General features: G+C 38.9%; 2 protein-coding genes across 2 annotated transcripts; one reads left to right on the forward strand and one right to left on the reverse strand.

Annotated features, from left to right (window-relative positions):
- The first annotated feature begins 9,605 nt into the window (after nucleotides 1-9,605).
- Nucleotides 9,606-101,065, forward strand: LOC126442985 (glutamate dehydrogenase 2, mitochondrial-like). The gene is made up of 9 exons (XM_050090864.1): nucleotides 9,606-9,993; nucleotides 36,198-36,398; nucleotides 43,857-43,943; nucleotides 83,800-83,990; nucleotides 85,313-85,445; nucleotides 92,068-92,156; nucleotides 92,391-92,395; nucleotides 100,505-100,571; nucleotides 100,946-101,065. Exons 1-9 carry the CDS (start codon nucleotides 9,606-9,608, stop codon nucleotides 101,063-101,065), a joined length of 1,281 nt encoding a protein of 426 aa, XP_049946821.1.
- Nucleotides 101,066-101,090: 25 nt separating this feature from the next.
- Nucleotides 101,091-102,837, reverse strand: LOC126443111 (piggyBac transposable element-derived protein 3-like). Its single transcript, XM_050090889.1, has 3 exons — nucleotides 102,024-102,837; nucleotides 101,705-101,964; nucleotides 101,091-101,423 (listed from the first exon to the last, which is right to left on the reverse strand). The coding sequence occupies exons 1-3, from the start codon at nucleotides 102,835-102,837 to the stop codon at nucleotides 101,091-101,093; spliced, it is 1,407 nt and encodes a 468-aa protein (XP_049946846.1).
- Between the last annotated feature and the right edge of the window lie 41,342 nt (nucleotides 102,838-144,179).

The following is a 144,179-nucleotide window of genomic DNA, read 5'->3' on the forward strand; positions in this document are numbered from 1 at the left end:
TTGGTGTACTCGAAATAGGACACTGGGACTTGGTGTTATCATTTCAGTTATTTGTATTGCTGCACGTTCCAATATGAAACTCTGCTACTACTGATGTATTTTCTTTTTAGAACGTGGTAATTTTACCAGATTTTGTAGCTGAGATAAGTAACGACCCCTCTTTTATATATAAATTACAGGGTATGAAGTTACTTTGAAATTACAGTGTATTATGTAAGTATATTTATGAATATCTTACCCATTAGTAAATAATACAGTTCCAGATGGACAGTTTATCCAAGGCAAGCCTATTAGATTTGGCTGTAAGTTGTGGACTCTTTGTGGAACAAGTGGTTACTGTTTCAAATTTGATTTATACTGTGGAAAGGATCCAGAAGATACTGCAAGGGATGACCTACTATTGGGATCAAGAGTAGGCCTAAACATGTTGGACTGCATTGAAAAACCCGAGAATCATTGTGTGTACATTGACAATTTCTTCACTAGTAGAGATCTTCTGATTCATCTGTGAAATTTGGGTTTTCGAGCAACTGGGACTGTCAGAGAGAATCGAGTCGGTGACTGTCCATTACTGAGCGGCAACGAACTGTAAAAGACAGTTCGAGGAAACTATGACTACCAGTCCAACAGGAATGGTGAAGTCTTATTTGTTCGATGGCACGACAACAAATGCGTTACAGTTGATACAAATTTTGAGCAAGTTGAACCTTTTGGAGCAGCTACGCGGTACAGTAGACAAGCAAGTAAGAAGACACAAGTGCAACAACCTGCCGTTTTGAAGTCGTATAACGCGTACATGGGGGGTGTTGACCACCATGACTGGTTAGTTGGAAAATATGCAAAGGCAATCAGAGGGAAAAAATGGTACTGGGTCCTATTACACGTTTGCTGGAAATGGCCTCGTAAATGCCAGACTCTTCTACAGACTAGTACATGGGAAAAATTCGCAGGATTTACTGGATTTCAGACGTGCTGTTACAGTTACATACCTGAAATCGGACATTGGAAGACAGAATATTGGACGTCCAATGGAATACCCATCAAGTCAGTTGAGAGTGATACCAGGCATCAGGTTTGATGGAATTGGTCATATGATTGACAAAAGAAGCACACACAAAGAAGATGTGTAAGAGCTAAATGCAATGGGAAACCAAAAACACATTGTGTTAAATGCCGTATAACACTTTGTGTGAAGTGGATTGTACCATTTCACAAGAAATAAATAGTTGAAACAAATAGTTCTAGTACTACTATAGACTAAATAATAATAAACTCCAAAACAAATTATTAATCAGTTGTAATTAATGCTGCACTGGCAGACCACCATGCACAGGCTACAAGCTTTTGTGTAAACACTAATCCATCCTATAACTATATGAGGAAGATTACACACATGGGCAGAACTTTCAGTAATACTGCAGTACAAACATTCCAGAATTATCTCCAACAAGAATCATGGGAGCTAGTGTATAGTACATAAAATATTTCTGATAAGTTTCAGACATTTGTGAATATTATTAAATATTTTTAAATATTATTTGATCTTGCTTTTCCATTGAAAGCCAAAACAAGCCAAACCACTAAAATCAACAAGTGGATTACTATTGGTATAAGGAAATCTTGTGCCAGAAAACGGTACCTTCACAATATTGCAAGAAGCTACCACTCAGGACTTTGATAGTTACTTTAAAAAATATAAATCTATCTTAAATAAAATAATAAAGGAGGTAAGAAATGAGACAATGACAAATACCTAAAAGATGCTTCAAACAGAAACAAAGCAATCTGGCAGGTTGTAAAGAAAGAAACCAAATCTTACAAAAATAGAGTTAATAATATAGTATTAAAGGCTGGCTTGGAGAACATTAATAACCCACAAGAAGTAGCTAATATGTTTAATAACTATTTTATAAATGTAACAGAGAAACTACTACAACAGACCTCTAATAGAAAACAGCATACAGAAACAGGGAAAAAAGTCTCAAGCAAATCAATGTTTCTGTACCCAACAAATGTTACAATAAAAAGTCGCAAAATGAAACACTTTGCAAGCGTAGATGATATATCTGATTTCGTTGTAAAGAAATGTTTGGACTTCATCACTGAGCCCTTAACTCACCTATGTAACCTATCTTTTGCTACATGAACTTTTCTTTCATGTTTGAATAAAGCAAAATAAAGCCATTATACAAGAAAGGAAACAAAGATGATATTTCCAACTACAGACCATTGGTACATCAGTCAGTTTTCTCAGAAATATTAGAAAGGCTCTTCAATAAGAGACTAACAGACTTCTTAGAGGATAATTACATTCTGTCAGAATCTCAACATGGATTTAGAGCAAACCATTCATGCAAATCAGCAGTGTTCACTCCTTTCTATTAGAGGCACTGACAGACAACAAAAAACTTACCATGGGCATATTTTTAAGTTTGTCAAAGGCATTTGACACCACTAATCATGACAAATTGCTAGACAAGCTAGAAAATCTTGGCATTAGGGGAACAGCTAACAACTGGCTCAGCTCTTATCTAAAGAACAGGGAACAATATGTGGAAATAGATCAGGACAGGGATAATGTCATTAGGAAATATTATTTCAAGCTACTGACTGTTAAATATGGCGTGCCACAAGGATCAGTAATGGGTCCTGTTCTGTTCTTACTCTGTGTAAATGACCTAAACTTAAGCAATGACAGCAGTAAAATATTTCAATTTGCTGATGATACCAGTGTTCTAATAGCAGGAAACTCAGAAGAAACTCTTGTAAAAGACATTATAGAAGCCACTGACAGGCTAACATGTTACTTTGATGACCCTGACTTAATAATAAACACTGGAAAAACTATAGCTATGGATATACACACAGCACAAACAAAAAATCTGATATCACCCAATCTAGAGCTATATGGACAGACAATTGCCAGAACAGCCTGTACCAAATTTCTTGGACTTCATCTGCAAGACAACTTGAAATGGAAAGCACATATTGAGCAAACTTTTTGTTTTGTGTTACATACATTAAAAAATTGTACCAGCTACACACTCTTCAGTGTGTATATTATGCGGTTGTACTCTCTCACCTCCAGTACATGGTTATGTTCTGGTGAAATTCTGGAGATGCCATCAAAACATTCAAAATTAAAAAAAATAAGAATAATGGAATGGGTAGATAATCGCAAATCATGTAGACCATTGTTTCAAAAAAGGATGATCCTGCCACTTCCATGCATATATATACTTGAAAATATAATGTATCTAAAGCAAAACTTGCATATAAAAAGACCACTCATTACTCAAAATCACACAATACACGGCTATGATACAAGACAAAAATTGTATGTACATGTTCAAAGCGCCAACACAAAGTTATTTCAAAATGCTCTTCTCCATCATAGTACGATTAAATATGATTAAATACATACAAAACATTGGTCACTTCAAATCTAAATTGAAGTCGTATATGGTTGATCACTGCTTAAACACAGTAAATGAATACCTACAAAAATAAATTTTTCTTCGTTTACCCAATGTAGTCTCATTCAGAAGAACGTTTGTATTTTATCTCTCTGTATATAGCGTAATAACATATATTTAAATGCTCATCATTTATTAATATATTAGTCTGTGTTATTATGTACAAAGATATATTATATGTAAAACTGTTAATATTAACATAAAAACCCAAATATCTCTTGCATATTGTGCAGAATTGATGAATCAATTAATCAGATAATTCACACTCACTGTCGCTGTAAGTGAACATATCCAGGATTTCTTTATCTGTGCAATCACCGCAACGCGACATTTCTCACACAGAAAACAAGAAAACTAAGAAAAACACAGGAATCGAAGTCGCATTCTGCGAAGAGGGAATGCAGCAACACACATATATGCTCTCTCGAACTATATAGTCAGACAGACCACTGAACAGCTTGTTTGTATGTATGACAATGCCTCTTGGGCATGAAAGGCATGTGAAGTTTCGTTAGAATAAGAAGATTTCTCTGGACAGCATCTCTATGATCCTGCCCATTTCTTCAACTTGCCATCTACTAAAGAAATTTGCTGGATCTAGAGCAAAATATTTAACTTCCTAAAGCACAATCAACAATATCATCAGTAAGGCAATACTCTTACTCATAACCTGAACAGGACAGTATTGTCATTTTTTGTGGATAAAGAAGATATATTCCAGTTATTGTATGCTTAAAGTTCGAACTTCCTTACTTTTCAGCTTTTTAGAGGTGTTTGTTGCTTGGAGTGGAGTTGTACACAGCTACATTTGTATTTTTACAGACATGAAAGCAATATTCACTGATTTTTCTTTCTGTCATTAATGTCATGTTCAAGCACATATGTTGTGTATGAGAAGTAATCACTTTGAGTGATATTTTTAACCATAGTCAGGCACTCATATGAAAGTGAACTTTGATATACACCTTCTGAAGCAATACTGCAAGGCAGAAAGAGACCAAAGAATGTGCAGTTGACGTATGGTTCCAAAAAAATTCCCTGAATTTGACACCCAAAACTATTTCATTCAAACTGCAAGAGCATATGTTTGTTTATTTATTTAGATCCCTTAAATCCAATAGAGCAAGACATTTGAATGGATGTAGGACATGTCAGATTATTATAAATTTGAATCATGCTGTGGCTTGCGTTGTTGCTGTTTATAGGTTTCCGTCCTTTGTTGGAGGCCAGACCGTATCGTTTAGTTGACATGGTTGCGGTTTTTTGTCTTCTTCTTGTGTTAACTGGCACCCGTGATGACTGGGTGTTGTGTGATGTCCTTAGGTTAGTTAGGTTTAAGTAGTTCTAAGTTCTAGGGGACTGATGACCATAGATGTTAAGTCCCGTAGTGCTCAGAGCCATTTGAACCATTTTTTTAACTGTCACCACTTGGTTTCGCAAGCGTTGCCTGTTTGCTAGTGGCAGCAGCGGCGGTTATCGATATGTAGTAACTGTGGCTCTATCTTTGGGGCAACATTGTCACCGGACGAGGTGGCCGAGCGGTTCGAGACGCTATAGTCTGGGACCGCGCGACCGCTATGGTCGCAGGTTCGAATCCTGCCTCGGGCATGGATGTGTGTGATGTCCTTAGGTTAGTTAGGTTTAAGTAGTTCTGAGTTCTAGGGGACTGATGACCTCAGAAGTAAGTCCCATAGTGCTCAAAGCCATTTGAGCAACGTCGTCGTTGTCAGTGGGCAGTTCAGTTGGGGACTCAGGATGAGCGAGGTCCGCGCAGTGCGAGAAAACATTGTGATCGTTGATGGCACACATGGACTGCCAGATCGAAGGCCTGTGGCCATGAGGGTGCACGTCCGAGTTGAAAACTGGCTCCTGCAAGCCTTAAGTTGAGTGCTTTTGGATTCAAGTAGAGAAACCTCCACCATTGTGAGATCTTGCATTTCTCCAGCGACTTGAGTTCGTGTTGCTGCTCGTAGTGTTGCCGAGGTGAAGAACAGCGAGTGGAGTGCTTGCGGAAGGCGGATCTCATTGGCTTTCCTGGACTTCATTACTATTTATTGCGTTCAGTTTGTTACTATTTGTTATTCTGGCACCCTCTTGTCTCTGCATCGAAAACAAATGTAATCAATTTGTATCGTCTTCCGAAAGAAATCATTACATACAAGTTCAAGATATATGGATACGAGACAATTTATAATGGACCTGTCACGTGAAGCAACTTGGAAAAAAAACTTTCAAAGGCTTATTATGCATACTACCATTCATTACTTCGGTACGGGCTGGTCTTCTGGAAAAGCTTAGCCACTCGCACAAAACCCTTTAGGGTGCAGAAAAGGGCAGTCAGGGCTGTCTGCAACCTAAAACTACCGGAAACATGTAGACCACATTTCATACAGCTGAAAATAATGACTCTCCAAGCCTTTACATATATTACCGGTAGTGTATCCTATTCGGAGGTGAGTATCTTGTAAACAGTACTGGACATCTATAGTAAAATAGGCATTTCCATAGTCACAGCACAAGAAATATCACTAATATCCACATGCCTCAGAGTAGAATAATATTGTATCAGGAAAGTGTTTCACAGATAAATTAATAAGCAGCTTACCTAGTGAGTTAAAACTGGAGCGACATAAGAATAAATTTAAATATAACCTTAGCAATTCCTGATGGGACACTGTTTTTATTCAGTGCAAGAATCTTTACAGTAAATTATGAAGAGAATCCTTGTAAACTGAAAATATAATTATGGCTAAATCCAAGTTGTGTTATTTTTGTTACTTGCAATTTCTAATTCTTATCTGTAAAATGAATCTTCTCTCTCTCTCTCTCTCGCTCTCTCTCTTTGTCTTCTTCTTTCTCAAATTTGACTTGTCCTATATTCAGTACACTATTTAAGTACGTAATGAATCAAATGGACCAAATAAATGAAATTAGATTCAGCAATTCTCATTGACTACCATGTGCTATCACCCGATTCGCAATGGCGAACATCAAAAGCTGTCGACATAATTGTAGGATATTCAGCAGTACTACAAGTAGCAGCTGAGTATTCCCCATAAAGTCACATACCATAAATCTACGAAACTACCGGCATTTTAACAAAAGGATCCAAAACGCTTCAGCATCAAACAGAAAAGAAACAGAATAAAATAAAGCGATTAACTGAAAAAGTAAATAACGATTCCAAATGATTTTAAATTATTTACCTTTCAGTTACAACCAATATTTTCCTATTCCGAACATCCTACCCAAAATTTAAATTTCCATTGATCGAGAGTATTCTTGTAATAGTATCTCAAAAACGATGTTAAATTTCATCAGTAACATGCAAAAATGAAAACTAAAAAACAAAAACAATATGACGCAAATTGCCATCCCACTTTCAAAATGAAAACTAAGTTTTCCTTTCGGGACATTACCAACATTTTCCACAAAATTTCCAAAAATAAGTAAAAAATGTGTCGATTTTCTGGTAAGTATTTCTGCCACACGTAGCCTGCTCATCGAAATGATACTGTATGTAATTGCGACATTCGCTGCTTCCCTCACCCATTGGTACTTTTCGCTGACTCCCCTCCTCCCCTCCAACCTCCCAGTATCCTCCTGTTGTTTTAACATAAGCCTCACTCTTTTTATTTCTAAATTCGATGGACTGGTTAGTTGTTAAGTGCTTATCCCATGCCTCATGTAGACATTTATATCTAGCCTCGCGCGCGCCTACTGTACTAAAGTATTTGTGGGGAGGGGGGTTTGGAGGAAGGGAGACAGCTCAAGAGACTGCGAGGGGGGTGTAAATGGGAGATCCTCTTTAAAAATTGAAAAAATTAAGACCTAAAACTATTTTTAGGAGCATTCTGGATGCCTCAGACGCTGTATTTCAACTAGTTGGCGTGCTAATTTATGCCTGGATTAAAACGTATTTTGTGATTACCGAATACAAAAAAGTTATACATTAACATTTAAATTTATCGATAGTATTTGTACAATTATTACGTATTAAAACAATTGATAAATCGCTATAAACCAGACGTTTGGCTACAATGTTGTGGTAAAATTGACTAAACTGGAATACATTTTTAATAAATATTATCTTATCATAGTTCCAATATTTATTAAGACTCAGTGATTGTCGCGTGGTGTTCATTCTCTAACCGTCTGCCTCCTGACCACCCCTCCGACAGACTTGCAACAAAACCGAGCAGATTCGTGCTTATCTACCCTCCGCTTCACCACCCGTAGTCGTAACAACACGTTTCGTAAAAACTTAGAACTTTGCCTATTTAGAGAATAATAGAAATGGATTTGATTTACTGACACGTTAGTAAATCCTATAAACCATTAATTCATTACTGCAGAAGAGCTTTAACTAGTGCAATTAAGGTAGGATGCATTCGTTCAGCATTGCCTCCTATTTTCCATTAATTTAAAAACAATGCCAGGACAAGTATTATTGCCAGAAACAAATACCCCAACACCCTACGTCCCAGATCATCATGCCCTATACCACCCTGCTTCTTGTCAAATTTTGTTTCATTTATATTAGTGGTAACGCTCTGTTTCCAATTTTGTACTTCCCCTAAGAAATTGGCCGGCCGTAGTGGCCGTGCGGTTCTAGGCGCTGCAGTCTGGAACCGAGCGACCGCTGCGGTCGCAGGTTCGAATCCTGCCTCAGGCATGGATGTGTATGCTGTCCTTAGGTTAGTTAGGTTTAATTAGTTCTAAGTTCTAGGTGACTGATGAGCTCAGAAGTTAAGTCGCATAGTGCTCAGAGCCCTTTGAACCAACCTAAGAAATTAAGAACACACTTCCCGTCTTTGTCACTGTTTGTATCAGTCTCAGTTTCATGAACAGCAGATGACACAAGACTCTCCAGAAACAAAAGCTTGGCAACAAAATATTTTTCGTAATTAGCCTTGACTTGCCAAACCACGTATCTCGACGAACAGATCGCCATACATGATCTTTACTGCAGCACTATATGAAATAGTCGCGAGTACGATTCTCGCTAACGTTAACCAACTTCATGTCAAGTACACTCCCGCTGAATTTACAATGATTTGATTTACAGTACGGTAACTTTCTTTACAAAATTAATACTGGTGCTAGGATCCCTACGCTTGTCAGCCAGTTTCAACATAGTAAAACGCACGTGAGTAATTTAACTTCCATTTCCACGCTCTTCAAAATTATCGTACCTGGCACAGAATTTGAACCAGCAACGGCCTCCGAATTGCACTACTAACAGAACTAATAAATAACCAAATATCAGAATTTCTGCGGATGCATAAAATATAGTATCTTATTTCTAACATACAGCAGATATTAAAGAATTAATTTCCCCCGTAGTTTCTCATTAAACCAACTTAAATATGGCAGTACACATCATATGACACATCAAAAAGTGATGTATTGTACAACAGCCCTTACAGTACTGTATGTCATTGATCAAAGCCAGCGACTACTCTCGCGCTCACATATGTGCTTACAATAAAGTAACGAGACGCCTTTCTGTATTTGAAATACTAGCGCGAACGAGATTATGACATCAAAAATGAGGCGAAGGAAACAGCAAGTAACGTATCTTAGCTGTTGACCGACATGCTGTTGTAGCCTCAAAATTTCGAAAGTTGTGACCTCAATTTTTCAAGTGACTCATTAAATTGACCTTTCATTTGTCTTGCACTGGACGTACCTAATATTTTGGCCGCCGTCTCTTTTACCTATATTTTAAAAGTAGATCTCAAACACTTGCTGCCATTCCCAAATCGATGTTTATGCAAATTGACGAGCGAAATACACCGTTCAGGCGCGCGAACTGCGGTACAGTCATCCGATTTATAAAATGACAATCTTCGCCGATCAGCCGATTATAGTCGGCGGACTGACCGAAACAATCGTTCAGGTGCGCCTTCATTTATAATTCAATATTGTTTTGTTCTTAATGTCTTGGCCTTCTCCAATGACATCAGCGACGAAATTGCAAGGAGCAACGACTTGTATTTAGTAGTATCTTGTATTGTTGAAAATTATGTTGACTGTCTACTGTTCACTAAATAAATTAGTTGCTCACATCTTGTGATGTAAAACATAATTTTCAATAGAATAAAGCGTCACATTAACCCAGGAACAATGCTTCATCTCATTAGACGCACTAAACATTTATTCCCACTGCAGAAGAGGTACTTATGCAGGAGTCCCCTGGCATATTATGGAACGAATCTGAGTGCGTTAAACGAGTCAGTCCTAGAGGAAGTTAATCCATCATTTACAGAGATGATTGATTACTTTTTTAAGAAAGCCGTTATTCAAGTCAGACCAAGGCTTTGTGACATATTAAGAGAGAAGAAACTAGAAGAAGACGCCATACCCAACAGAATTGACGGAATATTACAGACAATGCGGGCGACCGAAAGAATCCTTCGCATTTACTTCCCTTTTCGCAGAGATGACGGGTCGTATGAAATGATGGAGACGTATACTGTGCACCACAGTCAGCACAGGTTGCCGGTAAAAGGAGGTAAGGCTTCCGCTTCAACCAATTCACGCTTTTCGTAGGATGTCGTGTTGAAGTAATTAGATGACACTTAAGTAATCTAATTCTGCAGATTCTAAAATACCATAACAAGGTTTTGAACATAAGTAACGATCTGAATTTTGTAACGATTGTTTAGAATGTATCATCGTCGAAGCAGTTTTGACGAAGCAGTTTTGATGTAGTCAAACTGCTTTTTATATTATATTAAACGAACATCTGTTTGGAGCGATATTACTGTAGTGTGTCTTGTTTACAGTAGTATTCTGACTGCATTAGGGGTGTTGCGCAGGGAAGCTATGTATGCCTCTTTGATATGGTATTGGGTATAACCGTAACACTAAGAAGCATTTATAGTAATGTTAAACGCTTGAATTAAACGGAATGGATTATTAATTTTTTATATGTCTGGCAAGTCTAACTTTAAACTGAATTCTCGGTCAGTGTTTGACAGAACATGACAATAATATAAAAAAGGAAACACTTTCTTGGCGTTCTGCATGTATGAATTATTGTCGGTCCATTGGATCACCTGATGTTGACCCAAGAAGCCGTAATCGCGAACGCATTTACGGGGTCTTAGGTCATCATAAGGTGACTTGACAATGGTCGAATAGGTTCGTGATTAGATTAATAGTTGCAGAATGTGAGGAAAGTGTTTCCCTTTCGTTGATATTAAACTGACTCTATCGTTGACGGTCATGTATGGTCGCTGTTAAAATCATGTCTTATATGCTCAGCATAGGAAATGAGGGTCGGTAACTGGAATCCGCCAAACAATGTATCTGTTTGCAGCTTATTAATCTTTATTTGAGCGCACTACATTGAACAATGTAGGGTAGCCTGGTGTTATTTTCAGAGAAAAAGTAACTTTTGCGATAATTCTGATGCCGGTACGATTTTTTAAATAATTTCACATGAATAACCATTATCTGGTGAAAATATCACACATGTATTTCACGTAAGATATTAAATAAAATGGCATCTAGAAATTTCCCACTGGTCGGCACGTCATAAAGGAAAAGGAGAATATGCGGCACCGTGGCTTCGTGGATTATGTTGTTGATAGACTCGTTATCAACGTAGCAGATGACGGTTCCAGAACTGAAATGTATTTCCCGGATTCGGATAAGGAAGGAGCTAAGAGATTACCACACGACTGACTAATTAATACAGTGGCTTCAGTATTCAACAATGCGGTGAAATTTCTGCATCACACATAGCTCGCTCAGAAAAATTACCCAAAGTTCAGGATTTTCATGACTCTTGTTTGTAATTACTAATTGCCGTGTTAGGTGAGAACGAGAGCATTTTATTCTTTCTTTCTGGTCGCATTAGAAGCACGCGGTAGTGCTGGAGTTTTGCCGCATATTATGTCATTCTCTTTACAAATTAAATAACATTCGAAGCCATATTGTTTCTCTGCTCGTCTCTTTTGCATCTGAACTGCAGTGCTCACTTCATTACAAGTTAGTTGAACAAGCTGGCTGACCAGTGCGTTACATGCGCCGGTAAAGCTACTATCCCGCATTATCCCTCAGTCTATGTGCATGTAACAGCGTACAACGTATCCTTATTCTTATGATGAACACTCAATGATATTGTAATTGGTCCAAGAATGCATAACGCACAGACGTAATGGTAAACAGTGCTCTTAAAAGTGTAATTGAGTGGTTTGTGTACATGGCCTCTCAATTTCAATAAGATGCAACATATTCAGTCCTGCACATCCAGGTCTACTACACCAATGATATTTCTTTCCTCGCTAGGAAATAACACATTAGGGTATGGAAACTTCTAAATCTTTAGGTGTCCATATCGATGAGAATTTAAACTGGAAAAACACATTTTAGAAATTCTGAAACAACTTGTCGCACTTTCACTTAGAATCATAGCAAATCGTGGGGAAAACAAATCAGTAAGTTAACATTTTGCATATTTTCATTTAGTAATAATAATAATAATCATAATCATTTAACAGTTCTAGCTTCCCGGGTACTGGTAATGAGTCTCTTCCACTTCGTCCTGTCCCAATACACCTGTTCACGGAGAACATCATCCACTGTACATTCTCTGGTCACTAGATCAACTTTAATCAAGTCCATCCATCAGGTTTGAGCTCTTCCTTGAGCTCTTTTCCGATCCACCTGTCTTTCCAAATTTATTTTGGCTGTTCTAGTTGGCTCCATTCTCATCACATGCCCATACCATCGAAGCCTAGATGTGTCAATTTGACCTAACATGGATGTCTTTATTCCAGCTTCTTTCCTCACCTCCTCATTCCTTAACTTGTCCATCTTACTTGTTGGTAGAATTCACATCCTTTTTGCATTTATGACCAAATTATCACTGGAGATTACACGTCAAGGAAAACTGTTCACACACTCTAGTTGGTGGTCACCTAGTTTTACACTTGCTGGTTGTCCATCTCTGTTGACTACCACCACCGCTGTCTTTGTCTTGCTGATGTTGAGGATATATATCTGGAACTGATATTTCCATTCATCGAGTCTGATCTGTACTTCCTCATCAGTTTCACCCCATATCATGATGTTATCAGCAAAGGCAGATGCGTTCAGTTCACCTTCTCCTTGACATTCTTCATTTTAGTATCCATAATGGTGATGAATAGTAGTGGCGACAGTGCACTTCCTTGCTGAACTCCACTCTTGGTCTCAAACCATGATGATCGTCCTTCCCCACTTTGTACACAGCTACTACAGTCTTTGTTCATCATTGAATTTTTCTTATTAGTCCTTCAGGCACATTTTTTTCCTCAGGCATTCCCGGGTCTTGTCTCTTATAACACTATCATAGGCTTTTTCTGTATCCAGGAATACAATGACCAGGTTCTTGCCTTTCTCCCAGTACTTTTCTATGAACATGCGGGTGCTAAAAATTTGATCTATTTTGATCTGTTACTTCTGAAGTCATATTGTTCCTCCTCCAGCTGTGGTTCTGGGATAGTTGTCAGTCTCTTTTCAATGATCTTCTCAAGTATTTTCAACCCATGAGACAAAAGGGTTATTCCTCTATAGTTGGTGCATTTACGCCTGCTACCTTTCTTAAACAGAGGAATTATTACACCCTTGCCCCAATTCACAGGTATTTTCTTATCTGCCCTTAAGGCAGCCATTGTATGCCTTGGATACCTGTTACTTTTATCATGTCTATGTTCACTTCATCTGCACCAGAAGATTTTCCTTTAGGCATAGATTTTAAGGTTACTTCTGTTTAGGTGACGGGAGTGGCCTCATTGTACGTGTGGATTTCCAGTTTTGTATTTGGTTCTTCAACTGTTTCTGTCCGGGTGATGGGAGTTTCCTCATTGTAAGTGTGGATTTCCAGTTCTGTATTTGGTTCTTCAACTGATCTATTTAATAGGTGATCAAAATAGTTTTTCAGGACTTCTCTCATGTCACTTTCTGTCTTAACCAGATTCATTCAGTAATGTCAAATGGAATTATGTTCTGGCGTAATTCATCTCTAAAAAAGAAGTTCTTCATAGCTCAGTGATATGTTATAAGAATATTATGTGGTGCTCACCCACGATTATCTCACAGACAGCAGTTTAAGGAACTGGGCATTCTGTCGACAACTTTACAGTGTATTTATTCCCTCAGGAGGTTTGGTGTAAATATTCTGCTGCAGATCAAAAGGAACAATGATGTACATAATTACAATACTAGAAGAAAAATTATACTCATTACTCCACATTAAGGTTGTCTTTAGTAAAAAGTGAGGTGCACAATGCTGCCGCCAAAATGTTTGATCACTTACACATTGATATAAAATGTTTGACAGACAGCAAATTAAAATTTGAAAACAAATTGAGAAAGTTTATCCTTGACAATGCCTTCTGTTCCATAGAAGAATTTGAATTATTGTAATGTGTAAAAGGTGGTGGGTGAGAATAACTAACTCATATCTGCATACTTTAAAAAAATAAAAAAAAAACAGTATAAAAGTTCAAGATGAAGCCATATTTACAAATCAAATTAGCTATATGATGGAAAATGACTTGTTTCACGTCATTACAATTTATCATGCAAAATTATCCAGGTCCATGGAGCATGAAATTAAGTAAGTAGCTTTTATAGTCGAAAGAGTTCATGGGGTGAACAGCCAAATGTCCAATGGGCATAATATTTCGGCAAGTGGCCATGTTGCCATCATCAGGTGCACTGATGAACTGACTGCCAAGGTGCTGGGGCTGGGCTTTTTGTCTCCTCCCATCCTCCAGGTGTTCCCAACGCAGTCTGCACCTGGGCGTGGAGCATCCAGCATCCTTTCTGTTCGCAGTCCGAACCCAGGGGTGCATGCTGGTGGCATCCTCTTACTATTTCTGCCTGTTCTCAAACTCAGTTCATGATGAAACGTCTTCTTTCTCCTTTTAATCAGATTCAGAGCAGGTTCCCAGGCCTTACTAAGGATGTAACCACTATTTCGATTGATCAGCGGTTCCAGTACTCGAATATTGATAGATTCTTTAATGACACAGTCCCAGTATTTGGAAGTCTGTGTCAGAACCTTTGTCTGATTGTAATTCATTCTGCGTCATTCCAAGAGGCAGTGTTCAGCAACCACCAACTTGTTAGGCTGCTGCAGTCTGGTGTGGCACTGATGTTCTTGGCAACAATCTTCGATAGTATGCACCATCTGACCTATGCAAATCAAGCTACATTCGCAGGGACTCTGGATTTCCGTAGTCCTAGCTCATCCTTTACATTACCGAGCAGTGCCTGTGTCTTAATTGGTGGGCGGAAGACAGTCTTCACTTGATGTTTTTGAAGAATTCGACTTATCTTAGCCAGGTTTCAGACAAGAGGACTGTGTGAAAGGTTTTGGTGATGGAGAAGAAGGCACACATCTTCATAGTGTCTGGAGAAGGATCAGACGTTGCAGTGCACAATCAATAGGTCATACGAGGGAAATTTGAAAAGTCTGTGCAAAAATAAAAACTACTTATGTGTTTGGGGTAAACCTTTTTTATTTTTCGACATAGTCTCCTTTTAGACTTACATACACTTCATCCAACGCTGTTCTAATTTGTTGATCCTTTCTGAATAATAGGAATTGTCCAAGTCTGCAAAATAGCTATTAGTTGCTGCAATCACCTCCTCGTTTGAATAAAATCTCTGTCCCGCCAGCCATTTCTTCAAATTGGGGCACAAATAGTAGTCCAAGGGCGACAAGTCTGCAGAATAGGGAGGATGTGAAATGAGTTGGAATCCTATTTCCATTAATTTTACGACCACAACTGCTGAGGTTCATATATTTTATGTGCTTAAGACTTTTGGTTTGAGGTCTGTTTGGATAAATTCACTGGCACTACCTCCACTCTTAACTTGCCCATTAGCCTTAAGAACCATTTATACCAGACATGAAGAAGTTTGAATTATGTATCTGGATTTAGCCAGGTTTCAGACAAGAGAATCGTGTGAAAGGTTTTGTTAATGGGAAAGAAGGCACATTTCTTCATAGTGTGTGGAGGTCATACAAGGGGCGTTTGAAAAGTCCGTGCAAAAATAAAAACTACTTACGTGTTTGGGGTAAACCTTTTTTATTTTTCGACATAATCTCCTTTTAGACTTATACACTTTATCCAACGCTGTTCTGATTTGTTGATCCCTTCTGAATAATAGGAATTGTCCAAGTCTGCAAAGTAGCTATTAGTTGCTGCAATCACCTCTTCGTTTGAATAAAATCTTTGTCCTGCCAGCCATTTCTTCAAATTGGAGCTGGTGCATTGTTGCGATGGAAAATGACTTTTTTTGCAGTCCAATCTCAGGCGTTTTTCTTGCAGCTCGGTTTTCAAATGGTACAATAATGATGAATAAGTGATGAAACAACGTTTAAAGTCCTGGGGATTCTTCCTGAACAGCTGCAAACCATCCTTGCAACACTTCACACGATTCCGTTTTTGGTCAAGTGTGAGCAATCGCAGAACCCATCTTGCAGATAGCTTTCCATGTCAAAATGTTTATGCAAAATATTATGTACCCATTCATTCGAGATGCCCACAGCACTAGCAATCTCACAAACCTTAACTCTTCTGTCATCCATCACCATATCATGGATTTTATCAATGATTTCTGGAGTCGTAACCTCCACAAGGTGTCCAGAACGTTCAGCATCACTTGCGCCCATATGGCCACTCCGAAAATTTTGAAACCACTTTTAAACTGTTCTAATTGAAGTGCAGAGTCACCGTAATGTTTATCAAGCTTCTCTTTAGTCTCCTGAGGCATTTTGCCTTTCATAAAGTAATGTTTAATCACCATATGAAATTCTTCTTCGTCCACTTTTTGACAATCACTCGACTTCCTTGATTCACACGAATGCCAAACACAAAGAAATAGACCAATGTGACAGAAACGTGGTGTGCATTCTTTCCAAAGATGCTACTAACTAAACATGACCTCTCGGACTTTGCATGGACTTTTCAAATGCCCCTCGTACATGTACTTCCAGATGGCTTGCAGCAGTTAGTTTGATGTACTTATCCCTGTGTGAGATAAGCACCATTGTCCAACATTTTGAACAGCCAGAAATGTTTATCAATTGCAGGATCTGGAAGGATACAGTCATATACGACGTGCATGTAGTTTTGTGATACAGCAAGTTTAAAGTTCCATGGAAATCTATAATTTTTAAGACAAAATAGAATCCTCCTTTGTACTCTAAAAGATAATTTAATACCTTGTAAAATGCAAAGTGAAATACTCCTCTCTTTATGCTATGTAACACTAAATTTAGAGTCATAGAGTCATTCTAATATATATAACAGATCACTCAGACTAATAAATTTTGTATTGAGTTTGTTATGTCAGTGAAGTTCCTCTGTTTCATCATTGTTCTCATTATTTCTAGTACATGATCAATAGAATTATTGATATGCTGTAGGTATGTGCATTAATCAGGAGTGACTTTTTATATTTTATTGGCAGCTGAATAGGTTTGGTTCAGCAGCTTTTCCTTTTCTCCTAATATGAGTATCCACTGATGTGAGGAAACCTATGTCTGAATAGCAGTGCTTTACACTTAATGAATGGGAACTACAGATGTGAATAGGATAGGTTTTGAGATTAATGTTTTAAGATTATTCAAACTCCTGAAGCCTTCTCTTTCCATTTTGAGCACAATAAAATCTTTTAGACTTGGAAATTTCTGTGCATTCATCTGGTGTGTAGAAGTGTATACTCTGTCAGTTTCTTGCATACACTTCAATGCTACAAAAATTGTGATCGCAAGAGAGTCTTGTCTGACCTACCATAAGGAAAAGTAATGCTGGACAGCTTCAAATCTTTTACTAGCCACAAGCTTTCCAAAGCAATAAAAGCCCAATTCTTTGCCTTATTCTTTGCAGATATCTGTGTTTATGTGGAGATGTTGTTGTTGAGGGTTAGTTACCTACAAGTATTTTTCCAAGTGGCACCCATCTCTCTGAACTCTTCCCTCCTCCTTTCTCACTTTACACAAACATATATCCCATATTTGATCCATTATGATACTGTTGTTAAATAGCCATAATTTCCTCTTGTAAAATGCCAGCCAAGCTATTAGTTTAGGTTTGGAGAACTTTTTTGCATGAACATTGTAATTACTTGATGCTCTTTTGGCTTCTCTTTAGCTAGAGTAGTTAAAGACACAGTCATATTTAGCCCACTGTCATCTTCTGAGATGGATTTCACATTTTTGCTTCTTTTTGTATTTATTGACTTTTCTGTCAGTTCTTTGTAGAATTAATTATACATTATGAATGAAAAAATACATGACACTAATGTAACATTCTGCAATATTTATTATTTTTACAAACCAGTTTTCAACCATTACTTCATCATGTACAAAAATAAATGTGTGAGGCTGTGAAATTGTTGTGGGATCAAAGATCTTAAAATAGTCTAACTACAGAGTATCTCATTATGTTTCCAAAGATGACAATTGTTAATGTTTGATTTAAGACTAATATGAAGTACATTATTTAAATAAGAATGAGATGTAAAAATATTTGGCTTAGATAAAATGTGATGCATAAATATTGAGCTATACAACAAATTACAATGATTGTTCTGAGAGGAAAAATATTTATTATAAGTTAAACAATGTGTAGTAAAATTAGGTAACATTTTTCAAGGGGAGAATGAAAAACATAATTTAGACCTGAAAGGTCAAATATTACTAATTGATACAATATAATAAGTGTGACTAAACAGGTAAATGAAACAACTTAATTTTTTTCCAATAACATCTGCTGCACGTAATTCTGGGTTGTTCTTTGCCATCAGAAATGTATCACATTTGGAATAAGTGTCGGTTTCTGGCAGTCTGAAGCCCATGTTAAATTTGGTTACAAAAGTTTCTCTTATTTTACTTTCAGATACAGTAAGAACATACTTTTCTTTGCAGCATTATGAGTATGTATCCCAAAATAAGGATGCAATTGTAAAAACACATTCCATATACACTTAATTCAAGTTCTGTTGCCCTCTGTAATGAATAACTGCTATATTTTGTGTGGAATTGAGAAATCTCTAATGCCTTGTATAGCTCCACCTTGAAATATATGTTGTATTTTCCACATTTACCTGAAAGGAAAAAAAATGAGTTTATACTTAGTTCCTAACACAAATATTTCAAGCGTATTGTATTTGTCACAAATGGATAACTTATAGTACATTGTAACATTTAAACCTCTTCTATCTTCTTTTTTAACTGTGAAACCATTGTTTATTAACTTTTGTGAATATCATTCTTCTCAGCTATTTCTGTGAGCCATGAACCCTTAGGAAAGCTTTCTTCCACATAACTTAATGACACCTAAAAATATAACAACCCTATATGACACGCGATATTGCAGTGCCTGTTTTATTCTAAATTTTGATGCAATGTTCCATCAGACACGCATGCATGTCCATTATAGAGATGATGGTTGCCCATAATTGCAACTGCAAATACATTTCATGAATTTCATCTATATGATGTGTTTTTGGTAGTCTTTTTTGGATAGCTGTGAAGGAAAGTAAGATAAAATATAATATATTTATATGGTGTTAATCCATTCTTCTTTGAAGAATTGAAGCAGATCTCCACTTTCTCAGAACCGTTTTCAGGCTTGGATCTAGGGTAGGGCAAACCGGGCTATCTGCCTTGGGCAGCAATTTTAGGGTGTGCCAAATTCATGTTCTTGAAAGGGGGGGGGGGGGGGAAGTTTCACGGAGCACCTAGCATCCAGTGTATGTTGGTCTATTTATTGATTATTCATTATGTTTTTGAAACTCATCCCTATTGATTTTTGAATGTATCCTAAAGTTGCTTCATTGGTTTACGGGCATCGTGTTCAATGATGTTGAGGAAACTGCACAATATTTCAATGAGACAGCTGCTCGTCTTCTTCAGTTGCTTACTGATGTGTTCACCAATATTTATGCTGAATTGCTATAAAAGTGCAGGCGCCAAGGGTTGCACCTATAATGTCATTGTAGATGAATCATAGAGCACAGTGACATCCAGTGCCCCTACGTGGAAGTGGATAGAAGGATCTTTGTCTGTCCCTAATTCAAGCTGTGTCTGGTGTCAAGACAGTGTTTAGCCACAGCAGACTTTTCTGGCTGACCCAGTCTGGTATGATGTCTATGTTCAACACATCTATCCTTAACAGTGTGACAAGCAGTGTATGATTCCCTACACTGGCATGGAATTTTATATATTCCTGGTCTCTTTAGAAATAGATCATCTTTAACAGACCCCAGCATAGTTTGCACTCGCACTGGAGAGTGCAAGACAAATTGTATTTGATGTTTTTTGAACAGCCTGCCAATCTTAATGGACACACCACCAGCATACAGTAGAAAAACCATCCTTGTGGCATTCTCTGTTTCTTCTGGCTGTTCTTGAGCTTTAGTGCATGCAGGTTTAAATGCACCATGGATCTGTTTATCAGAGTATCCGTTTCATACAAACACAGAGCGAAGATGGATAAGCTCTGCTGATAAGCTTCTTGCATCTGAGAGAATTCTAGCCCTATGAACAAGAGTCCACAATATGCCACTGCATTGAGATGGGCGATGGCAGCTTTTAGTTCATAGATATAGGTTAGTGTCAGTTGGCTTGCAAAACACACTGACCCAAGGAACCATCTTCTTTTCTCTGGACCAAGACATCAAGAAACAGGGGGTCTCCATTTTTCTTCAATTCCATGGTGAAGCAAACGCTTGTATGGAGGGAGTTAAGATGTTACAGAAATGCAGGAAACATTGCTGCTCTATGTGACCAAAGTACAAAGGTGTCTTCAGGAACACTTAGGTTTCAACACCACTGGCTAAGTGCTTTTTCCTTGAAGTCTTCCATAAAAAGGTTAGTTACTACAGGAGACACAGGGCTTCCCAAAGCAACACAATCAGTCTGCTCAAAATATTGTTTGTTAAACAAAAAGTAAGTTGAGGTAAAAACATGTTTGAATAGATGTATGATGTCCTCCTCCAACCTAGTTCCCATAAATTGTAATGAATCCACCAAAGGTACTTGTGTGAACAAAGAGATCACCTCAAAACTCACAAATATGTCAGCTGGTTCAAGGGGCAAAGTCCTCAGTCGTTGTATAACATCTTCTGAGTTTCGAATGTGATGTTCACATTTTTCTAACAATGGGCTTAGAAGAGAAGCCAGATGTTTGGCCAGGGAATATGCTGGGGCTCCTACATTGCTCATGATGGGGTGAAGAGGAACCTCTTCCTTATGGATCCTAGTAGCCCTTAAAGTCATGGTGGAACTGGCGCTTGTACTCTTAAGCTTTTTTTAGGATCTTCAGTAAACTGGCTGGATTTGTCTTCTGTTGAACTGCGTCAGTTGGATCCTACTGGAGTATACTGAGTCCTGCAGTTATTTTGCTGAAATAAGATGTTGCAGGCAAAAGAATAGTAGCATTTCCCGTGTCAGCAGGTAACATCACTATTTATGTGTCTTCTCTTAAGGAATGGAGTACTTGCCTTTCTTCAGTGTTGATGTTCTACTTTGGTGGACCAAAGTAGAACATCAACACTGAAGAAAGGCAAGTTCTCCATTCCTCCATTCCATCATTGTTAAAACCCTGCAAGCCTCTTGCCTTATTTCCTCAGGAGTCTCACTTGGAAGTTTCAGAATACCTTGCTCAATTGCACTGATAAAATCCTTAATAGGTAAGGTCTTTAGAGTGGGCACAAAATTTAGCCCCTTTTCCAAAACCAATATCGCAGCACCATTCTGTTGTTTATCTGAGAAATTAAACACAGTACGTCTACATGGTTTATGTTTTTGCGATGATTGGCGTGTAAGGTGATGCAACTTCAACATTTGATGCACCACGGGCTGCTGCCACGCCCAGTCCAAAAGTGACCACATAGCACTGTCTACCTCCTGCGAGGAATCCGCTGACAGACATGACAAGATATTCAGTTGTAGTGAGACCAAGCTCTTGGAGACTCTGTCTGATTATCGCCTAGTATAATGGATTCTTTCTTCACCAGTGCCATGCTGGCTCATTGTTTGATACTCTTGGCGGCCACAGAGTCTACATAATGAGTGAACTTCACAAATGTTGGTATAGTTTGCTGGTCCTGTCAACCCAGTAAAAGCGCAAGAGAGCACAACAGTCTGTTTCTCTTTAGTGGAGTTTATCAAACTCACATACTTTGTTGACTATCTTCTCCCCATAGAGGTACCAGGTGTGCTGTTTAAGACTTTCCTGACATAGTAACTGCTTCTTTGGTTCACGGGCGTCACGTTACATAATGTGGTGGAGGCAGCACAATATTTCAATGAGACAGCTGCTCATCTTCAGATGCTTACTGATCTGATGCTGCAATGACTCACCAATATATATGCTGCCTCACTGGAAAAACACAGGCACAAAGGGTTGACGCTATAACGTCATCGTACATGAATCATAGAGCACAGCGACATCCAGTGCCTCCTGCTGGACAAATGGGCCAGGGGATTCTCATTTGTGGTGCAGGAAAAATCTGCAACCTACGAGCTGGCATCATGCATCTCAACAAAATGGCGTGTTGCAGACTCATTCATAGGGCAAGAATTATCTCAGATGCAGGGAGCTTATCAGCAGAGCTTAACCATCTTCACTCTGTGTTTGTACAAAATGGGTACTCTGATAAACAGATCCATAATGCATTTAGACATGCACGCACTATAGTTCAAGAACAGCCAGAAGAAACAGCGAACTCCATGATGATGATCTTTCTACCATATGTTGGTAGCATGTCCTTTAAGATTGGCAGCTTGTTCAAAAAACATCAAATCAAATGTGTCTTCTGCCCTCCACTGCAAGTGCAAACTATGCTGGGTTCTGTTAAAGATGATCTAGGTATAAGGAGACCAGTGATATATAAAATCCCTTGCCTGTTTGCAAGTAATACATTGGCCAGACGTGTCGCACTGTCAAGGATAGATGTGCTGAACATAGACTTCATACTAGACTGGGTCAGCCAGAAAAGTCTGCTTTGACTAAACACTGTCTTGAAATGGGACCAGTACGAACTACAGAGAGACAAAGATCCTTCCATCTGCTTCCATGCACTGGGACTCCGTCATTAAAGAAGCAGTTGAAATTCATATAAGTAACAACCTTATCAATAGAGACATGAGATTTCAACTCAGCAAGGCATGGAACCAGCACTGGTGGTACTAAGGCATCATCAGCTGCAGACAAACAAATCTGAGGTAATACAGGCAGAGAATCAAAGTCCGCACACTTAAACAGGGGGCCTGCATGTGTGCAGGGCTGCTACATGTGGAAACACTTTTTCCCACGTCGCAAATGAGAAGCCCATAGCTATGCCTATTTTCACTCATTGCTTGCATATGGCATCATATTTTGGGGTAATTCATCACTGAGGAATAAAGTATTTATTGCACAAAAGGGTGTAATCAGAACAATAGCTGGAGTCCACCCAAGATCACCCTGCATACATTTATTTAAGGATCTAGGGATATTCACAGTAGCTTCTCAGTATATACACTCTCTTATGAAATTTGTTATTAACAACCAAACCCAATTCAAAAGCAATAGCAGTGTGTATAACTACAATACTAGGAGAAAGCATGATCTTCACTATTCAAGATTAAATCTAACTTTGGCACAGAAAGGGGTGAATTATACTGCCACTAAAGTCTTTGGTCACTTACCAAATAGTATCAAAAGTCTGACAGATAACCAAGAAGTATATTTAAGAAGAAATTAAAAGAATTTCTGAATGACAACTCCTTCTACTCCACAGAGAAATTTTTAGATATAAATTAAGAAAAAAAACTAACAAAAAAAAAAATAAAAAAAGTAATAAAAAAAAAAAAATAACAAAGTTGTTATATTAACTTAATTATGTTGTTAAATTAACCTAATTATGTCATGTATTGGAAAATTTGACTCGTTCCACATCATTACAGAATATCGTATTCATGATCCATGAAACTAGTATTAATCTAATCTAATCTAATCATTTATCTGGCTGTGCTCTATGATTCATTTATGATGATGTTATGGCCTCAATCTTTGGTGCCTACACATTTATAATGAGCCAGCCAATAAATTGGCAAGTCATTGCAGCAACACATCAGTAAGCACCTGAGAATGAGGAGCAGCTGTCTCGTCAAAATATTGTGCAACTTCCACAACATTATCCAATGTGACACCTGTGAACAAATGAAGTAGTTACTGCATTGGGAAAGTCTTAAACAGCACACATTCTGAGTTGTTTCCTGAACAAAACATAAGTTGATTTTTGAATGGTACAGTACATAATGTACATGATGTCTCTGCCAGGGGAACCCCTGCAGCATCAAGAAATGAAAAACTTTACCACAAACAAAAGGGGACGGGGCTGAGCTGAATAAATCTGAATGGGTGAATACCAATTGCTGTTTGTTTATGTGGTTGATCGGGGATGTGAATGATAAGTGCTGTTATAATTATTAGCGAAATAATGGACTCAGACTACCAGAGTGGAAATAAGTGACTAACAGGAATAACAGGCAAGTAAGATTACATATTATTTTCTTGGGATATCCAAGAAAATGAAATTTTGACAGAAAATTTTTGCCAGATCACTACACTACTAAGGGCCAGTCATACAGTCCCTGGTTAGCAGCTGCTAAGCTCTATTCTTGGAATGTCTTGGAAAACGCATTGTATGAACCCGTAATGATGCCTAACAGAAGAATAAACATGGGATAACTGAACCGATGATTCTGGCAGGGTTAGTGAAGTTAACCGGAGAATAAGACTTGATAATGGCTGGAATAGTTACAGAATTAGTGATCACAAGATTTTTTGTTAGAATGATGAAAGAGAAGACATGGAGACATCTCACAGATTATATGACAGAATATGGCAATTCAAAATTTATATCAAAATTTCATGCTAGTACTACTTTTTGATCTTATGCTTGAGGAATGGGTGTATATGACTGAAAAGTGAAACTGTTTCCTAACATAAAACTTTTTGCTTGTAATGGGCTTAATAGGCATTTGATATTGGTGCTTCATGAAGTATATTCTGTCGCGTTATTTATGTAAATGAGGTAGATAAAAATAGCTATTTGCTCCAAAACAGTCTCACTTATTTGGCTTGCGTTACAGTTGTTGCAATCTTAGAAAGGCCTATTTTGTTCTGCTTAGCAGACAGTGACAAAATAGACATAATCAAATTGAGAAACCACAACAGTCTTGGATACTGTTCACATTAATAGCTTTTTCAGTATTATACAATGGGGTCATTCCATATAAAATCAACCAATAAAAAATAAAGTTTACACCCACCTCCTTAGATTTTCATGAAATTTGGCTCAAATGGTTCTAATACCATCCTGACAACACCTGCAAATTTTTTTTACTGTATCTCTTATAGTTTTTTTTATAAATTTTTAAAGTTTTTATGTTTTGTGTTTTCCGAACCTTTGGAAATGGTAAATTTAATTTGTATTCAAAACTTTAAAATTGCTTGTCTTAAAAACTCTTTTAGATAACATCATGAATTTTTGCAGCAAGTTTATTTATTATACATATTTGAAGATAAAAATGATACTATTAAAATATATTAATGTTTTCTATGAAAAAAATGTATTTTTTTTCTTTTTTTTTAAATGGATGTTTTGTTTTATAAGAATTGCAATATCTAGAGTCTCAGACCTGAATGCTCAAATTTGTTTTAATTTACTCTTAAACATATAGGCTACTTGATAAAAGAAAAATAATGATGGCTTTTTAACATGTTTATTAATTATAGTAGATTACATTAGAATTATGTACAAAAATAGTGTACTTACGACACTTATGTATAACCCAACTGATTGCTTGAAACATTGAATTTTTTGAGTAATTTTGTCTTTTTAATAAACATTAGTGCTGATTCAAACTGTTTTTCCACTTCATCCAAGAGCTTTCAGTTCTTCTGATACAGTCATTTTTGAAGTAATACATTCTTCCAGTGCCACTTGATTGAGGTGCGTCTACTACACAGACTATGTGCTCCAAAGGCACTATGAAAGAATCTTCTCTTTCAGGCCAATAAAATGATGCAGCTGGTCCTGAAGGATGTAGAAATAGAATTTCTGCATCTTCTTCATCATTGAATATTGTTTTTACCAGTCCAAAGTACCAGTTACCATCTTAATTTGCAGCTACATAGCTATTTATGGATGGTTCAACACGAACCCAATCAGAAGAAGAATGGAAAGAAAAGACTAAGGAGGGTTTTACACTATCTGTAGTCCTTCTAATTTCAAAGTTGTTTGTTGGAAGTGGTTTGAAGTTATGAAAACTTCTTGTTCCAGGAATGGTTTGGGTTGCTGAAAAACGTTTTTCTAGTTTTAAGCATAGCAAATCAGTTTATTTTTTGTCAATAAAGTGAAAATGAATGTTTTCAATATTTTTTTCACAAAACTTGTACACATCGATTGCTGTCATTATTTGTTCTTCGTCTGAAAGCTGTAGACTGGCTTTCCTTAAAATTCTTTTAATAGTTCTTCCTAGGCCATCACAAATTGACTTCCCATCACTTGTTGCAAAAAAAGAGTGTTGGGCCTTCAAATTAAAGACTCTCAAGTGTTCAGTCAAATTTTTAAAACTGTTTCTATTTTTGTACTGCCCAGCACAACCATCTGTAAAGTAGTGAACTGAGTCTATATCAGTATTATGTAATGACAGCCACTTTGTAATTTCTTTTTGTACAAAGTTAACAAAACCAGTGTCATGTTCTTGGTCATCACTAATAAAACAGTGGCTGGAAACAAAAACATTGTTTTCCTTATTTCTTAGAAAAACTCCAACTGGGTGTAGAGTACAACCACCTCTATTCCAGTGGTAACTTTGGATCTCATTTTGTATAACAAAGGAATAATTTTCACTGAAATCCATCACAGTAATTGCTGTTTTGGGTGGTGGGTCTTCTTTCAATCTTTTAAAGGCCGCTGATTGGGATTTTGCTATAAACAAGTGTGGGGTGAGCTTTTCCAACGACCTAACCAATAAAGAAATGTAGTCTTCAACACTGATAGACTGTTTGATCATTTCTGCCCTGTCTGTGTTAACCCACTGACTGATTACAATTTCTTCTCCTAAATCATAATCTTCACTTAGTTTTTCAGTTAAGTACTCAGTTAGTGCAGTATTTGCAGGACAGCTGTCGCAATGATAAAGCATGCAGTTTTGGTTTTCTGTGTTGCACACAAGCATCTTAATTAGGTCTTTATAAGATTCCTCAATTTTCACAGCATCCAGTAATAGTTTAACATTCTGGTGGATACCACATACACATACAGTGTGTGTGCCTGCAGCACCAGCAAGGATACACCATTTAGGTCTCAGGAAACAAAATTTTGAAAATCCTACTTCTACCTCAGGATTCTCCCATTTGAAAGAATAATAGAGTTCTCTCAAGTTACACAAAATGAGTCTTTCTTGCATGTACACATTTTTTTGAACACTTGCTTTGTCTTTTGTTCCAGGTAGCACTCTGGAACTTTCATCCTTTTCATAAAAATCTGTTACAAGTCTTACTGTATTTTCAGAAAGAATTTTACCTTTTTTTTGGACCAGGAGTTTCCAAAATACCCTTTTCAGATTTTAGCTTTCTAGCTTGTCGCACCATGTACTCACATTAAATTCTTTCATCATTTTATTTTGACTCCAAGAATCTGGAGCCAAGGTCAGAATCTGGATTTTTCTAGACCTCCCAAGAGATGAAATCTTCTCTTTCATAAGAGAAATCATTACATCAAAATCCTTTGCTATCTCAACCACACTTGTATCTTCTTCGTCATCATCAGAACTTGGTGCATCATATTTTAAGGCTTTTGAAACCGCCTTTTTTGCAGTCTTTTCAATACTGCTAACCTTCCTTTTAAAATAAGACCCTTTACTTTGTTCTGACAAGCCATGAAGCTTTGTCAGTGGTAAACCTAAATTATCAAGAGCAATGTTTGTTTGTACGAGGGACTCATTTCTGGATTCCAATGATTCTAATTCAACCATGACTTCATCATCTGTTTCACTTCCATTGATTTCAACTATTAATTTTTCAGCACAAAAGTTACGGCATGTTGAGCAAAGCTTTTGTCCAGGTTTTATGCTAATATTTTTTGTTAGTAACTGTTTAGAAAGATCCAAGCCTACACTTCTCAACGATTTTTTGATGGGCTTTTTGTGTTTTTTTAGTGGGTCTACACATGTTGTTTGATACTTTTCAAAAACATTTAAAAAGTAGTAGCTGTGGTGTAAACATATATTCTTAAATTCACACAGATTAATTCCAGATCGTAAGTGGATCAAATCTTTTTCTTCCTTACTCAATTCAGATACCGGTTGTAACTTTTTTGAAGGTGTGTAAGTTGTTTGGAAACAGTCAGATTTTTTAAATAACCCTACGCTACAGGTTTGAATATCTGACATACTGATTTCACTTTTGGTCTGATTACTGTTCTGGTTACTTTTATAGGATATTGGAAAAGCATCTCTGTAAACTAAGTAACAGTACTTACTGAAAGTTTGAATAAACTTAGTAAAATACTATCCAAGCACTATTTAACACTGTAATAATTTTTTACTTCAAAACACAGGAGTAACAAAACAAAATCCAACTGTCCATTGTTACTCCAAGAAGACAAAAACTTATTTTCGGTGTCTAAGTCACTTGGTACTTTTTATTTTTAAAATATAATTAATATTATTTTAAAAATTAGATAATATTAAACAGGTTAAAAAGCCAACATAATTTTTCTTTTATCTAATAGCCTATACAATTATGAATATTTTAAAACAAATTTGAGCTTTCTATCAGGTCTGAGACTCTAGATATTGCAGTTTTTGTAAAACTAATCATCTGTTAGCTAAAAAAAAAATAATAAAAAAAAAAACATTAAAAACTTGTAAATTTTTTTTTCATTTGGAAGATTTTAATATATCTTTATGGTAATTTTTTTTAACATTTAGACATAATACACAAACTTATTCCAAAATTTCATACTGATATCTTGAGTATTCTTTAATATACAAATTTTTTTAGTTGTGAGGACATGTTTAAGTTATGATTTCCGACTGCTGAAACATCGCCAAATCTAAAAACTTTAAAAATTTATAAAAGAAACTATAAGAGATAGAGCAAAAATATTTTACAAGTGCTTTCAGTATGATAAAAGAAGTAATTGTACCAAGTTTCATCAAAATCTGACATGGTTGGTGTCAAGGCCTGGGTCACTTGACATAGAATGACCCAATGACATTTTTATTTTTCATGTGCCAAAATGTTTGACGAACTTTGATGAGGTAATAGATTCTTTTGCAGAAAGGAAAGCACACTGTGTAAAGCTGTAACAAGAAGAGAGAGAAAAAAATGCTGGGACCTAAGGATTGAAGGAATGTGTACCGTCGTCCTTGTCTCTTGTCTTTACTGGTTTTATGTTTCCTATGTTTAATTTTAACCCACGCAAAAGAGAAAGTTGTCTGTTAATAGGAATAAAGAGTGCAAATTTTCTCAAGAGTTCTTATTCTTCCCGTCACAAATAATCCCACCCAGTATTAAAAGTGATTTTTTTAAGGGGTAGGATGTCAGACTAGCCAGCTCGGAGTAGGAGAGGCACCACAGGACATATTAATTTCCACTGTCCTGAATATAGATATGTTGGCTTCCATAGCAAAATATACGCATTTGAATTCCACAGAGCAAAATACAGTGAAGTGCGCTAGAAAAATGTTGGGTGAAGAGTTGTGGTACTGCATGTAGGCACACTTAAGACCAAATAACATGCCTTACATTTCCTCAGACATATATATTTTATATATATCAAACTCTTCAGAAAGATGTGCACTACAAATTGAACATTTTTGAAAAATCGATTTTTTTTTTTTTATTAGGTTTTAGACATCCTATCCAAACACTCATGTGGGGGGTGGCGAGGGGTGGGGGCAGGTGGGGGGGGGGGGGGACGTTGGAAATATTAAATATTGTAAATCTGTGGCTGACCATTTTTATTTAGCTCGTCCAGTAAATATTCTGAACATCAAAGTTTCTTACATCCAAAAAAGAATGGATAATGTTTTCTTTTTCCCCAAGTAGTTTTGTGTAGTATTTATGTGAGCAAGTACAGGGCCTTGCAAAAGAGGCCGCTGAACAGTCTTGCAGGTTTTGGAGGTCACCCACTGCTGCATTACATTGAAGTTTGGCCTTCTTTTTCTGTCATTTATCAGTTTTGGGATGTTTCTTCATTTACTCTAGTTGTAGCCTTAACAGGCTTCTTTTTCTGTCATTTATCAGTTTTGGGATGTTTCTTCATTGACTCTAGTTGTAGCCTTAACAGGCTGCAACTAGAGTAAATGAAGAAACATCCCAAAACTGATAAATGACAGAAAAAGAAGCCTTAACAGGCTGCAACTAGAGTAAATGAAGAAACATCCCAAAACTGATAAATGACAGAAAAAGAAGGCCAAACTTCAATGTTAAAAACCAGAATCAGACACCTTAAACAGAATAAGAGTCCAGGTGAAGATGGAATGCAGGCTGAAATGATCCTGGCAGGAGGAGAGAAACTTGCAGAAAAAATACACCGACTGATATGGGCAATATGGACCAAAGAAGAACTACCAGGAGAATGGAAAACAGCTCTGATTTGTCCAATACATAAGAAGGGCAACAAACTGAAATGTGACAACTATCGTGGAATCGCCCTGCTTAACATCTGCTATAAGATCCTGTCCAATTGCCTCATACATAGAATTCAGCCAGTGGCAGAATCGGTCATTGGGGAGTACCAGGGAGGTTTGCGGCCAGGACAGTTAACAGTAGATCACATCTTCAGTCTCCGGCAGCTCACTGAGAAACTGGGTGAATATAGTAAAGATTTGCATATTTTATTCGTTGATTTTAAGAAGGCCTATGATTGCATACTGTTTAAGGGAGTTTGGCATAGCAGAGAAACTCATCAATCTGATAAAGATCTGGCTGAATGAAACACATGCAAAGGTGAAGATGGGAAATCGCGTAACTGAGGAATTTGAAATTGTGACAGGACTCAGGCAAGGAGATGGGTTGTCCCCTATCCTGTTCAACTTTGCCCTCAAGGAGATCGTACGTGAGACCTTCCAAGAGAATGAAGGGATTGAAATCGAAGGAAATAGACTGGCATACTTAGCCTATGCAGACGACATCTGTTTACTCTCTAGGTTGGAAGAGGAGGTGGAGCAAATGACCAAAGCACTAAAGGAGGCTGGCAGCAAATTTGGGCTAAACATAAATGAAGCTAAGACAGAGTACCTCATTATGACACGTGGTCATTGTCAGACTGCTGATCATCTACAATCACTGCAGGTTGGGGACCATTCCTACAAGAGAGTGCAAGAATTCAAATACCTAGGGGCACTTTTCACTGAGAACTCGTCATGTGAAGCAGAGATCAATTCCAGAATACAAGCAGGAAACCGATCTTACCACAGCCTAGCACAACTGCTTCGGTCCAAATCTCTCTCCAGACAGTTCAAGATCTGACTGTACAAAACCCTGATCCAGCCTGTTGTTCTATATGGCTGTGAGACATGGAGTATCTGGAAACAGGACTTCCATAAGCTCCTTGTTTTTGAGAGAAAAGTGCTTCGGAAGATCTTCGGTCTGGTTCTGGATGCAGATACAGGGGAATGGAGGATCATATACAACCAAGAGCTTGAGGAACTATACCAGCAGCCCAACATAGCAGGAACTGTCAAAGCCAAACGAATGCAGTGGGCCGGCCATGTGGCCCGGATGGAGGATCACAGATGGCCTCGGATGCTCCTGGATTTCACACCTACAGGAAAGAGACCGCCAGGGAGACCCAAGAAGCATTGGAGGAATGGACTCCATGAAGATTTAAAACAAATGTCAATAGATGTGGACGAATGGCGGATAGCAGCAACGGACAGAATACAGTGGAGGAGGAAACTTGTAGATGCGTGCGGTCCACTGGGCCTGATCATGTAGTAGTAGTAGTAGTAGTAGTAGTTGCCTTAACAGCCCAGTACTGATAGCTCTGAAAAAGAGGTTGAGTTCCAAAATGTGAAGTAATGTTGTATGTGTTATCCCTCTCATGAAAAATCCAAGTTTTAGACCTTCTCCCCCTTGGGTGTTAGTCATTTTGAAAAAATCCCCTAGATGGCACTTTTTCAGATGTTCCTCAATAGCTTGGTTCCACTGCATTTTAGATAAAAATATGCCATTATCAGTTTTAATGAGTGTTAAATTTCCTGTGAGATACATGCATAATAGAGACCTTGAAAATCTGCAAAAATTGAAGAAATTGCAAAAAGCTAGAGATGTCAGTGGTTTCACCTTTAATAACTTTTTTGTGCAGTTTTGTGCATTACACCCAATGGCTAGAGGATTTAATTTCTTTTAAGATTCACATGAAATATTTGTAATTACTCCCTATATACACCTAGAAATGTTGCATTAACAATCTTAGTGAAAGTGGACTCGAAACTGAAAATACTATTCTCAGTCAAAAATAGTATTCCTGAATGTAATTTCATCTTTAAGCCAGGATGTATGCAATATATACATGTACTTCATGAGATTACTGTAATTTCTGGTGAAGGCATTCGCAAATTGACAAAGTCTTCATTTTACTCAGCCTCCACACCTTTACCAAATGATAATGATATGGGGAACAGCAAAGTTAATGTGATAGATGGTGGTTAACTCCTACACAGAGTTCACTCAAAATGGAGCAAATGTTTCTCTGCTGTTTTTAAAAGATTGATGACCAACATACATTGATCCCATGGTCAAAATTCTGTGGTAGTCTTTGTTTGGTATCCAGCAGCAAAAAATACAAGGAGCACAGAAAGCTCTGAAAGAGCTCTTGTTCCAGGCTACAACCTTGTGCAAAAGTTCTTTTTGATGGTGCCATGCTTTTGCAGATTCCAAAGGATAAATTGATATTGAAGGAAGAAACAAATCCCATTGCATCTCATCACTTCAGAAGTAATTTCAGCAATCTCAAATTGTCACCAAGCAGGTAATAAAAGATCAGGAGTGTCAAATGTGAAACTTTCATTGTCATTGTCAGAAGAGGAGACATTGATCTTTTGGTTTTGGTGATGGCTTTAATGCTGGAAAGTGTGTTCTTTTACAGATCTGGAATGGGTAACACGTGAAATGTGCTGTATTCCAAAACAGCCTTCAAAAATAAAGGTAATGTCTTAAAACATTATATATCTACAAGCAATAAGTGGTTGTGATATCACTTCTGCTCTGTTTGGTCAGGGGAAATCAGATTTTTGCACCACACTTGAGAATGATGCTTTCCACTGAAAAAAACACTTCTATTTTCAAAGAACCAATTGCAGAAACAGAAAATTGTGGAAGTAACTGAAAATTCCTTGTTGCACTTTATAGAGATACCTCAAACACTTCTAAAAATGGGTTGTGATATCTTCACTCTTCTAAAGCTGCTACAAACACCAATTTTGATTTGGCATACCCACCTCCAGCAAGGGATGCAGTTTAATATCATGCATGTAGTACTTATCTGCAAGTACAAACATGTATGGGGTTTGAAAAAGACACCCTTAAGTGGGGCTGGAAGAAGGATTTTGGTGGTCTAACTTCATCCCAATGAATAAAAAGCAGCTCCACAGCCATTGTTGTTGTTGTGGTCTTCAGTCCTGAGACTGGTTTGATGCAGCTCTCCATGCTACTCTATCCTGTGCAAGCTTCTTCATCTCCCAGTACCTACTGCAACCTACATCCTTCTGAATCTGCTTAGTGTATTCATCTCTTGGTCTCCCTCTACGATTTTTACCCTCCACGCTGCCCTCCAATGCTAAATTTGTGATCCCTTAATGCCTCAAAACATGTCCTACCAACCGATGGCTTCTTCTAGTCAAGTTGTGCCACAAACTTCTCTTCTCCCCAATCCTATTCAATAGCTCCTCATTAGTTACGTGATCTACCCACCTTATCTTCACATTCTTCTGTAGCACCACATTTCGAAAGCTTCTATTCTCTTCTTGTCCAAACTAGTTATCGTCCATGTTTCACTTCCATACATGGCTACACTCCATACAAATACTTTCAAAAACGACTTCCTGACACTTAAATCTATACTGGATGTTAACAAATTTCTCTTCTTGAGAAACGCTTACCTTGCCATTGCCAGTCTACATTTTATATCCTCTCTACTTCGACCATCATCGGTTATTTTACTCCCTAAATAGCAAAACTCCTTTACTATTTTAAGTGTCTCATTTCCTAATCTAATTCCCTCAGCATCACCCGACTTAATGTGACTACATTCCATTATCCTCGTTTTGCTTTTGTTGATGTTCATCTTATATCCTCCTTTCAAGACACTGTCCATTCCGTTCAACTGCTCTTCATAGTCCTTTGCTGTCTCTGACAGAATTACAATGTCATCGGCGAACCTCAAAGTTTTTACTTCTTCTCCATGAATTTTAATACCTACTCCGAATTTTTCTTTTGTTTCCTTTACTGCTTGCCCAATATACAGATTGAATAACATCAGGGAGAGGCTACAACCCTGTCTCACTCCTTTCGCAACCACTGCTTCCCTTTCATGCCCCTCGACTCTTATAACTGCCATCTGGTTTCTGTACAAATTGTAAATAGCCTTTCGCTCCCTGTATTTTACCCCTGCCACCTTCAGAATTTGAAAGAGAGTATTCCAGTCAACATTGTCAAAAGCTTTCTCTAAGTCTACAAATGCTAGAAATGTAGGTTTGCCTTTTCTTAATCTTTCTTCTAAGATAAGTCGTAAGGTCAGTATTGCCTCACGTGTTCCGTTGCTGACCATAATTTCATGCCAGTGTAAAAAGACTTTTGGTGACAAATGCAGCTGCAGAAATAGCAGGATGTCAGTACTTCATTGTATGTGTTCACTGTGAATTCAAATCATCAGTAATGTGCTGGAGGTTGAATTCAGCATGGAAGACGATGAGTTAGATGATCCACTGCCTTGGTAGAAATTATGAATTTCACACACTAATCATGTCTGATGGAAAACAACAGGAATTGATGAATTTTAAACTTAAAATTCTGTAAATACCATTGAAATAAAACTTAAGATCTATTTTTAAACTTTATTTTGTTGAAATATAGTTATATGTAAAATTAGTTTTTTTTCGTTTTCAAAAATAAATATTCCCAAGAAACTACATTAATCTCATGAACTACATGTGTAAGTTGCATACATAATGACTTAAAGATGATATACATTCAGGAGTCCTTTTTTTACTGAGGATGGTGTTTTGTTTGAAGTCCACTTTCATTACAACTGTTAATGCAACATTTCTTGGCATGTATAGGGAGTAATTAAAAATATTTTCCATGAATCTTGAAGGAAATAAATCCTCTACAACACAGGGTATTGTGTATTCTGCACAAAACTTAAAAAAGAGGTTATTAAGGGGAAAGCACTGATATCTTTAACATTTTAAGATTTCTTGACATTTTTGCATATTGTCATAGCCTCATAATTCAGCAGCTGTTACACATTTTCCATGTTACACAAGAATCTTGAAAGAAATTAAACGCTCTATAAAATCGATAATACCATATTTTCCCCTCAAATGCAGAGGATGTGAGCTACTGAGGGAAAACTGAAAAAAGTACCAGTTCTTACACGTTTTTTCAAGACGGCAGATAATGCACAAGGGGAGAGGAGGTCTACAACTATGATTTTTTATGAGAGGATAATACATATAACAGACATGAAAATCAAAGTTACTCCACCTTTTGCAGTCCAAATCTCTACCGTGTTATAACATGTAAAGTGCAAAATAGTCTCAGAACTCATTTGATGTACAGTCATAAGCCACACAAAAAATTACTTACTGCTTAAATGGCATTCATGGTTCAAATGGCTCTGAGCACTATGGGACTTAACATCTGAGGTCATCAGTCCCCTAGAACTTAGAACTACTTAAACCTAACTAACCTAAGGACATCACACACATCCATGCCCGAAGCAGGATTCGAACCTGCGACCGTAGCGGTTGCGCGGTACCAGACTGAAGCACCTAGAACCGCTTGGCCACACCGGCTGACGGCATTCATGAAAAAAATATTTTTACAAGTATGTTACCATTAAAACTGTATTATTACAGTGTTAAACATTTGAAGTATGCCCATAAAGGTTTCTCATTAACACAAAAGATGGCAATCAAAGGTGTGAGCAACAAAGTCATAAGACACTAACACTGGTTGCCAGTAATAAATATTTTTTTATACTTATCAAAATTTCATCTGAACTGGAACTGTAACTTGATGGAAATTCTCATAACTGCGATTAACAAATATTTGTTGAATATGTGAGTGTGCTTCAGGTGTTCCTGAGCTATCTGCCATTTTACAGCACTGCGTGACTATCTATGGTCTGAAAATATTTCCAGATGGTAGACTTTAAAACTGCGCTATGTCATTTTCTACCATCTGTTGCAGAAAGACTTTTTTTCAATGTTAAGAAACTCATAGAATGAGAAACTCAGTTTCAGTTTCAGTTTCAAAAAAATCGTGGCTTGTGACTATATATCTCTGATGCATCAATTACCTAAGGTGTAATAAAAGAAAATTCAGTTACAATTTTTTCCAAAATGCTCTGTAGTCTTGTGGTAAAAATAAATTATGCAACAATATGACTGTCTAACAAACATTTCAGGTATTCGATTCTCTCTTGGAGTATCTCCTGATGAAGTTGAAGCTTTGGCTATGATAATGACATTCAAGTGTGCAACTGTGCAGGTTCCTTTTGGAGGAGGCAAAGGTGGAATTAAAATGAATCCAAAGTGTTATACTAAACTTGAAATTGAAAAGATTACTAGGCGATATGCACTTGAACTGATGAAGAGAAAGTTTTTAGGTAAGGAACAACCATATTTAGCATTACTTTTGAAAACCTTACAGATAGAAGATAAAAAGTTGGAATCTCTGTATAAAACAGGAAATGTCCTGACTGACAGAAATAGAACATTTGAAGAGGGTGTTGATCTTATACAGTAACCTTCATTTAAGAAGGGGTTTTTCAAAATTCCACTCCTAAGGGGTGAAATAGGTGATGAATGGTTTTCTGAAAGTATTTCGCTATTATGGCAACTTTGAAGCTAGAACAATGATAATTTGTATTTGGTTTCCTGGTAAAATTAAGAAAATACGTGTTTCATCATTTTTGGAAATTCAGTCTCTAAGAGGGTGTGGTACTTGTGATTTTTTTAAAATAAATCATTATCAAAGAACTGCTAAGCATTTTTAAGCAGTATTATGAAAAGGTAAGTTGCCACTCACCATATAGCGGAGATGCTGAGTCACAGATAGGCACAACAAAAAGACTGTCACAAATAAAGCTTTTGGCCTGTAAGACCTTCATCAAAAATAGACAACTGCATGAGTGTGGCTTCAGTTGCTTGAGACTGCAGTCGTGAGTTGCATTTGTGTCAGTATGAGTGTCTGTCATCTATTTCTGACGAAGGCCTTACTGGCCCAAAGCTTTACTCATGACAGTCTTTTCGCTGTGCCTGTCTGTTACTCAGCATCTCTGCTATATGGTGAGTGACAAATTTCCTTTGCATTCCAGCCTGGTTTTCCATTGTTTAATTTAAGTATTTTTAAAATTACATAAATGAAAACTGGTACTGTACATCTCAGTTTGAAACTAAAAAAAAAAAAAAAAAGACTTTCAATGTTTACGGAAATTCAACCCCTAAGAGGGTAAAATAGGGGATGAAAACTTTTATGAAAATATTTCATTATGAAAGCAGAATGGCTTGTTGGTCAGAAGTATATTTAGAAGAGATCATGCTTTTATGTACTTAATAAATGTGAAAAGTGTCGACAGTGTTGCAGTTTGTGAACTAAATCAAAGAAAGCTATTTAACAGTCACTGTGACAAATTGGCTTTGTCAGAAAAAAATAAAATAAAAAGAAATGCATCTATAATTAATTTTTCAGTAGGCCTAATATATGTTTATAAAATTATTTTTGTTGATATTTCAATGGAAACTAATCATTACTGATGACAAAATAGATACAACATGTAAATGCAAATCCCTGTACTGGAATATCCATTTGAGATAAGGGAATTCAGTACTGGTTGTAATACTGGTGCTAATAACTATAGGACCACTTACCCGATTTATCTCTTTCTTTTTTTAACTCACTATATTAAATTAGGCATGTTGGAACCCTTTAATTATGCAAAGACTGGTAGCCATGTAAATGGTCACCAACCCTTTTGTAGGGTGTAGAGTTACCCTTGAACACTGAAAAATTGTGCAGACCATACAGCATTCACGAGTGAAGTGGCAGGAACTGAGCTAGTTGGAGATAATTAGTATTTTATGTTACATGACACAAAACTCTATTTCCTTTGACTCCTTCTTTTATTCTCAGTAGAGGAAAGGCTGAAATACTTAAGTTCGAACAGATGCGTGCAGTCCATACCAAGTATATTACCATATACTTTAAAAAACTTGACACAACGAAGGAAAGAGAACTTTCATTGTTGTAGATGCCGGCGAAAGAAACAATTTACATAATGGCGAGGAAGAAAATGGCAGCCACTCATACCATTTGCCCATGGTTCAGCTTGTCACACATCAAAGAAGCAGGCTCCTATATTACAATCAATAAAGAAAAATTTTCCTCAAGGTAAAATATGTGATATCTGATAATCCACTCTGCTGCCTGGTGATGGGCCCAAATCCAAAACTGGTTTTGGAGAAATAAGTTGTTCATACAGAAATAGAGTGGTAGGTTGCACTTTTCTTTCTGAAAGATGTTTCCAGAAACTGCTAGATGGTCTTAATGCATCATGGATTAAATAAAAAGTTGTAAATGTTGAATACAGCATTTACAAAGCATAATGTAATGATGGGAAATTAAGCGTTTTCCAGCTTGTTGACATTATTTATTTTCATATCTGTTTACATGTTGTAATAAATAATTGAAAATAATTCAACAGCAGCTACTAAATACATTGTCCTTCTTTATTACAAATGCTACTAGTCTGTGGATAAAAAATAACTAGCCATGTCATAAACAGAAACATTTTTGAATAAAATGTTTTCAGTTTTCATTTTGCATCAATTGAAATGGAAGTCTCACGCTTTCAACAGCATTCGCCACTGGTGTCCTTGGGCGTTAAAAGTTCAGACTTATGCAGTAGGCAAGGCATCTGTCTTATATATGTAAATCAGCACTGTCTAGAATATTCCAGAAGTAGTCCAAATTAATGTGTGCACAGGAAAGTGAGCCACGCACCCCACCACTGCACTGGTCTGCTGTGAATGTTGTGAGGGATCGGCACCGTATTCAGAACTTCTACTTATGCCACCCTGTAATTGTTAAGCATTTTTTTTCCCTTTTCATTTTGTGACCAAAACCTACCACTCCACTCTACTAGTGGTGTACCCCTGTTGCTGTTGAAATTATTACACCATAACCTGATCTCAGCTTCTCATTTTATGGTATAATCCTAATATGTAGTTGCCTGATCTAAGATTCTAATCTCTTCAAATACTATTCTGTGTCCGTTTCTTAGCCAATTTCTCTGATGGTCAACTTGGCTGGTTCTCTTTGTTTTATGTGGTGCCTGTGTTCAGCGTATTGATCAGTGACTGTATGGATGGTTTGTCTCTTGTAAATATTGTCACATGTAGGGGCAAAGGCATGTGTCTGCATGTATGTAAGTGTATTTGTGCATTTTTCTCCAGCTCATCAAAGGATAAATCCAAAAGCTAGTAAATTTTCCTCCTTTTGTGTGTGGCTACTGACAACTCAAAGCTTCTACTTTTCGGTAAGTAGTCTCCTTTAACAGCAAAGTATTTTTTACGTTCTACAAGAACTTTCCTTTGACATCAGTATTATATATTATAGATACATGAGGGAGGATCAGAAAGTATTGCACAATAATTTTGTTCTACCCTGGTATTACAGCTGAAATGTTGAAATTTCATGATGATATATCATAGTTTGAAGTTTGTCGTGCAGAGGCTATTTTGTTTTCCTGTGTGCTCTAGTGAGAGAAGCCTGAACTATGAAACAAGCATGCTGTGCATGTTTTTCATCAAGTTCTGAAGAGCAGTGAAGTGTAGTTTGATATTTGCTGGCCAAAGTATATAAACCATGTGAAATTCACAGAAATGTGCGTGGCATGTATGGGGATGACTGTATGGACTGCAGCAATTCTCCAGGTGGTGTGTATTCTTCCAAGGGTGTCATGTGAACCTTAGTGATTTGCCACAGTGCTGGTGAGTGGTAACAGTTGCAACCCCTCAGACTGTTGGAGCCATTGAGACAGCAATTTTGAATGACCACTGTGTAGAAGTGCAAACCTTATCACTGCAGTTCAACATTACCCATGGTGTGGGTTTCAATATTGTACCTGACTAACTGAAATTGTGCTCGCTGGTTGCCTAAGAACCTGACAGACAACCACAAAGGCTAGTGAATTATGACAAGCTGGGATCACTTCACGTGTTTAGCCATAGATGGGCATGACTTTCTGAAAGAAATCATCACTGGTGATGAGTTGTTGGCATACCACTAAGTGCGCAAAACCAAGCAGGCTTCTACAGAGTGGAAACATGCTGGTTCCCCAGTATGAATAAAATTCAGTGTGACTCGGCCTACTGGGGAAGTGCTTGTGACAGTGTTCTAGGACATGCATGGTGTGCTGTTGGTGGACTTTGCTGAAAACAGGACCACTGTGAATGCTGCAGCCAACATTAAAACTTTGGTTGAGCTGGGTGGTGTCCTTCGTGACAGATGCCACAACATTAATGCTGCCGGTGTCCAGATCTTCATGACAATGCTCACCCACATGTTGCTGCTCCTGTTTGGGGAAAAAATCACCAAATTTTGGTCGGAGTTGCTCCAGCATTCAACATACTGTCTGGACCTTGGCACCACTGAACTTCCATCTGTTAGGTCGCATGAAGAAATTTCTAGCTCAACACTGTGACAGATATGGAGGTGAAATCAGCAGTCTGCAGATGGCTATACTCCAACCAAATGGAATTCTGTGAACAAGGCATATTGATACTGGTACCACAATGGAAGAAATGTGTTGAGAACATTGGTGACTTTATAGAAAAGTTAGTAAAATATGTAAGTTAATTTTAGATTTTTTTGTTTTGTTACCTATTAAACAATTTGGTGATAAAATATTGTGTGTTACTTTCTGATCTTCACTCAGACACACACACACACACACACACACACACACACACACACACACACACACACATACACACACCAGGTGATTTTATCCACTGTGTACAAACTCGAGAGATTGATCAATGAGAGGATATGGAACAAAAAAGGTTCAATGACCTTATGTCCAGAAATGTATGGTTTCCATGCTAGAGACCCTTTATTCAATCATACCTTGCTACAGAGACTGAAGTTTAATATGCACTGTATCATCTAGCCACAGTTACAGTATGCATGGTTTCCTCCTAGAGGGTGGTACTGTTCCTTACACATCACGTCCTAGCACCCTCTCCTGCCATAATAAATGGTAATGTTGTGTCCAGTTCACTTCTCTTGGTGACTTGCCTTGTAGTGGATGTGATATAGCATTGTACACAATGGTTCTGTACTCAAATCAACAGCTTGCTGATGTGGTGTGCATTATGGAAAGACAAATGGCAATGGGCAGTGGGCAACAAGGTTGTATCAGGAGACCTATCCCTGCTGACAACAACCACAGTGTTCAATGTCTGCAAAAGTCTTTCGCATTTTGTCTGAGACAGGGTTGTTTCAGAAAGCAGGAAATCATTAAGGATGTACCTGAAATGTTCAGACACCGGACTTGGAGAAAAATATGATTGACACTGTAGAAGGTCACCACTGTGTCAGTACCAGGCAGTTGGCCCACCAGTACAGGATAAGCCAGACGATCATGCAGAACATTCTCCATGACAATTGTTACTACCCTTATCACTTAACAGTGTGTGCAGGGCTTGCCAGCGACAGACTTTCCACATCGGGAGCAGTTTTGTCACTGTTTTCTTCACCAGGGAACCACGATACCAAGGATTTGTGTCATCCATCATATTCCCAGATGAGGCAATCTTTATGTGGATTGGTATCTTCAACTTTCATAATGGTCATCTGTGGGATAGTATGCAGAACCCCAATGGTACAGTGACAGTGAACCATCAGCATCAGTGCAGCTGGAATGTGTGGGATGGGATAACTGGTGACTGTATTTTGGAATCAGTCTTGCTTCCACATAGCCTAACAGGCCAGAACTATTAGTGTTTCTTGTGGTTTACTTTACCTTCCCTGCTGGAAGAAGTGCCAGTGATAATTCAAAGGGTTATGGGCTGCTACATGATGGTACTCCAGCCCACTTCACCGTTAATGTCCGTGCGCATCTCAATCATGTGATGAGGGGTCCAGTTGCATGGCCTACTCATTCACCAGATCTCAAGCCATGCAATTTCTAGTTATGGAGCCATCTCAAAAGTATGGTGTATGCAGAGTCCATTCCAGATGTGGAGACACTGGAGCACCATATTCATACTTTTGAGTGCTTTTGACACTGTACAAAATTATCCGGATCTCCTAGGAGGTAAGGATTAATCAAGCACAATATAATTAATAATGATGTTATTAATACAAATGTAATAGAGTCCTTGAAAGTAAAGTATGGGTGAAATGGGATTTTTTCAATATCTCCATTTAGGCCTAAGGGGTTATTAGACCCTGTTTGGTGAAGGAAGAGTAAATGAATTGCTGCCATTGCGGCAATAATAAACGGTAGTACAAAATGGAATGTAAAGAATCGATTTAATGTTGCGTTATCAACAGCAAATCCTCCTCATTCTCATTGGACTAAATCTGTTTCTAAATATGGAATTGCTGATAATAAATTAGTAATTACTGTCGCACCTCAGAATAATATTTGACCTCAAGGTAAAACGTATCCTATAAATGCAGTTGCTATAACTAAGAATAGGATTACTGTACCAATTATTCAGGTGGCACGGACATGCTTACATTGAGGCACGTGGAAATCATTTTCAACACGTACTGGAACATCAGCTGCATGGTACAGAGCATATTAGACCACAATCTCTGTAACAATGTATGATTGAATAAATAGTCTCTTAGCTTGTAAAGCATGCATTTCTGGAATAAGTTCATTAGAAATTATGGTGATCCAGAAGAAAGCTATCAGAGTAATGGCTAAGGTAGATAATAGAACACATTGTAAACCATTGTTCATTAAATATAGAATTTTAACAGTAATTAATTTATATATTCTTGACAGTGTTAACTACATACTTGCTGAACTACCTAATTTAAGTGTAACAAATGAAAGGCATGGCTACTATACAAGAACGTGTACTTCTCTGCTGTTGCCACAAAATAGATTAGCTAAAACTAACAATAGTCATAAGTATATGGCAGTTAAAATATATAACAAATTGTCTAAAAATGGGTCAATCAAGCCTGACAAATTATTCAAAGATAATGTTCATAACTTCTTGTTAACTAATCCATTCTATTCATTAGAAGAATTTTTAGAAATGCCCAATATCAACTTAAATATGTAAAAATTTATTTTGTAAAATTAATAGGTTAAGTGAACTGACGAAGTCTATTGCATGTAACAATGCTGAATGACTAATAAAGAATCTGAATCTGAGACTTTTTTTGTTCCAAGTATCCTCTCAATGATCAATGCCTAGAGTTTGTATACAGTGGAAGAAATGAAGCACCCCCCCCCCCCCCCCCCTCCCCACACACACACATCTGATATCTGTACAAATGTTTAGAATTATGTATAAAAATCGAGGTAAATCAGTCAAGATTGTTTTTCGAGATTTTTGCTAATAATACCTCTGCCTGTCTGAATGCTTATTAGAATATATTTGTAAAAATATGAAGTAAATTGGTCAAGAACTTTTTGAGATTTTTGATAAAAACATTAAACAACAAATTGTCCTTATATAGTAGCATAGATTATTGTGCTTTTATTTCTATTAATTTGATATGTGTAGTCATGCTTGGGTACTAACAACTACACTATTGCATGACCATAACAAAAACTAGAATAAACTTGTATTGTGTAAAATCTGTAAAATATCTGAAATTGTGGATATTAGGAGCATTGTAAATATTTTCATTGTACTCATGATTTTTTAGTATAGAGTACGAGCACACTGTGAAACTAGATAACAATGTATTATGTTGATTTCTGATGGTAGATCTATTCCTATCAATTTAAGTTACTAAAGAAAATGCACTACAGTAGTACCACATGATCCTCATACATTATTGCATTTACTCATTATGTTAATGATTTCAGAACCAGGTGTGTATGTGCCAGCACCAGATGTAAATACTGGTTCCAGAGAAATGTCATGGATAGCAGATACATATATCAAGTCATTAGGTAAGGTGAAATTATTGCTCCACAAAAACTGGCTATCCTTTTGTAGTGGTATTGTATTGCTTGAACTCATAAAAAGATTGTTCACTTTAAATCCTGATACTTGCATTAAAATACAGACAGAGTACATGACTGTTGCTAATTACTTTCTGATGAAAGGGAAGTTCCTACATGAAAAGTATAATGATCTGTCAAGAATTAAATTTTATATCATTCATTTTAGTATGAGTGAGAGGAGAACAAAAAAAAAGACGTATCACTTCTGTAACAGGAACTTTTGCTATATGAGCTTTAAGCTGTAGCTGACTCCTTTTGTAAGGAAGATAGAACAACAAATAAAAACTAAAAGGTATCATATGAACCTAAAATGGTCACAGTTATAAGACAAACCAACTATTTTGTAGAAGCTTACTTATTATTTTTTTTGTAGCAAATTCTGAGTACAAATAGTTTTACTGATTTCAAATGTATCATCCTGCATCATAAATGTTGACATAACCTTTTGTGAACTTTCACTTGTTTATTCATTTAACCCATTGGATCATATTAAGGACATTGTTCTTGATGGTATCGGATATTTTACTCAAATCTAGTGTTTGCAGGGGAAAGTATTCTGTTTAAATATATATATGCTACAAATTCATATAATCATTTGTTAAATACAGTCAGTCATACTGTAGATATGCTCCAACAGATCTTTCAAATACCTGAAAAAGTTAATTCTGGCAAACTAAGGACCATGTCGAAATGACTATTTAGTTCTCTTCATCTTCCTTCAAAACTGTTTCATTTTCTCAGAATGAACTCTTTTTCCTGTCACCTGACCCACTTATTTTTCTTTTTGTTTTAGCTTCCTCAAGACATTTGAATTACTTTACATCTAGTCTGAATTTGTCTCTGTTGAATCAAGTCTCCTGTTCAATCTGAGTTTCCTCTAAATCCTTTTCTTGTCTTGCCTCCCCACCCATTTTCTTTGTCTGTTTTCCACATATTTTCCTGATCTCATCAGTTATTTTAGGGCAGAACAAGTGTATTTTCCTATTTGGTCTCGTAAGCCAAAGCCATCTTTGTTCTTGATTGGACCTAATATTTTTTGCAGTATTCTTCTTTCTTTCCCAAAACTTCTGACACCCTTTTTCAGTCATGTAAAAGTAATATTTCTGAACCAGAAGGGACTTGTGGTTTTACAACTGTATTATAATGTCTTAATTTAACATATGTACAAAAACATTTTTTTCTGTACAAATTTCTAACTTCTGTATGCGAGGAGTAATGAAAAAGTAAAGGAGTTTTTGTTATTCTTCAAGAGTCTTTATTTATTCATCAACTTTGCCTGTTCAAAATAATCCCATTCAGATATAACACACTTCTGCCAGCACTTCTTCCAATCTTGGTAGCACTTCTGGGACTTACAGTTCATTATGGTTTTCAGCTCCTTCAGCAATTCTGTTTTTATCCCATCAGCGCTGATAAAAAGATGGCCTTTCAAGGTTCTCTTCAGCCTAAGGAATAGAAGGGAGTCATAGGGGGCCACGTCTGGTGAATATGATGGCTGATGCAACGTAACAGCTTTGTGCTTTGCCAAAACATGAGGAACAAGCTTTGAGGTGTGAGAAGGAGCATTATCATGATACATTTTTCATGAGTAGTTTTGCCAGAATTCTGCATACAACAAATGATTATATGAATTTGTAGTATACATACATTTAAACAGAATAATTTTCCCTACAAACACTATATTTGAGTAAAATGGCTGACACCATTTAATACAATGAGCTTAATATGATCAGATGGGTTAAATTAGTAAACAACTGAAAGTTTACAAAAGGTGGTGTCAACATTTATGATGCAACATGATACATTTGAAATTGCATAACTTGCAAGTAGTATTCATTATTGACTGTAAGACCAGGAACTCATGAGGCACTATCTGATTGTAATCGAAGAAAACAGTGAGAAGAACCTTCACGTTTGATTCAATGTGTCGAATTGATTTTTCAGGCAGTTTCTGTTGGGATGATTGGACCTTGATTTCGATGTCATACCCATATACCCATGTTTTTTCATCTGTTGTAACCTCCTTTGGAAGTTCTGGATCATTGTTGACTTCATTCAGCAATTCCTGAGCGATGTATGTGCGGCATTTTTTCTGGTCAAAATTCAACTGTTTCAGGACAAACTTTGCTGTTATGTGTTTCATGTCCAAAACTATTTGAAAAAATTGCTTCTCATGAGCCAAAGGATATGCCAACATCAACAACAACCTCTCTGATGATTATTTGGTTATTTTCCAGAACCATTTTCATTCCTCCTACATTATTGTCAGTAATTGATGTCCTATGGTGTCCAGGCGGTTTTCTTCAATGTTTCCTCGCACCTCTTTGAAACGTTTATACCAATCATGACCTTTTGTCTTACTCATAGTAGATTCACCAAAACCCACAGTCAGCATTTTGAAAGTGTTGCTCCACTTTAATCTATTTTTCAAGCACAGCAAACTATCCAAACCATCTTTTTCTAAAGAAAAAATTTGCCGAGCACTGAAAAAGACATATAAGCTTTTCGATTGTCAACAATAAACTGCTGAAAAAGCAAACATGCTTCAGGAACATGTGTACCAACAAGATAAAAAAATTGAAAATAGGATTATAAAGCCCACGAAGTTAAAAAATTCCTGCTACTTTTTTGTCAAACTTTGTATGTTTTTTAAAAAATTTTCAGTCCTAATTGAAACTGCTTCTTTTTCACTTTTTGTGTTTATACTTTCATCCAAATATTTAATGTTGGCTGGTTGACTTATTTGGTTTTCTAAATTTGTGATGAGTTACTTTTCATTTGTCATATCTTCTGGCGTTTCAAATGATATTTGTAGACGGGCCTTCTCAGCTATTTCCTTGGGAAGTTATAGTCTCTTCTTTGCATTCTCTGTAGTTCCATCTATTATTATGAAATCATCTGCGAAGACTAAACCATTTATTGCTTCTTTTGATCTACCCATCTTTATGTACTTATCAACCTTTTGTTTTTCTTCCTATATTTTGCATTTTGTTATAACCTTTTCCAGCACACAATTGTATAATAATCCTAACAAATTGTCTCCTTGTCTGTTTCCTAGTACTGTCTGGAAGGGACTACATGTTGTTCCAAGAAATTTAGCTTGAGATACTGTGTTTGCAAGAGTCTATTTACTTATTTCCAGAGTTTTTGTATCTGCTGCAGATTCCTTAAGGTTTTGAGGAGGGAGTCACTGTCAGTTGAATCACATGCCTTTATAAAATCAACAAATTAAGCCCTATCCTTTTATTTGATGTTTTCATATACATAATTACTTACTGTATATTTCATATTTTATAGCAGTTTGGTGAGCAATTTTATTACCATGATGACTGTACCATGGCCAGAATCAGAAATTTGTTTTATTTATGTACACATGTAAATAATTAATTTATGTATATGAGACATGCACAAGTAATGTAATTGAAACACATACACAGTGTTAATCATAATTTACAACCACTAGTACAAACTTATTACATTATTCTTCAAAATTCTTTAACGCAATGGCACTTTCGCATAAGGAAGGCATGTAATTTTATTCTCAATGAACGTGATTTCATACTGCTGGAGATTTTATACATTTTTCTCTTTCAATCTGGGCATAAAGTTTTAAACTGTGAGAGGGAAATAATTTTTTCTTGTCTCTGGTGTCATACATAAAGTGAAAGTGGTTTCCTATGCCAAATTCTTAATTGTTATATATAAATATGAGCTGTTATATTTAAAATATTTGAATGCCTTGATAGTAGTTGGAGTGAATCCATTGTCTTAAACTTCATATTTCTGATTAGCGGTTACCCATGGCTTCACTTGCACATCATTAATTTTGTTATGCTAAGTGACAGTGAGTAAGTAAACTACTGTTCCATTAAGTTTTGGGTGTGCAGCCGCAAGAACTCTCCTTCTTCTTCTAATATTTTGGCTGTATAACATTCACCCATCTTCAGAGTGAGCCAAAAGACTGCCGCTCAAGTGCTCGCTTCGTCCCTTTATACTCGTGTACTGTGCAACTGTGCATGCGGCCACAGATGCAAATGCACCAGAGACATTGGTCGGTGGGGGAGACATGCATAAAGCGTGAGTTACATCTATGACTCCTCATTCGATCTGTGTTGGCATGTCGATATATCATTGTGAGCTGCATTGTGGCAATATCTTTGTGAGTTTATTACACCAAGTGCCGGATTCAATGATTTATCAAGTTTGAAACCACTATCTCTATTAATTAAATTCGACGTCAAGTGAATCTCAATTGCCTCCTTCACTATCGAGTCCCAAAAAGATGATGTAGTTGCCAGAGTTTCGACGTAGTCATACAACATACTGTGACCAGTGTCAATACAATGCTCTGCCACTGCCGACTTATTAGGTTTAAAAGTCATTTGTACCTCCAGTGTTCTGTACATCTTTCTTGGACAGTACGAGTTGTTTGTCCAATGTAAGACAGGCCACATTCACTTGGAATTTTGTAAACTCCAGAATTTTGGAGCAGCAAATCATCTTTGACGGAGTCCACAAGTGCAGCCGTCTTGGGTGGAGGACGAAAAACACTTTTACTTTGTGTCTGCTGAGAATACGTGCTATTTTTGATGAGAGATTACCCACATATGGCAGGAAGGCAATCAATTTAAAGGTTTCTTCATCTTCTTCTGCTTTCTTGGTGGCCTCTTTCGGTTTTATTTTCAGTGCCTTCTGTATTCGCTGTGGAGAGTACCCATTGTCTTCAAATACTCTTTGTAAGTGGGAAAGTTCTTCTTGCAGACTGCTTTCATCAGAAATAATATGCGCTCTATGGGTCAAAGTTTGGAGAACACTCATTGTCTGGGCAGGATGGTGGCAGCTATTAGCACATAAATAAAAATCCATGTGCGTTGGCTTCCGATACACTTACATGTCCCAAAGTGCCATCCTCTCTGTGCCGAACCAGAACATCCAAGAATGGAAGGCATCCCTCCTTTTCAATTTCCATTGTGAACTTTATTTGATCATGGAGGGAGTTCAGATGTCTTAAGAAGTCTTGCAAGTTGTCTTCACCATGGGACCAAACTACAAAGGTATCACCAACATACCTCCAGAATACCGTGGGTTTCAGGTCAGCAGATTCAAGCGCCTTCTCCTCGATGTCTTCCATAAATAAATTGACCACCAAAGGGGATAAGGGACTACCCATGGCGACTCCGTCTGTCTGTTCAAAAAATTAATTGTTAAATAGGAAGTATGTAGAGGTCAGAACATGTTTGAATAAAGCTGAAATCTCTTTGTCAAAACTTCTTTCAATAAGTTGTAGAGATTCTGGAAGGAAAGACACGACATTGAAACTAACTAATATATCAGAAGGATTTATTTTCAATGATTTCAGTTTACTAATGAAATCTGCAGAGTAACTTATGTGGTGAGCACATTTTCCCACAAGAGGCCTCAACAATGATGCCAGGTGTTTGACAACGTTATAGGTCAGAGAGCCTATGTTACTCACTATGGGGCAGAGAGGAATATCTTTCTTGTGGACCTTTGGTAGTCCATAAAATCTAGGAGGCACTGCACCACTTGGCTTCAATCTCTGAACAACTTCTGGTGGGAAGGAAGAATCATTCAGAAGCGAAGCAGTTTTCTTTGCCACTTGATTAGTGAGATCCCTGCTGATTTTCCGGTACATACTGTCACTCAATAAATTGTACATTTTATCATGGTATTCATTGAGACAATAAAACGGTAGCATTACATTTATCCACAGGGAGTACCACCGTCTGAGTATCCTGGTGAAGGTTCCGTAATGCAGCCCTCTCTGCCACAGATAAATTGCTCCTTAGTGGGCGAGCCTTCGTAATTGAACAACATGTTTCACGTCTTATTTACACTGCTGAATCTGAGGGAAGTGGCCAAACAGCTTCTTCAATGGCGCTGATAAACAAAGGTAATGGCAGAACCTGTGGCGAGGCTGCAAAATTCAGTCCCTTACTCAAAATCATCATTGTAGCATCGTCCAGATCTCTACCTGTCATATTAATTGTTAAGGAGAGGATCTACTTTACTCGTCGAAAATTAGACCTTGTTTCTGTACCTGAAGATGTCAGTGGTGATACCCTATGATTCTTAGAACTGGATTGTTGGTACAACTTGGGCCAAATCAGACTAGATTCGTCTGTGGCAGAGAAGGCTGCACTACGGAAGCTTTGCCAGGATACTCAGGTGGTGGTACTCCCAGTGGATAAAGGTAATGCTACCATTTTATTGTCTTGGGACGAATACCATGATAAAATGTACAGTTTATTGAGTGACAGCATGTACCGGAAGATCAGCAGGGATCCCACTAATCGAGTGGCGAACAAAACTGCTTCGCTTCTGAATGATTTTTCCTTCCCACCAGAAGTTGTTTGTAGATTGAAATCAAGTGGTGCAGTGCCTCCTAGATTTTATGGACTACCAAAGGTCCACAAGAAAGATATTCCTCTCTGCCCCATAGTGAGTAACATAGGCTCTCTGACCTATAACGTTGTCAAACACCTGGCATCATTGTTGAGGCCTCTTGTGGGAAAATGTGCTCACCACATAAGTTACTCTGCAGATTTCATTAGTAAACTGAAATCATTGAAAATAAATCCTTCTGATATATTAGTTAGTTTCAATGTCGTGTCTTTCCTTCCAGAATCTCTACAACTTATTGAAAGAAGTTTTGACAAAGAGATTTCAGCTTTATTCAAACATGTTCTGACCTCTACATACTTCCTATTTAACAATTAATTTTTTGAACAGACAGACGGAGTCGCCATGGGTAGTCCCTTATCCCCTTTGGTGGTCAATTTATTTATGGAAGACATCGAGGAGAAGGCGCTTGAATCTGCTGACCTGAAACCCACGGTATTCTGGAGGTATGTTGATGATACCTTTGTAGTTTGGTCCCATGGTGAAGACAACTTGCAAGACTTCTTAAGACATCTGAACTCCCTCCATGATCAAATAAAGTTCACAATGGAAATTGAAAAGGAGGGATGCCTTCCATTCTTGGATGTTCTGGTTCGGCACAGAGAGGATGGCACTTTGGGACATGTAAGTGTATCGGAAGCCAACGCACATGGATTTTTATTTATGTGCTAATAGCTGCCACCATCCTGCCCAGACAATGAGTGTTCTCCAAACTTTGACCCATAGAGCGCATATTATTTCTGATGAAAGCAGTCTGCAAGAAGAACTTTCCTACTTACAAAGGGTATTTGAAGACAATGGGTACTCTCCACAGCGAATACAGAAGGTACTGAAAATAAAACCGAAAGAGGCCACCAAGAAAGCAGAAGAAGATGAAGAAACCTTTAAATTGATTGCCTTCCTGCCATATGTGGGTAATCTCTCATCAAAAATAGCACGTATTCTCAGCAGACACAAAGTAAAAGTGTTTTTCGTCCTCCACCCAAGACGGCTGCACTTGTGGGCTCCGTCAAAGATGATTTGCTGCTCCAAAATTCTGGAGTTTACAAAATTCCAAGTGAATGTGGCCTGTCTTACATTGGACAAACATCTCGTACTGTCCAAGAAAGATGTACAGAACACTGGAGGTACACACAACTTTTAAACCTAACAAGTCGGCAGTGGCAGAGCATTGTATTGACACTGGTCACAGTATGTTGTATGACAACGTCGAAACTCTGGCAACTACATCATCTTTTTGGGACTCGATAGTGAAGGAGACAATTGAGATTCACTTGACGTTGAATTTAATTAATAGAGACAGTGGTCTCAACCTTGATAATTCATGGAATCTGGAACTTGATGTAATAAACTCACAAAGACGTCGTCACAATGCAGCTCACAATGATATATCGACATGCCAACACAGGTCGATTGATGAGTCATAGATGTAGCTTGTGCATTGTGCACATCTCTGCCGCAGACCAATGTCTCTGGCGCTTTTGCATCTGTGGCCGCATGCACAGTTGCGCGGTACATGAGTATAAAGAGATGAAGCGAGCACTGGAACGTCATCTTGCGGCTCACTCTGAAGATGGGTAAACGTTATACAGCCCCTAATATTAGCAGAAGAAGAATAAGAATTCTTGGGACTGCACACCCAAAACTTAATGGAACAGTCTTTGCGCTGCCAAAACCTGAAGATTCAAGTAAACTACTGTCCATTCCATAACATCAGCTGCCCTGGCAAGTCTGCCTGTTTGGATGAGCATAGCTTGTGATGGTCCCCCCCAGTCTCCACCCTTCTAAGCTCTCCCAAAACACGATGAATTGGCATGCACAGTGTCACTGCTGAGCAGTGTGTACAGAGAGGCATGGGCAGGAGTGCAAATGTATGCACTGTGCTACTGAAAAGATGGATTAAACACATTGAAGACTGTGTAAGCATTATATTCATTGCTTTGAATTATATCATGTACCACATATTGACTATTAAAAGCATTTTCACAAACCTGATTAACTTCAAAAGTCAAAGAGTAAATATTTTTCCTTAACTCAAATCATTAAGTATCTTGATACACATTTCTAAAGTAGCCTGTTTTCCTCCTTGGGGTTCAAGCTATCTCCTTACCAAATTTCATCAAAATTGGTTCAGTGGGTTAGTAATAATAAATTTAAATGTTATGCATAGTGCAGCAGTGTTTCACCAATCTCAGTGTTTACGATGTCATGTACCATGAACTGTTTGATAGAATGTTATAATTTTGCAAGTACATTTGATGGTATATGTGAACACTGTCTGCAGAAATTCGCAAATAGAGTTAGTAATAAAGAAGTAATAAACTAAAATGTTATTCCTGATGTGAAAATGAACAGTAAAAATGTAGTAAGTGATATCGTTTTTTCCTTTCATCATTTCTTGGGGAGTGCCAGCAAAAAAGTTCTGTAAAGTTCATTGCAAGTCACTAACTGCTCTTGTTGTCAAATACTGGATAGCATGCATAATAGCTACTGCTGCATTACAAAGTGTATAGATAATGTCAGAAATAGTGTGGAAGTATGGATTAAACACATTGAAGATTGTATAAGCATTGTATTCAGCAGTTTGAAATGCATTACATAGTACTTATCAACCAGTCAAAGCTTATTCACAAATATGACAAAGTTCAAAGGTCAAAGAGTAAATAGCTTTTTCAAAGAGTAAATATTTTGTCCTAATTCACACAATACTCATCAAATCAGTAAGTATCATATACTACATACTTTCTAAAATAGCCTACATTCTTCTGCAGGGTTCAAGCTGTCTCCTTAAAAAATTTCATCAAAGTCAGTTCAGCAGTTTAGTTATACTAAATTTAAATGTCATGCATAATACAGCAGTTCTTCATGCATCTCAGTGTTTATGATGTAATATGTCCAACTATGTGCCATAGAATGTTATAATTTTGCAGGTACATTCAGTGGCATACATGAATACTGTCCGCAAAATGTGTCGCAAATAGAGTTAGTAGTAAAGAAGTCGAAAATTAAAACATTATGCCTAACAAAAAAATAAAAAAATAAAAATGAACAGCGAAAATTTATTAAGTGTTAAACTTTTCTTCTTTAATTTTTTTGTGGGGGTTGTTAGCAAGAAAAAGTTTCATAAAAGTGTGAATTTACATGTAAAGTTCATTTCAAGTCACTAAGTGCTCTCATTCTCAAATACTGGATGAATAAAATCTGAGTATTTGTGCTTCAGAGCGTGCACTACTTTTTCATCCCCACACCTCTCATAACTAGTTTGTTCTTACCTTCACAGCAATCCTTTCCAGACAGTAAGTGATATGTGTACCAAGTTTGATTGTTGCTGAGTCAGTTGTTTCAGAGGAGAGGTGGAACATAAATACATACATATGAGGCATAAAAAAGAAAAAAAAAATATTAATTTTAAAAGCAATATAACTCCTGGAAATGGAAAGAAGAACACATTGACACCGGTGTGTCAGACCCACCATACTTGCTCCGGACACTGCGAGAGGGCAGTACAAGCAATGATCACACGCACGGCACAGCGGACACACCAGGAACCGCGGTGTTGGCCGTCGAATGGCGCTAGCTGCGCAGCATTTGTGCACCGCCACCGTCAGTGTCAGCCAGTTTGCCGTGGCATACGGAGCTCCATCGCAGTCTTTAACACTGGTAGCATGCCGCGACAGCGTGGACGTGAACCGTATGTGCAGTTGACGGACTTTGAGCGAGGGCGTATAGTGGGCATGCGGGAGGCCGGGTGGACGTACCGCCGAATTGCTCAACACGTGGGCCGTGAGGTCTCCACAGTACATCGATGTTGTCGCCAGTGGTCGGCGGAAGGTCCACGTGCCCGTCGACCTGGGACCGGACCGCAGCGACGCACGGATGCACGCCAAGACCGTAGGATCCTACGCAGTGCCGTAGGGGACCACATCGCCACTTCCCAGCAAATTAGGGACACTGTTGCTCCTGGGGTATCGGCGAGGACCATTCGCAACCGTCTCCATGAAGCTGGGCTACGGTCCCGCACACCGTTAGGCCGTCTTCCGCTCACGCCCCAACATTGTGCAGCCCGCCTCCAGTGGTGTCGCGACAGGCGTGAATGGAGGGACGAATGGAGACGTGTCATCTTCAGCGATGAGAGTCGCTTCTGCCTTGGTGCCAATGATGGTCGTATGCGTGTTTGGCGCCGTGCAGGTGAGCGCCACAATCAGGACTGCATACGACCGAGGCACACAGGGCCAACACCCGGCATCATGGTGTGGGGAGCGATCTCCTACACTGGCCGTACACCACTGGTGATCGTCGAGGGGACACTGAATAGTGCACGGTACATCCAAACCGTCATCGAACCCATCGTTCTACCATTCCTAGACCGGCAAGGGAACTTGCTGTTCCAACAGGACAATGCACGCCCGCATGTATCCCATGCCACCCAACGTGCTCTAGAAGGTGTAAGTCAACTACCCTGGCCAGCAAGATCTCCGGATCTGTCCCCCATTGAGCATGTTTGGGACTGGATGAAGCGTCGTCTCACGCGGTCTGCACGTCCAGCACGAACGCTGGTCCAACTGAGGCGCCAGGTGGAAATGGCATGGCAAGCCGTTCCACAGGACTACATCCAGCATCTCTACGATCGTCTCCATGGGAGAATAGCAGCCTGCATTGCTGCGAAAGGTGGATATACACTGTACTAGTGCCGACATTGTGCATGCTCTGTTGCCTGTGTCTATGTGCCTGTGGTTCTGTCAGTGTGATCATGTGATGTATCTGACCCCAGGAATGTGTCAATAAAGTTTCCCCTTCCTGGGACAATGAATTCACGGTGTTCTTATTTCAATTTCCAGGAGTGTATTTTCAAATTGCTTACAAAAAACCTTATCCCCTTCAAAATACTCTCAATTCCAACTAATACATTTATCCTACCAGTGCTTCCACTGTTTGATTATTAGAAGCTCCTCCCTCATTTTCTTCTTAACTACTACAATGTTGTCAAATTGGTGTCCTTTCATGCCCCTTTTCATGAGTGGAAATAAGAAAAAGTTGCATGGAGCCAGGTCAGGTGAGAAAGGTGCATGGGATAACGGAACCATCCCATTTTTAGCCAAAAAATATCTAACAGCGATGGCTGTGCGTGCAGGTGCATCATTGTGTTGAAAGAATCAATCCCCTGTTGGGACAAATCGGGTGTTTTTTGACAAACACGATTGTGGAATCTTCATAAAACTTCCAAACAAAAGATTTGATTGATGGTCTGACCAAGGGGAATTTACTCTTAATGAACTACACCCTTAGCATAAAATCAGCATTGTTTTGATGTTCGATATGACTTGATAACATTTTTTTGGATGGGGTGATGAAGACATATTCCATTTTGCTTCACTGCTGCTTTGTTTCAGGGTCATAACCATAGCACCATGATTCATCACCAGTAACGACCTTTGACAGAAAATCTGGATTGAGTTCAAACTGTTGTTTCAAAGAGTGACATATTTCAGCTTGATGTTCCTTTTGATTGCCAGTCAGAACCCAAGAAGCAAACTTGGCAGCAACTGTTTTTATTCCCAAACCTTCTGTTGAAATTCATAGAACTGAGCTCCCAAATAACCCACTAATCACTGGCAGTTGATAAGTTGTCTGTCGATGGTCTATTAGCATAAGCTCTTGAATCTTTTCAATATTTTTGATGATTCAGGCAGTTGATGGATGTCCAGAACGAGGTTTGTCATCAGTTGATATTTCGCCATTTTTAAATCGAAGCAAACCACTTGTATACTTGAGTCTTTTCCATAGTGTCTCCTTAGTATGCTGTTTTCAACATTAAAACAGTTTCAGCGAAATTTTTATCAAGTAGAAAACAAAATTTCACAACTCCACATTGTTCACTTAAACATGTCATCATAAAAAAAAAAAAAAAAAAAACAAGAACAAAACAGCATTCACAAAAACAATCACTGCAGTGGATAGAACAAGCCAGGTCAACAACACAGGCAGCACTGAACTGGCACTGAGTTGCGCAATACACGGCTAGCGGCAGAAATGAGTACTACTCAGGCTCCGTTCATGGCAATTTTATTCCAGTTCATTTTTTCCCCTATCCTCTCATATATATGAAAACTCCAGGTAGGAATATCAACAATGTAGGGAAGGTAGATTGCTAATTGTCATAAAAAAGACACTTCAGTTGGAGACAGGCTCAATTAAAAGACACTTACACAAAGCTTTTGGCCATTGCCTTTATTGGCAAAAGAGAAACTCACATCATTCATACACACAAGTAAACATACCTCGTGCACACATGACTGACAACTCTGGCAGCCTGGCCCAGACTGCACCTATCACAAGGGATGGAAGCAGCAACCTCGAGTGGTTGGAGAATGGGAATAGATAGTAGTGTACAAGTGGGGGAAGAGAGGAACACTGTCTGGTGAAGAGTGCAGGGACTAGAATGGCAACAGGTGCAGCATGAGGAGGTTATTGTGCAGGGAGGTAGGTAAAAAAGGAACGCAAAAGGAGATAAGTGGGGAAAGATGGGCAGGTGCTTCGCTAGAGGGCGGCAATCAAAGAGGTGGGAAACGAGAATGGTAGGAGAGAGGACATGGAAGCTGTTGGGTGGAGGATGTGGGGACAGTATATAGGTTGAGGCTGGGATAATTACAGGAGCGGAGAATATGTTGCAAGGATAAATCACATCTGTGCAGTTCAGAAAAACTGGTGGTAAAAGGGAGGATCCAGATGGCTTGGGTAGTGAAGCAACCATTGAAATCAGGCATGCTTCGTTCAGCTGCATGTTGTGCCACAGGAAGGTATACTTTGCTTTTGGTAACAGTTTTGAGGTGGCCGTTCATCTGGTGGACTGCTGGTTGGTAGTCATACTAATAAAAAAAAAGCTGTGCAGTGATTGCAGGCAGAGCTGGTAAATGACATTGCTGCTTTCAAAGTTGGTCCGGTCTTGGATGGGTTGGGATAAACGTGTGACATGACTGGAGCAGGAAGTGCTGGGTGGGTGGATCAAGCAGCACTTGCACCTGGGTCTTCCACAGGGATATAATACATGTGGCAAGGAGTTAGGATTGAAAGTGGCATAGGGTGTTGTATAGGTGGTGGGTGGGGGGGGCAACTGAACACTACTTTAGGAAGGGTGGCGAGATCACAGGTAGTATGTACTTCATTTCAGGGCACGATGGTAGGTAATCAAAGCCTGGTGAAGGATGTGGCTCAGTTATTCCAGTCTGGGGTGGTATTGGATAACAAAGGGGGAAGTTCTTTGTGGCTGGTTCTTGATGGTGATGGGAGGATTGAGTGTGTGAGGGGAACGGGCATGGGAGGTCTGTTTGTGGACTAGGTCTGGGGGATAGTGACTACCTGTGAAGTCCTTGGTGAGACCCTCAACATACTGGGTACGGGAATTCTTGTCCCTGCAGATACACCGTCTCTGGGTGGCCTGGCTGTAAGTGAGGAATTTCTTGGTGGTTGGTGTGTTTAATTTGGACATAGGTGCTGATTGAGCCATCAGAGAGGAGGAAGTCAGCATCTAGGAGGGTGGCATGCTAGCTCGAGGAGGACTAGGCGAAGGGGATGGTATCTAAAGTGTTGAGGGTGTGAAGGAATGAAGATTGGGTGTCTTGGCCCTGAGTTCAGGTATTGGAGTTGTCATCGATGAAACTGAACTAGACTAGAGGTTTGGTATTTTGTGTGGAAGGTCTCCTCTAGATGACCCACAAACATGTTGGCATAGTAGGGTGCCATGTGGGGGGCCTATGGCTGTGCTGCAGATTTGAATACATACATTCCTTTCACAAGAGAAGTAGCTGTGGGTTAGGATAAAGTTACTAATGATTATGAGGAGTGAGGTGGTTGGGTTGGAGTCTGAGGAATATTGGGAAAGGTAGTGGTCGATAGCAGTAAGACCATGGACATGAGGGATGTTGTGTATAGGGAGTTGGCATCAAGAGTGATGAGTAGGGATCCGGCTGGCAGAGGCTTGGTATGGTGGGGAGTCAGTGAAGGAAGTGGTTGGTGTATATACATGGGGGGGGGGGGGGGGCTAGATTACAGGCAATTGGTTGGAGGTGTTAGTCAGTGAGGGACGAAATTTCTTCAGTGGTGGCACAATAACTAGCTACAGTGATGCATAGAGGATTGTTGGGTTGTTAGGGAAATGAATTCAGGTGAGAGGTTGTGGGAATGGCCAATGGCCTTAAGCAGGGATTGGAGGTTGTGTTGGACTTCTGGGATGGGATAACTCTGGCAGAGTATGTAGGTGGAGGAGTTGTAAGGATAACTCCCATCTGCACAGATCATAAAAGCTGGTGGTGGAGGAGAGGATCCAGATGGCTCAGGTAGTGTAGCAGCCTTTGAAATCAAGCATGCTATATTCACATGCATGTTGTGCCACAGGGTGGTATACTTTGCTCTTCGCCACAGGTTGGCAATGTCCATTCATCCTGGTAGACAGCTGGTTGGTAGTCATACCAATATAACAAGCTGTACAATGACTACAGCACAGCTGATAAATGACATGGATGATTTCACAGCTGGCCTGCTCCTGATGGGTTAGGGTGAACCTGTGACAGGATCATAATAGGAAGTGCTGGGTGAGTGGATTGTGGCGTGTCTTACGCTTGGGACTTCCATGGGGATGTGATCCTTGTGTCAAGGGCTTTGGTTTGGGAGTGGCATAGGAATGGACTAGGATGATGTGTAGAATGAGTGGGTGGTGGAACACCAGTTGAGGAGAGGAGGGGGGGGGGGGGAAGGATCAGGAGTAGGATGTATCTCATTTCAGGGATTGATGAGGAGTAATCACAGCCTAGGTGAAGGATGCAGTTCTGTTGTTCCAGTCCAGAGTGGTACTGAGTGATGAAGGGGACATTTCTTTGTTTGTGGTTCTTGAGGTGGTGGGAAGATTGGGAGTGTTAGGAGAAAGGGCAACGGAGATCTGTTTGTGGACTAGGTCTGGGTGATAGTGCCTGTCTGTGAAGGCCTTAATGGGACCCTCAGCATGCTGGGTGAGGGAGTTCTTGTCATTGCAGATATGTTTTCTCCAGGTGGCCTGGCTGTATGGAAGGGACTAGTGTGAGATGGGTGACAGCTGTTGACATGCAGGTACTGTTGGTTGTTAGTTGGTTCAGTGTGGACAGAAGTGCAGATGGAGCCATCAGAGAGGAGGAGGTAAATGTCGAAGGAAAGTGGTATGCTGGGTTGAGGAGTACCAGGTGAAGCAGATGGGAGAGAAGATGTTGAGGCTGTGAAGGAGTAAAGATACGGTGTCTTGGCCCTGAGTCCAGATAATGAAGATATCATGAATTACCCTGAACCAGAGGCTAGGGAGGTCTGCTCTAGATGGTGCATAAACAGGTTGACTATGAGTGTGCCATGTGGGTGCCCATGGCTCTGCCGCAGATCTGTTTGTATACCTTCTCTTCAAAGGAGAAGTAGTTGTGGGTTAGAATAAAGTCACTAAGGTACATGAGGAATGAGGTAGTGGGTTTGGAGTCTGAAGAACAGTGGGAAAGGTAGTGTTCAATTCTGGTAAGACCATGGGCATGAAGGATATTGGTGAATAGGGAGGCGGTGAGTAGGGATCCAGAAGGTAGAGGGGTTGGGATGTTGGAGACTCGTGAATGAAGTAGTTGGTATATGTGATGTGGAATGATAGATTACAGGGCAACTGGTTGGAGGTGTTAGTCAGTGAGGGCCATAAGTCTTCCTGTGTGGCACAATAACCAGCCACAATGGTGCATAGAGAATTATTGGGTTTGTGGATTTTATGGAGCATGTAGGAGATGGGTGTTGTAATCTCACCCTTCCACAATTTGTTGTTGTCACTACTATTGTCAATGGAATGGTCTCTTTTTTCCAAAACTACAAGAGGAGTAAGATTTAGAATAAACTTTCTACTGATCTTCTTTTCTCATAGTTGGCTCCAGATCTTCATGTCTAGAGCCTGATTCTTGAGGCTGACAAGTCTGACATTTTATGTTTTCATCATCCTAATTGACATAATTAACTTTGAAATAAGCCTGTGAATTTTTTTTTCTTCATGATAATTTATTCTCTCATATTTTTCTGTATGACACTGTCTTTTGAATTTTCACATTAACAAAGGCAAAATTACATTGTTATTCCAAAAATATGATGTCTGCTTGTGTCTGTATATGTGTGGATGAATATGTGTGTGTGTGCGAGTGTATACCTGTCCTTTTTTCCCCCAAGGTAAGTCTTTCCGCTCCTGGGATTGGAATGACTCCTTACCCTCTCCCTTAAAACCCACATCCTTTCATCTTTCCCTCTCCTTCCCTTTTTCCTGACGAAGCAACCGTTGGTTGTGAAAGCTTGAAATTTTGTGTGTGTGTTTGTGTTTTTTTTTTTTATTGTGCCTATCTACCAGCGCTTTCCCGTTTGGTAAGTCATGGAATCTTTGTTTTTAATATAAAACATATATTGACCTATTCAAAATTCGAAAATATTTCTGGAATCGACTACTTCTCTTGAGGAAAATTAATGCTAAGGAGGGGTCTCCTTTACAATACCCCATCAAAAAATTTTGAAATGATATGTTTACAATATTATCGACTACTTCTCTTGAGGAAAAGTAATGCTAAGGAGGATTTTCCTTTACAATATCCCATCACAAAATTTGGAAATGATATGTTTACAATATTTTGTGACAGACTGTAAGGATGCCAAATGGTGTACAAAATGATGCTAAGAGACAGAATACAGATGTATAGAAGTATCTGATACATAACATATTACAGAAAACATAAGAAAAATATCTACTATTTAAGTCATAATTTATACATATATCAGGCAGGATATGGCATTCAGATTTTCAGATCTGTGGAGCATTCTGTCACAAGACAAATGATACAAAATCAAAACTACAGCATTACAACACTGAACTATAGGAATAAGTGCAGAGACAATGTAAATTACTAGAATTACAAATTGCAAGTTTACGTCTATGAAGTCACACCTTCAAAATCTTCAAAAGAGAAGAGAAAAAATTCAGAGCCTAAATGTATGACAAGTGAACAGACATGAAAAATTCACGACGACAGATACAGACCAGGAGAATACACTCAATCATGAGAAGAAATATTACACAAAGTCAGTAACCACATAAACCAGAGTATTTAAAGGTATGTTGACTCATGAAAGGTGAAAATAATTGAAAAAATAATAGGGCCTAAGCTTACGATGTTGGGATCGACCCATGAATCCAAACCACTCTGGGCAGAGATCAGCAAAAATGTTTCAACACAACAAAATGAATAAAGTTCACAATCAAATATCAATAAGTTCAATCATATGTAAAGAATAATTATAGGAAGCATCTAGCCTCAATCAATAGTTGCATGGCATTCTTGAGTACACACAGTCGCGATGACCAGGGGTACCCAAAACACAGTTAAGCATGAGATTGCCCCCAACTCTAGTTCCAATCATTGTGCGATTTGAATGTTGGCAGTAATCATATATGCTCTACATCCTCGGTGGAAATGAGATTTTGGAATTTAGTCAGCAGCCCCTTCCCCTTAGTGCGTCATATCTGCAAGTGTGTCCCAATTCAAACTTTCTATGAGATTTGTAACACTCTCACAATGGCTAAATGTACCAGTCACAAATCTTGACATTCTTCTTTGGATCTTCTCAATCTCTTGAATCAGACCCAACTGGTAAGGGTCCCATATAGACGAGCAATACTCTTAAGACTGGACGAACTAATGTATTGTAAGCAATTTCTTACGTTGAAGGACTGCATCGCTTCAGGACTCTACCAATAAACCACAATCTAGAGTTCACCCTACCCGTTACATGTGTAATCTGATCGTTCCATTTTAGATCATTTCGAATATTTACACCCAGATACCTGATGGATGTTACTGGTTCCAAAGACTGGGCATTTATTTTGTACTCATACATGAGGATTTTTGCTTTGTTACACGCGGTAGGTTAAACTTACTAATTTTGAGAGGTAGCTGCCAGTCATTACACCACACATTTATTTTCTGCAAATCCTCATTTGTTCACAACCGCATAACCGCTGTTTCTTAAAACTGTGCTGGTTTCTACAGATGAGCTTCTCAGAGTCTAAAAAGGTCATTATGTCTGAACACAAAATACATTCCATGATTCTACAACAAATCGATGTCAATGAAATTGACTGGTATTTATGCGTCTTCCACACTATTTGCTAATTGTTCATACAAACTAACATGCGTACATAGTGGCCTAGAAGATTCATTTACAGTTGATAAAGAAGGCATACTGATTTAAAGCTACATAGATTATTGGGAAGTTAATGCCCCTACTTGAAGAAACATACATTTATGTGGAATAACATGGCCCATATCAGTGACGATTTTTCTAAACAAATAGTTCCATGAATTCTTCATGTTGGATAATTTCTTGGGTAACAATTACTAAATTTCAGTCACAACACTGGTATAGTTGACAGATGCTTGAGTACATTATGCAGTACCTATGATCTCTTGTAGGTCAACTGGACCAGCAAGGGTACATATGAAAATGTAATAAACAGAGTTAAATGCAATGAAAAAATGAACTAGTATGGTGATGAAGCACAAATCTGTTACAAAACATTATCATATAGTTGTATGAATCTGCAAACAAAGTGTTTCATAAATTTAAACTCAGTCAGTAGATAAGACAGAACTTTCGAAATCACATCATTTTACATACTACATTCCTGACAAACAAAACACAATTATATGGTCATATGAATCTGCAAACATAATACACTATAGCACAGATTTAAACTCAGTTAATAGGTAAGACAGAACAATGTAAATCACATCATCTTATATCCTACACTCCTTAAAAACAAAACATAATTATATACTTGTCTGACTTTCACACAGAATATTACAACAACCATCCACTTTTTACAATGCTATTTATTTTTTTAAACAGTGCTGTTACCAGTTTCAAACTGTCAGGTTCATCTTCAGATGACTAGTTCACATTTTACATTAGATTTTGCCTATTGTTTTCCTACCTGAAGAAATTTCCTTGGGGTGGTGGTACTGTACAACCAAAACAAGAAGTGAGACAACGTCTTTGTAACTGTTACTGTGCCTCTTGATGATTCTAAGAGATGTAAACAAATTACTATTAAAGGAAAGATGTTTCGGTTACTTACGATGAAGAAACTGTGCCATCATGTTCCACTGGAGGTTGCTCATCATCTTGCAGCTTTGAAAACTGTATAATGCAATATTTTTTGGTATGTGTGTGTGTGTGTGTGTGTGTGTGTGTGTGTGTGTGTGTGTGTGTATAAAAAATTCCTCCAAAAAAGTTGCATCTTATCTTCGAAGAAGAAGTTGTGCAGGACATCGCAGCCGGCTATCAAGAAAAGAAGATTGGTGAATCAACTCCAAGTAAGTTCGATAACCGAGGGGGGTGTAAGTCTTGCACACCAGTACCACACTGCCACTCTTAATCACTGGAAACCTCCAGAACCTTACTAGTTCATTTTTTCATTGCATTTAACTCTGTTTGTTACATTTTCATATGTAATCACTTTTTAATTCTATGTGACATAAATTATGTGAGATTGCTTTTGGAATAGAAACAGGCAGAGCATATGCCATTTGATGTGATGAAGGTATATTAACAGCATATTTAGTACACAAAAGAATGTTTCGGGATTTCATGGGGATGCTAGATAGGAAGTAACCTATCCATTGGAGCTTGTGGTAAGAACTCTAGGGTTGAAACTGAAAGATGTGGGTAGACCCACTCGCACACTGCTGTATGTTTGTACCCTGTCTGGTCCGGTCAGCCTACAAGAGATTACAGGCGCTGTGTCATGTACTCAAGCATCTGTCAACTACATCAGAGTTGTGACTGAAATTTGTTAATTGTTAGCCAAGAAATTATCCTATATGAGGAATTCATAGAACCATTTCCTTGGAAAAATCATCACTAATATGGACCTATTCCACATAAATGTATGTTTCTTCAAGTAAGGGGATTAACTTCCCAATACATTACATAACTTTAAATCAGTACACTTTTTTTATCAATTGCAAATAAATCTTCTAGGCTGCTGTGTACGTATGTTAGTTTGTAAGAACAATTAGCAAATAGTGTGGAAGATGTTTACTAGTATAGACAGTATAACAAGATGTATGCATGTCTGATTTCATACACTGGTTTTGGTCATCGAGTTACTTGACTATATCATTGTTCAGAGCTATTTATGATTCTTATTACCTGTATTTACCCTGAGTACTGCAACATTGTATCTCATTGGAACTTGAGTTGTGGGCAAACTCATGCTAAAATCTGTTTTGGGTATCCCTGGTCAATGCGACTGTGTTCTCACAAATGGCACGCAACTATTGATTGGGGCTAGATGCTTCCTATAATTATTCTTTACATATGATTGAACTTATTGATATCTGATTGAAAGCTTTATCCATTTCGTTGTGGCAAAACGTTTTTGCTGGACTGTGCCTGGTGCAGTTTGGATTCATGGGCTGATCCCAACATCAAAAGCTTAGGCCCTAATATTTTTTCAATTATTTTTGCCTTTTGTGAGTCAACAAATCCTTAAATACTTTGGTTTATGTGGTGATTGGTTTTGTGCTGCATCCCCACCCATGACTGAGTATATTCTTCTGGTCTGTACCCGTCAGACTGAGTTTTTTGAGTCGACTCACTCATTGTACATTTAGGTTATGAATTTTTTCTCTTCTCTTTTGAAGAATTTGAAGGTGTGACTTTATAGATGTAAACATGCAATCTGTAATTCTAAGAATTTACATTGCCTCTGCACTTAGTTCTATAGTTTAGTGGTGTAATGTTGTAGTTTTGACTTCATATAATTAGTGTTGTGACAGAATGTACCACAGATCTGAAAATCTGATTGCCATGTCCTGATATATGTATAAATTATGACTTGTATAGTAGATATATTTCGTAGGTTTTCTGTAATATTTTATGTGTCAGATACTTCTATACATCTGTATTCTATCTTTTGGCATCATTTTGTACACCATTTGGCATCCTTATAGTCTGTCACAAAATATTGTAAACATATTGTTTCCAAATTTTGTGATGGGGTATTGTAAAGGGACACCCTCCCCTAGCACTACTTTTCCTCAAGAGAAGCAGTCGATACCAGAAATATTTTCGAATTTTGAACAGGTCAATATTATCTCAGTTGTTCTAAAAATTTCACATGATTTTGTTTGTGATGTGTTATATTACAAGCTAAAAATATATAAAAAGAGATTACTTTATTTTCTTTGTTACAATCGATATGTACTAGCTCTGAATGCACAGTAATTTTTTTTTTCCTTTTTATAAATATTCTAAATTACGAAATACTTGGCACAATTAAAATTTCTATTATTCATTATTCCATTTGGTGCTATTTATTATGTTTATTTCTGGATTCATTTATAAAATAATAATATAAAATAAAACATCCATTTTTCAAGAAAATTTGTAAGCCCATTGGAATATTGTTCTTACCACAGAGTGAAGTAGTAGTGTTTGTGTCTCTGATGTGATCGGACGTGTTCTTGTAGTTTGGAATAACAATGTAATTTCAGCTTTATTGTTCAAAAGCAAGTTTGAGATAGAAAAATGTGAGAGAAAAATTATCGTGAAGAAAACAAAATTTGCACAGGCTTACCCTTCTTGGTGCCCCTGCCCACACAAAGGTCAGCATTTCTTGGGTCTGCCTACGTGCCCTTTTCCATCCAATCAATGCTGGGTGCACCCTCCTCCTCCTTCCTGAGTAGGCTACATAGTCTATTGTGCCCATACATCTTTATGTACCCTAGAATTCAAATACCTCTTAGAGAAATTAACATCCTACGTCACTCCTTACACTCGCTTCTCAATACTTTCCTTAACCCTTTAGAGTCCTCCATTACTCTTCCAGTCCCATGTTCCCAACAGATTCCAACCTTGGAAACAAACAAATAAATAAATATTTTCCTACTTATACTCTGCTTGTCCCATTATCCTACAATATTCATCAGAATAGTTGCTAGACTGACACCAGTTCTTAAGTATATGATGTACGAGGGTTATTCCAAAAGTAAGGTCCGGTTATAAAAAAAAAATCAAAACTAAAATGTTTTTTCAAAACAATTGTTTTATTTACATTCCTTACATCTTTATCTATTTTTCTACATAACTTCCATACTTATTTAAACATTTGTCACATCGTTCAACAAGCTTTTGAATGCCCATGTTATAGAAATCGGCCGCCTGTGACGATAACCAGTCCTTAACTGCTTCTTTCACTTCATCATCTGTGTCGAAGCGCTTGCCGCCGAGAAACTCCTTTAAGTAACTGAACAGGTGGAAATCACTTGGCGCCAGGTCCGGACTGTAAGGAGGATGGTCCATCTGTTCCCATTCAAATTTCTTGATCAGAGCTTGCGTTTCATTTGCAGTGTGGGGTCTGGCATTGTCATGCAACAACAAGATTCCAGACGACAAAAGACCACGTCGCTTATTCTGGATTGCACGTCGAAGTTTAGTCAGGGTAGCGTAGTAGGCGGCTTTATTAATCGTTGTTCCTCTCTCCATAAAGTCGACTAACAATACTCCACGTCTATCCCAGAACACAGTCGCCATAACCTTACGTGTTGAGATTGTCTGCTTTGCCTTGACCTTGACTGGCGATGACGTGTGACACCATTGCATTGACTGACGTTTAGACTCTGGAGTGATGTGAGAAACCCATGTCTCATCCCCTGTGACAACATTGTCTAAAAGACTGTCACCTTCCTTATGATATCGCTCCAAAAAATCAAGAGCAAAAGCCATTCTTTTCATTCGTTGGGGCTCAGTAAGCAGCCTGGGAACCCAACGGGCACACAATTTGTGAAACTTCAAATGTTCAGACACAATTCTGTACAAAGTTGTTCTACTCACATTCGGAAAATGCAAGTCTACGTCTGCAATAGTGAATCGGCGATCTTCACGAATTTTTTTGTCAACCGCATTGACCAAATCGTCTGAAATCACTGATGGTCGGCCACACCGTGGTTCATCGTGCACATTATCCCGTCCTTCATTAAAAGCTCGCACCCACTTGCGCACTTTACTGTCGCTCATTATGTTAGGACCGTACACTTCAGTAATCTGCCGATGGATTTCCGCCGCTGAATTGTTTCTTGCAGACAAAAACCGTATCACTGCCCTTACTTCACAATCGGCGGGCTGATCAATTGTCTTAAACATTGTAAAGTGACACTGTGATCTACACTCAGCAACAGTAATGAAGCGAATGGCGGCGTTTGACGCGCAAGGCTTGCCGGGAGTCGGCACGCATGCGTGTTTTGTCATTGGCGCCAAATTTCAATAGTTACGGCGAATCGGACCTTACTTTTGGAATAACCCTCGTAGCATAACGAACCACAATATGTTCCTCCTCCTTCCATGCACACATACTAGTGAAATAACATCATCATAACCATAAATACTCTTAGCTCTTACCTCTGTACATACCTTTATGCGATGTGGAACTGTCACCTCACACAACCAGGTGCGCATACCTATCACTGTGTATACAGTTTTCTCCCTCCAACACATGACAGCTCCCATATTATCTTAAACTGTACTCTTGCTGTTTGTGTCTTTGTGTTTCATTGTGTGTATGTGTATGGGTAGTTGTATAGCCTGATTCTTTGGCCAGCTTATGGAAAATCAGTTGAGGGTTATAGAAAACCACGGAAACTGAGAAGGACTCCAGCGATAGAAGTAAATGCATATGGACAGAGGGAAAGATAGACTGGTACTCAAAAGAGAAGTAAGAAAGGAAAAAGCAGAGATGGTTTCTAAGATTGAAGAAGAGAAAGAAAATAGCCCCAAAGACAGGAAACTCTTCCCACCTCCCTTCCGCAGGATCCCCACTTTGCCGGTACTTGAGTGCGAAGTCGGAGGAGGTATGATGTTAAACGTCTCCTGTAGAATGGACATTCTCACCTTCACCTTTGAAGTTCCCGAAGAAAGATCTTAGCAACCCCTATGGAATGGCAATGCTGAAGAATCAATCACACTTGTCTGCAGGGTTGTTTGAAAGGTGTGGTACCAAGCAGGGTGGCACAGTGGTTAGCACACTGGACTCACATTCGGGAGGACGACGGTTCAGTCCCATGTCCAGCCATCCTGATTCAGGTTTTCCGTGATTTCCCTAAATCACAGCAGGCAAATGCTGGGATGGTTCCATTGAAAGGGCACGGCCGACTTCCTTCCTCGTCCTTCCCTACTCTGACAAGACCGATGACCTCGCTGTTTGGTCTCTTCCCCCAAAACAATCCAATCCAAAGGTGTGGTGTGAGTGTAGTGATAGTCATGTTTGTACCTACACTACCCACCCCTTTCAAAATTTATATAAACCCTCCCCATTCATATCACATTTCACAAAAGGTATAAATTATCCCATAATAAGTAGAAAACTATGCAGCATATTATCGTAAGTAGAAACTATGTGTGATATCGTCATAAGTAGAAATTATGTATCATATCATCATAAGCAGAAACTATGTATCACATCATCACAAATATCTCAGTATTCCTCTTACCCCGTACCGTATCATTCACATCATTTTTCACTAAGGATATAAAATATTCAGTAGTAAGTAAAAAAGCTATGTATCATATCATTGCAAATATAGCAATATTCATATTATATCATATCCTCCAATAGTTAAGGCCCAAATCAGACCTAACTATACGTTGGTCGCTAGGCAAAAATATGACCTAACTATACACAGATGGTGGGAGAGACGGGCTGGTTAGGCAAAAATATGACCTAACAATCCGTGGAGACTGCGTAGGCTTCTGTTGACACTACAAATGAGACCCCAGGACCAGTCACGAATACCAGCAATGGCGTGCCTGGAATAACCGAGGAGGATGTTCCAGCGGGTATAATTTTTTTTCCCTTGCCATCCATGAATACCTCTGCACACAGTTTCATATGGAAAACTGACAAAGAGATTACATTCAAAGACTACTTTTGGCAAAAGTAAAACCTAACTATGATCAGATTTAAGGTCCTTGATGACTAGAGCGGAGCATGCTGTCAACTCACCTTTACATCAAGCCTAGAGTGGAGAATGCTGTCAGTTCACATATTATGGTGTATTACCCAGTGATTTAGTCCTAACTTGATGTAACAACCCAATTCATCACGGTGAATATACAGTGGAGAATCACAGCACCCGTAAAACAAGCAAGCCTGTGTATATTGACGAGATCACTTATTACCACCTCCTCATGAAGCAGTATGACCTTGATATCAACCGTGCTTGTCCACGATGTCTAGATGAGTATGCCCAATTACTAAACTATCTGACAGTATAAGAGGAAGAAAACAGAATACAGAATATTATAAGGCTTGAAGAGAATTCGATGTTGGAAAACGAATATGGAAGTAACACCGAACCTAACTCAGGATCCGACAATCATCACTCCGCTCGTTAAAACAGAATGTTAATGTCCATGGGGAACAGATGTGACTCCTCCTGGATCCCATGGATTTACGGACCAATACCTCTCGTTAAATTTCATATGAAAGTCTCCCCACAGTGAAATAATTACCATTTTACTAGGAAACACAACATTAAGTAAAGTTATTCTATGTTCTAATCTGTCCTGGACAAATTTGAATTCTTTGCAAAAGTCGTCTACAAACTTGTTAGTGTCATTAGGATTGCAAAAGACAACAGTCATAATGTTTCTGGATATTATACTCTCGGAAACTTCTCGATCTATAATTAGCTCAAAAGATTCCACCATACTACCTACGTTTATAATGTCAAAGTCAAGTATTTCTTCTTTCAAATTTTGTTCTACATTATTTATTCGCAGACTGTCAACATGTGTACTAATGCCTGGAATTTTCGATTGAATAATCGATATTAGTTCCTTAGGTCGATCCGTGCTTTCTTCCAAGATATTCATTTTCTGTCTTATGGAATTATATATTTATGTTGAAAGTGAGAGTTTTATTGTGTATGAAAGTCAAATACATCGTTAATTGAGCAAAGTTTGTCTACTTATTTCATATGTAGAAAGAGTCTAAAAATTCCTGTACCTAGCGTTATTTGATACAGAAGAAGTCAAGAGGGTTTCCAGCAGCCAGCTATCCAGTACAGACTAGTGGCTGCAAATTCCCAGTAAGTCACCTCATAAAGAAGTGGAAGGTGGTTTGGGGGAATAAACTGATATAACCCAGATTCACACTCACACTTTAAGTTGGAAATGTTAGAGAGTCTTTCTTTCATAAATAATACATACTCATTATTTCCTTTCTTTGAGCTTCAGAATACGCAGTATTGTATCGACCTAATCACTTTTCAGAAGCCAGCTAGGACATCATTTCATAATTACGCGCCTTTTTCATACTGTCAATCAAGATTGTTCTAGGTACGTTGAGAGATTCAGATGCTGCAGGTATTCCATACATCCTTCAAGAACAGAATTTACTGTCTCCTTCATTCGTTCTTGTGACCAGCTCTGCCAAGCTGTCTTTTGCACATAGTTCCTTACTATACGTGAAATGAAATTCTAGGTGCATTAGTTTAGGAACAGATAGGGACATAAGAAAATTACACATAAAATTGTTTTCTGTGAGTATTAAAAAATTAAAGAAGAGGTTTTGTTAAGTTGAAGAGGAAATTTTACTTTAAATAGGAACTTACTTCAGGCCATACTAAAAATACCAAATTCTCTCCGTTTTACCTTTCTTTGTGTAACAAGTAAAACAACATTTGTGTTAAGTGAAAAGTAAAAAATTCAGCCAAAGCCTTTTTATTTCATATTAAATTCCATCCCCACTTAGTGTAAATTTAATGAAACATTCAATAATTTGGAGCTTTAATTGTTTTATAAAGTATAATGAAACACTAAATTTTCGTTGGTTTTGCCCCTTCACTGATTGACAGCTTTGCCCCACAGTACCCAAAAAATCAAATATGGGGATTTAAAGTTATCGATCAGCAGTTGGTAGGCTATGTTTATTACAGAAATGCAACTAAACACACTGAATAATCATGTTTACTCACCAATGATAAATCAGATTGCCGAAATAATTCTGAAAACCATACACAATTTTCATGCAACTCAGAAAATTAACTTTTTAAAACTTTAAAAATTTCCACAATCCAAACAATGGCCAGTACATAAGTGATAATGAGCTTGAACTGTTCATAATCATAGCCTCATCATCAGCACATTATGTTGCCACCCGATAACAGCACCTGATTTTGAATTGCAAATCATTTCGCATCTGAGATGACTTTACGCTATACAATCGCATTCACATTGTGTTTTCATAAGAGAAAAGTTAATTTGCCGGCATCAGTACAAAATTTATTTTTTAATGCAATGTTTTAGATCCCCTTCAACTGATCGAACAATTAAAGAGAAGTCAGAGAATTATTTCAAAAATACACGTAGCTGCAATGCAACATTTAACACGGATCAAGTCCACTGACGTAACTGCTTGAATTTCGACCACAGGCCATACTAGTAGTTTTTATTCTTCATGCGTTATTAATAAAACAGATAATATGAACCAAACGATCAAACAACTTGTTGTTATTCGTGTAGGCTGTACGTCAGTGAGCTATGAAAACAGAGATGTGTGAAAGAGACCACGTGGAGCCTTGGGGTCTGTATCCCCAAAAAAGAGAAAACTGGACCAAATAACAAATACAGTGCCATTCTTTGAACTCTCTGACTGAAGACTCCAGCATGAGGAAATCAAAAGACTGAATACAGAAATAGAAGTTTCGAAGAAAAAAAAAAAAAAATACAGTGTTAGAAATGACCCTAAAAGAACGTGATGCAGCCCACAATGGGATATCTACTGTTGCTGATGAGAGAATCAGTACAGCTGGTGCCAACGTAGAATCGCACGATGATGAGTTCATGAAATTCTTGACATCCGAAAAACAAGTGAAAGCTCAGTGTGCAAGCAGTTGTAACATTGCACACATTATGGAAGAGGAAAACAATCCATGAAATAGAAGGAAAAAATACTGATGCGGAGGTCGTTTTGCCTGACTGTTCACCACTTGGCAGGCTATCTTACATTTAAGTGCCAAGCCACTGATAAATCCTTGGGATCATGAACTGAAATGTGCTCAGTTACTGGACAAGTTCTGATTCATGGCTATCTACTGTTTCTCAAGGGGCTCTGTTAAATCTGACAAAGACTGGGTGAACATTATAAAACAGTTCGAAGTTATATTTTCTGGGTTTCATAGACATATCATTTCTAAGTGAGACAAAGTAGTTACAACTTTGACATCAATTATTTAAGCAAAGTTTCCTCTGGTGCACGAGATATAATTAGTTTGTATGCAATAATGAGAACATTTATTCACATTAGGCATTTGAATAAGGAAAAACAGTTGCAATCATGGAAGAAGGACACTGCAAAGAAGCATTTGATGTGGACAGAATCTCGAGAAAGAAAAATTGAAGATCTGCTTTCTTTCATTCACAACAGGCTATTCATATACCAAAAATTACAGGGCGCAAGTATATTTTTTACCCAATTGAATTATTACACCTATTATGGAATTATTTCTTTTGTTGTATATTTGCTAGAGTCTATTTACATTTTTATATTTCTTTAACGCACTTTAAAAGCATTTAAATCATTTATGGAAGGCACATGCTATCTAAACCTGTCTGCATTCTTGCTTTCATACAAAAGCTGCCTGCAGGAAGAAGCATCCTAAGACACAAAAAGAACCAGCTGGAATTTTGTTAATTTGACTAACTGACAGTTCATTTGATCTTTTAATTAGCTAAGACTTTAATCCATTGACCAGTTAACTGATGGGCCAAAATATGCCCAACTTATTGGGAATTGTACCACTCTGTGGTTAAATCTAATTTACCCATCAGCCGAGAGAAAATATCATTTCGAAATGTTCGAAAATTAAAACAAGAAAAGGGTGATTGAGTAATGAATCATGCACTCCACGGATGGTGAACAATTCACGCAACAAATAAACTATTGAAAAGCATGCATCTTGTTATTATCTTTTATCTTAAAATTCTTGTTATTTTTTTTTTATTATTGAAAGTAAATAATAATAAAAATTGAAAATTAAGATAACACCACTAGTAAAACGTACGTGAATAGTTGTGGCACAAAATGTTGCAACAAGCAAACCGAACTGAGTATGACTGGCTGAAAAAAGCACCATTGCCAAACAATGTATGCACGTCAATATATGAACAACTTCTCAGTATTGTGAAAAAAATTAACGAATTTAGGTTTGTTTTCTCTGAATATGAATTTTCTACAAGGTAGCGTAGTAGTTTTTTATATTTAAAGAAAAATGCAGTAAAACATTTTCTATTGGTTAACAATAAGGTGAACTTTTTTCTGACAGTTATTTTTATAGCGATTTTTGGCTTACAAGGAGAAGTCCCCAATGGTGCGATTGACATTTTGAAACTATTTGTATGGTGATGTAAATTAAGAGCCCATGTATCACACACTGCAGCCATTCACCCTGGTAGACCGTTGTTTCTGAGTAACTGATGGAAAAAAAATCGCAATAGTGTTAAAAAAGGAGCATTATTTAGTATGGCTGTGTGGTGTAATGGATAGGGGGTTATGGGTTCGAAATTGAGGAGATGCAGTACATTTGATTTTCAAATATTTATTGAAATGACTTTGATCATAATTTTTATTCTATTGATTGATTTAAATGTAATTTTTTAATTCTATTGCTTTGCCACATAATAATAAACACTATATAAACTTCTTCATTTGCTCATTTTTCTTCCTTTCATTCCTTCTCCACATTAAATCTTTGTTTATGTGTTTTTAATCAATTTTATGTATCAATTTCAATTTAATTTCTTTTGTTTTATAACCCTGATTTTTTGTCCACATTATTGTGTTCATTAAACATATTTCATATTTTACTTGAATTTCATTTAACTTATAAACCCATCAGTCATTTAAATTTTCATGTGCATTATTTTGTCCATAGTACAGTAGGTATTTAGGTTATGTTTTGAATGTTTGTATGATGATTACATGCAAAAAATTGCTAATTTGGTAACAAAAATAAGTTTTTCACAGCATTGTGCAAACATAAATAGTTTGTCATCTCTTGTTTCTCAACTGATAGATCGGAATTTTAAAATAATTGAACAATGTAATATGTAAATGAAATTAAATTCACAGTGCCGAGAATTTTGAATGATATAGTGACTGAAATAATGTGACAAAGAAATAGAATTAAAAAATTAACCAATGAATGGAGTAATAATAATGATCGAAGTAATTTTGATAAAGATTTAAAAATAAAAAAATTATGCATCATACAAAATTAGATCCCAAAACCTACTGTATATGAAGCTGTTATCCTCCATTATACCATGCAACCATACTAGTTGATGGAACTTTTTTTTGACACTATTGAGAATCATGCAAAATTCCGAATTGCTTTTTTTTGTCAATTACTCGCAAATGAGGGCCCACCATGGTGAATGGCTGCATTGTGTGATACCTGGGATCTTAACCTACATCACCATATAAATAGTTCCAAAAATTCTATCGCATCACTGGAGACGTCTCCTTGTTATTTTAATTTTCTCCATGCTTATCGATAAAGCTTTAAATGCCTGACTAAACAGTATACCATTTTGTACAGGGCTAGGTCGCCACTTCCACTGGGAGAGTGGAGCACTGAAGAGAGAGAGAGGGGGGGGGTAGGCTGACCTGCATGCGGGTATTGGACTGGCAAAAAGATGTCGGTGTTGAAATACAGGTGGAGAGGGGGAAGCAAATCTTTAGTGTCCCGTTGGTGCTGAACGTTGCAGCTATGCTAGCCATATCCACCCAATTTGGGATAGGGACTGTGCGCAGAATGGTGATGTATGACATCGGTGTGAACTCATGCGAAGCGTCCCCTACGTGGAGGACAAAGATGGATCCCTCGTGGAGCTGTGAGGAAAGCTCATCATGTAGACACTCAGAGGTGTTGATTGAGATGCAAATTTTGTCAATGGTGGATGGTAGGGGTTACTAGGAAGGACAGGGGAACAATAACATACATTGGGGGAACACTCTGTGGGGCCACTAGATGCCAACACTTGCAACAGCGTAATGTCACATGCAACATGTGGTTGGGACTGAGGTAGTGGATCATCACACACAGTGCCTGAGTGAAGTAAGGGTACAATATTGTTACATACAACAATTGAACTGCCCAGAAGTGTAGGTTCGGTGCACATATGATCAGGGCGGGGCACAGGGAAGTGGGTGGTTGTGTGTGAGATCGTAGCCGTCGCATGACTGAGGAGCACCTCACTCGAGAGGTCATGGTTTACATTCCTTGATTGTCCAGGCCGGTTTCACATGGTGAAGAGAAACTGTCTACCGATGGCCATTGATGAGAATGTCCATAGTATTGTCTGTGTAAACCAGTACTTGGAGCAGGCTAGAGTAAGATGGCCGTAATGCTGGTTTGTCTGTGTCATCCTGTAACATAACAAACTCACAAGAGTCCAGTCTCGAATGCAGAAAAACCTGAGGACGGGTGTGCGGCTGTGGAGGGGGCATGTGGATTGTGGCTATGTGTGACCACCTACACTCCACTAGAGAGAGGAGGTCGGATAGGTTGATGGTTGTTTTGTTGTTAGCAGACACTGTGGGTAGAGCTAGGGCTTCACCATACAGGAGCCCCACAAGTGAAACCTGGAGGTCTGTTGGTTGGTTGGTTGGTTGGTTGGTTTGGGGAAGGAGACCAGACAGCGTGGTCATCGGTCTCATCGAATTAGGGTAGGATGGGGAAGGAAGTCGGCTGTGCCCTTTCAGAGGAACCATCCCGGCATTTGCCTGGAGTGATTTAGGGAAAGCACGGAAAACCTAAATCAGGATGGCCGGACGCGGGATTGAACCGTCGTCCTCCCGAATGCGAGTCCAGTGTTTAACCACTGTGCCACCTTGCTCGGTGGAGGTCTGTCTTATAAGTTGTGCATATTCCTAACATAACCTAGGGAAGGGTGTTGGATCATTCACCACCGTGGCACATGAGGTCCACTTTCAGAGTCCTGTGCCAACACTTGACCAGCCCATTGCTTTGTGGGTGGTAAGCCGTAGTGCAGAATCCATCCACCCCACAGAGCATGCAGAGTTTGTTAAACAGCAGGGATTCAAACTGCCCACCCTGGTCGGTGGCGATGGATGTAAGGCAGCCGAATTGAGCTATCCAGGAGGATACAAATGCTCATGCTATGAAATCCGATGTAATGTCCTGCAGGTGTATTGACTCCACCCAGTGTGTGACAGTTGGTGACAGACAGGATATACCTGAAACCATTGTTGCAGGTAATGGTCCTATGAGGTCCAGATGCACATGTTGGAAGCAGCCTTTCGGGATGTTGAATTTACCTAAAAAGGGTTGTGTGTGCCTGCCGACTATGCTGTGCTGGCACTGTATACAAGCACAAGACCAAGTACGACAATCCCTCTGCACATCCAGCCACACAAAGCATTCTGTAACAAGGTGCGTAGTAGCCTTAGCACCAGGATGTCATAGGTTATGTAACATATTGAATACTTGGCGATACAGTGCATATGGAACAATGGGTTGGGTGGGGGGGGGGGGGCATGGACGTATCGCACCATAGTGGCCTGACCGAGCCCAGTAGGTTGCAGGAAATGATCTGGAGGGAAGTAGCAGGGTCCTTTTGGAGGTTGTGCAGTTTGGTATCATTGACTTATGAGTGGGCCAGTTTGTCGCAATTAATGGGGGATGAAACTGAATTGATACATGATAGGTAGTCGGCCATAACATTTTTTGAACCTTGGATGTAAAGGATGTCTGTTGTTCATTGACAAATTAACTCATCTGTTGAAACCTATGTGGAGGAAGGTCAACAGTGGGATTACGGATAGCATCCGCAAGGGGGGCAATGATCTCTGAAAATTGTTATGTTCCTTCCTTTGATGTCTGCACAGAAATATGTTACAGATTCGTACACCATGAGCAATTCTCTGTCAAACACTGACCATTTACATTGAGCCGTAGATAGTTTTTTGGATAAAAACCAAAGTGGCTGAGTCATGTCACTGATGTGCTGTTGGAGGACTGCACTGATTCTAAATTGCACACATCCACTGTAATAGAGATGCAGATATCTGGTAAAGGGTGGGCGAGAGTGACAGCATATGCTAACGCTGACTTAAGATCTTCAAAAGCTCTCACCATATTGTCAGACCACTGTACCTGGTGATTGTCAGAGGTTTGTTTACTGGTCATTGTGTCAGTCATTGGGGGTTGAATGGCTACTGCCATTGGTAGGCTACAACGGTAGAAATTGATGGTTCCAAAAAACCGGTGTAATTTGTGAAATGACACTGAGAGAGGTAGATCACGAAAGCAAGTCAACCAGCTCTCGAGGGGGGTATATACATTCGGAGGAGGCGGTGTGACCCAGAAAAATTACAGTGGTGCATCGAAATTGTGACTTGCCATTATTGATCTCGACTCCGTTGTGTGTCAATAGGTCCTGTATCATGACCAGGTGGAGTTCTTGTTCTCTGTCAGAGGAGCAAAAAATGAAAATATCATCGAGGTATGCATAACAATATGAGCTGTTAAACAGAAGTGAGTCTATAAAACGTTGCCAAGTTTGGGCTCCATTTTTGAGACCATAAGGCATGTAACAAAATTCATAGAGACCAAAGGATAAGAATACATCGTCTTTGGTATGCACTTTGTTCCATGGATATCTGTAAATATGCCTTGTGGCAGTCGAAGACACTGAAGATGCATGCTCCGCTAAGTACTTGCGCGAAGTCTTGTATATGGCATCTAGGGTAATTGTCTAATGCGGTCTGTGCATTGAGGTGGCAATAGTCATCACACAGGCACACTGTGCTGTCCTTTTTGGGAACTAAAGATATGGACGAAGACCAGTTACTGTCCAGCAGACAGACAATACCTGCTCACAGAAGTTCCTCCACTGTGGTGTTAGCAAGGCATAGTTTATGTGGCGGTATTTGGTGCACTTTATGATTCACCGGGTGGCCCATCTGTTGTGACAATTTTGTGTGTCGTTCCTTTTGTGACAGCATTCAGCTGGGCTGACAAACTTGCTCAGGGGCCGTCATGAACAGGAATCATTAGCACAAAAGAGTCACTAACCTGATGTGCTGGCTGAGCTGTCAATGGTGGTGGTGTCAGAGTTTGTCAAGGTGCATCGCCGGTGTCGGGGGGAGGGGGAGGGGGGGACAGAGGCATCAAAGTTTCATGCAGTGCATCGCCTGTATTGGTGGATGGTGGCATTGACAGGCTTTGTATGAGGCATCATACCTTAAGAGGGCTTGTGTAGCCCATGATATGTCACGGTTCAGTTCGGCATTGCAAGCGCGTACATTATTGACTATAGAGTGTTCGGACTGAAGCTGGGTGAGGAAGCTGCAAGGCTGTCCACCAGTGAAGAGCAATTGATCAGAGCCATGTCGAAATCGTTGTGAAGCTGAGGGGGAGAGAGAGGTGAGTAGACAACAGAACATACAATATGAATAGATGAGGCAGGGTGCAATAATGCGGCTGACTGGAGGATCCAGAGATAGACCAAAGTGAAAAAGGAAGCCAGTGCCCAATAGTTGGTCTTGTATGTCAGCCATGTAGAATGACTGTGTGAAACGTTTGCCAGGTACGAGTTCAATAGGTAACTCAGCAAAACCATTGACTTGAAGTGGCGATTTATTTGCTGCTTAAAGATACAGTTTGGCTAGTGTTGTGTCCATTGCAGTAAATGAGGAAGGTGTGATGCTAATGTCTGTTCTGGTCTTGACAAGAAAATCCTGGCATGAACCTAAATCCAAGGCGTACATATGAGCTCGTGAGGTATAGGATCTGACGGAATGCAACATCTGTGGGTGCCCTTCCATATACCCACGAGCTGTGGTGCCTGCTGCAGCCTGCAAGCTGCGTTTGGGAATGCGAAGGGTGGGTGGCAGTTGTGAGCAGTGTCCCCGTAAATGGGGTGGAACCATTATATGCGTTGAGTTAGCTGTACTCGTCCCACCATCTGAAGCTCTAGGTGAGGGGAATGCTGGGAGGGCAGATGCTAGCCTGGTTGGGGTGAGGAGAGCTGGAGCTGAACCACTGGCAATTACTGGTCTTTCCCCTAGGTGGCAGCTGTTCCATGTGGGGTCCACCATATGCATATGCCCGCCTCTACCGCCTGATAATGGAAGTATAGTCACAGTATTACTGAGCTTGCCCGTATTAGGTGCTGTGCTACATGTAGGGAGGTGTCGGTGCCAGAAAATGGCTTGTGCATGGTCTGCCAACTGTAGTTTATCCTTGAGTGATGCTGCAATATGGGGAAGCAAATATAATTGTAGTTCTTGCAGCAGCTTCACCATCTACAGTGCCCAGAGCACTAAGTTTGGCAAGATCTCGGTAGTGACCTGCACGTGCAAGTGTCGCTACAACTGGGAGGGGATCTGTCACCTAGTTTCATAATATATAATGTTGTGAATAGTATCGGCTGGCAGATGAGAAAGGCATTCAATGGGTAGTGCATGTGCAGAGGCATATTTGTTGCTCTTGAATGGGTTCATCAACAAGTCACTGATAAGATCAGGATGGTCATGCAGGTGATTCACTATACAAAATGAGTGCCTCTGTCCAAAACGCTGTGTATGGCCAACATGTTGTCCACCAAGGTAAACCATGTCACTGGATTGTCTGGTTGTAACAGCAGGAGCTTCGGGAAATTACTTGGGGCCAGTGCTTGTGGGGGTGTAGGAAAGGTACAAATTGTGTGAGGATTCTGCACAGTGTTCACTGATGCGAACTGTGCCTCAGTGACGGGCAATGTGATGTGTTGAACGCCCAGTAGCTGTACAGGTGAAGCATCGTGTCCAGTCCTTGTAGGAAGGAAATCTGTACGGCCACAGGCTGAGCACCTCATGGCGGGCTTGGAAGGATTGACGGCCGATGCAGACAAAATCATGAGCATAGGTGCAAAATCACTATTGCACGCTGAGTGACAGGGTGGAAACACGGCAGGTGGAGGTGTGCATGGGGCAGCAAGATGGATAGGTGTATACATGGCCCAGCGTGGTTGACATGAGCATCCCTTCAATCGACATGGAGTGGGACACATTAAACAATGGACCACTCTGAGGGAAGGGCAACCATGCATGTGGACCTGAAACTGGGCAGCCGCGTGGTCCATGTAGAAGTATGGTAGAAACTCGAGCAAGAGGACCCTGGAATTTCACACTGGAGAAGCAGCCTGTTGAGTGTAGAATGCCATTGAAGGCCGATGTGTATAGCACCTGGTGTGGTGTGCCGGCGGAGGTTAGGATCGTCTGGCCTGCCGAAGCAAACACTTGAGACCCGAACATTCCTGGTGTATTAGTAGCACATGGGTAAAATGTTGCACTTCACAGTCAATGGTCCATTCTGCAGTCACGATGGCTTCCTGCACTGCTGGAGAAACTGGAGTTTGCGACATTGTTTTGTGTCGTACAACCGGCAATACACAGCGAGCAAATGCAGCGTATTTTTGTGACTCAGGGTCACCAATGTGGGTTTTCTAGCTATAGTGGCTAACCGTGCACAGAAAACTCCAACTGATTATGATTGGACACTTTTATTATGGCTCGAAAAAATACACCAGACACAGGAAAACCATTACAGGTAACAACAACTCCAACATCTCCACCAGAGTAAAAAAGCACACAACGACCAATGAACACCAAGTCCAAAGACAATTTCCTCTGCAGTTGGCAGGTGGCCGTTACTGGCAGTTGATGGTTGCCACAAATATTTATTTCAGCACCTTTCAGTACATGCATGCTGTAACAATTCATGTGGTGCTCAACATGTTGATCTTGCCTTATTTACTTCAGGGACAAGTAGTGCATATATGTCTGTATCATGGTTTTTATGTGTAGATCCATTTTTTTTTATTATTCTTATGTACCTCTGCTAGAATTAATGCATATATGTATGTAGAAAAAATATTTTCTAAGGATAAATAAATCAAATTATTTGCTTCTCTTATATTAGTGAGAAATTTATGTTGTAAATGGACAATCATTGTTGTTTCTTCACTACTTATAGACAGTGATGATATGAATAATTATCTGTTTTTTATTTTATTTATTTTTTTCATTGGTGTAATTATGAGATAAAGTTTGTCATCTGCACTGGTTTATGTTCATTCCTGCTGCAATAGTATGAATGCAATCAGACCAAAACACACAGGACCAGTTCCTTGTCTTTTAAAATTGAAGCAAGGTTTGAGTCCAGGACCTGAAGGGTTTTAATATTGACGAGGCTATTTGCACATTTAGTGAGAATGTACTGAATTCATTGGATAGTAAATTACAGACTGCAGGTATTTTCTATGATTTGCTAAAGGAATTTCACTGCATGAACCAATATAACCTTTAAAGGAAATCAGAAAAACATGGTGTGACTGGCAGTGCTGTAAAATAGATCAAGTCATATCGTGCAATGATTGGGAAGTAGTTGTAATAGTGTTCTGCATGGGGCCATTGCATTTTCTTGTATGACCTATCATTAGTTACATTGCCACATAAAAAGTTTGTTTTGTTTGCAGACTGCAGTAAATAGTAAATTGAACATAGATCTAGAAAGGACTGCTAATGACATTTTCATAGTCCTTAATAAATTGTCTATTACCAACTCACTGCCATCAACTGATGAAAAGACACACTAGAAGCAGTTCAGAACGTGTAAAAGGTTTCCATACAGCATATGCATAAAGTATGAAGAAGTGCAGATGAAAGAGGTAGACGATGTTAAATTCCTGGGATTACAACTTCATAATAAATTCACTTGGGGGAACATACGATGAAGTGTTGAAGTGTGTAAAAAAATAATTATTTGTAACACAAATGTCATCAGATATAAAAATAAACTTAAAAATAAGAAAGCTGACAGTGGAAAGTCGAGGATGGAATAACAACAGTTTTATGAAGTTGATGGATAGCTACCCACCACGTAGAGGAGGCACTGAGTTCCAGACAGGCACAACCAATAGATACTAAATATTTAAGCTTCCTGCCCAAAGGCCTTCTTCAGAAATAGGAAGCACACACACATTCACACATGCACAACTCGCTCATACATGGTGACTGTTTCTGGCTGCTGTTGCCAGACTGTTGGAGACAGTGGCCCTATGTGAGTGTGAGTTGTGCTTGTCTGAATGTGTGTGTACTTTCTATTACTGAAGAAGCCCTTTTGGCCGGAAGCTTAAATATTTAATGGTGTTTCGATTGTGCCTGTCTGCAAATCAGTGCCTCTATGTGATGAGTAGCACTCTATTCTTTTCACAATATTGTTATAAATAAAAAAGATGGCATTCTATGCTTGCTTTCATCCCATAGGGTCATATGGTAGGCCCCATCATATTTTGCAGTAACTCTTCAAGTGAAACAAAATTTTTCAGAGTCCAAAAGCATGTAATATACATTATTTGTGCCGTGATTTCATGAAAAGCGTGTAGAAGCCTGTTCAGAGAACCAGGTGTACTAACTAATGCTTCTCAGCATATTTGTTCATTAGTGAAATTCATTGTAAGTAATAAATAGTATATCTTCTGTTCCAACAATCAGCTCATTTCACAAGAACAATCAACATAAAGACCTGAAGGCATTTAAATCCAAGAATTAATCCACTATTCAGTAAGACCCATTTTCAATAACTTGACAGTAACCATAGGAACCTACTTGGAGCCAACTCTTTCTACTCCTTTGATGGAATTCGAAACAGGACCAGTTTATTTTCTGAATGTATTATCATTATCATCATTATTATTGTCTTATTGTTTTATTAATGACACATAATGTTCCACATTCACAAGAATCTCCTCAACATCGATCCATGCAATGAAGAATTCGTCTAATCTAGACTAATTCTGGCAAGAATTTTCAGTTGTCATTGCAGATATATAGCAACAGGGTTGCTGCATGTATTACTTACTTTGCAAACAAGTTTCTTTGAGAAAATCCTTTCGTTGATTTACCTACCAACTCATTGCTGTGAAGTTCCCTATGTGCATGTACCTGGCAGAATGACATGCTGTGAATGAGTAATCATTCTGTTGTATTGTGTTTATTTAATTCCAGTAAATATGATTAAACATATTTTCAGACTGCTAAAATCATCATTAAATTCTCTTTGTAATACTAGGTAACTAAGTTATGATATTGTGCAGATTAACAAACACAGATAGTTATCTGGAGCGTTGTAGATACTAATGTCAATATTTGTCTTGCTCCATGAATTTGACAATATTAACATCAAATCTGTTAGTATTTAATCCTTTGGCTTAATTTTCATAGGTTACAGTGATCTAGCTGCATTGTCAGTAGCCACTGGAAAGCCTATAGATCAAGGTGGTATAAATGGCCGCGTGGAAGCAACAGGGCGCGGAGTTTACTTTGCTCTTGACTTTGTCCTAAGGCAAGAAGAGTGGATGAGGTTCATTGGGCTTGAACCAGAGTGGCCCTGTAAAAAAGTCATTATTCAGGTTGTAAATGACACCTTTATATATATTTTTAAAAATTATTAACTGATACTAAATGGTATAATTATACACACACCAAAAAAAGTTTTAGAGTTCCGGAACCTGTACAGAAAACTGGACTAGAGATCAACATAAACATCATTTCCGCCCTTTTTATTGCTCATGAAAACCACACATTGCATGCTGTACCACCATACAGTGAGGCCTTCAGAGGTAGTGATCCAGATTGCTGTACACACCGGTACCTCTAATGCCCAGTAGCATGTCCTCTTGCATATTCACTCTGAGGCGCCTGGACACTTCCCTTGATGAGAGTCCTTCCTGGCACAAAGTAACAATGGTAACAATGCAGACATGACTGAACCACAGTATTGACTGTCTAGGCATGGTTGAACTACAGACAACTCGAGCCGTGTACCTCCTTCCTGGTGGAATGACTGGAACTGATCGGTTGTTGGACCCCCTCCATATAATAGGCGCTGCTCATGCATGGTTGCTTAAATCTTTGGATGTGTTTAGTGACATCTCTGAACAGTCAATGGTACTGTGTCTGTGATACAATATCCACAGTCAGCGTCTGTATTCAGGAGTTTTGGAAACAGGGATGATGCAAAACTTTTTTTGATGTGTGTATAAAATGTATGCTACTTATTTAATTACCTGTGATTGCTTCCTTCTTTTTATTTTACATCTTTTTTGAAGGCATTGAGTTAACAATAATGCAACACAGTTATATTTGTTTTTATTCCTTACTGGAATATTTGCTGTATGTTTATGTTTGTGACAATTTGAAACTGGGCTGTGTTCAAATGTTTATACTGGAAGAGCAGTCTCCAGAAAGAACATGTGCCAAGTTTTGTGCAAGACAAATTTTTTGAGTTTGGCAACGACAAAGAACAATCAGTGGTTAGTTAAAGATTTGAATTGGTCCATGAGGTATAACTAGGTAGATCTGTTAAAGAAAACTGTTCTCATTTGATTCTCAGTCTACCCATCCCCTTTAACTACCATTTATTTATTTATTTATTTATTTTGATCCAACATCAACTGATTACAAAAAAAAGTTTTCTCTGTTCCAGTCTTCTGGATAAGTCAGAGCCTTACTTATTGAGTTACATATTATTGCGTGGCATTATTATCTACACAACTTTTTCTAAATTTAATTGAGAGAACAATGTTGCATATATGGACTATATGTAAAACCAGTTTGCTATTGGAATACATAGATTCAGGAACTTACAGTTTGTGACACAGTATTCAGATCTAAGATTCAAATATTTACAGTTTGTGACACAGTCTCCTAAGATCTGAGATTCACATATTTTCAGATAGATGGTCTTCCATCATATGAGTGTATTAAATCTAGAAACTCATCTGTTGAATTTACAGGATTGTTCAGGAGCCATAATTTTAATTTCTTTTGTAGTTCTGTATTGGACAATGTGCATCAGCATTATAGTTGTTTGATAGCCATCAGTTATATCTAGAGTGTTTGAATAAGATTAGAATTATACATGAAACACTTAATTAGAACCTTGTTTCATTTTAAGTCACATATCTGTAAATATTTTTCATTCTGAAATTTGAGCTGGTCAATAGAGCCAATGCACCTCTGTCTAGTATTTGATGAAATCTGTTGTATGATTATACACACATCAAAAAAAGTTTTGCGTCACCCCAGTTCCTAGAACTCCTGAAGATAGAAATTGACTGTGGATATTGTATCATAGACACAGTCCCTTTGACTTTCAGATCTCACTAAATACACCCAAAGATGTAAACAACTGTGCATAAGCAGCACCTATTAGACAGAGGGGTCCAACTGCTGATCAGTTTCAGTCATTCCACCAGGAAGGATGTACACGGCTCGTGTTGTCTGTAGTTCAACCATGCCTAAACGGTCAATACCATTTGCGTTGTTACTTTGTGCCAGGAAGGGCTCTCAACAATGGAAGTGTCCGGGCATCTCAGAGTGAACCAAACCAATGTTGATTGGACATGGAGGATATACAGGGAGGCTGGAACTGTCGATGACATGCCTCGCTCAGGATCCAAAGGGCTACTACTGCAGTGGATGACCACTACATATGGATTATGGCTTGGAGGAACCCTGACACCAACGCCATCACGTTGAATAATGCTTTTTGTGTAGCCACAGGACATCATGTTATGACTCAAACTGTGTGCAATAGGATGCATGATGCACAACTTCATTCCCGATGTCCATGGCGAGGTCCATCTTTGCAACCACACCATGCAGCGCGGTACAGATGGGCCCAACAACATGCCGAATGGACCACTCAAGATTAGCATAATGTTCTCTTCACTGATGAGTGTCTCATATGCCTTCAACCAGACAACAGTCTGAGACGTGTTTGGAGGCAACCCGATCAGGCTGATTGCCTTAGACACATTGTCCAGCAAGTGGAGCAAGGTGGAGGTTCTCTGCTGTTTTGGAGTGGCATTATGTGGGGCCGATGTGCACTGCTGGTGGTCATGCAATGGGCCAAATGGCTGTATGATAAATGAATGCCATCCTCTGACCGATAGTGCAACCATGTCAGCAGCATATTGGTGAGATATATGTCTTCATGGCCGACAATTTGCACCCCCATCATGCACATCTTGTGAATGACTTCCTTCAGGATAATGACATAGCTCAAGTAGACTTACTTGACTTAATTCCTTTGGCCCCTGTGGGGGCATAGGGCATCCAGGAGAACTCGCCATCTGTCTCTGTCTTTGGTCATTTGCCTCAATTCTGCTCAGGTCTTGCCAACTCTTTTTGCTTCCCTTTCCAGTGTCCTCTTCCATGTGCCCCTAGGTCTTCCTCTATTCTTTGTTCCCTGGGGATTCCATTCCAATGCTTTTTCCTCGATGACTCCATCAGGTTTTCTCAAGGTGTGCCCCAACCAACCCCACTCCTTTCTCTCTCGTATCTGGTCTTCTATAGGTATCTGGTTTGTTATTCGCCAGAGCTCCTCATTACATATTTTTTCTGGCCATCAGATACGTAGTCATGATGCATCGAAGACATCTATTTATGAAGCTTTGTAACTGGGATGTTATCTTTTTATTCATTTTCCAGCTTTCACTGGAGTACAGAAGGACAGCCTTTAAATTTGTATTAAAAATACAGATTTTTGTTTTGTACATGATATTTCTATTTTTCCATATTGGATACAATTTTATGAAGGCAGCATTTGCCTTTTTAATGTGGTTTTTCACGTCATCTTCAGCTCCACCATCTTCCATCACTGTACTACCCAGATACAGGAATGAGTTGACAGTCTCCACCCGCTGCTCCCCTATTAACAGTGGTAACTCCATGTTCCCTGAATTTACTCTCATTTCCTTTGTTTTACCTGTATTTATCTTGAGGCCAGCAGTCTCTGCTTCTTGCTTTAGCAAGTTTAAATTAGCTTGCATATCAGTCAGCCTTTGAGCTAATAAAACTATGTTGTCTGCAAAATCCAAATCCTCCAGACTTTCATGGATCCCCCAATGGCTTCCTCGTGTCCTGCCTGCTATGACTCTTCTCATAACTGAGTCTAGAATAAGTAGAAAAAGTGTTGGTGATAAAATGCAACCCTGCCAGACTCCAGTTGTTACTTTTATGGGCTCTGTCATATTTCCCTTGTGGAGTACGCAACATTTGTAGCCATCATATAGATATTTTATGATGTTTAAGATCTTCTGTGGTATGCCATACTTTCGCAACACCTGCCAGAGCACTTTATGTTTCACGGAATCAAAGGCCTTTTGAAAATCAATGAATGCCAGGTACATGGTTGCTTGGAATTCTTTGCTTTGCTCTAAAATGATCCTAAGAGTGTTAATAATATCAATACAACTTCGTTGTGCCCTAAAACTGGCCTGTTCTTTATGCAGTTGCTTTTCAAGAGACTCTTTAATTCTGTTTAAAATGATTCTGGTGAGGACCTTACTGGGCATTGACAACAATGTAATACCACACCAATTGTTACAGTCTGACAAATTTCCCTTTTTTGGGAGTTTTACCACCAAATCATTTTTCCACTTCTTAGGAGATTTCTCTTCAAGCCAAATATGCTTCAGCAAGGGATGGAGCATTTTAACAGTACTTTCAATATCGGCTTTTAAGATCTCCGGTGTTATGTTGTCTAGGCTTGAAGCACTTGTATTCTTTAGTGTTTTCAAAACCATCCTAATTTCGTCCATTGTGGGGCACTGCAAATTTATATCTTGATCTTCTTCGACTTTCTCTGGAACATCTCTTACCTGTTCCGCTTGGTTGTCTTCACAATTTAACAGTTCCTTGAAGTGCTCCCTCCATCTCTGTAGCTGTGTCTATTGAGTTGTAAGCATCACCCCATCCTTGTTCTTACCTGGTTGAAGTTCTTCATTAACAACCATTTGGTTATATTGTAGAGCTCTTTCATATTTCCTTGTCTTGCTGCCTATTCTGCTAATTTTGCTTGTTCATCTATCGATTTCCTTTTATTTCGACGTAGCCATATTTTCACTTTTTTGTTCGCCTCCATGTATTCTTTATGCACTTCACTCTTCTGCACTCTTGTCTTACTAAGATTTAACTTAAGTTTTAATTCTTTCCTGTGGCTGATTTCATTCCATGAAGCATCAGAGATCCATTCCTTCCTTTGATGTGCCTTAAATCCTAAGATGTTTTCTTCCACATCTGAATAACTGTCTTTGATTTTTTTGCCAACATGTTTCAGTTCCCTCTTCCATAAAGTTTTCTTCAGAGAGGACCTGGAATCTGTTTTGTAGTTCAAGGGCAAATGTTTATTTGATCTGTTGGTCATTTAATCTAGTAACATCTATTTTCTTGTACTTGTGATTGAGCTTGGTTCTGTTTGCCACTATCTTCAGTCTGAATTCTGCCAAAACTATAGTTCAATTCTTTTATCTTGGCGGCTCGCGCATGCCCGCCCAGACGCTGGAGATTGCTGCGTTGCCAGTTGCACACGACGCACGCGCCAATAGAAGCAGCGCCATAGTATAGCATAGTTCGCAAGCTTACGTGTAAGGGGGGGGGAGCGCGCAGTTCATGAAGTAAAGCCACCACGGCCGCATTAACCCTTTCGCTGCTACAAAGACGTGCTCCCTGCATTCCGCGCTGTGGGCGATTTTGTCACTGCACTGCTCGCCTGTGCAGACACATTGTGTTCCGACTGCTTTGACACTCTTTATCATTCGATTCCACAAAAACTATTTGGCTCAAAAATTAGATTTTTACCTATCTTCTTGACTGATACCTTCCCCCCCATAAATGACTTAATTTTGCTTCGATGTTCAACGCAGTTATTATGCAGCATTAAATATAGTAAACCTTTGCACGAAATTTTGAAGAGATTGCAGAGGTAAAAGTCCATAGAGTATACTTTCCGTATGGTCGATTTTAGTTGCCACAATGTTGAGAATGAAATGTGGACAAGATACCTATATATTTAATTTAATTTAAGTACCACATAAGTGTCGTATGTAATATTGAGAAATATTCCACCTTTCGCGACTGTAACAAAAGTTTTACTTACACTGGGCACGTTTGGCTTTATTTTAAAGCACTTCAATCAATCAAAAGGAAGTAGACAAAACATATTAAACAAAACTGAGGACTTACAAAAACATTAGGACTTGAATATACCGTCTGTCAGTGAAGTGCTCAGAGCTATGTCAAATATAATTTTGTGTGTGGCACACACAAACAGCATTTATTTGCTACAACACTGATGAGCCAACACAAACGTTGAATATTGTGCTACCGCAGCACAAAACTACGAAAGGTGACTTGGCAATGGAGGACACAAAATACAGTCCTCTTATGATGCTTCAAAAGAGAGAAACGCATCTGGTCTAAATAAGTCGATTATTACAGTTGCAGAAGAGGGATATATTTCAATACCATTGGTAAAACTGCGACTGTGGAACAAAAACAAGAAATAGAACATGAATACCATTGTGTATGTGCCATACCTTTCACCGATGGAAGTGCTTTAAAATAAAGCCAAACGCGCCGTGTGTATATAAAACTTTTATTACAGTCGCGAAAGACGGAATATTTCTCAATATTACATACGACACCTATGTGATACTTAAATTAAATGAGATATTTTTATACAGTAAATATTATATGAAATTTAGGTATCTTGTCCACATTTCATTCTCAACATTGTTGCAACTAAAATCGACCATACGGAAAGTATACGCTATGGACTTTTACCTCTGCAAACTCTTCAAAATTTCGTGCAATGGTTTACTACATTTAATGCTGCACATCAAAACAAAATTAAGTCATTTATGGTGGGAAGGTATCAGGCAAGAAGACGTGTAAAAATCAAGTTTTTTGGCCAAATAGTTTTTGTGAAATCAAATGATAAGTGTGTCAAAGCAGTGGGAACACCATGTGTCTGCACAGGCGAGAAGTGCAGTGATGACAAAATCGCGCACACCGCGGAATGCGGGGAGCACGTGTCTGCAGCAGCGAAAAAGTTAATGAAGAGGCAAAGCACTAGAAATTTCATTCAAACGAATAAAATTCGTGAAGTAAGGCACTCCAATATTGTTTTTAAATAAAGAAAATATTAGGCACCGCGCAAGGTTTGAACTCATAACCTTACAATTGGTAGACCAACACCTTAACCGTTCCGCTACCTCAGCACCTCGAACAGTGTGACTACATAAGGACTCTAACATCTCACGCAACTACTTATAAACACTGTTGGTATGACTATGAATTACTCACGCTTCGTCGAAGTACAATAGGAAATAAACAATTACCGCTGTTCTTTATTGCGAAAAAGCAGTTCGTGAGATTGAAACAAACACCTTTCCTTGCTATCGCCTGAATTAGGAGTCTTATTGCTTGTTTGGTTTAATTAATTAATAGACAATGAAGCAATTGGTATAAAGAATGCTTTTTCCAAACTTTCTGTAAAAGAAAGTCTGCTATCAAGACATTGCTTTTGTTCTATTACTTTATTTATGACTGAACGTTTCTAAAACTGAAGACACTCGTCCGTGCTCTGCACTGCTGTCAAGATCTGGCAACGGCGTTCTCTGTTCATTGGCTGACTGTGTTTTGTGACGTCAGATGCGCAGAACGAACCTAAACTCGGCCGCCAAGATATATGACGCGCACTTTAGGTGGTGGTCACTTCGAATGTCTGCTCCTCTTCTGTTTCTGACATCTAACAGAGAGTGCCAGAACTTGCAGCTTATGACTATGTGGTCTATTTGATTTTTGGTAATGTGGTCTGGAGAAACCCACATTATCTTATGACAGTTACAATGTGGAAACAATGCGCCTCCAATGACTAGGTCATGTTTAGTGCACGTATCTGTCAACAATTCACCATTTACATTCCTGATCCCCACACCAAGCACACCCATGGTATGTTCAAGCCCTTCATTTTCTGAACCAACTTTTGTGTTCAAGTCACCCATTAAAATTTTTATGTGCCTAGAATTTGTTTGTCTAAGAACTCCGTTAAGCTCTGTATAAAATGCATCTTTTAATTCTCCTTTAGCTATTTCAGTAGGTGCTCGACTAGAGTGGTCAGCATTTTCTCCAGACATGAACCCTATCGAACATCCCTGGGATAGATTGAATAAGGCTGTTAATGGGCAATGTGACCCACCAACCACTCTGAGGGATCTACACTGAATCGCCGTTTAGGAGTGGGACAATCAGGACCCAACATTGCCTTGATCAACTTGTGGATAGTATGCCACAACGGGTACAGACATGCATCAGTGCAAGAAGATGTGCTACTGGGTATTAGAGTTACAGCAATCTGGACCACACATCTGAAGGTCTCGGTCTATGGTAGTACAACATTCAATGTATGGTTTTAATGAGCTGTAAAAAGGGCGGAAATGATGTTTATGTTGATCTCTATTCCAATTTTCTGTACAGATTCTGGAACTCTTGGAACTAAGGTGATGCAAAACTTTTTTTATGTGTTTATTAATGTTAGCTCAGTGGTTTGAAAGAGATGTACCTTAATTTTATGTTAAGAAGAAGGAGGCAAATTTAGGTAAACAATTACTTAATTTACAGAGAATTTTATGTATTCCTCAGCCATTAACTTTAAAATTCTGAGACATTTTATTAGCACAGCATCAGAAACCTGTCTGCTACTGAAATTAACAAATGTTAGGGACAGACAGGTAGATAGATAGATAGATAGAGAGAGAGAGAGAGCACTTTGTAAGGGAGGAGGTGATCTTGAAAAGGAAAATTAATGATGTGGATAAAAAAATGGGGTATTAAAAAAAATTAAAATAGAATTTTTCTTAGCAGATGACCCCAATAATTCAATGCTTATTTAAAGGAGAAACCAGTTTTTTTATGTTCTGCATGAAAAAAATGTGCTCTTAACTCTGTTCAATATTCATTTATAGAGCAGGTAACTTTTTCATTTGGTGAAAATTGCCAACCTAGAGACCAGTTTCAGAAAACAGAAAAAAAGTTTCTTTGTGCCATGTCTAGGCAACAAAGTGGCTATGGACCTTTTGTATATGGTTTACACACTTTAACCAAATCTTGTGTCATGGTTATGTACGGAACTATTAGTGAAATGTTTTCCCCGGTATGCACAGCAGATCGGTAGATGTATTCATTGGTGCAGTAGATACACAAAGTTTTTTGAAAGTTCTTTACAGTGAGCCTAATGATTACTTCTAGTTATCAATCTTAAGATACTTTTCTGCACTATAAAATCTATATCGATTTTTTTTGCATTCGCGTCCCAGAAAAGAATCCAGTAGGTAACAACTGAGTGTATGCTGCAACATTGTCACCACAAGATATTGACTGTTACAAATAGATGCTTGAAACCTAAGACTAAAACATGCTGATGGTATTCCTTTTTGTTAGCATCTTTGTGTGTTCATTCCATGTTAACTGACAATTTTAATCCCAAATGCTTTGTGCTTGTTATAAAATCTATAAATATTATTGACAGTACTACATGCAACAATTGATTAGATTAGATTAGATTAGATTTACTTTCATTCCAATTGATCTGTAGTGAGGAGCTCCTCCAGGATGTAGAACATGTCAGAAAAACAACAATACAAGACAAATATTTACAACTCAAACTAAGAAGCTAATGTACCATTTCACGACTCCCAAGTGGAATGATCGTCATTTTTTAATGAACACTATATGAAAGAATCATTTTACAAATACTAATGCGTTGAATTTAAAATAAAAAAGTTTTTTAAAATTTATTTATAAGATAATAAACGTGTGAAACAACCACTATAATACTTATTTACAATGAACACATTACTGCACTGAAATGGTGCAGAAGTTAGATTGTACTTACACACACACACACACACACACACACACACACACACACACACACACACATACACATACACACTTATTTACAATGAACACATTACTGCAGAAGTTATATTGTACTTATATATATAAACACATACACAAATCAGTTGGTTCTACTGTTGTGTTCCCTCTTTGTGTTGAAGTGCATTCTGTTTGTTTTCTCTTTGTTCAGTGTTAATTGGTCACATAATTTCTAATCATAAACATCCTTGAAAGTTTCATGTGCTTCCTCTAACCGGAGTTCTGATACTTTATCAATCAGTGATTATGATGTTTCTGCATGTCTTATATTATCAGGAAAGTAAATGCTTTTGGAATGAAGATGGCCACTCACTGGAAAGCAGAAGGGCTGAGTCATTGACAGGCACAACAAAAAATAAAGAATACGTCCAGCTTTTGAAATGAATCCATTCTTGAGCTAGAGTACAAACATGAGCATGCTTGCCCATACACACGCACACACACACAAACATACACACACACACACACACACACACACACACACACACACACACAGTGCTCATGCATGCATGTAGGTCACAAGTGTGATAATCTTTTGTGAAGCTCTCACACAAAGATCCTAAACACCCAGTCACATAATTCAGCTCTGCACTTGGCTAAAAAATGCCGATGACTTCACACTTCTCCCATAATTTTGTGTGGTGTCCGGAATTCTTCCCAAAATACTGGATGTGAGATTTTAATATGTCACAAAGTGGCTGGATCACTCATTGTTTATAAGTAGTCATAAAGCTGCAGTTATTTGGCAATTCTTTAACTCTATTTTTAGTTATTTTACCCATGGTTTTATATTCTGCTGTGTCTTGTTGGGATTTTGTTATGTGCTTTTCTGAAGCTCAGCTTGTTGGGGTTACCTTGCACTTCTTGTGGGGGGATGAAAATTAGTTTTCCATTTTATTGACCTTTATTTCATAAATTTTCACCATACTCATGGATATATCATTAATGCAAGGATGCTGATGGTCTTGCTGTTTAGCATCCTCAGCAGTAAATAATAATAATAATGAAACTTCCTGGCAGATTAAAACTGTGTGCCCGACCGAGACTCGAACTCGGGACCTTGGCAAAGGTCCCGAGTTCGAGTCTCGGTCGGGCACACAGTTTTAATCTGCCAAGAAGTTTCATATCAGCACACATTCCGCTGCAGAGTGAAAATCTCATTCTGGAAACATCCCCCAGGCTGTGGCTAAGCCATGTCTCCGCTATATCCTTTCTTTCAGGAGTGCTAGTTCTGCTAAGTTCGCAGGAGAGCTTCTGTAAAGTTTGGAAGGTAGGAGACGAGATACTGGCATAAGTAAAGCTGTGAGTACCGGGCATGAGTCGTGCTTCGGTAGCTCAGATGGTAGAGCACTTGCCCGCGATAGGCAAAGGTCCCGAGTTCGAATCTCGGTCGGGCACACAGTTTTAATCTGCCAGGAAGTTTCATATCAACGCACACTCCGCTGCAGAGTGAAAATCTCATTCTGGAATAATAATAATATTAATAATAATCATCTAACTTCTTATGAAACTGAAGACCTACACCTCTTCCATGACTGTTACCTAGCAGCACTTTTCTTACTGTTCCTACTCAAAGGCAAAGGCTGCTGCACATTTTATATTCCTACACCGTCTTGAGGCTCTTCTCTCCTGAAATCTGGCAGCCTTATGTGCAATCAGAAATATTTTTCTCATGTAAGAATATATTTTTGGCATGCTAAATTGTTTCCTTGTGCTTTATAGAATTAAAATCATACAGTGCTACAAACAAAGAGCCAACCTTTGTCTGACACTGTACTAAAATCTGTTTATGAACTATGAGTACAAAAATATATTCTCCATAATTTTTCCAGCAACATTTTTTTTTTATTGGTGCACTTTGATTTTCATCAGCTCACTGTTTTGACTATAAGCTGGTGTCCAGTCATACAACAAAACAAAGATTCATTCAAATCATGCTTCAGCATATCCAGATAAGATATAGTACTGTCTCTCAAGCATTTCTGATGTGACATCAGCAAAACACAGATTCATTCACATTATGCTCCAACATATTGAAGTACAATTTGTAATGCCTCTCAAACATTTTTGATGTGGTGTCAGAAAATGTGGCATGAATATGCACAAGTCATTCAGAAGCTATATGTTGTTTGTATGAGATGTGAAACATCACATAAGGATCTCATGAATTTTAATGCAATGGTCTTCCACAATACCATAGATTTTGTGAATGTTTATTAAAATAAATCTCATACCACATCTGCAGTGCTCATTTTACAATCTCATAATTCATTTATCCAATGATAAACAGACTTAATTTTCTACAAAACATGTGGCATGAGTCAATTATTAGGTAATTCCCATCAAACAACAGTACATAGCATCACTTTGAAGTTTTAAATAGTATTGTTACAAGTATCACACTTAGTTTAATTTAATTGTTATCAGTCATATTTTCAGTATCTAATTATGAGTCATAGTGTGTCACAATGGAAAAATGCTCCTATCTGAGCACAAAAAAGGTGCATATGCCCCTATTTAAAAGACTCTGACTGAAAAGTGGTGTGTAAGCTGCTTCATTCTGTCTTCCTCAGCACCATTAAAAATGTTCCCAAAAATTTTGGCATGCGAGCATATTCACACTCCTTTTAAGATGCAACTCACTTCTCACACATCAGCGCCCCTAACTGTAACTCATTCAAACTCACTAGTCCATCACTGTAAGTTGCTCAATCAGATTCACTCCCTTTCTCACTCACTCGTTCAGCCCAGCTCAATGTCTTGATCCCTTTGAGTCTCTCTAACTGTCACTGTCACGTGTCTCAGAGCCACAGTCTCCTTCATCCTGTCCTATTACTCTCCTTTCACTGTCACTGTCTCCATCTTATTTTCTCTTATTGATACCATCGCATCCATTCCTTCCCACTGGTGCTGCCTCCCCTCACTATCACTATCTCTCTCTTTTCATTGTCATACACCCAGTCTCTCATTATAACTGGCTCTCATCTACTTCCACTTTCTCCTACTCATTCTCTTTATTCCTCTCCCAGTGACACTCTCCTTCATTCTTTTTCTAGCACTGATCCATCATTTTCAACTATGTTTCATTGCTACTGTGTCCTTCTCTCACATTGCCATTGTCTCCTTCACACTATCTATACCACAACCACTGTGTACTATCTTCTAGTATTTATTACTTTCCTGTCTCATTCCCACTGCCACTGTCTCCTCTCTCGGCATAAAAACGTGTGAATATGTTTGCATGCCAAAATTTTTGGAAACATTTTTAAAGGTTCTGAGGAAGGTAGAATGAGGCAACTGGTACCCGATTTTTCAGCCAGAGATATTAGTAAAATTTTGATGGTTTACTTATGTGAAATTGAAATAAACCAAAGGCATTTTTACAGCTCAGATCAGATTTTACATGCACAAATATTTTGCATGTGCTTTAGTAATATAAAATGAGGCTCCCAGATGCCTTTTGATGATAACGGAGGCACTTTACACCATATCTCTCGATGTTGAATCACTTTATAAACTGCATTTTTGTCTCATGACTGATTTTATACACGTATTTTACATGTATAAGTACCATATCCAAAAACCATATTTTTAATGTGCTCCTCAATAACGGATAAATATTTTTGAAATATACTGTTAAAATTTGAAGAATTTCTAGTGGTACACTTATTGAGTCAGATATTCTGTGCAGTCATTGTCACCTGATGAACTGAAGAGCTTGCACAATGTTGTTATGACAAAAATCATGATTTTCTGAGTGGGGGAATTTGATGCTTCAGTTTGGAGTTCTGGACAAACAGGAAGCACTAACAGCCATGGTTAATCAGTTAGTTTCTCGTGATCAACATCTCAATCACATATGACTACCACATATTTGTGATTGCCATGATTGTCTTGTTCAACAATATAATGCAGGCTTTCATAGCCAGTATTTATGTCCTAAATGAACTTTGTTTTGTGGGCCAAGGTATGATTCTGTGCCTAATATTTCATGTCATGATGCTGGAGAAATCATCAAAGGCTATACAGTCTCAGATACCAGTTTCAAACTTAAACAAGCTAAGCAAGCAAATTCTTTGTTCATATCCATGCAATCACAGTTCAGTGGAACTAATATTTATTGTCAGCTACATACGTCATTACAGAGTTAACATACTGGTATTTGGAAGCAGGATAAGAATTCCAAGAGTCTTAAAATGGCCTATAGAATAGTCTGCTTTACTTTCTTTAGTTTAGTTACATTGTCCCAGAAGATAATTCCATGAGGCAATGGGGAGTGAAATGTAGAATATAAACCAACACTTTTATCTTTAGGTCACAAGGACTGATGTTTCTAACAGCAAACTACACTGAACAAAACTTGTTGATTAGTTTACATGTTAACTCCATTTTAACTTGTCATCCAGGAGGTCCCTAAGGGATTTTACACAGTATGCTTTTTTTAATGTTTGGCGATTAATGTCTTTCTCTGGCGTTGGCCAGTTATTTTTACTTTTTTGAAATCACATAATTTGAGTCTTTGTGAGATTGACTTGAGACTGAATTACATTCATTTGCATGTTGCATATACATTTGTGTATTTGGCTCCTTTCACCAGTTATTGCATAACTAAAAACTAGTGATGATGCATATTCTCTTTCTATGTTAACAATATATTAAAAATGTTGACGCGGTATCTAGCTTGATCTAGTTTTGATGTCTCACAGATTGACCGAGACCTAGAACTGCGTGCAATTGCTAACTGAGAGGCCATTGCCTAGAGAAATCATTACAGAAGAGGAACAGGAACAGGCAGACAAGAGTCAATGCTCCTGCACCCGTGTCCCCAATTAATCCCCTCCAATGTCATACCGTATGCGTCGGTAACAATTAAACTACACAAGCTTTTAATCGTATTTCCATCATATCAGTTTAGCTTTCTATTTACTTGTACACAGTTGAACTTGTTTACGACATGTGTGTGTAATGTGTTGGGTGCCATGGCGTCCAAAAAAAGAAATGTCGTTTCATGGATAGGTGAGCATCCTGGAACATTTACGTATGACGAAATTGTTTTATACTGAGGCGTTTGCAAGAAAAACGTGTCATGCAAAAAATAGTTCCAAGTAGACTGGCATGTCAAGACAAGTCTCCATATAGCAAGAGAGTAGAAGAAAGGACCATGACAAAAACTTCTGACAACAGCAAGTTGTAGTAGCAGGGATATGTCCAAAGGTAACCAAAAAAGTCGGTTTAACATGTATGTTTGTGAAGCATTCATTGCAAGCAATATTTCTCTTCGCAAACTTACAAATGCTATTCTCAAAGGCTTCCTGCACAAATATTGCTTAAATCAAAATATACCAGATGAATCAACATTGTGTAAAAATTACATACCGACAATTTACATAAATGTTCTTGAATAAATACACAGTGAACTCAAGGACAGCAATATCTGGATTTCAGTTATCGAAACTACAGACACTTGTGGCCGTTACATGCAAATTTAATTGTTGGTGCTTTAAAAGAAGAGCCTTCTTGAAACTTCCTGGGAGATTAAAACTGTGTGCCGGCCCGAGACTCAAACTCGGGACCTTTGCCTTTCGCGGGCAAGTGTTCTACCATATCAGCGCACACTCCACTGCAGAGTGAAAATCTCATTCTAGAAACATCCCCCAGGCTGTGGCTAAGTCATGTCTCCGCAATATCCTTTCTTTCAGGAGTGCTAGTTCTGCAAGGTTTGCAGGAGTGCTTCTGTAAAGTTTGGAAGGTAGGAGACGAGGTACTGTCAGAAGTAAAGCTGTGAGGATGGGTTGTGAGTTGTGCTTGGGTAGCTCAGATGATGGAGCACTTGCCCACAAAAGGCAAAGGTCCCGAGTTCGAGTCTTGGTCCAGCACACAGTTTTAATGTGCCAGAAAGTTTCATATCAGTGCACACTCCACTGCAGAGTGAAAATCTCATTCTGGAAACATCCCCCAGGCTGTGGCTAAGTCATGTCTCCGCAATATCCTTTTTTTCTGGAGTGCTAGTTCTGCAAGGTTCGTAGGAGAGCTTCTGTAAAGTTTGGAAGGTAGGAGACGAGGTACTGTCAGAAGTAAAGCTGTGAGGATGGGTTGTGAGTCATGCTTGGGTAGCTCAGATGGTAGAGCACTTGCTCGCGAAAGGCAAAGGTCCCGAGTTCGAGTCTCAGTCCGGCACACAGTTTTAATGTGCCAGGAAGTTTCATATCAGTGCACACTCCACTGCAGAATGAGAATCTCATTCAAGAGCCATCTTCTTCGCATTTGGGTCAGGCTGTGATATTGTATGCCGCAAGTACTGAAATTCAAAAACGTTTTAATCACCATAAAACTTTGTGCAATTTTGTTCAGAAAATTATGTAGTTCCATATACTGTAGTCATTTTCAAAATGGCTCTGAGCACTATGGGACTTAACTTCTGAGGTCATCAGTCCCCTAGAACTTAGAACTACTTAAACCTAACTACCATGAGGACATTACACACATCCATGCCCGAGGCAGGATTCGAACCTGCAACCGTAACGGTCGCACAGTTCCAGACTGTAGCGCCTAGAACCACTCGGCCACTCCAGCCGGCTATAATCATTTTCCTTTTTAAAAAATTATTTGTGTGATTTTTTCTCACACATTTAGAAAAAATAAAATATTTTCTGTTACAGAAGGACATTTCATTATTATTATTTGTATCACACACATTGATGATCCTGTGACAAAATCTATGTGGGCACTTAAGTTAGCCTAACAGGAATACATTGGAATTAAAAGAAGGAATTTGGTATGTTTATCAAAGACATAAAATTTCCCCTGAAATTGTAAATGCCCTTCCGTAACAAATTGTTGACATAATTTCAATATAAAATTAATGAACAGCTAATATCAAATTTTCTTTTTGATAACTTCGTAATATAAGAGTAATATGATGTCTTCAGTACCGTAAATCTACATGAAACACAACTATTTAATAAATATTAATTTTGTAAAACTTGTTACTGAAGGACATTTGTTATAAATGTCTATTTGAGTATCCCTCTAAAAATCAAACCAGCCACTCACAACATGTCTTTGCCTAGCTAGCCAATGAAACAATTCTGTCAGATGTTTTCCCTCCAGTTTTCTGTCCTCTCTCTCCATTGTTGTATAGGTTTCAAGTGGCTATTCATGTTGGAAGTGTAAATTTGCTGGTTATAAAAGTTATAAACAATTTGAAAGTAAGTATTAGTTTAATGTAAACAAAGTTTGTTTATTTATGCATAAGTCTGAAACATTTTTTTGAATAAGCCTGATTACTTCAAAAGCCTGAGTGAAGAATGTAGGCTATAATTCCATGTGCTATATGAGCAAGTGTATCAAATCTTGTCAATATTGTTAGTATTTATCTGACAACTTCAAAATATTTTTATAATTATTAACAGTGAAGGAATATCGTAGCCTACTCTGCAAGGATTAGGCAACATTATTATGTGCAACACTTTTAACTCATTACTGGCCAAAACTCTATCGGATCATTTTTTGCAAACTTTTATACATAAATACGTTACATTGAGTGATTAATTGAATAAAAAGCTGTTTTGAAAATTTTCAGTTTATTAGACAAAAACTACAGACCGTCCCATTTTTGAGACGTTGGCCAAATGCGCTATCCAAATTGGCAACCTTATTCTCCATGCATAATGTTGTAAGAAACAACACGAACAATAAATAAAGAATGTTTTAATGTTATTGAATGTCTATTCAGTATGAAATGAAGCAAAACACTTGTCGTGTACACCAACATTGCACCTATCACAAATTTTTGCTGTTTTTTTCTTGCAGTAAGCACATATCTTCTGTGTTTCACTTGGCACAATGAAATGATTTCCTGGACCTAGTCGTACATCTGTGCTCACCCGTCCTCCCATGAATTTGCTTCCTTGTGGTCCTCTGTGTTTTGGTACTGATCCTGTTTTCTTTGATAGGTAAAACATCACTATTCTCCGTCGGACATGCAAAAGTGAGAGCTTCTCATTAGAATTAGCAACTTGGTATGTACACCATGTGTTTACTATGTAGGTATCTATCACCTGTGTGAATAATGGCCATCACCATTTCTTTGATCTTATCCTCATCCTACAAAGTGATATCTGCTTGTCCAGTAGATCTACGTATCCATATGGTCATTATATTCTTCAATAAAATGTTCCTTTTTCTTTGCCCGTGAGTATCTTTTAGTAGAACTCAAGGGAGTAATAGTACTGTAATTTTCCGCTACACTTACTGATTTGTTGTTACTCCATTTCACAACCAAAGCTTCATTCTCTTTATCAAACACGTAGTCATAGAATCCTCATTCCTTTTCGTTTGCCATTCTTTTTGAGGCAATCAATGGACATGTGTTAGTTCGGATCTCTCTTATTGTTCCTGTAGCATTCATTTTACTCTTTCTGAGTGTGATCAGCGTGTCATCACTGGTGAAAAAGTTGTCAAAGAAAAGCTTATAATTCGGATACTCTGATTCTGGAATCGTGCTGGTTAGTTCATTTATTACCCTTGCACCTAAAGGCTCCTGTTTGTTGTCAGTCTTGCCACAGTATGGCAAACAATTATAAAGAAAGCCATTGGAACCTATAAGACACCAAATTTTATAGGCTTTCCTGTCAGAAACATTTTAGCTTGATGTTTGCCATAATAACGGACCATTATTTCATCAATTGAGAGTTCTGAATAAAATACCCCAAATTTACCAAATTCCTTTTTCAGCATTTCAAAGTACAACTTCAGTTTGTACATCTTGTCGTTTCTGTCTAGTTTGGAGTTGTCATTGAGATGAATGAATCTCTTTATTTCCTGAAACCTATTTCTGGACATGGATTTGAAGACTAAAGGAACACCGACATCAGGAGCCTGTTCCCAGTACATATTCTCATGGGGAAGCTTATGATAACCACTCAGAAGTAGTATGCCAATAAATGATTTTAGTTCTTCTTTGGTTAGCAGAAAATTTATTTTGTTATGTTGGCAAGCATAGATTTCACTTTGTTCAATAATAGTATCCATTAGTTTCTCAGAAAAAAAATCCTCAAACACCTGGGCCACTGTCTTATTTGCTAGACATTCCGCAACATAATGTTTGTTGCTCTTCCCTGGATCACTAGTGTTTGTGTACATTGGTTGACATTTATACCACTTACACTTATATTTTTTTGTAGATAATGTACCACTTTCTGCTCCATCTCCTAACGCTTTCCTTCTTTTGGCTTCTGGAGGTACAACTGTAGCATTAGCTTCACCTCGGCTGGTTATGAGCTCTAAAGTACCGGCTACACCTTGTACAACAGACTCAGTGTTCAGTACATTTTCGTCAATGTCTTCTTCATCTGTTATTACATCTGCATCGGGTGGAATAATCGCCAATTCTACGTCATCATCTTCATCGTCACTCTCTTGATGGTTCTCTAGTTCTGCTAGAATTTCTTCAAGTGTAAGTCCACGCGGCATGTTTTTATCCTGTTGGAATCGTAAAATTCGAATAGAATATGAAAAAAAAAAAAAAAAACAGATATAAAGAACGTAAAATGCACTTCTTCTCTGTATAATATGTGTATACAAGAATAGTGTAACATGCCATTGTCCCATTATTGGAACGCATAAAATATATCGATATTGCACTTACTTGAAAAAATATGAAGTATACTTAATCTTACATGGACATCCATATGTTCCTAACAAACACACCCAGACAACTAAATCACAGCTCAATGTCGTCCAGGAACTACCAGCAGACATACAGTGCTGCCAAGTGCGAGAACAAAAAATCGGCAAATTTATAATTTTCCTGATGTGAAGTACTTAGAAAAAAGTTATTTCTTTTACATTTACAGGCATTATAGCAGTTAGTTGAACCTACAGGTGCAACAATAAAGGCTAAAAGATCCATTGCTTACATAGAAATAAGTAAAATATACACGACCCAAAAAAAGGGATAATGGCCAGTAATGGGTTAAAAACATGAAAAAGAATTTCTCAATTTCTTAGCTTTGTAATTTTTAATTTATACTCTAAACAAACATGGCATATCTCCTTTGAGCTGAGCATATGTTCACTCTTTGAGCTTGCAAATAAAATGTAATGTACATCAAAGGCTTACTATGAAATTTTTGGAAATGTAATGTAAATTCAATTGCTTCTTTGGTTCAGTTATAGACTTAACAAGTTTCTTGACTATATGTACAGGTGTGGGGACCAAAACTGGTGCCGAGCATGCTAAGCAATGCAGAAAACAAAAAATGAATGATCCAGGAACAGCAGAAGTGTATTGTCAAAAAGATCATGAGAGAAATAAAGCAAAACGACAGAAGTTAATAGCTGAGGGAAAGATAGGTCATTTACGAAAATGTGAAAAAGAAAAGAAAAAGATGCAATCCGCCCTTGCTCGTCAAACCAGTGCAGATCCAACATTAAAAATGTCACCTAGCACATTGGGGTAAAGCTACCGCTAGGATCAAGAGATGTCTCCCAAAATCACCTTCCAAGCATCCCTTAGTTCTTGGAAAACTCGTCAAATCCTTTTCACCTCAAAAACTTAATAATTTTTTTGAAGTTGCTGGCTTTACTGCTAGGAGTGTAAAACCAAAACAATCAGTATTTGAAAGAAAAAAAAGAAGAGATTCTGTGCCAAATCAATCAATACAGAATATGATACATTTTTATGAAAGAGATGACATAAGCTGGCAGTGCCCTGGCAGAAAGGAATTCATTTCTGTTAAACGTGGTAAAGAGTACAGACAAAAGAGATTTTTGTTATACAATATTAAACAAATTTATGAACTTTTCTGCAAAGAGTATGGGGAGTTACCCATTGGTCTGTCAAAATTTAAACAATTACGACCAAAGCATGTTGTACCTATAACACTAAGAGATCGAGAAGTTTGTGTCTGCACTTAGCATGAAAATGCTGCTATGTTATTAAGATCTTTGAACAAGCATGTGCCATGTATACCAAAAAGTTTATATGAAGTATTTGAGAAAACAGTTTGTGATTCCACCAATGTCAACCGTATAGACAGGAATTGTGAAGAGAGTGGCACTTCAAATCTTGACAGCTATTTTGAAGGGTTACATTTAAATGGAAGAATAACTTTTTAAAATGGTGTCTAGAAGAAGGTCATACAAACAAACACGAAATGCAAACAAAGTTGTCAGAAGCAAAGGAACAACTTTATTTAAAATTGCGGACTTTGACCAGGCATGTTTACAATGCGCATAGGCAGCACTGCAAGTTGCGCATGTTAAAATGTGCCCTTCCCGAAACAGACATTGTTGTACTAGAGGATTTCTCAGAAAACTTTTCGATAAAACATCAATCTGAGATCATGCAGGCTCACTGGTGGTCACACAGTGTGTCTATTTTTACAGCCATTGTGTATTTCAAGTGTCCTGAACTGAAGCATACAAACTACTGTGTTGTATCTGCTTCTTTAGAACATGGTAAGGACAGTGTGCATGCTTTCAATCAGGCAATTTTAGCACATCTGGAAACAAAAGTTGGGTTTCCAATTTCACATGTCCATTACTTCAGTGATGGAGTTGAAAGTCAGTTCAAAAGCCGGTTCTCTGTTTGTGATCTTCTTTTTCATTGAGAAAATTTTGGTGTAAAAGCTGATCGAAGTTACTTCGAAACAGCTCATGGAAAGGGTCCACACGATGGCATCAGAGGAGAACTGGAGAGAGTCATTTTTCGTTCCATACTCTACAAAAAAATAGTAGTAGATAATGCAGAAGAATTTGCAACAGCTGCAAAAGATCTTGCCAAAAGTATTATTGTGATTTATGTTCCAGAGTCAAGAATTGAAGCAGTGAAGAAAATGTTGGAAAGCCAATGGAATAACTGTTTGTCGATAAGTGGCCTTCAAAAATATCATTTTGCACAACCCTCTTCTGATAAAAAACATGTCACACTTTGGGAAAATTCTGTTTTTTCTGGGCAGCATAGTAGTGGAAGGACCTACAAACTTATTCAGCAGAACCAAGTAGTTCAAAGCAAGTTAACAAATGCAAAGCAAGTTAACAAATGATTCAGTCTTGTCTAATGGGTCATTTTTACTTTGCAAGGTGTTTAGTGGTACAGCTGTTGCATACAGATATGCTGCATTATTCAGAAGTTTCATGCTGATAAAGACATTTACGACATGATGGGAATGAAGTCAACAGACAATAATAAAAACACATTTAAAATTGTCCAGAATGATGTCTTTAATGTTTCTCCTGCTGATATTATTTCTGTGTTAAGTGATCCACATATTAATGGTAGTTCTGAAAGACTTACTTATAGATTTTCAGATCCTGTTGATGTTTATGAACAATAACTAAATGAAAGTTTTTTTCTGGTACTTTCTTAAAAAACAAAAAAAGAAACTCATGCATTCTTAAGCAAGTAGTTATGCCTAAGTATATAATTTTTCAATTATTTTGAAGTTTATAAACCATTTTCCAGTGTTACTTTGTTAAATATAAAGGGTACTTTCTCAGAAGAGTGTTTTAAATTATGTATGTACAAAGTCTATATTTTACTAACAATAATTTCACTTTCCTATGTTACATAATTTTAATTTCAGTAATAAATTAATATGTAACTTGTATGATAGCATTTATTGTTATAAAATTCAATAAATAACAATATATTTTGTGTTGAAAGTCAAATTTCTATTGCTGGGAAAAAATGTCCTTCAGTAATGTCCTTCCATAACACTGCAGCTACTCACTTTCTTGGATGCAGCACTTAATCTAAGAGCTAAAAAAATCTACTATTCCCTTATTTATATACTAAACATATGCAGTTAACCAATTAAAAAATTTGCTAAGTGAAACATAAACATCAGAGCAGGAATTAATCTTTATATTCAAGTATCAAAAAAAAGCTGTGCTTTTTCTTGTCCTTCCATAACGCCCAGTAAAATAATTAATATTGAAAATATAGAAACATATTACTATTTAAATGCATAAAAAAAATCCTGTTGCTTGTAACAGTTTGTAGGATGTATGTTATGCCCTGGTTTTCCGTTTCTAATTAGTTTTTTACCCAGATTTCACAGAAAAGTGTCCTTCCGTAACAAAAATATAGCACGGTCTGACCCATTTAGCGGCTTGCAAAGAACTTGAAAAACTAAATCATTCTACATCTCCACATTTGTGAATGAGTATTAGAAAAATATCTCCAGAATGTTCTGCAGATGAAAGGCTGTTTGCGTTTATTACAGATGCTTCTCCCTGTATGATCGAAGCAAGAAAATCCCTTCAAGTATTTTATCCCAAATTGATTAGTGTGACTTGCTCTGCTCATGGAGTACATCACCTTACTGAAGAGTAGGTTCCACGTTTATGACTGTAAATAAACTGATTTCATCCACTAAGGAAGTGTTTCTAAAGGCTCATGTTCGCACCATGACCTACAAAGAAAAACTACCAAACGTGCCTTTACCTCCGCAACCAATGTTAACTCATTAGTGTACATGGGTCGAAACTGTGTTGCTTTACAATGAACATTTTGACGCCGTTAGAGGGGTAGTAAACGAATTGGATAGTACAGAGGCTTTGGCAGTTTGCCAGTGCAAGTAAGATTTTAATGATTCCGGAACTAAAAAAAAATATTGCTATGATTAGAACTAGTTTTCCCATATACTTGCAAGTATTAAAAAGCTTGAAATTCAAGGTTTGGCATTAAATTAATGTATTCAGTTAATGAATAAAATTATTCTAGTGAACTCCTCATTGCCGGAGGTATTCCCAAGAAAATTTAAAGAAAAGTTTGAATACATCTTAAACAATAATCCAGGCTTTGAACCCTTGTGCCAAATTGACAGTTTTATTAAAGGGACGGGTGAACTTAGTTTTATTAAAGGGACAGGTGAACTCTTACCAGAAACAATAAGTGCCAACACAGCACCCAACTTCAAATACTGCCCAGTTACCTTAGTTGACGTAGATCAGTCCTTTTCTGCTTATAAAATGTTTTGACTGGTCGTTTATGTTTACAGTAGTAGAAAAATGTAAAATAAATTGAAAATGATACTTTAGTCTAATAGTATAAACTAAATTTAATACTGTTCAAAAAATTCATGATTATATGTTGTTTTGTAAACAAAATATTATGGAGTTTTTGAGCGTGCCCCTCTGCGTGTGATATATCTCGAAGTTGGTCCTGTCCATATCAAATTGTTTCACTGCAACTCACTGGCATCGCATCTGACAACAATAGCAAAGAAGGACCAATTCTTGAAACATGGTTTGCATCTCATTTTGCGAATTTGTAGAAAATAATCCCAGAGAGCCCCCTTTCTAACCTATACCAGAAAGGTTTCAGAAAAGATGTCAGCGTTCTAAATGCACCAATTTTTTTCATAGCCGGTGCACAGGTTCGACTCTGAGATATAATATACACAGTAACTACCATGTTTTCTTTTTATTACTTGATCTTGCATATTTTGACACTTTTCATTCCTTTGTAAGCATTTTTCATGCATATTTTAAGGTTTTTATGATGCTTGTAATCTGGTCTCTATGAATGACTAAACTGTCTCTGGAAATCAGTTGTAGGCCTGTTCAACTGTCATCAGAAATGTCTCTTCGAAGCTTGATGTTGGACCTTCACTTAGTATGCTTGTGTCATCAGCTGACATGCCAATCATATCAGCTGCTTTCAAGAGCAGAGTCTGAAGCAGTGTCAGATCATTGCAATGATGCAGATACTAGAGCAGTGGTACTGTATTTTGTCTGGTTTTATGAGTGCTAACTTAATACTACTCTGGTAAATGTTCTCATCTAATTGAAGCCCCTAACTGCAATCATTACAGGTTTGATATAATGTTTAGATATATACCTTATGAAGTGTGGGCCAATATATAGAATGTTTATTGTTTGTTACAGCATCTAGTCCCAGAAGAAATGAGGCATGGTAATAATGGGCTCATATTCAGGAGGACATAGTTCAAATTCCTGGCTAGACGTCCAGGTTTAGGTTTTCCATTATTTCCCTTCCCAAAATCACTTGAAGTGAGTGCTGGGATAGTTCCTTTGAACGGTTGTGGATGATTTCCTCTGTATCCTTTCCCTTTTTAAGCTTGTGCTCTGACTGATGACCTAATTATCAACATGTCATTAAAATGCTAATCTTCATTTCCTCTGTGAAGATCATATATGAAGTGTGTATGCCATGTTACTTGTTAGTCATAGATTAGTCCCAGGACAGGAGTCATACAGTTAAGATTGTGATACCATATAGTCTCCATTTGTAGATAAGGTGCTGCATTAATTTTACAAGTAAACACTACTAGTTGTGATCTGCAAGATGATATCCAACCCATTTTTTATCAGTTAACCTTGAAAAAATGTCACTGGATTGTCTAATGTATGATGGGTATTCTGGAGAGATGTGACTGTTTAAGTGTAGGTATATCTTCTTCTTCAGCTCATAATACCAATGAAGTGGATTACCGTCATTGTTCTCTGCAGAGTGTTTCCTTTTCAATATGCTGGAAACTTTTTCCTTTTTTAATGTCGTCCAGGATTACATTATCTTCCTCCTCTCACTTTCTTCTGTGCAAACTCTTCTTCAGTGACTTTTCATTACATTAATTTCTTTGCTCTATATGACTCAGCCAACATGTTTTCCTCAATTTCCTCTAGTTTTCTTTCCTCTCCTGATCTTAAGAATTGCTCCTTCATTTTCTATTTTCTCAATTCATTTCACTTCTAGCAGTTTCTCTACAGATCATTTCAAAATTATCCAAGTGTTTGTATTCTTTCTTTTCAACTGGCTGTGATTTACTGCCATACAATAGTATGCTCTAGGTAAAACACTTGCAAATCCTATTCTTAATTCTATTGGAATTCTTTTTACTGTCAATAAACTTTTCACCTTTTCAAATCATCAATATTCCACATCTTATTTCATCCATACTGCTCCCATTGTCTGCACCAAGTTACTAGCTAAAAGATTTTTACTTATTCCAGCATTTTCTTTCCAATAATATTTTGACAGAACTTTCATGTTTGCTCATTTTCATCTCTTTGGTCTTTCCTGTATATCTTCTCATTCCACAAAATTTTCTCATTTTTATGACTCTTGCTTTATCTAATGATTTGTCTCTTAGTTTCCCAGCATAAATGTTGAAATATGATGGCAACAAACAACATTCTTGTCTAACAACTTTTCCAGTACCCATCTCATATGTTTACTTGTCACCAATATTTACTACTACTTTCTGTCTTGTGTAGTGTACCTATGTAGGTTTTCTGTTCTTCCAGTCTTCATCATCATCTTTTAAGATATTTAGAAGGATAGTCCAATCAACTCTGTCAGCACAACATGCATATATGTAGATGGTAATTTCTGGAGTTCCTTATGATATCATCCTCAAACACCCAGTAGAATCTCCAGTTTCTTTTGCTTTCCTGAATCCAAACTGATCCGCATCCATGATTTCTTTAGTATTTTTTTTTCTAATATTCTGAGTAAAATACTGCATATGGCCTTTGTAAAGTAGCATGTGAAATTAACGCCCTGTAATCTTTGCATTCACTTATACTGTATTTCTTTGATAAGGGGTTAAAATAGTTTTTAATAAGTCTTCAGAGGCGCACTAGTAGCTAAGATCACTGCTCACATTAAACTCCATCACAGTCAGGCATTGCCAACAAGAGATGACAGTAACCAGATGTGTGTGGGCTGTGCTTGTGTTGAATGCATGTGAGATCTGTCATCTGTGTCTAATGAAGGACATAGTCCAGTAGCTAAATGAATTTGTGGGGATCGGGATGTTACGTGTGGTAATATCGAACCCAACATTAAGTATTCACTCGTTTATAATGAATTAACTTAATTTTGATCACGTCGGTACAAACACGTTGTTGTTGTGGTCTTCAGTCCTGAGACTGGTTTGATGGAGCTCTCCATACCACTCTAACCTGTGCAAGCTTCTTCATCTCCCAGTACCTACTGCAACCTACATCCTTCTGAATCTGCTTAGTGTATTCATCTCTTGGTCTCCCTCTCCGATTTTTACCCTCCACGCTGCCCTCCAGTACTAAATTGGTGATCCCCTGATGCCTGAGAACATGTCCTACCAACCGATCCCTTCTTCTAGTCAAGTTGTGCCACAAACTTCTCTTCTCCCCAATCCTATTCAATACCTCCTCATTAGTTATATGATCTACCCATCTAATCTTCAGCATTCTTCTGTAGCACCACATTTCGAAAGCTTCTATTCGCTTCTTGTCCAAACTATTTACTGTCCATGTTTCACTTCCATACAAGGCTACAATCCATACAAATACTTTCAGAAACGCCTTCCTGACACTTAAATCTATACTCGATGTTAACAAATTTCTCTTCTTCAGAAATGCTTTCCTTGCCATTATCAGTCTACATTTTATATCCTCTCTACTTCAACCATCATCAGTTATTTTGCTCCCCAAATAGCAAAACTCCTTTACTACTTTAAGTGTCTCATTTCCTAATCTAATTCCCTCAGCATCACCCAACTTAATTCGACTACATTCCTTTATCCTTGTTTTGCTTTTGTTGATGTTCATATTATATTCTCCTTTCAAGACACTATCCATTCCGTTCAGCTGCTCTTCTAAGGCCTTTGCTGTCTCTGACAGAATTACAATGCCATTGACGAACCTCAAAGTTTTTATTTCTTCTCCTTGGATTTTAATACCTACTCCAAATTTTTCTTTTGTTTCCTTCACTGCTTGCTCAATATACAGATTGAATAATGTCGGGGAGAGGCTACAAGACTGTCTCACTCCCTTCCCAACCACTGCTTCCCTTTCATGTCCCTCGACTCTTATAACTGCCATCTGGTTTCTGTACAAATTGTAAATAGCCTTTTGCTCCCTATATTTTACCCCTGCCACCTTCAGAATTTGAAAGAGAGTATTCCAGTCAACATTATCAAAAGCTTTCTCTAAGTCTACAAATGCTAGAAATGTAGGTTTGCATTTCCTTAATCTAGCTTCTAAGATAAGTCGTAGGGTCAGTATTGCCTCACGTGTTCCAACATTTCTACGGAATCCAAACTGATCTTCCCCGAGGTCGGCTTCTACCAGTTTTTCCATTCGTCTGTAAAGAATTCGCATTAGTATTTTGCAGCTGTGACTTATTAAACTGATTGTTCAGTAATTTTCACATCTGTCCACACCTGCTTTCTTTGGGATTGGAATTATTATATTCTCCTTGAAGTCTGTGGGTATTTCACCTGTCTCCTACATCTTGCTCACCAGATGGTAGAGTTTTGTCAGGACTGGCTCTCCCAAGGCCGTCAGTAGTTCTAATGGAATGTTGTCTACTCCCAGGCCTTGTTTCGACTCAGGTCTTTCAGTGCTCTGTCAAACTCTTCACGCAGAATCGTATCTCCCATTTCATCTTCATCTATATCCTCTTCGATTTCCATAATATTGTCCTCATGTACACCACCCTTGTATAGACCCTCTGTATACTCCTTCCACCTTTCTGCTTTCCCTTCTTTACTTAGAACTGGGTTTCCATCTGAGCTCTTGATATTCATACAAGTGGTTCTCTTTTCTCTAAACGTCTCTTTAATTTTCCTGTAGGCAGTATCTATCTTACCCCTAGTGAGATAAGCCTCTACATCCTTACATTTGTCCTCTAGCCATCCCTGCTTAGCCATTTTGCACTTCCTGTCGATCTCGTTTTTGAGACGCTTGTATTCCTTTTTGCCTGCCTCATTTACTGCATTTTTATATTTTCTCCTTTCATCAATTAAATTCAATATTTCTTCTGTTACCCAAGGATTTCTAATAGTCCTCATCTTTCTTTTTACCTACTTGATCCTCTGCTGCCTTCACTACTTCATCTCTCAAAGCTAACCATTCTTCTTCTACTTTATTTCTTTCTCCCATTCCTGTCAATTGTTCCCTTATGCTCTCCCTGAAACTCTGTACAACCTCTGGTTTAGTCCGTTTATCCAGGTCCTATCTCCTTAAATTCCCATCTTTTTGCAGTTTCTTCAGTTTTAATCTACAGTTCATAACCAATAGATTGTGGTCAGAGTCCACAACTGCCCCTGGAAATGTCTTACAATTTAAAACCTGGTTCCTAAATCTCTGTCTTACCATTATATAAGCTATCTGATACCTTTTAGTATCTCCAGGCTTCTTCCATGTATGGTACAAACACATCCACTCGAATACAGAGTTTGGAACACACACTGAGATCAACAGTTTTCAAAGAAGTTCGTTCTCAAAGATGAGGCGGTCGACTCTTGCAGTCAATAACCACCACAGAGGTTCCGCCGGTAGTGCGGAGCACAGTAAGGATTATGAGAGGCATGTGTGGACCCAGCCGAACGTGTCGTGGCAGGCAGTAGTGCGAGGCGCGATCAGACCGTTTCTCAATGTCTTCATAGGCATGACCAGTGGAGGGAAGGAGGTGCGGAAGGCGTCCACAGGTTGACCGTGCCATGCTGCTGATGGCACAGTGGGAGCAGAAGGTGGCGGCGTGTCAGTGGGGAAAGCATTGACATGCCGAGGCCGTGCGGCGCAGCGTGGTTTTGATCCGATCAAAGGTGCGGAGTGCATCGAAGATGCGATGGGATGCATTGCCAAAGTATTTGCCTGCAAGCACTTCGGTAAGTGCAAAGTGTCTGGTAACAGTTTGTCATTGGCCGTATAACATAAAGGAGCAAGCATGCTGTGGCTTAACAGGTTGCGTAAAAGATGCCGGATGAGCCACACTCGCGGTAATGATGGAGTTATAGAGGCACTTGATGTCGCAGCAGATGAGAAAACAGCAAGCTGCACATGACTGACCTTGGCAGTGGATGTCTTCGGTGTAGACGGAAGCGTCACCTCAGAGTCTGTGGATGGTGAGTGTGTTACAGCGGTAGATGGCAGGATGTTCCAAGTGGAGTTGACAGTGTCGGTGTTTTGATGTGTGAAACAGCTGTGGTCGAAGGTTGGGGGGATGGCTGTGAGCCCTGTGCATGAGGCATGATGATGACGAGAGGTGGTGGAAGGCGCACATGGTCGGTGAAACCATGGTTGGAGCAGGAAGGTGATGAGACGTAATGTGAACGTGAAGAAGTCGAATCCGCAGATGAACAACTGGTTCGATGGAACTGGAGCTGCGTGTGTGCTGTCGCTATTGGCGCTGCAGTTGAGTCATAATGCTGCAAACTGCTTGCGCGGAACTGCTGCATGGTCGTGTGTCGGAGCGGAAAGATGCTCACTCGTCAAACCAGAAACGGCAGATGTGTTGGTCGTACATTGCGGAGGTAGTGAAGAGGGCGGCAAAGCAAGCGGCACTGGAATGTGGCTGGTTATGCTGTGGCACAGAAACGAGGTGTCTGGAACTACCAAGGACAGGTGGCAGTTGCATAAATAAGTTGCTTGTATCACATCAGTAATGTAGAATTTCCACTTGAGGCGGGGTGATGATGACAGTTCTGACATCTGGGACATAGTTCCATGTAGCGTGATCATCAGGGTATTAGTTGTAGCTGGTAGTAACGGCAAAGGATCATCAGCAGTTGGAGGCAGAACAATGACAGGAGCATCTTGTTGCATGTCGTGCTCGGTCGGTGTCGTTTGCAGCATGTGTAATTGATCTTGTACCAACAAGTTGTATGTCGCAATTTGCTCATGAAGCTGTTGTAGTTGTTCAGGCGAAAATGTATGTAATGGCAAAGGATTGTCAGCAGTCGGAGGCGAGACAATGACAGGAGCATCTCGTTGCATGTCATGCTCGGACGGTGTCGGCTGCAGCATGTGTAATTGATCTTGTACCAACAAGTTGTACGTCGCAATTTGCTCACGAAGCTGTTGCAGTTGTTCAGGTGAAAATGTATGGTGTCAAGCAGTCTGCTGTGTATCACTGAGTAAGATGGAGTCGAAATCAGAATCTGCCTCTATCAAAGGGTAACCTGGCGTACAAGACAAGGTCGGCGGCACAGTATTGATGTAACAGTTTGAGTAGAAGAGATCGTGTGTGCGATCGCGAATTTGAAACTCAGTACTCTGTGGCGGCAGAGTGAGAACACGTTCACTGCTATATGAAACATTGATATGACTGAAATCGTCTTCTGGGGTGGGTGAACAAGTTGCGGGCGTGATCGAGTAGTAAACGGCCGGGCGGTAAGCGTGTATAGTGTCAGCGAGTTGTTGCCAAGACGCGGGTGCAGTAGTCGTGGCGGGATCAGATGTCACGCAGCTGTTTGTTTTGACTGGGTCAAGGACAGTGAGCCAGCAAGCGGCGGCCGTGACATCGCTGTTGGTAGCAGTAGAGCAGAGTCGGTGTGGCTCGGGTGCTGTATAGAGGGAGGCGTGGCACGTCCAGTGTTGCACTGGGATTTGCAAAGTAGTCTTCGTTTGTTGCAGTCCATTGTTTGGCATGATTGTCCGACATCAAAGCACTGCCCAAAGTTAATTCATTACACAAAATCAAGTCAAAATAGTCCAAATCAATTGGCAAAGGAGCACTGCACTGTATGGAAGAGAAGTTACTGACTCGTAGAGCGGGTTTCGACGGACAACGTGTGCGCCTCGGTCACAATGTCAATGTGTGAGAAGGTGACGAAAGTTACCAAAAAGCACGATTCACACAAGAGTTGGGAATTTACACACTAATTACACGTCTTGTACACTGCATCCAGATGCAGCTCAATGCGAAGTCAATGGACGTAGAAATCTGACAAAGGGTTGCTGCATTGTTTGTCCATGGTGATGTTCCAGTACACATTTCTTGCGTCATAAGTGGTGTTTGTGAGCATCAGTGTCACCAGTGTGGGAATTGGGATAATACGTGTGGTAATATCGAACCCAACATTAAGTATTCACTCGTTTATAATTAATTAACTTTATTTTGATCATGTCGGTACAAACACATCCGCTCGAATATAGAGTTTGGAACACACACTGAGATCAACAGTTTTCAAAGACATTCGTTCTCAAAGATGAGGCGGTCGACTCTTACAGTCGATAACCACCGCAAATTGTTTTGTGTGGAACAGAGATAACCATAAGAAAGATAGTCAAAAACAATTGTGAAGCTCATTGTAAAGATCTGTTTAAAAGACTGGGGATATTAAACTACACTCTGTGAGTGCATTTACCAGGTAGTTGTTAATCACCTTTACATCAGTGCCATGTGTAACTTCTGTACACTTCACCTTATTTTTACAAGTGACATCATAAAATTAGTATTTTCTGTTTGTCTCTCAATGTTGTAGCTGTGTACATTTATGCTCTACGTGGCAAACCATGGAAGCCACAGGCAAGAACAGCCAGCAATTAGTGTCCTACTGTGATGGGTCTTTTACTTTCTCAATGTTTTACTCAATGCATATTATAAAAATGTATGTATGTAAGCGTGAGTGTATGTTCCACTTCTCCTTGTAAACCACAGGATCAATTTCGACCAAACGTTTTTCACATATCCCTTAGCGGCACGCATCAATCACTGTGGGTGTAAGAACAACCTATCTATGAAAGAGGTGGGGGTGAAAAAGAAGTGTAGTCTGTGACATGTGAATTCCTGGACTTTATCTGCCAGTATTTGAAAATGAGAGCACTTAGCTACTTTGCAGTGAACTTCTCACATAATTTCAAACCCTTACAAAATCTTTTCTTGCTGGCAACTGCTACAAAATGATGAAAGGAAAATTTTTTGTCACTTACTACTTTTCCGTTGCTCTTGCAGTAAAAGTACTGTATGGGGCATGGCGTTATAATTTATTACTCCTTTATTACTAACTGTAGTCTCGAATATTTTACAAGAAATATGCACATTGTAATATTACCCTCCTTCACAACTTTTGTTGATTTTTCACTCTCTTCATAATTGACGCATTTAATAATCTTCGAGAGAAGTAAGATTTACAATAAGATTTTTTACTGATCTTCTTTTCTTGTAGTTGACTCCAGTTCTTCACATCTAGGAGTTAATTTTGATGCTGAAATTTTTGAAATTGTGGTTTCCAAATGACATGATAATGCTGAAGTAAGCGTGCTCCGTAATCCTATTTCTGTGTTTTTTTTATTCCATTACATTTTTCTGTAGCACACTGTCTTTACAATTTCCACTTTAAAATAAAAAATTACATTGTTATTGATAATATTAACAACACGTCGGATCACATCAGAGGCATGCCCACTACTAACTCATTCTGCGGTACTAACAATATTCCAAAGAGTTCACAAATTTATTTGACAAATGACTTTCTATTAATTTCTATTATTATTTTATAAATGAATCCAGAAATAAATTTAATAATTAGCACCAGGCTGTGCAATTAATAGTAGGAATTTTAAGTGTGCTGAATATTTAGTAATTTCAAATGTTTTTAAAAGAAGAGTAATTTTAACTGTACATACAGAGTTAGTACACATCAATTGTAACAAAGAGAATAAAGTAATTTCTTTTTATACATTGTAGCCTGAAATATAATACATTGTTTACAAAATCATATGAAATTCTTTTAGTTACATAACTGAAGTAATATTAACCTGTTTAAAAGGTAGAAAGTATTTTTTGTATCGATAACTTCTGTTGAAGAAAGGTAATTTTAGGGAAGGGTGTCCCTTTAAACATGTAAACGCAAAATTATATCATTGTATGACACATAATTCAGAAGGTATGATGCCATAAAAATGATATGTGTGAAAAACTGCCCTATCAAGTATGACGTTTAAATTTATTACTTGTTTGGTACTAACTCTACTCGCAATAAATTTAATAGACAGTATCCACATTTGCTGCTGAATATACTTCCAATAGTATATCATTATATGACACTTAGCTCAGGAGATACATCATAAACATTTAACACAGTACCATATGCTGTGTGGTATGTGTGTGGATGCACAGTTATCAATAAATACCTGGGCAGTGTCAGGTTTTTCAATCAGTACTTTTAAAAAACAATGTTTTTAAAAAATGTTAAGAGGGTTTTTATTGTTGCCATTGATCTGAGGATGGCTGTTAGCCAATGAAAACTGGTCATCGTCTAGTTGTTGTTATGTTATATTCTGAGCAAGATCATTAAAATTTATAAATAATGCACATTGTTGTGCTCCCTCTTATGACAATGTCAAGTCTTGCTTTGTTTAAAAAAGCAGCTGTTCAGCAATACATTCTATACGGTGCAGGATTAATTAGATAACACAGAGTTGGGGTTTGATAAAATTTTATACCAGGAACGTAAGTGAATGATGATGATTGTGATGATGATACTAATAATAAAACAACTATCATTTCACTTTACTTTCCACGCTATGTTTTTAACTGCTTCTTTCTTATTTTCTGGAAACTTTATTCCCAGATCTATGCAGTTTATAATAAAAACACCTTAGCCTCTTTCTTAGCTCAACATCTCATGACGTTGACATGATGACTCAATTTTTCAGGCTAGCAAATGGAAACCAAACATTGGGGCTATAGTTTCATGTCAGCTATGACATTATGAAATAACAAGAGTGCAGTCACTGTAAGTGAGAAATTAATGAATAGTGTAGCACTAGCCTTGTACATTGTTAAAGAACTTCGTTGTGAACTGTATTTTACACCAGGGATAAACCAAACACTTTAAACTGATTGGCCATACATTCAGGGGAATCTTTACCCAGTCACAGTGATTTTGGTTTTCTATGGTTCCCCTAAATTATTTCAGGCAAATTCCAGATGGTTTCTACTACAAGGTCACAGCCAACTGTGTGTACCATTCTTGTCAAACTAGGCATCTTAAGTACATAAACATCTTTACCCTGTTTGTATGGATTATGTGAATTATTTTGTTCTTAAACTGTAATAACCTTAAAGTGTCCAGTGTCCTTATGTAAGTGATCCACTACCAAAGACTAGTGGGTGTGTTGGTGGAAATGAAGGCTGTTTGCTGCTGGACTCAGAGCAGGGAAGGGGATAGGTAAGTGGGGGACAGGAACTAGCAAAGGTTGAAGGCAGAAGGATACAACAATGAAAAATGCACCACATTGTAGAGAATCTCAAAGAATTTATATTCCCTCATCAGAAGTGCCAAGTACGTCGCCAGAGTGGAGCACGGTCACATGAAGTGAAAATGGTGACTCCACAGCAGCGCGTGCAGGCAGTAGTGTGGTTTGCAGAAACAAAATCGCAGATTACTGAGCAAGGAAATTATTGTCGTGTGTATGAATGTGATCCACCTGATGTGAAAACAGTTAAGGAATGCTATAGGACGTTTCTGGCAACAGGAAGTGTTCTGAAACATTCTGGTGGTTCACGCTATGGAGTTTCAGAAGAGACAGTGGAGGATATCAGACAAATGTTTCTCAGAAACCTATGTAAGTCAATTCGTCAAGCATCTAGGCAACTTGATGTACCTCTACCAACATTGCATCATGTAGTTCACCAGCATCTTCATATGTGTGCTTACAAAGAGTAAATTCTGCAACATTTGATGCCGAATGACGAACCACGCTGACAACAATTTGCTGTGGATATGCTGCAGTGCATTGATATCGATGCCAGCTTCCTGAAAAGATGTTTATTCTCATATGAGGCAACCTTTCATCTACCAGGAAGGGTTAATAGGCATAATGTTCAGATTTGGGGCTCACAAAATATTCTTTGTGCTACAAATGGTTCCTTCCTGGTCACCATGACCAACTATATTCTCACTCACAATGAAAATGTTCGTCATAGCCCTAAACTAAATGTCTGGTCTGGGCTAATGCACGACAGGATTGTTTGACCGTTCTTCTTTGCAGAACAAACAGTGAATGGGTCAATGTGTCTGGACATGTTGGAGCAGTTTGTATACCATCAGATACAAGACTTGCAACCCACCATCATTTTTCAACAAGATGGAGCTCTGCCGCATTGGTCAATGGCTGTTCGCAAGTTCCTGGATAGGAAATTTCCCAATCATTGGATCGAATGTGGAGGACCCATTGCCTGGCCACCATATTCACCTGACATGCTGTTTTATTTCTTCATGTGGGGATTCGTGAAGGACCACATGTATGTGACCAAAAGAACTCGGCAAGAAACTGAATATAGACTCGATATTCTTTGTGCTACAAATGGTTCACATGTAGAGGTGTATTGATGATAAATAAAGAAGTAATTTGAGATGCTCTACAATGTGGTGCTTTTTTCATTGTCGTATCTACTGTGTTTTTTTTTCTCTCCCGGGTCTTTGAAATCAGGGTGGCTTGAGTGGAACACCATGTACTTTACTACATAGCACTGTAGTCATCACAGTTGATACAACCTTCCTTTGAACTAAAATCTCCAATGCTCATGTCCTGGCCCCTCTTGAACACCACCTTTTGCAATGTCTGACTGACTCTAATCCTTCCTGGTCACCATGACCAACTATATTCTCACTCACAATCACTTCTCCTTTTAAAGCACCATATACAAAAAAATCCTGGGAACCATCTAAGGGAGTTCTTCCTATTGATTGAGAATATCAAACCCCTCACCTGATTCAGATTTGGTTATGACATCTTTGTGATTTGCACTGGGGGTGGGATCTCCCTATCTACATTCCTCCAGAACCTCAATACCTTCTTCCCCATTCACTTCATATGGTTCTCCTCAAGCCAACAAGCCACCTTCCTTGATGTTGACCTCTACTCAAGGATGAATAAGTAACTACTTCCTTCTGTACCAAACCTTCCAATCATTAGCAGTACCTGCACTTTGACAGCTGCCACCCACTCCATTTCAAGAAATACCTTCCATACACACTAGTTTTTCTGACATGTTCCACATCCTGGAGGACCTCCTCACTACGGATCAATTGGAATGAAAGTAAATCTGATCTAATCTAATCTAGCCACACCTGATTGTCACATCTGTAGTGATGTGCAATCCATCTCTAAATATACTGAGGCCTTCACAGACCTTAAATTCCCATCCTAACATTCTACAGAAAGAGATTTCCTACCTTGTATCTCCATTCACCAACCACCTCCCACAATCCTTCCCATGCTTCCCTCAGTGGAATTCCACTGCCCACCAACATACACTATATCCTTGCCCACCTCTATTCCACCCCTGCTGCTTAAGCCTTACCTTATTGCTTATATCCATGCAGTAGAGATAGATGCATCCTCCCACTACCAGATACTCAACTCCAGCCACAGGCATTTCCTATCCCCTCAGTGGCAGGGATAACTGTGAAAGCAACCATGTGATTGACAAAGTTGCAACTACTGTGCTGCTTTCCACGTGGGCATGACAACTAACAAGCTGCCTGCATGCATGAATGGCCATTTATAAACAGTGGCCAAGAGACAACAGGACCACCCAGCTGCTGAACGTGGCACTCAGCACACTCGACTTCAGTGACTGCTTCACAGCCTGTGCCATTTGGATCCATCCTATCGACACCACCATTTCTGAATCATTCAGGTGGGGACTCTCACTGCAGGGGGCAGCTGCAAGGGCTGAGCCGCCTTGTCACGGTTCGTGCGGCTCCGTCCTCCGGATGTTTGAGTCCTCCCTCAGGTATGGGTGTATGTGTTGTCCATAGCGTAAGTTACATTAATTAGTGTCTAAGCCTAGGGACCAATGACCTCAACAGTTTGGCCCCATAGAACCTTACCATGAAGTTTTGATGACTGTCCCTGCAATATATCCTTTGTTGCCATAGCCCCTATGGCCCCAATCTTCACTAATCACTGACCACTAAATGGCATTCTGTTCTGCCAATGCATCCATTAGTCTTGCCATTCTCTACTTCCCTCCTCTTTTCCTCTCTTCTCTGCTCCCCCCTCTCCCCCCCCCCCCCCCCCCCCCCCAGCACAGCCTGACAACACTGCACCTAACAGCCCTACACTGTCCCCACCACATCTCTGCAGACAACCACAAGCAATGCTATGACTTCCCCCAAGCAGTGCTATGACTTCCCCCACCCACAACCCAGTGCTGTTTTCTTTTGTTACTGTTGTGTAACAAATTACTTTACTCAGTACCCATCTTTTTCTTTCTCTTCTTTCTTGTGTTGTGTCTATCACCTTCCAAACTACACACACTCTCACTTTTGGGCTGCATGGTCTTGACCACATCCATGACATGGCTACTTGACCATGCAGATTGTTGTGCAGCATCTCATGTCTCTCATTCTTCTCCTCAATATAATTATTCCCAGATTTTCAAATTGATCACACTTCCTCCCTCACTATCATGATTTTTGTGTGTTATTTCCCATACCTTCCTGTGCCGTATGAACCTGAACCTCAACCTTACTAGTGCATGCACATTCCACCGCCCCATTCTTTATTCCAGCTCAAACACACTAATGTCATCTAATCCATTTACACCTGCTGGTCTCTATTACCATATGTTCTCCCACTAGCCTATATTTTGCCTTATCATCTTTTTTTCTTTTTTTTCCACATTGGTTTTAGTGTTTTCACCATTCTTTCTCGGCTCTTGTTCCTCAGATTCCCCTTTTCCCCCATATTTCACCTTTTTTCAGATCTTACATGTATTTTTATGTGTTTTTTTATCCTGCGCTATGGCTCCTTGCTCCTTCCTTCTGCAGCAGCACACAAAAGTTTCCTTATCTCTAAATAGAGCTTGATCCCATTTACTGTTCCTGCATTGTTGCCCAGCTCATGGAATTCCCTGAACTGGTTGGACCTCAGATTAGCCATCTCCAGCAGCAACCCGTCCTCCCACAATGACCTCCATCTGTTCAAAATCCACCATTTCATAACCCTCTAACCTAGTCCTGCAAAAGCATATAAATCAGTCCCAAACCACATTACAGTGCCTCCTCCTCTTATGTAAAATTCCTTCATCTTGTTGCTGACGTTGAAACTATTGCCCTCCAGGTATTTGAGCAGCATTCACAAAGCCACATCAAAAAACTCTACAACCTGTTCACTTGTAACCATGTCCTGGACTACCACTATCCACCACCTCTACAAGAGCCTCCATAACTCCTCTGCAAACCCTCATACCTGACAAAATGTACCTCACAAACCTACTACGTTTACCACATACTAAGTATCTCCCATCCACCACTAATCATAGAGAATCTGGAACCTAAATGGAACTGAAACACAGTCACAAACCTTTCTTTAAAAAAATTTAGTCCCACAGAAGTATAAGGCGCATTGAGAAAGAAATGAGCCAGAGTCTGGAATGCGCAAATCGGTGGCAGGATGGTAATATCGTGGCATGTGTAATGAGGTGTGGTTCCGACCGGAGTGTGGAAGTTCACTGTCTGTCGCTAGAGGGCACAAGTGCACTTCATGTGACTATAAAGAGCTATCAGCATCATGCCCAGTCATCCAATGCTGCCAGTCACATTGCGAACAGTGACATGGAGGCGTCAACAGAAGAGCAAAGAGATATTGTAACCTCCCCCTCACTTATTGACCTTAATGAAAGTGAAAAATTAAACTGCGTGCACCTAATGGAAATTTGGGAAAAGCAATCGCCACCGAAGTTAATCTGTCGGTAAAGAGGGAGGAAAGGGTTACATCTAAATGAAAGGAAAAATGCTAATGAAATTGGTGGAAATTAATTTTGAGAAAAGGGTAAAATTAATAAAGAAAGTAAATGTGCGGTCGTCATGTTAACAATTAATTGGCGTTATTTAAATATTTGAGATTTGGGGAAAATTACGGTCGCCAGTCCTATGGACAACTACTATAATAACTGTAAAAGAAAGGTTATTGCACATATAATTAGCACTAAAAGCGTGGCAACTGAAGGTTGACACGTGTTGTGCGAAAACTGAAAGTTTGTCAGAAGTAATAAATTTCGCTACACTCTGACTTAATTTAGCAAAAGAAATAATAAAACCAGTAAACTGAAAGTTAATTTAATGACTGAAATTAATAGTGAGCTTTGTTTCTGAAGCACTACGAAATTCAACAAAATAAGGTTAGTCTTGGGCTACCTCAACAATCATTTCAAAACCTACTTGAATCTATGCAATTTAGAAATAAGAGATTTAACTTTGAACTTGAATTTAATGATTTTGAACAATTAACAATAGTAAAATTTAGTACGTACCAAGCTGATCTGTAGTCACAGGTAAGCTAAAATATGGTAACAAAACTCGCACTCATAATTTGTGCTTGTGAAATCTAAATATTGTAGCCAGCTATGAATACTTTAACTGAACTTTGAAATTAAGGCAGTGAAACGGAATAATATTACTTTAATGCTTGCGTTTGAATTTCAACGACACTCGGGTTCATTTCGGAAAAGGAAGGGACCCTGCTTGGTAATGCAATTGGGACAATGAGCAACAAATGTTCATGCTAAGTTGCTGTAATTATACTTACGAAAATGGAACAGTTTGAAAAGATGAGGTCTGCCATACAGTTCTAAAACTTTACGTGCTTCCAGTCTTCCTTGTTGGTTGATTGAAGGTTTGAAGTCGTCGATCGAGGAGGTGGCGACAGTCACTCATTGTCGGCTGTCGCTGTTGCAGAAGCTGGATGTTGGCGCGCCTTCTCCTCGACACGTTCAACAGGCAAAACGGGCTCTTGATGTGCCCAGCTAATGCTTCCCATCCGCGACACCATGTCAGAAACTATCATAGCGAGTCGAGCGCAAATACATGCTGCCAAACCCCGAAAGTGCAGCAACTCGCGTAAGCATCACTCAATGCATCTGCTCCACCGCACTACTCCCGCCAGACTCTCCCTGCTCTCCCGGCACTCCACGCGGCAGAGTTAACACTACCAAAGATCCTAAATACTTTGGTTCTCCACACGACCTATCAATGTATTCATTCGATAGCATAGTTTTCCCTAGGCAAGACCCAGCGTAAAAATAAAAATAATATTTACAAAACAACCAATTATACGTCGACATAAATGCAATAGTAAAACAATTACAATATATAAAGACACAGAAATGTCATATCTTGAGGTAACAAAACAAGGAAAAAATTATAGTACAATAGATGGAAATAGGAGGATATGCATTTCCAGCGTTACAGTATTCTTTGTTTTCTGACTGTCTTGCTCATCTGCAGCACTATGCTCTGGAAGGAAATGCATTCCTGACATGGGTGGTGGCTGGAGATGAGTCATGGTGTCATCACTTTGAACCAGGATCAAAATGACAAAGTCTCCAATGGAAGCATCCAGGGTCACCACCACCAAAGAAAAGCCAAGGCCATCCACACTAGTGCAGGAAACGTTATGCTGACATCCTTTTTGACCAAGATGGCCCCCTTCTGATTCACTTCCTGCAGCACAGGAAAACAGTGAATGCCCAGCGCTACTCGCAAACCTTGACCACCCTTCGCCAAGTGATCAAATCAAAACGACCAGGCAATCTCACCCCAGGGGTCACTCCCCTGGGGTCATTCTGCTCCGCCACAACGCAAAGTCTCATACGGCCAACGCAGTCATGGTACTCCTGCAGAAATTTAAATGGGAGGTTTTCGGCCACCCTCCATGCAGTCTGGACCTCTCTCCCTGAGTTTACACCACTTTTGGTCCCCTTGAAAATGCTCTGAGGGGCAAACTATTCATCTTGGAAGACAACGTCCAGCTGTATGTGTGAAACTGGTTAACATTGCAACCCTGGGAATTTTATGAGGCAGCCATTTATTGCCTTGTGTCACAGTGGGACAAGTGCCTCAACAGCCAGGGTCAATATTCCTAATATACAGGTACTGGTTTCCATAATTATGCCTCCGGCTCATTTCTTTTTGAATGCCACTTATATTGTCCCATACCAAAGGCCTTATCTTTTGCCCCATTACCATTTTCAATCATGCTGGACTTGTTAAGGATGTGCAGTCCATTTCCTGGTCACTAAAGTGGAAACACTTTTTCACCAATATTGGACCCTATCTGACTCAGTTCACTCCTCAGATGACCAGGATCCTACCCCACCGTTCCCAGACCTCTCCCTTTTAACAATTCAGAATATCTTAACCTCGAAACTTGCCTCACCTTCATTCCCTGCCATCACTGTCACAATTTTCATGTGTTATTTTCCATAATTTTCTGTGCTCATGGACTTGAACATTGACTTTACCAAATCCCCCCGCCACCCCACCCCATCCCCACCCTCCTGGCCCTGTCTCTCATCCCTTATTCAAACATGGACTTCCTGATATCACCTTATCCATTTAGAACTGATGGTCCCTCTCATACCACATACCCACCCATTGACCAGCATTCCATTGTTAGTGCCTGATTACTTTTCTCTTTTATCTTACTGTGTTTTCACATTTATTTTAGTTTTGTTTCACTGTTTCCTGTCATCCATTACAACAGGTTCCAGTTTTTCCCTCTTACTTTATCCATTCTGACCTTTTTGTGACTAGTTGGTTACCAAGTACTTCACATATTTTTATGCATTTCTTTAACCTCCACTATGGTCCTTTCATCTGCACCCAATACCAAAAAGTTTCCCTATCCCTTGCCAGAGCCCAGTCCCACATAATGTTCTTGTGCTGTTGCCTAACTCCTGGAATCTTCCTGAATGACCAGACCATGAAATTACCCATCTCTGGTTGCAACCTGTAACAAGAAGCTGAGCAGCATGGGCTTCAACTTCTTCTGAAAAGTTTGGCACCAGACTTGTCTAGGAGGGTGCGTGCCAGGGTGCCAACATGTCTCTATGTACGGAGTATGAAGAGATTGATGTGTCTGTGGGTGTAAGGGATTGGAGAAGTATGTTTGCATCAAATGTAAGATATTTTAATTGTAGTTATGGAGGGCACATGCAAAGACAGTGCTACCAGTCACAGAGGGTAATATCGATGGCACGGACTCCATACGGTTCAATGGAAATAATAGTAGGAGTAGTATGGACCAACAGCAGGGATATAGGGGTAATACGTGAGATGGTCTGGGTGGTATGAAGCATCCATTCAACTCCAGAGAGAACCCCAGAGCTGCCAGAAGGAGTTCTCAGTAAAGATGAAAACAGTAAAAATGAATTCAGTAAAAATGAATACAGGGTTGGAGTGTCCCATAGTGAGTGTGATAGATGGTAGGGAATAGGGAATATAAAGTTGTGTTAGAGACAGGGGCACATTTGTCAATGGCCTCAAGACAGTTAGTAGGTAGGAGGTGTTTGAACCCACCGTGTTAAAATTTGCGTGGGTTAGGGGACACAGATATATGACCACTGGAGTCAGTAGTGATGAATTTTTCATTTGAGGTGCTGAAGTTTTAGCGATGTTTCGTGGAGGTTATGTCTCATGTAAGTGAGGGCTACAGCATGATCCTAGGGTTAGACTTTCTGAATCAAGATCACACCATAACTGATCTTCAACAATGCATAATGGAATGGAATGGGAAGACATTCTGTTGTCAATGTTGATCTGCCACAAGGAGTGTCTAGTATCTGAGACAATCTGTGTGGACCATGAAAAATGATTTTAAGGCTTGATTAGCATGACTTTGTATCAGGAAGTAGCGAAAGTTGCTATGGGTGACTGTGGAGCCTCTCTTACCAGTTGATATGTGTTGTAGGACCACTCCAAGGTAATGAATTAGTCAATAAAGCATGTTGTTTGGTGAAACGTAGTATTGTACACATACAAGCCAGAGATAGAGGGAAAGTAGTAACTGTTAGTGTGGATAATTTTGGTGCTGAGGAGGTTAAGTTGTTAAAAGGGAGCAGTATTGGGTACACTGGAGATTCCAGGTGGCGAGGATTGCCACACATATGGTGAAGGACATATGATACTGCTGGGACTGCTTTCATGAAAAATTGAAGTATTTAAAGGGGACAGAAAGGACACAGATGGAGAACCTGTTGCTAGAATTCAGGATCAGTTTTTTTCTCCATTAAGGCCATTGCCTGCTACACCAGTAATGCACCCAGCATTCTGACAGGGAATGAAGCACCAGTGCATTGAAGATTGTACAGAATACAATGACCATTGCAACCACTTGTGGAGGACTTTATAAATCATCAATTGGCTGATGGGATAATAGAAGAGAGTAGTAGTCCCTGTGATGCAGGAGTTGTGATCATGCCCAAGAAGTCTATGGATGGCTCAAAGAAGTATTGTTTCTGTTGAAATTATCGTCACTTGAATAGTAAAACTATGACAAATGACTGCCCAGTTCTGAATATCACAGAGACAATAGACAACCTAGGACAAAGCTAGTACTCCTTGAAAATGGACTTAAGGAGTGGGTACGATAAATTAAAAGAGAGTCTGAGGGATAGACATAAAATGGCATTTTCTGAGTGCTGGGAACATTACCAATATAGAAAATATAAAAGGTCTCCTTTTGGGCTGAAAATGCCTTGGAACATTTCAGTATATTCTGTGCAGAGTGCTGAAAGGATTGAAACTGTATCAGTGACTAATGTGTATCTCAATGACATAATTGTCTTTTCAAGACATATTCAAGAGCATAGACAATGTCTGAGGGAGGTATTCAACAGATTACAATATAGACAGTCTGCATGGAAAAATGTTGCACTGGAGGAAATAAAATTTTTTGGTCATACCATTACTAAGGCCAGTGTAAGAACTGATCCTATGTTACTACAAGCAGTGTAAGATTTTCCAGTACCAGAAACAACCAAGAGGGTTTTGACCATATCATTATTGAGGGCAGTGTAAGAGCTAATCCTAGGTTAATGCAAGCAGTGTAAGATTTTCCAGTACCAGAAACAGCCAGGGAGCTTTAATCCTTTTGGGGACTCCCAGATTATTATAGTAAGTTCAAGAAGGGGTTTTTTGGATATTGCAAAACCACTTATGTAATTATTGAAACAGGGTGTTGAGTTTGTATGGTTGTAAGTATGTCAGGGTGCATTGGATGAATTAAAAAAAAAAGTGCTAATATCAATTCCAGTGTTGGTGTTTCAAAAGGAGTACATATCATCATGCAATATGTTGAATCATGCTCTTAGGTGTGTTTTAAGTTAGGAAGTGGGTCATCAGGAACATTGTGTTGCCTTTAAATCGAGACAGTTGAACAGAATGGAGAGCAATTACACCACAAAGGAGAGAGAGATGCTTAGCTTGGTGTATGGAGCAACATATTTCCAGTGTTACCTGTACTGTAGAAGATTCAAGAGAGAGATGGACCATGTTACAGTCCAGTAGATTGACAAGGTGGGCATTGAAACTTAGTGGACTTGAGTATGAACTAATCCACAAACCGGGGAAGGAACATGATGGACTGATCTGGAAGATAGTAATAATACAAGCAGTAGGTCAGGACCCTGGGGAATGGCAAGCAGCACAGAGCACCATTGAGGAGTGTAGACAGTATACCAGTCAACAGCAGTTTAGAATACATGACAGATTATTGTGTAGAGAACTGAAATTGGAACTGTGAGTGATGTACCAGCCAAGTTAAAGTTAGAAGAGTAGAGAACTGAAATTGGGACAATGAGTGATGTACCAGCCAAGTTAAAGTTAGAAGAGCTATGTGAAATGCATGGTCACACCTTATCAGCCCATTGGGATGCAGGACGATAAATCAGAAAGTGGCAGGAAAATGCTGATAGAAGAGAAGAATGATGCTGATCAGTACATAGGAAACTATGTAGATTGTGCTTAACAGGCAGTTTCAAATTTGAAGCACGTACTGTTACAGAGACTGCCAGAAACCACAGAACCATTTAGTTTCATTGGAGAGGGCATGTTAGACCCATTCAACACTGGCAGGTAATAATTCTGTGCTGATGATAATATACCATTTTTGTGTTAAATAAAAATGATGCCAATCCTGGACCATCAAGCAAACACATTCACACACACATTGGTTGGGTGGTGGATATAGAAGTTTGGGGTGTGAGTGACAATAGTTACAGTTCAATGGATGAAATTCATGTTGGACCTGATCAAAGAGTTGTGTCTATCACTAAAAGTATTAAAAAATGAGAACTAACCCACTTGATCCACAAGCTACTGGAATGATGTAATGAGTTCATTAGACAATTGGGAAGATGCCTAGTTATTATGTGAATGTCCACCATTTGGACTGGCCATGTATCTCTACTTTGTAGTGAGTGCATACAACTCCAGAGTATGCACAAGACAGGGTTGTTGCCATTTGAAGTGGTGTATGGGGAAAAATGGCCTCACCATCCACACGATTAATCAGAAAGAAGGCAGGAGTGGATAGACAATCCAGGAGTTTGCAGGGATGGTAAGGGAAGTGTGGAGAAAGGTCCAGCAAGGAAACACTAAGGCACTGGAAGACAGGAAGAGTTAGCCAGTGGCTGATGTTATTAAGACCATACTCTTTGAAGGGAAAAATGAAGACATTTGTAACTTGGTACCAGGGCCATACCAAGTAATTGAAACTACATCACTAGTAAACGTGAAACTGCAGCTGCTGACATAGGCAATGATACTGCATATATGGCAACCATGACAATTCAAGGGAACACTAGAGGGAACTCTGCATAAGGTGTTATTGCAAGTGAGGAAAGAGGCCAAGAGGAGGAAGCAGAAGGATGAACAACTGGAGAGTATGGTTCAGTTACCTCATACTTGGCATGCATTGAGTCCAAAGAAGTAATTGATATGTATTGTAATTGTGTGATTTTGGAGTATTTTTCTCTTATGTGTAGGGCATTAACGTGGTTATATGTTCGTTTTAGAGTAGATTTTATTGTTAGTGTGTTGAGACATGTTATTTGGAGACATTAGGTGTCTAGGGTGCGAGGGGAGATGATGTTGATCCCTGTCCTCAGGTTGTTATATGGTAGAAGGGCTGGAAAAGAAGAGTGCTAGTTATGGCAGTGTTGTACCAATTTGCCAGTGGGTGTAAGTGGTAAGGGAAGGAGAGGAGGGGGGGGGGGGGGGCAAATTATCACCTTTGGATGGAGAAATTTGATTTTCCAGGCAACCAGACATATTAGTATTATCCAGTCAAAGATGGTTGTTTGGTATAGTGTTTATGTGTGGGAGTTGTGGAACAAAATCTGGACGCTGTAGGAGGTGTTTTCATTGCTACAACATTAGCAGTTAGTAGTTGGTCATAGAGAGAGGTCTCAAAGGAGCATAAAAAATAGCTCAGACTGAGGAGGTGATTGTAGTGGTATGGCATGAATCCAAGAGAGTGAAGAGGGGGTAGTAGACACTAGGGATAGAATACTGAAAACCATATTTATGATGGCAGATGATAGCGATGTAAGCAAACTGAATGAAATGGCAGAAGCCACCAGCCTCGACAGCTGACTAAGGAAGTCATAGATTATACCAGGTCCTTGGCTAGTACTGTGAACTGGGATTTGAAGTGGTGCAAACATGGATGCGAGTCTTAGATGCATGGCCAATGATGCCGAGGTTATTGCAGTCACGGGGGGATAGTGTCTGGGGCACAAGAGGAGTTAATGAATTGCAGGAAGCTGCCCATTAAGTGCTTACATTGTCATTTAAACCACATTTTGCTGTCACCTGAGCAGTATCTTCAAGGGTTGAGGAAGGTGCAAGGAGAATTAAAGCCAAAATTACAGCTGGTAGTGGAGCTGAACAGCCAGAACTTGCTATTCTACTGTCACGGTGTTATGGTGGGTGTAATAATGAATGGCGAGTGGCTGTACATATCATTGTAGGTCCTGGTGGCAGGCAAGCATGCACTGTTTAGGTGTTATATGGTGCACACATACCCAGTGAAGTTAGTGGCAGCTGGCAAATTTGTGCAAGAGAAAGATGGATGGGTGCTATTATTAGTGAAAGATGGGATCAACACATGGTATTACTGAGGGTGAGCTTCAGCAGTGTCCTAGCGGGGTAGTCACTATATGCTGATGTGTTAGAGTGTGACAAGTGGAAGAGCATGCACCATGCAACTCTTCAGGGGTAATACAGACAGAGAACTGTGCCAGAAGAAGGGGGTTGATCCAGAACCATACTTTCAGAGAGAGGGTTTATATTTGATATGTACAATGATGTAGTGGTGGTTGCTAGTTAATGAAAGCAAGGGAAACTGAATGGGGCAACGCTTTTAGAATTGAAAGGTAGGGAACTGTTAACAATGGGACTGTGTGAAATTATGGAACCCACATTTCACTTACCAGCTATTATATTGGGAGTTAGTTTGTTGAATGTAACACAGTCATAGTTGTCTAAGACAAATGGACTTCTAGAGATGTTATTTAAACAAAACCTTACCTTTCTTAATGCGACCTGGGAGCCGAGCATGGGCTGTTCTTTAAGCCAGATGATAGAAGCATAGGAAGGGCAGGTCACTGCAGAGCAATTGTTACCTCACGTGGAACAGTAGCAGGATGGTAGACACCACATGAACGTGACATTGAGTGTCACAGTTCCTAGTGACATTGTGACACCGATTTTGCTCTTTCTAGCTTTTAGGTATTTGAAACAATGAGCCATACGAGAACCCAATACTAGGGTAATTCAAGTTCCCATAGACTGGATCTCATGAGTGAGGGATGAAAGAGTCAGAAATTTATATAGTAATTAGCACAGTAGTAAGTGTGAACTGACTTAGTATGACACACTTGTTTACAGATTACAGGTAGAAGTAATTACAATAGGGAACTGGGCCAGTACAAGAAACAGGGACTGGAGGGGGGAGGGGGGGGAGGGGGGAGGGGGGGGGGGGGAGTCCAGTGCCACTACTCAGTCTCTGAGCAAAAATTATGCGCCTGTAGCAAAACTAATGAGATGTAGTGTGGAAGCAAGGGTGGAGTACTGCTTTAACAGCTGCAAGTCTGTAGCCACCAGTGTGGTGATAGGTGTCATAGTAACAGATACACAAGGTTACTGTGAAGCCAGGCTAGCCAAGTGCAGCAGTAAATTGTACCGAACAGTGATAGCCATGTAGCCAGTGGGATGACAAGGTCAAGCCTCTTGTTATGGGCAATGTGACTAGGTACCATGTTTCAGTGAAGCAAATGGGCACTAGAGGCATATAAATAAGTCTGTATTTTGAAGCAGAGGCTCACTTCTCATTGCCAGAAACAAGCAGCACCATCATGATACCAGAGCGATGTCAGACCGCAGGATGACTGGGTGCTCCTAACAGCAGCCATGGGTTCAAGACGAGGCTGCATGTGCCGCCAGAGCTAAGTCCATCATGTGGCATCTCTGCTGACCTGCCATATGTGCCTGCTTATGCCAACTCTTGAGTTCCTAGTGGGACTTGGTGCCACACGCCAGTTGCCATCCGACTCCTGTAAGAGAGCAAGTCATACTCACTCTTGGGTTCCTAGTGGGACTTGGTGCCACGCACCAGTTGCCATCTGACTACTGTAAGAGAGCAAGTCATACTCTGTCGACAGCCATCTTTATGCAACACTGTGGCAAGCAGAGCATGTGGCTGTGCAGGCTCCACCATGCTGAGGAAATTAGCGTGCTGCTGATGTCAATGAGTATGACCTCTAAGGGTTGCTGCCTTACTGCAGGACTGCTATCAGAAATGCAGGGCATCTGCTCAGCAGCAAGGGCAGAAGCTGCCAACAATATGTCAGTGCCAGCCAAGGCTCGAGAGAGGTGTGGTTGCTCACGGTGTAATGTATTGAAGCCACACTGACAACAGTGTTTCCAGTGGGCCCATCACACACCACCGCACCCTTCAACTGGATGTTGAAGTTGTTTACTCATGTTCAGGGGAACAGCAAAATCTGCATGAAATACCTGTGTGTTTGTAATATCATGTTCTGAAGCACTATAGCCACTGATTTCATTGAGTATATTGTATCTGTGTTTTCGTTGAATAATTGGATTTAACATGTTCCTCCATCTATACATTTCCTCTGCTGCAACATCAAATTTTCATCTGTTTTCAACCAGTAATCACCTTTTCGTGCCAAAAGTGAAACATTGTTATGGATTTATTGCACGTGATCCCACTTTTTGCTGCTCTCCCACACTTTCTACATGTTATTGCTAGAAGTTATGTTGCTACTAGTCATAGTATCTGGTGTTAGTTCTCTGTATGGTTAATTGTACACTGCTTGGTTGTATTGACAGATCAGTATTTTGAAATATGTACCACTGTTAATAACACGGCAATAATTTTTTCAGTCCCTTTTATCATGTCAGCTTTGCTAAAATTTTTACAGGACCATTTTGTATATTTCATATCTGCATTTACAGAGCTATAATGATGTAGTTAATTAGAAAGCTCATTTTTGCTTTCTTTGTACTTAGAAGTTTCTTTGTTGTGCTAACCTGCCGGCAAGATTGTTAGCACACTGGCATAATCCTGTAGGGCAATGCAAATAAAGTCTGAAAAGTACTTATTGTACAGAAGTGTACAGTAAGAATATTCTACAAATAGATGACTGACCACTGTGCAAAAAAATGTTTTTCAGGAATAAATTTAGGATGAAACATGCAATTCACAACCAAAATACTAGAGAGTAAAAATATTTGCCATATAAAGTATGCATCCATATCTAATTCTCAGGATGAAATTCTGTATTTTGGTACAAAAGTCTGTAAAGTTTACCAGAAGACATCAGGCAGGAAACTGATAATCACTCAAAAACAAAGTTAAAGATTACTTAATTAGCCACTCTGTGTACATTTAATCAGAATATTTTGCCTCATCATTGCAAATTCCACATAACAGTAACATTTATGTTAAAGAGCTCTTGATATTTCCAGTAGGAAGAGGTGGGGGTGGGGTAAAGCAACAATACAAAAGGAAATTAAATGTTCATCAAACCAACATTATTTTGAGTGTAGATATTATCAGGTATCACACTAAATATTTACAGGTAAAAAAATATGTAAGGACTAGAGCCATTTTTCTGAAGCATTTCAAATTGGTCACACTTTTTCCAAATGAACAGGGTAAAGTGCTCAGTGTGAATGTACATATTCCAAAATTGGACAGCAACTCTCTTTCAGCTGAAGTAATACTGCTGGCTTAATGTCTGGCTTAATGTTTTCCTTTAATTGCAAACACTTTTCCTTTCTTGGACTGAGCCGTCAATGGTTTCATCCACATTATAAATGCGGTAAGCGAAATGAAACTGTTTTTCTTGCACTGTTTTAAGAATGTCCAAAAACTTTCATATACTGTCCTCATAAAAAAGGTTAACCTCTAGCCTTCGAGACAGGGTTCTTAAGACTAATATAAGTGCTTTTGCCTGCCATCTCTGACTCTTTGTTAAAGCAGTGTAGTATTCAGTTCTGATCTGCCAGTTCGAATGCCAATCTCTATAGGCCATTGACTGTAAATCCATAAAATCGCTTTTCCATTTCAAAAGCAATCAAAGTTTGGCTGTTCTTGTTATTTGTTGAACTCACTCCATAAGTTTCCCATAATCTTTTTGTCACCTACAGAATCTATTTTTTCCTGGATATCTTCTTTAATTATGGTAAATAATTCAAAATTGCCACGAAGCGATATACTGATGGATGATGGTTTTGCATATAAAATAATTTAAAAGTTAATCTATGGCATTACCTGTGATGTATGGAGGTAACTAGCATTATAATAGTGAGCACCTCAGCTGCTTTTCCCTAGTAGTAGTGTGGCCACTTTTCCCAATTAGATGCCACATTGGCATTAGTGGTTCACAGATGAAACTATCGAACTAAAAGAAACAACGAGGAACCAAGTTTATAGGCCAAAGTACATTGTATAAACACTGATATCATAAAAAAAGTATTAGCCTGCAGTGAAGGGAGGTGATAAGAATAATGTAAATGACTTATATCAGATTCCTGGAAATCAAACAAGTTTTTTACTAACAAACAATGGAACAAGCTGTTTCTGTCTAACTCACTGACAACAACAACTAGTTTGGCCACTTCTCAGCAGGCAGAAATTTTCCTGAAACTTCTTGGTGAATTAAAACTGTGTGCCGAGCCAAGACTCGAACTTGGGACCTTTGCCTTGCCTGTGAAATGCAAAGGTCCCGAGCTTGAGTCTTGGTCCGGCACACAGTTTTAATCTGCCAGGAAGTTTCATATCAGTGCACACTCTGCTGCAGAGTGAAAATTTCATTCTGGAAACATCCCCCAGGCTGTGGCAAAGTCATGTCTTTGTAATATCCTTTTTTCCAGGAGTGCTAGTTCTGCAGGTTCGCAGGAGAGTGTCTGTGAAGTTTGGAAGGTAAGAGACAAGGTATTGGCAGAAATGAAGCTGTGGGGATGCATTGTGAGTTGTGCTTGGGTTCCTCAGATAGTAGAGCACTTGCCCATGAAAGGCAAAGGTCCCGGGTTTGAGTCTCAGTCTGGCACATAGTTTTAATGTGCCAGGAAGTTTCATATCAGTGCACACTCTGCTGCAGAGAAAATTTCATTCAGGAATTTTCCTGACAGAAAATATGTAACAGCAACTTTTTCTGCCCTGGCCGTGTTACCCCACATCCACATTCACCTTCCCCTATATCGGCAGGTATGTAAATGGTTCTGTATTAGGGGTGAGTAGTGTAATAAGAGGCATCGTGGTCTATTTTAAAGTATATAAAGAATTATTAACCTGTTAAGTGGGTAGTTTGCGCACACACGCCTCTTCCATGGTGGGTAATATACGCCAGCACGCCCGCTAGCGGTGGTGCTGCGCACTGTTCTCACGTTTTCCTTCGCATTTTCATTGTTGAATTTAAATTGATTTTGGGTGGAAATGAATAAAATATATTGCAGAAGTTAACAAAACTGTATTTTCACAATATTACATATCATTTTGAAAGTGAAACATTTTAAAACAAAATGCTGCACGCAAGGAAACTTCACATTCTGCTCACCAGTATGAAGTCTCTTTGTGAAGGCCTTTTCTTGTACACACCACACACCTCGTTGTTGGTCTTTTCTTCGTTATGGGTGGCAGAAGGTCTGGAAAATGCCTGGCTGTAAGGCGTGTTGCTTTTGGTGTTCGAGGTGGGCATCCTACTGATGCCCCTTGATGTGGTGAAGGTATGGTCAACTGTTCACCAAGACTAACAGGAAGCTCATTCTACTTTGTTCACCACCATGCTTCTTGTACAGAATGTATGCATTGTAGCATGCAGTGTCCAACAAGTGGCGGAAAAGCTTCTGATAGTATTTTTTCAGCCTGCTTCTGGCCATTTGGTAGCTTTGTAACTGAGAATTGCACCTATCCACGCCCCCCATATTCTTGTTGTAGCCAACGACAGCTTGTGGCTTTTGAACGATTCCCTTCTTCGAGTTTACATTTACAAATGTATCATCATGGAAGGTGCTGACCATAACAATGTCTCTTTTGTATTTCCATTTCATTACCATCTGCTTGCCTTTGTACCCTGTTATGTACTCCCCTTTCTTCAGTTTTTCCTTTTTTACGAAGTCAGGGAACCCCTTCCTGTCTTGCCACATTGTGCTGACAACATCAGTGTTATTGCTGGTTAGTTTGTCCACCAAATCTGTACTGGTGTACCAGATGTCAAGATAAATACAGTGGCCTTTTCCGAGTAGATTGTGTGCAAGTTCCAAAACAATTCGAGAGGTTATTTTTTCGTTTGGATAGTGGCTACCATAATTAGTGTCCTTTCCAGTGTAAACAATAAAGTCCCATACATACCTGGAACCGCTTTCACAGAGGTTGTACAATTTGATGCCAAATCTGCTACGCTTTGATGGAATATATTGCTTTCATCCAAGCCATCCTTTCCAGAGCAACAACGATTTGTCAACGGTGATGTTCCTTTCTGGCATGTACACTGATCTGAATTTACCCCGCAGATGCTCCATAATGGGGTGAATTTTGAATAGTTTTCTGCTGATAGTGCCTAGCAGATCATATGAGGTATTGTCAGCAAAGTGGAGGAATTTCAATAGAAGATGAAACTGCTTTTCACTCATTGCTTTCCTGAAGAAAGGTGTGTCAACTGATTCCCTCTTTGAAAAGTACATTTTGTGGTCTGGTTTGTGAAGAATTCCTTGAAGTACAAGCATTCCAATAAGTGTTTTTACCTCGTCGCGTGTAGTATTCTGCCAACTGTGAACCCTGGAGCATGCTGCTAAATTGGGATGAGAAGCTATGAACTGTTCTGCATATAAGTTCGTCTGTTCAGCTATCATTGTGCACAAAGCATCACCCACAAAACACATAAAACAACTCATCACATCATTTTGTTTTTGAGGCACAACTGTACCACTATTACCACTGAACAAATATTGAATATGAACTGAACTAGCACGCACAAATTCACTAGGTACCGTCTGCTGCAGTAGTGTCTCGTCGTCAGATGTTTCTGAATCGAAGTCACTTTCACTAGCCTCAACATCTGTATCTTGAAAACCTTCAGAACTGTCACTGAAATTATCGTCACTTTCTAAAAGAAGCTTCTCAGTCTCAGAATCTGATAAACGACTTCTTTTCGCCATTGCAAAAGATCACTCATTAATGCTGCGGTAAACACAGACGACAAAGGCGCGCTTTTGCGGCTGCTTCACAGGACACATTTTCTCGGCGTGTGCTCGGGTTGACAAAGTTATAACTAGCCTAGAACATGCTGTTGCATGACAAGAGCTGCCATCTAGTGGATGAAGCTCAACTAATACTACAGTGTCAATGGCAGGCCGATAACTTGTCATTCCCACTAGCTACTAGCCACAGAATGCAGTGACGGATACATCCATCGAACCCACTGTGCAATAGCAGAGCATGGATGGATATATCCATCATGCCCACTTAAAAGGTTAAACATGGTCATGTCCACTAATTTTTGTCTGTTGTTACTGCTGTTTCAAGCAGTACTTATCTTCAGGCAGAAATCTTAAATGCAGGTATTATGCACACAGGTGTAAATACAGCCAGTAACCCAACTAGCAAATAAGAGCAGTTCCATATGGTAAACAATCACAAAACCAAATAAAACCTGTGATAGGATCTATAAAACATGATGTTTGCATGAAGAAATGAGTGAGTCGGCTATAGAAGCTATGGTAAAGGATATGGAATGTTTAGAGATCAAAGGAAGGTCCATCATCAGACTGGGGATCTCAATGATGCAGATATAGATTGGTGTTCTCAAATTTACAGAAAATGAAGGGGAGGCAAAGGCATTGTAGGTGTCTGAGGAGATGTATAAGACTTAAAAGCTGCTACAGAATGTTGGTGGGAGCAGGTTATGCAAGAAAGGATGTGAGTTGTGTGTGGTAAAAGCAACTGATAGATGGGATCTTGGTGTTAGGAGATGAGTAGGCACACAGCCAGGCAAGTAAAGGATGGAAAGTAAGGTGAAGGTGTACTGATGTACTAATACTATGTGTAATCAATTATGAGGCAGAATTGCTTGTCAGGAATATTTATATTGCCTGTAGTCACGTCTAAGAGGAAAAATTATACTTTCCCTAGCTTCCCCAAGGAAGAGAGGGACTCAATGCAGGAAGGAACTGTTGCTTCTGAAACATTTGAAGTGTATCACTTTTATATGTGCATATTGGCAACACTATGCATTTCACCCCCTGAATTTTTTAATTTTGGGTGCTTTATACATCCAATTTTCAGGTTTTAAAAAATCTTTTTGGTACACATGTTCCTGATGCAGGTTTGCATTTTCAGCTGTCTTGAATATTTAGTTTATTGTTGACAGTTGAAAAGGTTATATGTGTTTTTGACTGCTTAGCAAATTTTCACTTTTGAAAAAGATGGGCCAAAGAATTTGCATTAAAATTTGCTTGAAAAGTGGAATAAAGTGCAGCACTGCATTTGAAATGTTGATAGTGGCTTTTTGAGAATCTGCTGTCAGTAACACAAGAATTTACAAATGGTATAAACGTTTCAAAGAGGCCGAGAAGGTGTTGAAGATAATAGCCGCCCAATGACTGATGGTTCAGCAAAATCACTGAATTGCCATCAGAGAGGTCTCTGATCATGTCAACCCCCTTTGATTCATTCCAAGTAATAAGGATACCGGGATGAAGGATGTAGCAGCAAAGTTTGTTCCAAAGTTGTTGAATTTTAACTAAAAACAATGTCACATAGACATCACCCAGGAATTGCTGAATAAAATTGACAATGATCCAGAACTTTTAAGGAAGGTTATAGCAGGTGACAAAACGTGGGTGTATGCCTATGATGTTGAAACCAAAGGTCAATGATCTCATCATACATTTCATCAATTTCTTCATCATCTGCAGAGCTAGTTGGAATATAAATTTGTACTAATGTAGTAGGCATGGGCTTCGTGTCTATCTTGGCCACAATGATGCTTTCACTATGCTGTTTGTAGTAGCTTACCCGCACACCTATTTTTTAATTCTTTATTGAACCTACTCCTGAATTACCCCTATTTGATTTTGTATTTAAAAAAAAATTGTATTTAAAAAAAGCAAAATAAATAAATAAATAAATAAATAAAAATTATATATAAAAACAAAGATGAGGTGACTTACCGAACAAAAGCGCTGGCAGGTCGATAGACACACAAACAAACACAAACATACACACAAAATTCAAGCTTTCGCAACAAACTGTTGCCTCATCAGGAAAGAGGGAAGGAGAGGGGAAGACGAAAGGAAGTGGGTTTTAAGGGAGAGGGTAAGGAGTCATTCCAATCCCGGGAGCGGAAAGACTTACCTTAGGGGGAAAAAAGGACAGGTATACACTCGCACACACGCACATATCCATCCACACATACAGACACAAGCAGACATATGTCTGCTTGTGTCTGTATGTGTGGATGGATATGTGCGTGTGTGCGAGTGTATATCTGTCCTTTTTTCCCCCTAAGGTAAGTCTTTCCGCTCCCGGGATTGGAATGACTCCTTACCCTCTCCCTTAAAACCCACTTCCTTTAGTCTTCCCCTCTCCTTCCCTCTTTCCTGATGAGGCAACAGTTTGTTGCGAAAGCTTGAATTTTGTGTGTATTTTTGTGTTTGTTTGTGTGTCTATCGACCTGCCAGCGCTTTTGTTCAGTAAGTCACCTCATCTTTGTTTTTATATATAATTTTTCCCACGTGGAATGTTTCCTTCCATTATATTAAATAAATAAAAAAATAGGAGTGCGGGTAAGTTACTACAAACAGCATAGTGAACGCATCATTGTGGCCAAGATAGACACAAAGTCCACACCTACTACAGTAGTACAAGTTTATATGCCAACTAGCTCTGCAGATGATGAAGAAATTGATGAAATGTATGATGAGATAAAAGAAATTATTCAGGTAATGAAGGGAGAAGAAAATTTAATAGTCATGGGTGACTGGAATTCGTCAGTAGGAAAAGGGAGAGAAGGAAACATAGTAGGTGAATATGGATTGGGGCTAAGAAATGAAAGAAGGAGCCGCCTGGCAGAATTTTGCACAGAGCATAACTTAATTATAGCTAACAAGTGGCTCAAGAATCATGAAAGAAAGTTGTATACATGGAAGAACCCTGGAGATACTAAAAGATTTCAGATAGATTATATAATGGTAAGACAGAGATTTAGGAACCAGATTTTAAACTGTAGGACATTTACAGGGGCAGATGTGGACTCTGACCACAATCTATTGGTTATGAACGGTAGCTTAAAACTGAAGAAACTGCAAAAAGGTGGGAATTTAAGGAGATGGGACCTGGATAAACTGAAAGAACCAGAGGTTGTACAGAGTTTCAGGGAGAGCATAAGGGAACAATTGACAGGAATAGGGGAAAGAAACACAGTAGAAGAAGAATGGGTAGTTTTGAGGAATGAAATAGTGACAGCAGCAGAGAATCAAGTAGATAAAAAGACGAGGGCTAATAGAAATCCTTGGGTAACAGAAGAAATATTGAATTTAATTGATGAAAGGAGAAAACATAAAAATTCAGTAAATGAAGCAGGCAAAAAGTAATACAAACGTCTCAAAAATGAGATCGACAGGAAGTGCAAAATGGCTAAGCAGGGATGGCTAGAGGACAAATGTAAGGATGTAGAGGCTTGTCTCACTAGGGGTAAGATAGATATTGCCTACAGGAAAATTAAAGAGACCTTTGGAGAGAAGAGAACCACTTGTATGAATATCAAGAGCTCAGATGGCAACCCAGTTCTAAGCAAAGAAGGGAAGGCAGAAAGGTGGAAGGAGTATATAGAGGGTTTATACAAGGGCGATGTACTTGAAGACAATATTATGGAAATGGAAGAGGATGTAGATGAAGATGAAATGGGAGATATTATACTGCGCGAAGAGTTTGACAGAGCACTGAAAAACCTAAGTTGAAACAAGGCCCCGGGAGTAGGCAACATTCCATTAGAACTACTGACAGCCTTGGGAGAGCCAGTCCTCACAAAACTCTACCACCTGGTGAGCAAGATATGTAAGACAGACGAAATTCCCTCAGACTTCAAGAAGAATATAATAATTCCTATCCCAAAGAAAGCAGGTGTTGACATATATGAAAATTACCGAACTATCAGTTTAATAAGTCACAGCTGCAAAATACTAACATGAATTCTTTACAGACGAATGGAAAAACTGGTAGAAGCCAACCTCGGGGAAGATCAGTTTGGATTCCGTAGAAATGTTGGAACACGTGAGGGAATACTGACCTTACAACTTATCTTAGAAGAAAGATTAAGGAAAGGCAAACCTACATATCTAGCATTTGTAGACTTAGAGAAAGCATTTGACAATGTTGACTGGAATACTCTCTTTCAAATTCTGAAGGTTGCAGGCATAAGATACAGGGAGTGAAAGGCTATTTACAATTTGTACAGAAACCAGATGGCAATTATAAGAGTCGAGGGACATGAAAGGGAAGCAGTTGTTGGGAAGGGAGTGAGACAGGGTTGTAGTCTCTCCCCAATGCAGTTCAATCTGTATATTGAGCAAGCAGTAAAGGAAATGAAAGAAAATTTCGGAGGAGGTATTAAAATCCATGGAGAAGAAATAAAAACTTTGAGGTTCGCTGATGACATTGTAATTCTGTCAGAGACAGCAAAGGACTTGGAAGAGCAGTTGAATGGAATGGACAGTATGTTGAAAGGAGGGTATAAGATGAACATCAGCAAAAGCAAAATGACGATAATGGAAAGTAGTCGAACTATGTTGGGTGATGCTGCGGGAATTAGATTAGGAAATGAGACACTTAAAATAGTAAAGGAGTTTTGCTATTTGGGGAGAAAAATAACTGATGATGGTCGAAGTAGAGAGGATATAAAATGTAGACTGGCAATGGCAATCAAATCGCTTCTGAAGAAGAGAAATTTGTTAACATCGAGTGTTGATTTAAGTGTCAGCAGCTCGTTTCTGAAAGTATTTGTGTGGAGTGTAGCCATGTATGGAAGTGAAACATGGACGATAAATAGTTTAGACAAGAAGAGAATAGAAGCTTTTGAAATTGGTGCTACAGAAGAATGCTGAAGATTAGATGGGTAGATCACATAACTAATGAGGAGGTATTGAATAGAATTGGGGATAAGAGGAGTTTGTGGCACAACTTGACTAGAAGAAGGGATCAGTTGGTAGGACATGTTCTGAGGCATCAAGGAATCACCAATTTAGTTTTGGACGGTAGCATGGAGGGTAAAAATTATAGAGGGAGACCAAAAGCTGAATACACTAAGCAGATTCAGAAGGATGTAGGCTGCAGTAGGTACTGGGAGATGAAGAAGCTTGCACAGGATAGAGTAGCATGGAGAGCTGCATCAAACCAGTCTCAGGACTGAAGACCACAACAACAACAACCACCCTGTATTTACCTAACCAAAAGTCTTGTTCCTCCTGCCACCTAACTTCACTAATTCCCACTACATCTAACTTTAACCTATCCATTTCTCTTTATTCCCACTACATCTAACTTTAACCTATCCATTTCCCTTTTTAAATTTTCTAACCTACCTGCCCAATTAAGGGATCTGAAATTCCATACTCTGATCCGTAGATCACCAGTTTCCTTTCTCCTGATAACGACGTCCTCTTTAGTAGTCCCTGCCCGGAGATCCGAATGGGGGACTATTTTACCTTCGGAATATTTTACCCAAGAGGACACCATCATTTAACCATACAGTAAAGCTGCAAAGCTGCTTGCCCTCAGGAAGGCTTAGAAAAAGCTTTCAGCAATATTGACTGGAATTCTTACTTTGAAATTCAAAAAGTAACAGGCATGTAATACTGGGAGCAAAAGGCTGTTCACAGCTTTTACAGAAACCAGACAGCAGTTATAAGAATTGAGGGACATGAATGGGAAGCAGTGGTTGGGAAGGGAGTGAGACAGGATTGTAGCCTATCCCCAATGTTATTCAACCTGTACATTGAACAAGCAGTAAAGGGAACCAGAGAAGAATCTGGAGTAGGGATCAAAGTTCAGGGAGCAAAAATAAAAGCTTTGGGGTTTGCAATACCAATGTCAGAGAACTCGGAAGAACAGGTGGTTGAATTGACGGTGTTTTGAAAGCAGGATATAAGATGAATATCAACAAAACCAAAACAAAGGTAATTGAATGTAATCAATTTAAATGCGTCAGTACTGAAGGAAATATATTTGGAAATGAGACACTAAAAGTGCCTGATGACTTTTACTATTTGAGTGGCAAAATAACTAATGATGGTGAAAGTAGAGAAGATATAAAATGTAGACTGGCAGTGGGAAGAGAAGTTTTCCTGAAGAACAGAAATTTGCTGACATTGAATACAGATTCAAGTGTTAGGAAATCTTTTCTGAAGGACTGGAATGTAACCGTGTGTGGAAGTGAAATGTGGACAATAAGTAGTTCAGACATGATGAGAGTAGAAGCTTTTCAAATGTGGTACTACAGAAGGATGCTGAAGATTAGATGGGTAGATCCTTTAACTAATGAGAAGGAACTGAATAAAATAGAGGAGACAAGAAATTTGTGGAACAACTAGACTAAAAGGAGGGATCAGTCAATAGGACACTTTTTGAGACATCAAGGGATCACCAATTTAGTGTTAGGGGAAGCGTGGGGGCAGGGTAACTTTTACAGAGGGAGACCAATAGATGAATACAATAAGCAGGTTCAATTGGATGTAGGTTGCAGTATTTTT

This window comes from Schistocerca serialis, chromosome 1 (genome assembly GCF_023864345.2).
Source record: "Schistocerca serialis cubense isolate TAMUIC-IGC-003099 chromosome 1, iqSchSeri2.2, whole genome shotgun sequence".
Lineage (NCBI taxonomy): Eukaryota > Metazoa > Arthropoda > Insecta > Orthoptera > Acrididae > Schistocerca > Schistocerca serialis.

Bases quoted from the DNA above. Each gene is read 5' to 3' on its own strand.
- LOC126442985 (XM_050090864.1), top strand. From the start codon at position 9,606: ATGCTTCATCTCATTAGACGCACTAAACATTTATTCCCACTGCAGAAG. The intron at 9,994-36,197 runs GTAAGGCTTCCG...CAAACATTTCAG, and splicing joins CAGGTTGCCGGTAAAAGGAG to GTATTCGATTCTCTCTTGGA. The intron at 36,399-43,856 runs GTAAGGAACAAC...TAATGATTTCAG, and splicing joins GATGAAGAGAAAGTTTTTAG to AACCAGGTGTGTATGTGCCA.
- LOC126443111 (XM_050090889.1), bottom strand. From the start codon at position 102,837: ATGCCGCGTGGACTTACACTTGAAGAAATTCTAGCAGAACTAGAGAAC. The intron at 101,965-102,023 runs GCAAACATCAAG...GGTGTCTTATAG, and splicing joins AATAATGGTCCGTTATTATG to GTTCCAATGGCTTTCTTTAT. The intron at 101,424-101,704 runs GCAAACGAAAAG...TTATTCACACAG, and splicing joins TGATTGCCTCAAAAAGAATG to GTGATAGATACCTACATAGT.